At 33.4% G+C, this 144,179-nt stretch overlaps 7 protein-coding genes across 9 annotated transcripts; 4 read left to right on the plus strand and 3 right to left on the minus strand.

The window, feature by feature from the left end:
• Window positions 1–13,981: 13,981 nt before the first annotated feature.
• LOC124543566 (MMS19 nucleotide excision repair protein) lies at window positions 13,982–21,128 on the minus strand. The gene is made up of 7 exons (XM_047121802.1): window positions 20,818–21,128; window positions 20,339–20,722; window positions 18,517–18,866; window positions 16,990–18,444; window positions 16,298–16,561; window positions 15,327–15,494; window positions 13,982–14,852 (listed from the first exon to the last, which is right to left on the minus strand). The coding sequence occupies exons 1-7, from the start codon at window positions 20,903–20,905 to the stop codon at window positions 14,649–14,651; spliced, it is 2,913 nt and encodes a 970-aa protein (XP_046977758.1). The 5' UTR covers window positions 20,906–21,128; the 3' UTR covers window positions 13,982–14,648.
• A 369-nt stretch (window positions 21,129–21,497) lies between these two features.
• On the plus strand, window positions 21,498–22,198 carry LOC124543579 (DNL-type zinc finger protein-like). Its single transcript, XM_047121822.1, has one exon. The coding sequence runs from the start codon at window positions 21,601–21,603 to the stop codon at window positions 22,111–22,113; it is 513 nt and encodes a 170-aa protein (XP_046977778.1). The 5' UTR covers window positions 21,498–21,600; the 3' UTR covers window positions 22,114–22,198.
• Window positions 22,199–22,630: 432 nt separating this feature from the next.
• LOC124543641 (docking protein 3) lies at window positions 22,631–25,670 on the minus strand. 2 transcript variants are annotated; one of them, XM_047121900.1, is made up of 2 exons: window positions 25,420–25,670; window positions 22,631–24,996 (listed from the first exon to the last, which is right to left on the minus strand). In XM_047121900.1, the coding sequence occupies exons 1-2, from the start codon at window positions 25,501–25,503 to the stop codon at window positions 23,470–23,472; spliced, it is 1,611 nt and encodes a 536-aa protein (XP_046977856.1). In that variant the 5' UTR covers window positions 25,504–25,670; the 3' UTR covers window positions 22,631–23,469. The 2 variants fall into 2 exon arrangements, with proteins under 2 accessions (XP_046977856.1, XP_046977857.1); XM_047121901.1 differs by having other exon boundaries at window positions 25,362–25,670.
• A 1,121-nt stretch (window positions 25,671–26,791) lies between these two features.
• Window positions 26,792–27,786, plus strand: LOC124543613 (U6 snRNA-associated Sm-like protein LSm1). The gene is made up of 3 exons (XM_047121861.1): window positions 26,792–26,992; window positions 27,067–27,251; window positions 27,516–27,786. Exons 1-3 carry the CDS (start codon window positions 26,935–26,937, stop codon window positions 27,687–27,689), a joined length of 417 nt encoding a protein of 138 aa, XP_046977817.1. The 5' UTR covers window positions 26,792–26,934; the 3' UTR covers window positions 27,690–27,786.
• A 1,282-nt stretch (window positions 27,787–29,068) lies between these two features.
• LOC124543530 lies at window positions 29,069–37,733 on the plus strand. Its single transcript, XM_047121756.1, has 10 exons — window positions 29,069–29,513; window positions 29,584–29,768; window positions 30,140–30,349; window positions 31,036–31,244; window positions 31,691–31,881; window positions 32,830–33,002; window positions 33,916–34,061; window positions 34,305–34,919; window positions 36,448–36,632; window positions 36,972–37,733. Exons 1-10 carry the CDS (start codon window positions 29,401–29,403, stop codon window positions 37,558–37,560), a joined length of 2,616 nt encoding a protein of 871 aa, XP_046977712.1. The 5' UTR covers window positions 29,069–29,400; the 3' UTR covers window positions 37,561–37,733.
• Window positions 37,734–37,746: 13 nt separating this feature from the next.
• LOC124543529 lies at window positions 37,747–39,870 on the minus strand. Its single transcript, XM_047121755.1, has 3 exons — window positions 39,699–39,870; window positions 38,946–39,434; window positions 37,747–37,902 (listed from the first exon to the last, which is right to left on the minus strand). The coding sequence occupies exons 1-3, from the start codon at window positions 39,791–39,793 to the stop codon at window positions 37,782–37,784; spliced, it is 705 nt and encodes a 234-aa protein (XP_046977711.1). The 5' UTR covers window positions 39,794–39,870; the 3' UTR covers window positions 37,747–37,781.
• Window positions 39,871–41,085: 1,215 nt separating this feature from the next.
• On the plus strand, window positions 41,086–74,771 carry LOC124543528 (delta-1-pyrroline-5-carboxylate synthase). Of its 2 annotated transcripts, none has more exons than XM_047121753.1 (10): window positions 41,086–41,376; window positions 60,236–60,412; window positions 61,653–61,796; window positions 64,609–64,716; window positions 65,432–65,602; window positions 70,053–70,241; window positions 71,024–71,216; window positions 71,555–72,559; window positions 73,724–73,861; window positions 74,521–74,771. In XM_047121753.1, the coding sequence occupies exons 1-10, from the start codon at window positions 41,266–41,268 to the stop codon at window positions 74,640–74,642; spliced, it is 2,358 nt and encodes a 785-aa protein (XP_046977709.1). In that variant the 5' UTR covers window positions 41,086–41,265; the 3' UTR covers window positions 74,643–74,771. The 2 variants fall into 2 exon arrangements, with proteins under 2 accessions (XP_046977709.1, XP_046977710.1); XM_047121754.1 differs by lacking the exon at window positions 41,086–41,376 and adding an exon at window positions 49,718–49,967.
• Window positions 74,772–144,179: the final 69,408 nt, after the last annotated feature.

The following is a 144,179-nucleotide window of genomic DNA, read 5'->3' on the forward strand; positions in this document are numbered from 1 at the left end:
TTTATTTAATTACAAATAAGGTGACTTATATTACAGTTCAATACTACTTCAATTTATTTTGCTGCGTATCTACACACGATTTTACCGCACAGATGTTCTAATATGTTGGTAAATACTTATTTTAACACCTTTTAAAATGTGTTAACCTGTTCTGCATCATAAAATTAAATGATCATTATGCTATGTTTAATTAACAGTAGTGTCATATTTTTTTATTTGTTTTTATGTTGATGGATGAGCATATAGGCCACCTGATGATAAGTGGTCACGATTATCATATCATAGACAATGACGCTATAAGAAATATTAACTATTCCTTAAATCGTCAATGCGTCACCAACCTTGGGAACTCAGATATTATGTCCCTTGTGCCTGAAGTTACACAGGCTCACTCACCCTTTAAACTAACACTAAAAACAAAATTATTGTGTATACCAAACTACTAACTACCATAATACAGACTGAAAAGAACGTTTAAAATAAATATCGACGGACGCTGAGTAATCAAGTTTCACTTGCTTTTACTATGTCTGAAAGGTGACGTCACTTCTTTGACCACGTCACTCAGTTCTACAATAATTCATTATTATTATCACGTTTTAAAAATATACACTATCCCACGGAAAAATATTTTGTATGTCTATATTTAGCTGATGCTAAATGTCATATATTATTAGATTAATAATTATCTCCATTTTGTTACTCTAAAATAATTGTTACAGTTTCTGTATGTTAATTAAAAATGAAACTATAAAAGGAAACAAGTATAACTAAACTTCTCCAAAGCAAAATGTAGTAGGAAATGGGGTATGTTAATTCGCTACGATATAACTTAGGCAGAATTCGTAGCTCTTTGCTACGAAGCTCTACTAACGATAAAGTAATTAAGCCATATATACAACTCATTATACAACTTAATAACATTATAATTCTATTTGAACAATGTTAATTGATAACTAACAGCCCTTATATAACCAATCATTCTTAATCTAGAGTTGTGTGAAATATTATATAACTAAAATAATAATAACTTCGAAAGACAAAAAAGCAGTAGTAGTACCGTCTTTGAAAAAATGAATTACGTGTGTGTGCTTGGTATCTGTATGTGTGCTTAGATCTTTAAAATTACATAACGGATTTTGATGCGGTTTTCTTAGTAGATAGATTGATTCAAAAAATAGTTTATATTCATAATACATGCACAATACAGTTGAGAAACAATGATAATTTTAGGAGTTTTAAAGTAATGTCGTAAATAAATACATTTTTAATATCAGCATAGCATCCGTGCGAATCCAGATCGGGTCGCTATTCTTCAATGTATATCTATTATAATACGAACGTATTATAAGATATGTATGAGTTTCTCCGACATGAGAATGAAACATAATTAAGTGCAATACAGGCAGACTATAATAGGACGAAGCGTCTGATATTTTTATACCTACACCTCGCTGTCTGTTGCGTACATAGTACACCGTTACAAAGTATAGTGTTATTACTGCAATGTCGTGTAAAGATTTTCAATACAGGAGTACTAACACTTTGATACTTAAAGGATTTGTATCTCGAAATTAAAGTAAAAATGTTTTCTTTTTTGAATCCTATCTTTTGACTCTTCGACTCCTATCAATACGTAATGATATTTTCAGACAAAATCCTATCACATAGTGAAGAACAAACTGCTCTATATTCGAAATTTAAGGTTAAGGTTGTCCTTAAGACCAGCCACGCGTAAAATAAAAGAAAAGCATGCTTAGCAGATAATGTATTGTTCTAAGTCAAATCGTATCGTGCCAGTGGTAACAATATCTTTAGATGATTTGATGTTGTGATCATTGTAGATCTATTACAGTTATTAACTACGGGATATTTACCATGTTTTTTATTTTTATACATTGGAGCTCGATATTTCGACATTATCTACAATATCTATATACGAATGTCTTGTTCACGAGACTGAAGTTTGCGGTAGATGTCGATAATGTTAGTGTCCGTATCGGACTACCTCCTTTCTTGTACGTTTGCTGCGTAAAACACGTGTTTTACAAACGAAATCGTTTGTGGGATTAAGTGTGTACGTAAAATAAATACAACGACAATGGTAGGGGTGAAACTGACCGGAGTTGAAACTTCAGTCTCGTGAACAAGACATTCGTAGATAATATCGAAATATCGAGCTCCAACGGATAAAATAAAAAAACATTAACATAATAACTGTAATAATAAAAATAACCATGTTAATTTAAAATCTTATATTGTAGATCTGTCACTCAAGCATAATCATAAAGCGTATATCCAATTTGCTACCAGTGATGTTTTTCCTACTCCTTACTTACTTACTACCTAGCACCAGACTGTACTCAGGTATTATAAGCTTTTTGGCTTTAATAGTATTAAGGAGAGACTTGTATTCAAATCCTAAACATAAAATAAGGCTAAATCTATCATCAATTTATTAGTCATGAATGTGGTAATAATCTGAAATAAAAAAATAGTCATATTCTTCATATACAGTTTTGATAATAAAGTTAGAAAACCTTATTCATAAATATGATATCAAATAAAGAATCTATATATCATAATAAGAACACATAAAAATACCAAGTATTAAAGCAAACTAAATTGACATTTATAATAAATACACGATAAGTAACAATTTTGCGTGCATTGTTATTCTACTTAGAACAATGAGAACCTTTGTACGTGGTCTGCGATAACACGCAGCTGTTATTCAGAACTTATGCACAAACATATCAATCACATTGACAATAGATGTCACCGGAGAACTGGATCTTAGAAGGAACAAAGGCATACTGTAATCTGTATTATTCTATACTAATCTATATTATACTCTACATAATTAAAAAATAAATAAATATTAATATATTAATAACCAGATATTTCGCTTAACTGAAATGTTATCATAGCTTTTTTAACTTAAAAGTCAGTGCAATGACAGCGGTACTTTTGACTGTCTAAAATTTTTTGAGTATATTAAAAATACATTTTTTTAGTTACTAGTTAGTATTAGTAATAAAAAAAACACGTCATAAAAACGTTATCTTTCTTTATTATTTTTTTAAAGCTATCGAATACTTTACCGATAGAAACTTACACTGCAAAAGGTATAAACCTTTACTAATACTTATTATTCTTGCCTCTATAATTAAAAAAATAAAAATAAAAATAAAAATTCTTTATTTTCTTTAACAAGTTTGTACTTAAATATAAAGTTGTTGGAGTCTCCTTTTGCATGTATATAAAATGGCATAACTCTGGCTTAGGAGGATGCGAACAAAGCCGCAGTTAATAAAACTATACCTGACAATGTATGCGACATCAAAACCAGTACGTTCCTTCATATTGTAATAAAACTTACATCGTAACACTTATGACTGTTTTACCGTCAGCTCTTAGTGGTATAATTAAAAATACTTCATCTAAAATCATTAAAGTTACAACTCTAGAGCTCCATAACTTTACTTAATATAACTAATCGAAATAAAAATAATACAACTAATATAGAATATAGAAGATTGTGTTTACTTTAAATAGTAAAATGCATATATATTATACTTATAGCGAACCGCCCCGGCTTTGCACGTGTGCAATACTGATACTACATATATATTGTCCATGTATTACATACAAAAACCTTCGTCTCGAATCACTCTATAAAAAAACCGCATCAAAATCCGTTTCCGACAACCAGCGGTAAGCGACTTTGTTTTGTACAATGTAATAATACCTATAGATTTTTTACCCATTATTTTACCCATAAATTGAAAAATCATAATCTTATATATCCTAAAAATGTATATATCAAAACTCGGTCCCTGCTTTTGCTTTACTCAGAATGTTATTTTAATAAATTAATTATAATTTATTTCACAATGCGTTCCATTTATTCTTCTTTGTATTTTATTTACGTTCGCTTCCCAGTTCGTTATACAAACGTACTTATTAATATTTATATTTGTGTAAAGTGTCCTTCTTTTTACTTGCCAGTATTATGACATGTAATACTACATACAACCTTATTATAAATTTAAAACAGAGATCGTTTAAAAGTATGTGCCTTATATCAATTATTTTATTATATAATCAAATATGTAATCATAAATAACTTTAATTACTGATTTGGTGAATATGATTTTTGTATAAGTGCAACTTTTATCTGTGTAATAGATCTATGCATATCTTGAGTTTTTATGCTATTTAGTAGAAGCGATGTAGCTTATTTAGTCTACGTAGTCAGTACACAAAATATCGCAACGAGCATATTTCCAGCAAACACTACCAAAACTAAAACCGATACATGGAAACTCTGCGTGATCCCTCAAACATGCATATACCTTAGTAGAATATACTTCTATCTATCTTTAGTAAAAAAGATAAAGTAACCATTTTTATATGTGAAAAAAATAGATTATAGAAAGCATATTACTTTTAGCTTTATTAGAAAATAGAATAAAAACCTTTTACAGTAACCGCATCTGTTCCTTAATATATATTAGAAGATATAAAATGATTGTGATTCTAAGAAATGAGAACGAGAAAATAACTAGCTTTGAAATATATGAACAACGTGTATTATATGTGCTACTTATCAGTATAATAAATGCTTAGTAGAACTTTGCCTACCTAATTTTACCTTTCTTTGGCTGAACGAGATGAGATGGCCCAGTGGTTAGAAAGCGTGCATCTTAACCGATGATTGCGGGTTCAAACCCAGACAAGCACCACTATATATATGTGCTTAATTTGTGTTTATAATTCATCTCGTGCTGAGCGGTGAAGGAAAACATCGCGAGGAAACCTGCATGTGTCTAATTTCATCGAAATTCTGCCACATGTGCATTCCATCAACCCGCATTGGAACAGCGTGGTGGAATATGTTCCAAACCCTCTTCTTAAGGGAAGAGGAGGCCTTATCCCAGCAGTGGGAAATTTACAGGCTGATACTTTACTTTACTTTACTTTGGCTGAACGATGTCATCCAACCGGATCCCTCTTTAAGTAATAATTTCGTACATATTTATAATATCTATTGATAGTGTATTCCATTTACTAATCAGAATAACATTGGACTGCGCTAAAAGGCGGCTGGTATTATGTGTACATAGATGGATCCAGACGGTTCCTCAGGCTCGAATACGCGGGATTAGAACAGGGATTACATATCTGGAACGGTTCTGTAACCGGCTGGCATTAGGGTAAGACGATTGCGTAAGGCTTTTGTTTTGAGGTAATCAAAGCGAATGATTTGTTATCTGTTCTGGTAAATAAGTCTCGGATTATAAAACAAAAGACAGTCGATGCGAAACATGATAACGAGTACAACAAAATCAAAGTATTGCAAAACGATGTATTACTTATACGTATTCTTTAATTTATTATTTATTGACATTTTCATGTTATCGTTACTACACATACTACTGGCAACCCGCATCATCTGCCAGTAAGGTATGTTCCCTTTTGTTTTCTAATCTCATACATGAGTATTAAAATTACCAATCAAAATTTATATGTTTAAACCACTTTACGTTTTTGCGGAAATAATTTGGAGATTTATCAAGTTACTCAGATTCTTAGTGGAAACATGCTGATTTCCTCACGATGTTTTTCTTCAGGGCAAAGCACAAGATGAAATACATACATTAATAAGCACATGAAAATTAAATTTTTCTTGTTTCAAAACTGCTATAATTAGTGAAGACCCTTAGAATGAAGTAAAAGTGAAACTGTAAGCTACAATCACTGCAAATCCATAAGTGATACGTCATAAGTATGTATATGTAATAAGTTCATCGCTGTATAATATTATTCAATGAAATCAATAATGCGTCAAACGCATGTTCAAATATCATGGAGCCGCCAAAGTGGACTTAATCAAAACATCATTCAACAATCCAAATAGAAGTATCAAGTTTGACTATAAGTAGCATACCCTACCAAAGTAGTTATTCACGTGTTTTTTATTGAAAATAGATAGACATTCTGAAGGTGGTCACGTAATGGTAGTTCGTAAACCAGCACCGTCTTATTAACACACCCGGGAAGCAGCACCCGGGCGCACGTAATGAACTGGCAATATTCCCACATCCCCAAAACATATATCAATGAGCCAATTCTGATAATCCAAGACTTGATTATCATAATCAAAAGAAGACGGGACGATCTCATGTAAGACACATGTGAATTTCAACGAAATTTTGCCATATATGTGTATGTCCACCAAAACTCCAAACCTTCTCTTCAAAGGAGGAGGACGCCTTAGTACAGCAATGGGAAATTTACAGGCTCTTATTGGGTCTGTAACAACATAGACTAGTCTATACATCGGGAAAAAGCAAATGTACGAAACCGCAGTCTATAAAGCGAACTGTGTGTATTTGTATTCAGCTCGTATAAGTGACCCAGTGACATCAGTAATGAAATACAAGAACGATGTTGTACACAATTGCGATAGTAATGAGAGCAAATTCAATTCCGATATCGCATTAGGTCTCTTGATAGAAAACCTGTTCCAGCTCGTACTATAATTAGATCTGTGTTATATAGACATATTAGTCTACCTAAAAATACTACTCTAGAATTTCTTGGGATTATAATATTTGTACATATGTATTGCCGAATGTATTAAATAAAGTTTTGTTTAAAATCTATGGTATAAAGAATATTTTAAATGTTGTTAAAATGCTTCGTTTAACAAAACGTTTATAGTCCGTTTAAAACAGTGACAAGCGTAGACAATACCCGTGTGAAATTCGAGGTGCATCTGACATTTACCCTCTTTACCTACGATGTATTTTATGCTACAAAACTCTTGCATTTTCATCATATAAATATAACATACTGATGACACTTATAATATTTGAACTGTGAACATTTACGTCGAGCAATACAAATACTATTTTAAGAGATGTTTCATTGGTACCAAAAATCATAATAATATTTTGATGCTAAGCCGTACCTCCTATAAAGATATGAATTAAATACACATAACATTCAACTCAGTAGTGTAGAAAATGTTTTATATATTAGGTATGATATTTTTCGTAACCGAGGTTTGTTTTTTCATAATCTATAAATTTGCACTGTTATATTGGGGTATATTATTTCTTTTAAATATGTAGTTCTATGTACTCACTTATATTTTTGCACCGCGTGAATAACTTTGTATGTATATGTTTTAGTTTGTTGCAGAATAAATTATTATATATTATGCTTATTCCTATAACTTTCTCATGACTTCTAATAAACCTTTACTGTACAAAACATCGGTATAGTGACATCCTTACTAAAGCGCTTACTTCTTATATTTATGTCTTTATAAAATTTATTTAGGGTCAGATACAGCGTATGTACAATTGTACGAGGATTAGGCAGACTTACCAGATTGCCTATTCATCCTTTTTGACCGGGTCACCTGCCTGACGCTAGCTTTCTTCGTCCTCGGTTTCGAAACATGTGTTTCGAAGCCTGAACTCTATTTTAATCTACTTGTAATAACACACTACACTTACGTAGATATGAGGTATAGCAATTATTAGGCAAATATATATTTCAACTTATATAAAAGACAATGCCTATTCTGACGTAATATAATATTTCTAAATGTCTTATTATATAATATATTATATCTATTGTTTTTCATGGGTACACCACTCCGGGGTCCTGGGTTCGATTCCCAGCCGAGTCGATGTAGATAATTCATTAGTTTTCTATGTTGTCTTTTGTTTGGGTATTTGTACCGTTGTTACTTCTGATTTTTCATAACACAAGTGCATTAGCTACTTACATTGGGATCAGAGTAATGTATGTGATGTTGTCCAATATTAATTAATTTGTTTATTATTGTACCTACTAATTAACCGTTTATTAAAATAATTCATGTCACGCTGATAATAAAAAACCGATGATATACGAAATCGAATTTTAAATACAAAATCTCAACATAAAAACACGCGGCGAAATCCATTGGAACGCACACTTAAAGTCTTAATAGCAGAAAAATTATCATATCTTAAAAGGATTTTAAATACAACATATCTCCGACTTAATTAACCAACTGGAACTGCATTGCACAACAAAATGATATTGCCTTCGTACGCCGGTAGACGCATAAAGAATAATGAAAAAGATTTTCTTTATTACGGCCCGGCCATGCTGCAACTTTATCTGGTTACGGAGGGTCTTAATTAGATAACTTGAAGTTAGGTGCCCCCGCTCATACTGTTTGCTATAATATGAGCAACGGGTTTATTAAGGCTACCGCAATTCATACTCAGTTAAATTCTCGTTGTTAAAAGTCTTTTAAGTATTTCATGCATATTTACGTTTTTTTTTTAATGAGTCCTCGTTCCGTGTTGCTTGGAGACAGACAAATGATATCAGTATTTACGATTCGTTTGAGAATTCATGATTTGATTTCAGTTAATGTTATATGTTAATGTATTTCCGGTTCACATGACTAAAATATATACTAATATTTTAACTGTGAAAGTAATTATGTCTGTTTGTCTGTCGATCTTTCACTATAAAACACAATAAACTTGATGAAATTTGTTATAAAGCAAACATGACAACCAAACCCCTCAAAACACGAGCGAAGCCGTGAGCAACAACTAGTGTTTTAATATAAGTGCAACAACAACAACAACAGCCTGTAAATTCCCACTGCTGGACTAAAGGCCTCCTCTCCCTTTGAGGAGAAGGTTTGGAACATATTCCACCACGCTGTTCCAATGCGGGTTGGTGGAATACATATGTGGCAGAATTTCTATGAAATATATCACATGCAGATTTCCTCACAATGTTTTCCTTCAACGCTGAGCACGAGATGAATTATAAAGACAAATTAAGAACATGAATCAACGGTGCTTACCTGGGTTTGAACCCGCAATCATCGGTTAAGATGCACGCGTTCTAACCACTGGGCCATCTCGACACTCAAGTGCAACATTAGATTCAAATTCAAATTACAAACATAATAATAATTGTTGTGCAATAATTTGATACTTGAATTTATTAACAATCTAAATGACTGATAATACATAATCAGTACAAGACCCAGTTCGCGCACCATTGGCTAGGTAGGTTGTAGAACAATGTATGCTATGCACACATTTTTGCTGAGTCACCGGACAAGGGTTTGCTTTGTTACGGGGCTCATTATTCCAAAGAAATGTTATATCAACCATATACTTTTTTTATGGTATAGGTTGGCGGACGAGCATATGGGCCACCTGATAATAAGTAGTCACCATCACCCATGTACAATGACGCTCTAAGAAATATTAACTATTCCTTACATCGTCAATGTGCTACCAACCTTGGGAACTAATAAAAAGGGATGTTTTGTCCCTTGTGCCTGTAGTTACACTGGATCACTCACCCTTTAAATCGGAACACAACAATACTGAGTACTGTTATTTGGCGTTAGAATAACTGATGAGTGGGTGGTACCTAGACGGGCTTGCACAAAGCCCTACCACCAAGCTACTCATTTTAGTACCCACAAGCACAGGTACTGTGACATAATTATTTTAAAATTAATTACTTATCTAATTTATTTAATAGACTTGGTCATCTATGTTATAAAAAATATATATTAATAGTTACGCTGAAAAACAAAAGAAATTTTCTTTTGTTTTTAATTTATCGACATAGCATTACATACTGGACAATAATATTAATTTACGATTGTCAGTAATAATCTACGTTTTGAGCGTTTAAAACCACTATGCTGCTCAATCGTATTTAATAATATTATATAGTAAAACATTCTGAGAAACGCGTTTCATTTGATGGTACCTTTTTATTCATATTGGTTCAGTTGTTTTATCAGTTTAGTTTTTAATTAAACATAAAAAAGTGTATTAGTATTATCCAATACATTGTATCGCTAATATTTCGAAGCTTCTACATTATTTCTAACATTTATAAGAGATAACAATATTTTAATCTATATTAAATTCTATTAATTACCCTGCAGCTATAAAATTAATGAGAAGTTTTCATCTTAAGCACTTGCTTAAGACGAATACTTCTCATTAACACGAACTTTCGTGTTTTATATCGAGGTTAAATAATTAGTCTTCGATTGGATTAAATATGACATTCATAACGAGCAATTCTTATAAAATACTAGACTTTATTTGAATTTCAGAAATTCCCAAGCATAATTAAACAGTCGAATGTTAAAGCGCCACGAAAAAGGTTGAATGTAAATCAAGGCGGCATTTAATATTTTCCGGCGTCATTCATGCAAGTGTGTGACCGATGCACCTTTTCAAAATTTGTCATTAATATTCCAATCACATGCTACCAGAGGTCAAATAATGTGATAAAACCTCTAATCTGCTTCATGAAAACAGTAAATTTCTTCGAAATCCCTTTGTAATTTCATTATACAAAGTTTGTATTCGGGGTTGAACGCACATAAGTCCGACGATGAGTCCCCAGACAACTAATGCGACGGACCTTTCCAGAGATTAAGTGAACAAATCCAGTCCAACGCTTCAATTAAAATTTGCATACTGTCACGCATTACAAGAGAAAATATGCTTATGACCTTAAGGAATGATTACTTAATCAAAACATACTATTAAAATATGTTATTCTTTATATTATTTAGCCTTAATACATTGTTATTTATTAAATGTGAATAGATCAGATGTTATACTAAGTTGCGATACATATAATTAATACATAACGAGTAAATAAACATTTCAAAGTAATAGTAACTGACTTAAAAATATAAATTTATTTGTATCATTGCAAATTACCGACAACATTATTTTAAAGTGTAACAAATAAAAACTTAGTACGTTGATATTCGGTTTAATGGATCAGTGAGCTGTATGTTAAAATTCCTAAGTGATACGAGATATTTGATCAATATATTTACATCGTAGTATATTTGTATATTTTTATACTACACATGGAAAAGGTTGTCAAAATTACAATAAAAAAATTCTGTTAGATAATTAATTATTTATCAGCATTAGTTGGTATTAAAATACTGAAAATACAAGTACATAAGTGCCAGTCACTTATGTATTTCTATTTTAACTAAAATATTAACAAATAATACGAGTACAAAACAAACCTAACCTTTAGAAAAGTAGTTTGAAGCTTTGAAACCGATCGCTCACTGTCGTACCGTACTTTAATCACGTTGTTGTTGTCACGTAACCTTTGTTTATATAAAACCTACCTATTTTTATATTTAAATATGTCAAACTATTATCCCAGTATTATACTTCGTGCAAACCCATCTGGGTATCATCCATTCATAGTATATTCTGTGTTCCGGTTTAAATAGTAAATTAGCCTGAAAATGCAGGCACAAGGGACATAACACATTAGTTCCTAAGGGTGTGGCCGAGTTTACCATGTAAGTACCTAGGAGATGGTTAATGTTACTTAGAACAATAAAGTCGATAGTAACCATCACCACTGTAGTTTAAGATAAATATTAAGTAACTTTAGTGGTGCTATTACTTATCTCAATATTTTTATAAAGACATTATAAATTTTCAGAATCGTGAAACTTATTGTGGGACTAAAAATGTTTTTAAAAAATAACTTTCTTTAATTAAAATATTAATTGTGATGAAAACATTATGATTATTTCATTAACGGGTTTTACAATTTCTATATAATGTTGTGATGTAATTACGAAATATCGTTGTTTTATTTACGGTTGACATATGTTTTTGTAGCGGCGAGTTTCTGTTTTCCGAAATAAAGTGCATCAAAATTTATCTGTTTGTAATTCGGAGAGCGGCATTGAATTAGAAAAAAGTGTAGCATACTACGGATTTATTTATAAGTAGTTTAAAATTAAGATACGTTTGTTAAAAATCTACAAATCATCATTATCATTATATAGTATTTAAACGACGTCGTTTACCACAAACAGTCCCTATGTATGCTTAGATCTGTAAATGATTTATAAAAATGTTTTTTTTTTAATTTTAATTAGCTTGAATGATGCCTATACGGATGCGGATACTATGAACCTCACCTTTTATACATCTAGCATATATTAGTTACAATTCATGAAATTTAACTAAAATTAAGATTGAAATCGGTATATATAAAAAAATTGAGTGTACCTATCTGCATAAGTACGTAAAAATTAAATAAAACTTTTAACAATGATATTTTATCTCATGTAACACATAAATGTAATCGATCCTGTAAAAGCATTCCATGTTCACCGTACTACATACAATTTATACAATACAATCTGTATTATATATTTTATATATATAGCCAACAACATAGGTTATAGATTATAAACCTATAACCTATATTAATCTAAAGTAATAAGTCAAATATTAGGTATATATTCGTAGTATCTTTTAAATTATTCTTTCTTTGATTAAATAGGTACAATAAATTGTACTGCTCAACGAAGTTTTTAAAATGGCTACTCTTTATGAACTGACTTTTTTATGGACAGAATGACAGAACCCTGAATACTAATCTGGGAATTCCTTTAAAAATGACGGAATCCATAAAATCTTCAATTGTATATATAAATATAACACAAGAAAAAAATATTAAAAGTTCTTTGTGGGTTTCATCTAACGTGCATATTATCTTTTAAATTTTTATATACTTATATTTAATCTGTAATCGATTCGCTATATTTACAAAATAAAACAAAGTCGTTTACCGCTGTCTGTCCCTATGTATGCTTAGATCTTTAAAATTACGCAACAGATTTCGATGCGTTTTTTTTTTTAATAAATAGAGTGATTCGAGAGTAAATAATACATGGACAATAATAATGTGATCTGGTAAATAAACAAATTCTGTAATATATTTAGTATCAGTATTGCACCCGTGCGAAGCCGGTTCGGGTGGCTATTTCATAAACTTTGGACACATACGGATTAAATAATACCTACTTATTTATTCTATTTTGGGCGCTTAAACATAACTGAAGTACTATCTTTCATTCGGTCTTCTAAAAACTCCACTTTAGGGTCTTCATTACCATTTAAAGTGCGGCAAACGTTGGAACGCGATAAGAGATTATGCAAATTTAAATCAAATTGTTAGTGGCCAGAGATTTGTCCAACTAAGCCTTAGATGGGCTCTGCATACGTATCTAAGGTTTCTTTTATGTCCCAAGGAACCTTTCCGACTTTATATTTGAATTTGTTAAAAATAAATTTTACTTTTCTTCGACTTAATTACCGTTTGTTACGGATGTAGACAAAGTCACGGCCGTTTTAAATAAAGGATTTGTTCTGTTGCGTTAGCGGAATTAATTTGGCTTATGAAGCTTGTTGTTTTTTCTTTTCCGAAAAACAATTCATGCAAGCACCACTATATATATGTGCTTAATTTGTGTTTATAATTCATCTCGTGCTCAGCGGTGAAGGAAAACATCGTGTCTAATTTCATCGAAATCTGCCACATGTGCATTCCACCAACCCGCATTGGAACAGCGTGGTGGAATATGTTCCAAACCCTTTCCTTAATGGAAGAGGAGGCCTAATCCCAGCAGTGGGAAATTTACAGGCTGTTACTTTACTTTACTTTACGAAAATTAAAGTTTATGAACGGTTGTTTTACAAATAACTGGGTTCTAAAACATAGTATGCGCCAACTGTTTTATAGAAATTTTAGACGGACTATTTCTCAGTCTCTAAACCGGGTTTGGGTTGTATGTACCTATAAAAACTCTTTTAAAATGGCGAATAACACTATTATAAAACGGGTACGAACTCTTCAATTAAAGTTTATTAGAATTACAAATAATAAAAAACCTTTTAATTTGGTCTTTAGACTTTATTTTAAGTCGTAATTAATACCAACTACTTCTTTGAGTCTTTACGCGTGGAATCTGCCTTTCTTATCTACAGTTGCGATCTCTCAAATAAAACCACAGTATAAAAATATCATGGATGATGAAAAAACATATTGTTTTTAAATAAAACCAGTTTATCTGTAATAATAATACGTATATTTTGCTTATGAGATTTCTAATAAAAACAATGAAAGAATAACGTGAACGAATAAACTTGCGTGATTCCTAAGATTTAATCCAACATCTTGTTCTGACATCGTCAAAATTAACATTTGCTAAAAACTAAAAACAATTTGACGTTGAAAATTTCAGTCTCCTAGAGTATGTACTTAGGGAAAAGTTACAAGACGGGAAATATGTGGCTTTCGATGTAAATGGGTTTGAAACATAACATTTGAATTTAGAAATATAAATGTGTAAAATAAATGCAAATAAATATTTATTTTACAAGAATAATGTTATCAATGGATTTTTATAAAAAAAATTCACTCCACTCAATATTGCAGATTATTGTCAAACATTCACCGAATAACACTGTAGGTACTTAGAAACTATACAATGTTGTATATACTATTTTATTTTAAGGCCAATTTGATTTAATTGTTAATGTGAATAATTTTGTGATCATGTGACGTCATTAGCTTGTTTATCTATGACTGAGTGATTGTGAAAAATAAAATAAAATGATATCTATGTGTTAAAATGCACGTAACCGCTAATAGATGGCGCTAGCTGTGAATATGTTGGTAAAATACATAATATAAATCATAAAAATGAATGGTGGTTAATATTTATATATATTTATTGGTTATGTTTCTTTGTTTTCTCCCGGTGCACCGACGAGGAACCATCTTGTTCGCGCTTTCACCGCCATGTTTCTTACTAGCCTCTTTTTGTCATCGAGAGATGGCGCTAAATCTATCAAAATATCCTGTTTGAACGGTAGAAGTAATCTCGTGTCATATGAATTCGCTATATCATATAGACATTGTAAACTCTTTATTCTTACATCCTGAAATAATAATAAATGATCACTTCTAAATATAAAAGATGATGTTTAGAACTTAAGTCAACAAAATTCAAAATTTCAGTTATATGAATCAGTACAATTTGGATTGAACCTTTTAAATTTTTGAATATTACTTTACTTTTTACACTTTATAATGCCATTTTTTAATTTCATTGTTCCAGCTGTTTTAACGAGTTTAAACATTGTTTTAACACCTCATTTTATTTTTTATTTTATATCCTATATACCAAGTTTAACGTCAAATTCAACTACATATAAAATGTATTATGTACTGTTTAGACGCGTCGCTATATTAAAAGACGATGCACCATTCCGACAGTTTTTTCCGTGTGAAAATAATAAATAAGTGTATTCAAAACATTAAGTAAATTTTAAATAAAAAAAAATTAATAATTTACCCAGTTAAACAATCAAGTAATTATAATTATAAACAAATAAAACCCATTCAAAACTTACCATCGACTTAACGTATGTAGTCAAATTTATTATCCTAGGTAATATAGTCTGTAAGCTCTGAGCTAAAGCGACGGTTTTCGCCTGAACGAAATAAATGAGAATATCGATCATAACTAAAAGTAGATCTTTATTGTCGTATTCCAGTGCATCTATAGCCAAGGAAGCAATCTGTAAAAAATATATTTATTCGAATAAAATACACTCAAAAAATCCACAACGTAGTAAAACGTAATAAGATGATTACTTATAAGTTGTAATATTGTTGTTGTTGTTATAAGTTGATTACTTAGATGGTTTTAGTCGGCCCTAAAAATAATAGGGTATTCTACGGTGTTTAAAATAGTACTTCAAAATTATGTGTATCCTCATAAAAACCCACAAAAAATATATTTTGGCAAAATAAACACCTTTTCTTACCCGAAAATGAAATTAAAATTTAAACGCTGTCATTCATTTTGGTAACGTCAAACCTATATAAATAACAGTCCATATTCATAGTCCATTTATTTAGTATAGTGATAATGTTCTTTTCTCAAATTCAGAATTTTAAGTATATTTCTATGTAATCATTAAGTTTTATCAACTTTGATAATTTATTTTTCACCACCGAAAATACCCTATTAAGTCCATTCACGAGTTGAACTCCTAGGGAAAAACAATCGCACCTCATTTGTCGAAACACCCGCCTAGAAATAAACAAGACGAATCCGGCATATCTGACAAAGAGCACACAAAGGCAATTTCTCTGGGCCGTCGTTTTGTATAATGTGTATACAATTTCATTGAAGGCTGAGTGAGCCAGTGTTACTACAAACACAAAATACATAACATTTTAACTCCCAGTTATCAGCCTAGTTGGTAGGCAGTGGTAACCACTGACCCACATATGGCCTATTTAGTAGCCCGCCTGCCACTATTAGAAAGCGAAAAAAAAACACCATATCCATTTAATGTAATTTACAAACACCAACCTTATTCACATCGTTATTAAGTACACTTTTCGGCGTTTTCTCTAAAATATACGCCCAACTTAATATGTAAGCCTCCTTAGTCTCCGGACAAATAGACATATTTTCAGACATTTTTGTAAAAGTCAGGAACATTCTCTGTTTGTATAGTAGACTTGTTCTACAATGGTGACGATAATTGAGACAGTCTGGGAAGTCTGTCATGATTATCCTTATAGCATCTGATCCTTGCTGACTACATTCAGGATTTGATATTGATATCAGAATCTGAAATCACATAATTCATCATATTATGAAATAATCACTCATCTTTTATGTATTTACTTGTATTATAAAACTCATTCCATCTATATAATATAGACGAGGTTATATACTCACAATGTTCATAAAATTCAGACAAAAAAATATTTTTGGAAACAATATTGAACATTTTTTAAATTACAATTTGTGCAGCCATAGTTACAAAAACAATCAAACTGTAGATCTTCAGGAATTAGTATAATTTCTGCAGAATCTTTTCATAAGCATTAAACTGTATTTAATTAATAAGCCCCTAATTCTACTTTATATCGAATGTATACACAAACATTTCCTTATTAATTGTTATTGTTTAAGATTAAATTTTACCAGATGTTTATATTTAAAATAGTTTACCTGTCACAAACTACCCTTAAACTCTTGTAAATATTTCTTACCTTTTTGAGCCAAAATTGAAATAGATCACTGCCTCTCATAACAAGGGCCTTCGTAATCCAACCATATAAAAATATCAATCTCGGACAAATTTTCAAATCATCTCTATTACATGAGGATAAATTGTTCTTTAACCCTTCATACATCAATTCAAACTTTTGCCCATTCTCTGCTTTATTTAAAAAGTGAGCGATTAAATAACATGCTTTTAAACGTACTATGTCTTTATCGTTACTTAAAGTAAGTCTTAATGCTAAAGATAGGATTTCCTCGAAATGTTTATTGTACACATTTGGTCTTATTGATCTATATAAACATTCTAACATCTGGAAGTTAGCCTCATTTATAGAACACTTCTCGATAAGAGCGCTTGTGTGATTTGATAAAATATTCAGCTGTTTATCTGCAGGTAGGCTACAAATTGTATTGGATACTAATGAGTAACCATGTTCCAATGATTCATTAGACGCAGCAATTTCATTACTCAGCCAAGTTAGTACCGAATCTATTAAGCCATGATCACTCTCTATTTGCGCTACTTTATCATACGAATACAAACTTGAATTGGATATCGAGCTGCTTAATGCTTTGATAACCTTAGAAGCTTCTTCGTTACTTGAAGTTATAACTTTAAGCATTTCTCCGATGATTACTTTAGTGAAATCATCTATACTAGCCAGACTTGATAGGAGATTAAGACGTTTCTGTAATGCAGTTTTATCTTGAATCAAATTCTCTAGATCGCATTTTCCTTTAACAACAAAGTCCATTATTAATTCTGGATACTTTCTTGCAATTGCATGTACAGTTTCTACACTAACGCTTAGTATTTCGTCATCTTCTAAGTGTTGAATGTTGTATGTTAAAATCTCCACAAATGGTACAACAAGATCAATTTTGAGAGCATCCTTTGCTCTAATAAGTGTCCTAAATCCTACAACTTGGTATTCTTTCGTTCTTTCACTAGCTGCTGTCAAACATAACTGAGGTATTTCATCAACCTGTTTCTGGATTTGATCCAACACCCCCCAATGTTGGGCCAACTCATACAAATCTCCTAAGAATTCTATACTAGCTATCTGAAGTTTTGGAGATGTTTTGAATTCGTAATAGGCAAGAACTGCAGGGATCATTGCTTTCGTGATTATTTCGCACGACTCTTTCGACGCATTGGCTGCCGTCAGTAATACTTTTGTTGCTTGTACAAATTGTGCTACCGTTGTGGATTCCGCTAGTGCTGTTTGCATGGAAATGAGTATCCCCTTAATAAAATTCTCGAAAGATTGATCCGTATTGGCTATTGTCGACAATTTGGAGACCAGTGCTGATAGAGATTCATGAGCAGCTAGTTTTAGAACATCATCAGTTTTATGTGATATCTCTCGTTGCAGAGATGACCACAATGCTTTTAAAAATGGACCATAGCTTTCTGCTTTAAATGTTTCACAACTTTTGGTCTGAAATAAAAAAGAAAAACATTTAGAGTATATCCATCATACTATCTATGCTTCAGTGAGACTATCACTTACCAATAAAACAAGCGAATCAATTTTAGCTACTCTCAAACTAGAGTCTAACTTTTCTATTAACAACACCAAGCAATGCTCAGCGAATTCAGGAATTGCGCACAAACATGGGCATAGGGCAGCCGCCAAATCATTTCTCGTTACTGGCGCCGGGTCATTCGGAGAAGGGTGAAAATCGATTGGATAATAACAAGAAATAACTTCAAACATTTCTTCAACCAAATGCCCTAAAGGAATTTGTGCTAGAAATTTTGGCAGAAAATTAAAGAGAAACAGCAAATTACGAGGATCACGTTCACCATCCATTGATGATATTACTCCATATATAAAGTCTGGACCAAGTGTTTTCATATCTGAAAAAGAAATCTTGCTCTAAATCTTCCCTTAACAGCTGATAAAAAAGAGTTTAAAACTAAGGAGCTTATGTCTTTGGGGCTTAAGATTGCTCCCTGGCTTAGCCATAAAAGCACAACATGAAGACATGAGTTACTATCACATTTAAAATATTGGAATAGAGATATAATTGTTATAGACAAACAAAAGTTGAGAACTAGCAGAAAGTCATTTTAATAATATCATATGTAATAAACATAAATGGACTTATTTTATCTAAGAATCACATTTTAAAATTTACAAATAATTTTCAGTGAACCCAAAACTACTTTTGAAATCATAGTTTTACATTGAGAACAATAAAGAGATATTTTAAAGCAGATGAATTATAAGATAAATCAGCTCCCTTATTAAGAGAGAGTATATTTTAAACATAACAATTTAAAGTTTTATCATAAAAAGTCTTTTAAAATTATTATACATCTAAGGCCCATATGAAAAATAATGTTTCTGAGAGCATCTGTAAATTTTATGATCATTTGTTAAGTAAAACTCTTTTAGACTTATCCTTTAGTCTAATAGAGCTTAGACTTAAGCTTTTCTGTTTGAGGTTTTCACAGGGTCATATTCAAAATGCCTAGTAATCTGGGCCAAGTAAGTCCATAGTAATCTACTTCTATACAGGCTATACTGTATTCTAAAGTGTTCTGTGACATTCCTGACATGTTCTCCCCAAGCTTTATAGTAGACAGCTAGTGTGATATGTTCTGGGCATATAAATTTTGGTCTACAGCACAGCAGCATGTGTGATATGGCTGATAACCGCATTATTTTAATTCAAAATAATTAATGACTATTGGCCTTACTTCTGGGTATACATTCCGAAAATATTCTTAAAGAGAGAAAAAAAAAAACAATTTTTGATAACAGAATAAAAAATTATCTTGAATCTTGGTATCTGATATTGTGGGATGTCATGATATAAAAAAAATAGACAATCCATGGTAACAACATCTTTTAAAAAGATACAACTTTGTTATACGACCTAGTAGCTAGTCCAACACTAACTGGCCTTCACAGCTTGCCTTTATATACGTTGCCTATTTAAGCTGAGTCTATGAGAACTGTATTTAATATCACAATAGAAATGAACCATGACCTGTCTGTTTAATGAATAAATATTACTAACATGTAGCAGTGATACATTACTTAGCATATTCAATTTAATATAAAAAAACTATCCATCCATTAAACAGACCAGTGCGGTTTGTTTTCCTTTCAGGTACTCTATTAATAAGTAATTTCCATGAATTTTCAGTTTCACTACTAACAAAACACATAAAAATTACAAAATAAAATTAAGATTTAGTAATTTTGACTAATATTTTTAAATACTGTAATGTAATTTCAAATTCTTTTGAATGATAAGAATGTAAGGTACAATAAATTAAGTTATCTTCGAAATCAAATCTAATTGTGGTTCTATACTTACATTGAACATCTTTTTCCATCAACTTAGGTATTGTCAAATAAATATTATATCTATCTTGCCTCACTTGTGATTGACAAGCTACCTCTCTAAACAAAACATTAAAATATTCACCGCTTAACTGTACACTATAGTTTTTCATTTCAATAATATAGAGGTAGCCTTCTAAAACAGCAGGTATTACTTTATGGTTATCTTTTAATCGATCTATATAAAATTTAGATATAAATTTGATTTGCATATCAGTTAAAAAATCTTTAGGAATCTCTTGTAATATTTTTGTAAAAAATCTCATTCCTCTTTCCCTGCTATCAACTTCTTTATTTGTTAATACTCCAGCCATATTTTCGACTAAGTTCGTTATTTGAAGCCGACCTGACATAATATCTGAAAATTAATTAAAATGTATGTTTTAGATTCAAACTATGACTATGTTCGTCAAGTAAAATTTTAGTTAACCCGAAAATTAATCTAAATCTTACCTGTTACTATACTGTGTGTTTGATCAAAAATATCATTATTCTTTATAATTTCGTCAGCCAAATCCGATCTAAACCAAACAGGCTCCATTTTCGTAAATATTGTTTAAAATGGTTTGTATAAAGTAGATTTTTATAAGAATAAACGAATGAAGAAATTTTCTTTACACTATAAATTTATTTCTTTACAATAAAATTTATAATAATTTAGTCACAGATCATTATTTACAATTAGAAATCATTTTGTAAAACTTAAACTATTGAAAATATGGAATTGGTAAATTCTAGGTTATTGTTTCTTGTGTCATTAGTGATTTATTGAATAGGTAGTGAAAGTGACATCACAATTTACAGCATTAAAGGGAGATAATATGTGACACTAAATAAGAATTCATAAATGAGTTTATACTGTGGATACAATTACAGTTCTAATGTAATTATAATTTAAATACATACTACTTTTACTACGTATTAATACCATTATTAAGTAACACTACAAAGTTTTATTAAATCATTCTACAAGTGAGGTGCACATTTTGTCAGTCATACGATAGAAATACAAAAAATAATAATGCTTTCATTGTAGTAAATTACATTTATATGTATCAACTCAATTAGTTATCGTGGAAAATTAAATTACAACCCACTTAAAATTATACTGGCAATGTGAAATCTTTAAAAGTTTTTGACATTGACATAAAAACAACGTGATTTTGATGTTATTAAGGAATAGCAAAAGTGATGCAATATTGTATTTAAAATTTGTTTTTCTAAAACAACAGTACAATGTCTCGAAAATCTTTAATTGACTTTGTAGTGAAATATCACAAGCCACGTCTATTAAATAACGTGGTATGTTTTCCAAGTAATGGCAATTCATTTTTCGGAAGACGATTTTTGATCCCAACTGCTGCATCAACGCCAAAAATCCAGTCGCCAAGAAATTTCAGTACCTCATATTCAAAACTAAATGAAGTGCAGCTTACGAACGAGCCAAAGAAGACTGACGGAAAGTTTCAGTTGATGTTTACTTGTAAAAAATGCAATACTCGTAATTCGAAGTTTATCACAAAACTAGCGTACTACAAAGGTGTTGTAATTGTTATATGTGATGGTTGCGATAATAAACATCTTATTGCCGATAATCTGAACTGGTTCACAGATATGAATGGAAAGAAGAATATTGAAGATATCATGGCTGAAAAGGGGGAGACTGTACAGAAGATTATGTCTAAGGATTTAGAATTTATAGCCAATGAAATTGTTAATAATGTTGAAACGAAAGCGTTAGATGGATAGTTTTTTTTTTTTAATTTAAATAAATTAATGTAAAATGTACAAACTTTAAGTTACAATACAAAAAAGTCAATTTTCGAAACATAAACATGTGGTTTTAATTAAGTGTTGTTCAAGCTTTTTAGTAGGTTCAGCTTCTGACTTATTATATTTTTTACATTTCAGTCTAACACTGAAATAAAGGTTTTACATGAATGTATTGCATAATGCAAATAAAATTTTCATTCTGATAAATTTGTTAACATTTTACATAAATATGTTATTAAAATAATTATAGTTCTTAGTTGTATTATACTGTATATAAATCATAATTATTTCTGTATATGTTTAAAATGAACTGTTACAAGAGAGATATTAACTCTTTAAAAAAAAACATGAACTCACATCATTACAAGACCAAAATAGATATATTTTAATAATTAATTCAAATTTAACTATGTCCCTTCAAGGTCTTTTCAATTAAAAACAAATATTAGTGAATATTTTAGAATAGTTTGAGGTAATTAAAATAAAACATTAATTAAAAGATTACATGACTTATTTTATTTATTATATGGCTGACATAGTAAAAATATAATAGACAAACTTTTGAGTAAGTATCTTAGCAAATGACATATTAAAAATGAATTATGCACTATATAAGATAGCACCATAGTGCTAATAGAAATTATTGTACTTATCTTGGCACCAGATGGTAAACATTAATATTAAATCTAAGTAACATTAGTTTACATGTAAAAAAACGAGAAACATGCAAATAATACAAAATATAATTACTAAATGTGTTATCATAATAACAGGTTAAATAATTAGATTTTTAACTAGCTGTAAAGACCTGCGGTAAATAAATATTCCTATCATCTGTGTTGTTATTACATACTTTTATTTTTTAATTTTACATGTAAACTAACAAAAATAAGGCACATATAAATCACATGGTAATAATCTCTAAATATCTTGTGCATCTAATTAATAAACTATTTAAACATTATCTAGATTATAAAGATTTCTTAGACATATAAAAAATATCAAAATGGGAATGCTACAACAGTCTCAAATTTTAGATAATACTTTTAAAACAATTCAACAAGCTTTATTTTACAAAAAAAATGATGATTCAATTCATGAAATTCAAGTTACTGACAAAAAAACTATTAACACATGCCATTGAACATTTTCTAATAAACATGTGTCATGATTAAAGTAACATTGATAGGTTTATCTTATAGTGGAAAGTATTAGTAGTAAATAACTTGGGAATGCTTAATAATTTCACAGTATATCAATATGACTTATAAAGAATATAAGTTAAACTGTAATTTTCAGTCTTTAGGATCCAATCTCATTGACAATTTTTTATTACACTATTTTTGGACGGCTTATAATTGCATAATCCGTTCCATTCCAATTAGAATGGGTAATATCTTCCAATCCAACTTGATTTTGAAGAATCTGAGCTTGAGCAGCTGTCGGTACTTGGGGTCCAGGAGTGTTGGGTTTTCTTATCATACCATAACCTAAATGAGAATCATCAGCCAACCTCGCTGTTTGCATAACATTTTCCACTTCATCATAATCATTCCATGTGTCTTTACTTTTAGGCTCACTGAGAGCCAAAGTTGTTGGCCTGGCTTCTATCTTCTTGTATCTTGATGACTTGTTTAGTTTACTTGTTGAACCAAAGTATTGTAACCTGTCATAATTCTCATCCTCCGGATCAACAACAGAGCTAGGTAAGAGAATAATCCTTGATGATTCAGGTCCAGATGTGTTTAAATTATCCTGAGATCTGGATATAAGCTTCATGCAATTTGGAGTATCAGCTAAATTTGGAGTAAATTCAGTATGATCTGGGTCATCAATTCCTAAAGTCCTCCAAGCTTCACTTCTCACTTCTACTTTGTCATATGGCACGGATGGGGGACTATGTTCTCGCTTTACTTGATCTATTGGTTCATAGTTGTCTAGCTTTTTATATCGTCCAAAGTCAATACTCTCGTCTGAAGAACTTGGCAGATCTTTACTTATTTTTTGCAGATTTATAATTTTACGAGGAGGCTTTTGAGGTTTCGGTTTGAGTGCAGGTTTAGGCATCAACAGAGGTGCAGTATCTCGGTCAGTGCTGGCAGACTGATGACTTGAAACTGATGCTGTTTTAAAGGAAAGAGAACTTAAGTTCAGATCATCTGGTCTAGTTCCTACAAGAGGACTTTTCGACCCAGGACAACAAAATTCAGGACTGTTAAGGTTATCATTGCCGATCATTTGTTTCATTGTCTTCATTTTAAGAGACAAACATTTAAATATTTCTGATTGATTAGGATGTTCTAGATGAAAAATGCCTTCACCTGTATCACATTTTCTACCAGCTTCAAATGTAAATTTACCCTGTCTATAACCATATCTCCTAATGTATCTATATGGCCAAGTTGCATATAGCTTGTTGTCATTGACATCTCTTAATTCAATAGCAGTTGCAGTTAAGAGAAGAAGGTATCTAATTGGTTCGAATCCACACCTTGTTGAAGCATCGGAAGTACACATTTTCACTGAAAATACTCCTTCGCCTGATGAACAGTACAAGTCATTGTCTTCATCACAACTAATAGGACTGATATCTCTTCCTTTAAAAGCAACAGACTGTAAAGCAGTCACCCATTCTAATGTCTCAGCTTCAGATGGGGCACTGACTTGCTGAGTATGTGACTTAGTCAGTATAGTTATTGTGTTTGGACTAGAATGTGTAATTTTTATGCAATTTTCAAGAGTCAAAACTTTTGGAATTGCACCAGATGTAACATCATCTTTACTATCGTAAATTTCAAGGCGTTCGATACCCTGTATGCTAGCATTAAATAGCATACAGTGTTTTTGTTGCCAATTTTTCTGAAAAAAATAATATAATATGCAGAAGATATTTTTGCTAGTATTATGTTGATAAACACAATAAAAAATACATTTACAAAACATATAATGTAATATCAAATTATTTGAGAGGATTTACTGAGATAAATTATCGAAAGTATAATGAATTATTCAAAATATAAATTAGTATTCAGAATGAGACTTTAATTGTAACAAATAGGAAATGCAAACAAATGAATTTCCGCTTGTTATACGTACAAACTTACAGAATTCGTAATCAGCATGCAGTAATTCTACATGTACACATATTTCGAAGTCCTGACTCATTAGAAAGCATATTGTCATAACTGTAACATGCCTCGGGTTTATTGCTGTTTATTACTTACCTTATTAATTTATAGTATTTTTGTAAATAATTTATAAGCATTAGAACAACTAAGGTACCTTTTTAGGGAATTTACTAAACATGTTTCCTCCCGCTGGTGGAAATAATAAACATCCCGATTTTATTTCATCGTCCGGTTCCATAGTGATATTTAATTTTTTAAACAATATTTATATCGCTCGCTGTTATAATTAACATATCACGTTCAATTTCTTGAAAAAGATGCAGGTACTTTCAAATATTATTAATTTTAAATTTCACACGGAACACAATATTTTTGTGTTATGTACCTACTCTGAAGTGCAATGCAAAATGCAATATTAGATGACAGCTAATATAGATAAATAATATTCGGAAGTTCACAGACTTGACAAGTAAATTTTAGTCCAACACGCGGGAATTTTTAAAGAGAAAAGTATTCATTAAGATATAAGTATTTAATCTCACAAAAAAGTTATTTTCATTATTTAAGAAACCGACAAAACTGGGAAATTAGATTTTTAAACGATGGATTATGATGTAAAAGATAATGTGTATTTAAACCTTAAATTACCTTTCATTCACAAAATTTTAATCCAATATATTATTTTAAATAAATATTAATATACTATTTCACAAACAGGTACCTACATAATTGGAATAAATATTAAGCATTGAAAACTTGTTGTACATTTTATATAGGACGTTTTAAAAGTTTAGATTGTTTTAAGTAAATATGAAGAAGAACATTAATTCTTATCATAATAAAGATACTATACGTTATTTAAGTATTATTTGCAATTTCCTAATAGCACAGCTATATTTTGGACTACTGAGCTACTGATTATTTTATATTTATTTGTAATACAACACTATTTCACTTAACTACTTATATCCACTTTAATTTGTAAAGTTTCGTTGAAATTTTTATTTCAACTAATTTTAAGTAATCCATAGCTAATAATGAATATGTTGATTCTTTAAAGATTATTTAAGCTCTCAATATGTGATATTGAATCAATTCGATGTTAAATGTTGTTTAAATTTGTCTTTTGAAGTCTTCTGGTTGAAATAGCCAATAGAATTTTTCATAATTATAAATCAACTTACCGATTACAGTTCCAGCTTGTAAACATTTTTTTAGGTACCTAAAAATTCTGCAATCCATACAGCGCGTCAAGTGTAAGTTGGCGTGTGACAAAAACATCTTCAATTTTTTTCTGTTCATTTATATCTTATTTGTTTTATTTACCCTTATTAAGAAAACTTACCCAAAATCTATTAAAAATGAGCCGTAGAGAATTTTTTTCTAGGGAGATATTGGTAAAATAAACAAAAAAGTGGCAAGACAAAGGGTGTAGCAGGTGCTGCCACAGGAACGCCAACTTATACTTGACAGTTTGTAGCAACAATAACGATGGCAATCTGTCATTGGGATTGTCAGATGTCAGTAATCAAGCTATTGTCTCCCTCTGTGTCTGTCAGACTGTCAGTTGCCACTTGTCACATAAACCGGGTTGGAAATTAGAATATATTTATGCTAATGTTTCTATAAATTCAATTATATTGCATTTATTAGAAAATAAAGAATCAGGATGTCAAATAATGTTAATCCCCTAGCAGGAACAGCACATTTGTTGGACGAATTAGACAGTAGGTTCATCAGTTAAAATTTTATATTTTACATTTATTTATACCTTCATGATAATAAACCTTATTTCATTAAGAGAAACTCATGGTGTTGCTGCGCGATGGCAGGACATTGATCGGCTATTTACGCTGCGTGGATCAGTTTGCAAATTTAGTTTTACACAAGACAATAGAAAGAATTCACGTCGGCAGGGAATATGGTGATATTCCGAGAGGAATATTTATTGTTAGAGGAGAAAATGTTGTCCTATTAGGTGAAATCGTAAGTACATTGCTTCATACGAACATTTACTTTTCAATGTATTCAAAAAAATAATTAAAAAATACCAGAATATGCCATTAAACAATATTGTTTTTGAATCATTATCAAGATTTATTATTTTGTAATCCTACTTTTTTTTGTGCTAAGATATTTCTTTGTTTACTTATTAATTGTTGTTGAAATAGATATATGTTATAATGGCACAATTTTCTAAGTAGAAAGTAAGTTACAGTATGCATATTCAAGAGTTGTTAATTCTTTCAGGATAAGGATAAAGAAGATAGTCTGCCATTGACAGAAGTATCAGTTGATGATATCCTAGATGCTCAAAGAAGAGAACAAGATGCTAAAATAGAACAACAGAAATTGCTGTCAAAAGCGCTCAAAGAAAGAGGACTTAATTTATTAGCCGACTTGGGTCATGATGACATGTTTTAATATATATAATTACAATAAATCATTACCCATAACCAAAATATCTTACTGTGCTAGAGATTAAGATCTAAAATTTTTAATATAAATTTAATGAATTTGAGTTGCAATGTTTTCTTACTTTGTTTTCCTGTCAATAGTTGTAACTTGAAGAGTATTTGTTTATGAAAATTAAATATATTTTGCCCGTTTCGATATCATGCTTTATAAATTTTTTGGTTTTGCTGTTGTTAATCAGGATACCAGGTAGTTTTACTGATCACTCAAAGTACAAGTACTCAAAGTAAAGATGGCCAGGAAACTAAGAATATAATATTCTATAAGGATGATAATATCATCATAGTAACTTGTAATTGCAAATTTTTAGTTTAACTTGGATAGGAACAAGATTGGATAGTCCATTCCAACCACAGGAGGACAAACACCAAATAAAATTCATGTGAAAGCGAATTCACGCGATATCATTGGTTTACCTCGATTAAGTCTGTTACTAGTCAGTAATCAATACCTTTGGATTTGCGAAAAAATGGCGTTTTAGACATCAACGCAAATATAGATATAAAGAAATATAGAAATAAAGATATATACTAAAAATAAAATTAAAATAAATTTTAATAGTAGTAATAAAACTCTTAGTAATGTACAATATAACTGACCTTTTAGTAAATCGCAAGAAAGACGTAAATCTCACCTTTTTTTATTACTACTTCGATTGAAATATTTATTTAATAATTAACTATCAAATAATTTTTTATATACATCAAATTAAAGCATATTTGCAATGATGTTGTAGTAAACAGATATGTTATTAACGCGCAAAAAGTGAATACCAGAAAACTTCCTAATTGGGACGTTTGCCTTTAATTGTTTTACGTAGTAATATGTTATAATACATCATAATTACGTAGTAATACGTTTTGCGTAATCAAAACATCTAGTTATCCCTTTTACTTATTGTTTTTATCAAGCTATCCTTTTTACTTTTAACGAAATGTAAAAACAAACTAAAATAAACGGTCCCCGGCGCTGCACACTTTTTTTCGTTGTTTAGTATGGATATAGGTAACCTTAGGTAACATATCTGTTTATTAGAATATCATTGCATACTTGTAATTGGTACGCATTAATCGTATGGAGCATTTGTTATAGAGAAAAAAATAAGGTAATTGAGGATACAAAAAGATGAATGGATAAGATATATTTTTTTAAATAAGTTGATTAAGCTAAGGAATGAATAAAGTTATTAAACTTTTAAAGGTTAAGTCGGTATGAAACAAAATAAAAGCACTTGTTTAGAGTTTGATATAATGAATATGCGAAAAACGAAACAGAATACTGATACATAGATAAAATAGTGCACTTCTTAAACGAAAATTATATTAAAATCTAAAAGTAAATTTCACGTACCTATTGCTCTGAATTGACTTTAATATTTTCCCGTTTTTGAACGTATTTCAATTTAACCGTTGTGACTGACAACTGACGTTTCATTTAAAAACAAAAGTACCAATTATTAATACTATACAGAATTCGTTCAAACATTTTTTTCTATATAAATACTTTATTGGGCAAAAGTAAAATAAACATTATTTTAGTGTTTTGTGATGAACGATGAAGAGACATATTTACATTAAGTAATGGAAACTTCCGGTACAAATGCGTTATAATACACATCGCGCATTGTGAATTATTTTCTTGAAAGATTTTATATTTCGAAATGTGTTCCTCTGATACGAAACTAATAGAAAGGCTTAGGCATGAAAATTTGGAGCAATTCTTTACATTAGTGCGCATGCATCTATCTTTTGTTGTAGATATAAACACAGACGAGTAAGTATTACCCGTGAGGTAATTCATGTGTGACTATTGAAAAATGTATAAATTTTATCAATTATTTTAGTGTCGATTGTTCGACGGATAAACCAAAGCAATTCCGATGGAATTTTCACAAAAAAACAAAAAACTCCAATTCAAATTCTAGTCAAAATGTTGTTAACACAAAGAAAAACGAAGAGGCAAATTCGATTACTGAAGATGGGATACTTAGGCTTTATGAGCTAATAGAATTCTTATCTAAACCGGATAGTAAGTTATTTATTTTATGTATACATACATACTAAATTAATTTATGTTTATAATTTATCTCATGCTAGGCGGTGAAGGAAAAAATCGTGAGGACACCTGCATGTGTCTAATTTAATCGAAATTTTGCCACAGGTGCATTCCACCAACCTGCATCAGAACATTGTGGTGGAATATGTTCCAAACACTCTCCTTAATGAGAGAGGAGGCCTTAACCCAGCAGTGGGAAATTTACAGGCTATTACTTTACATTATACATACATCAATCAATATAAAATTGTCTTTATTAATCTGAAAATAAGTTAAATATTTTTCCTGTTAACAAATGATAGTATGAGGTGAAACAAAATTAATTGTTCAAACAAATTTTCCAGATGTAACTCAAGAGGGTATATTTCGCCGTACTGGATCACTAAGTCGACAACAGGAGCTACGTCAGCTACTCTTAACTGGTTCAAGTCTTGGTCTTGATGATGGAAAATTCTCTGTGCATGACTGTGCATCAGTTCTTAAGGGATTTCTGGCTGAGTTGCCTCAACCTTTACTAATGGACCAGTATTATCAAACATACTGTACACTAGCTGGTGAGGAGATTCTAACATCTTAAATCTGGTATAATGCTAATCAAAACTCATTGAATTGGTATATTATAGCAACAATGTGCAAAATTGATTTTTTTAATATGTTTTGTATGTGTATTAGACTTGGTTTCTCATTTTATAATCTTCAATAGTAAATGGGTCTTTACAAATATCTTATAAGGCATATAAATAAATATTATTTAAAAAATATTTTATAATATATACAACATAAGCTCAAAATTTAACTAATATTAATATTAAATGCACCAGATAAATCATAGGAAAATCTATCTTATCTCTATCTTCAATATTTTATTTTTTGTGTGCTTTTAATAATCTAGTTTTTCTAAACTGGTATTTGCAATGATGATTAAAGAGGGTACATTAAAGATGCTAAGATACTAATGTCAGTATGCTGGCATAATTAAAAAGGTACAGTAGTACAGTAGCACAGACTTCTAAATACAACTGCATTGTTAAGCAATTACTTTTGAAAGCTAGATTAATATCAAATAAATATATTTTTACCAATGACATTGATTTAGAGCATTATAGTTATGGTTAGCATTGGTGTGTATAATGGCGACTTTAACTATCTACAGTGTGCAAACATTTTTACATTATGATAATTCAACAATTTTTCGGTAACTCCTACAAAGATTTAATGGCATGTAAATTGTTTTTTCCAGCTCAATATCCTACTCATGTTGACTCATCAGAAACCAAATTGCTGACAGCTCTACAATTACTGCTGTTACTTCTGGCACCTACACACAGGAATTTTCTAGAAAGATTACTCAGTTTGTTGCGCTTAGTAGCCGATAATGAGTCCAGTAATAGAATGTCACCAGACACACTGGCAACTATGTTTACACCACATTTGCTGTGTCCAAGAAAAGTAAGTTAGTTTATGTTTTATTAGCACTGTGTTTGTATGTGTATGTTTCTCGATGTCAACATGTTTTTTTGCATTGTAATGTCTCCTGGCAAATATAAAGCAGTTAGTTGATGCTTGTCTGTTCTGTGAATATGCTGGAGATCTACTTTGCAAAGGGAGAAAAGACCCAAACAATTGACTTCTACATTAATTTGCTGTGTACCATAGCACAACTGTTTTTGAACTGGCATATCTGGCCATGTGTCACTGTGGCTGGACATATAATGTATACTGTATGTATATGAATTGTATGATAATGTTTAAATAGAACTCTTTGGATCACACTAGACATAAAAGTACAAATATGATATAAGAAAAGATTGAATGGATCTATTAGAATAGATAGATCAATGAAATTAATTCACGTGTATGTAAATATAAAAATGCTTAAAATTCGTTTATTCCAGTTATCACCAGAGACCTTCCACGCTGACTCCATAGCTCTCTCTCCTCTTATCAGTTTCATGATACGTCAGTGTCAGCGTCTGTTCGAAGCGCCAAAACGATTAGCTACTGACGCGGCAGCATACTTTACCCTACGCGAAAGGAAGCGTGCAATGTCTCCGGATGTTGATTTAGATGAGAGCATTACAGACAGGTGAGATAAATAAGATTGTATCTTATGTTACATATGTAGATAAAAGTACGAGAAGTTTTACGAGTGTATTTAAGTCATTTTTGTATCATATCATATTATAAATGCGTAATAGTACAGCTTAAAAAAAGTATGTATCTCAAAAATAAATTGTAGTAAAATTTACTTAACCGTAGTATTAGTTATGTTTTTCTTTCGAACATTAATGGATAATAAATTTAAATTTTATACTTTTCTCATCCGTAGAATGTCTTAGAATGTTTCACAGTTTTTCAGCCATTCTATACTACATAGTGCATGTATTACGTAATTTTAAAGATCTAAGCATACATAGGGACAGACACCGGTAAGCGACTTTGTTTTATACTAAATCTTTGTCGCTATTTATACGAGCGTGGACGTTACCGTGGCGTTCCATGAGATCCGTAAGTGCGACAAGGCGCGATATATGCGGCGTCCCGCTCGCGCGCGGTGCGCACACTGACGGGGCGGTGGGAATCCGCAAGTGCGACAAGGCGCCATATATGCGGCGTCCCGCTCACGCGCGGTGCGCACACTGACGGGGCGGTGGGGATCCGCAAGTGCGACAAGGCGCGATATATGCGGCGTCCCGCTCACGCGCGGTGCGCACACTGACGGGGCGGTGGGGATCCGCAAGTGCGACAAGGCGCGATATATGCGGCGTCCCGCTTACGCGCGGTGAGCACACTGACGGGGCGGTGGGGATCCGCAAGTGCGACAAGGCGCGATATATGCGGCGTCCCGCTCACGCGCGGTGAGCACACTGACGGGGCGGTGGGGATCCGCAAGTGCGACAAGGCGCGATATATGCGGCGTCCCGCTCGCGCGCGGTGCGTACGCTGACGGGGCGGTGGGGATCCGCAAGTGCGACAAGGCGCGATATATGCGGCGTCTCGCTCGCACTCACGGGGCGGTGGGCGGAGCTTGCAGGACGGCGGCGAGCACGGTGTTCACGTTCGTGGACCGCGGGCGCACGCGCGCCGAGAACGCCAGCAACCCCACCGACACGGCGCTGGCTCAGCTCTACGCGCACATCCAGGCGCTGCCCGACTCGCAGCACAAGCGACGTCTCGTCAAGCACTTCAACCGCCAGAACGGATACGGTGAGACACGCGAGCGAACACCTCTCTAGTCGACAGTCAGTCAGTTGGACCTGCGTTTGTATACAACAAACAAACAACAACAGCCTGTATAGAATATAGTATTTTAATTTGATCATCATCGCCATAGTCCAATTTTGATCCAATTTTGCTCGGGTAAAATAAATGAAACTAAACAAGTATAAATTTAATAACCAGCCTACAAGAACAACAACAGCCTGTAAATTCCCACTGCTGGGCTAAAGGCCTCCTCTCCCATTGATGAGAAGGTTTGTAACATATTCCACCACGCTGTTCCAATACGGTGGAATACACATGTGGCAGAATTTCTATGAAATTTGTCACATGGTTTCCTCACGATGTTTCCCTTCACCGCTGTGCACGAGATGAATTATAAAGACAAATTAAGCACATGAATCAGCGGTGCTTGCCTGGGTTTGAACCCGCAATCATCGGTTAAGATGCACGCGTTCTAACCACTGGGCCATCTCGATTGTTTGCGTTTGTATGTTACGTCACATTTAATTTCCACCTGCCTGCACTTTGCCAGATAAGGTGCGGTTCAAGTTTCAAGTAACTAATACATACATAAAAATTATGTGGTGTTATTAAATTTTTTTCTATGATATTACTACCGTGTACCTGATAGAATATCCCATCGGTAATATTATTTAGAAACTTCACCTCATATTTTAAATGTTTGGTAACCTGTATTAGCCATACTCTGTAACCATACTAAATAAAAATTTATCTGCAATGAATCAACTATAAGGTTCCATGGAATACTTTATTTTTAGTCGAGAAATGATGTCTCAATGATAATGAAGCCTAGGATTCGCTAGACTAATCTCGAGGTAAAGGCCTGACCCTCAGATAGAAAGCATCAGTTTTATATATCTTCATTTATGCATTGTAGGAACACCAATACAAATACAAAGGACAGGTAAAGTAGCTGGTTCTAGAAGTTTCGGAGATTCGATCAAGAGGCACATTTTCAACAAGGGACTACTGAATAAGACACCAAAGAAAGGTTCCGGCTCCGTTATTCATACAGTGGAGGAGGTGAGATCGATCAAATATATTTATATGTCTTTTGATATGATTTGCAGAATTAAAATGTAATCACTTAGCTAAAATTATGATTTTTTATTTTAATTTTGCAATCATATCGAAATTTCGAAGCATGTCTGTGCAACTAACATGTTTGTAACATTTGTCCTTGTCCCTCATAAGTGTTTATGTCTTCTGTCTCTGTCCGTCTTTAACTTTCGCTAAAACGACGCTAAACGCATGAGTTATTTTCAGAAACACAAAGGAAAACGATACACCGATGATGGTAAAGTTGACGTGTCCCATAAAAATATAATATTAAAGAATTTAGCTAATAAATTAGTTAGTTCGGAATCTCTGGACGATGACGATTATGATTCGGATGCGAGCAACGAGAGTACGTTATCCGAAGGTGCATTAAACAGATCTAAAAAACATAGTCCAAAGTTCGTATCCGAACCCAATTTGAGTAATCTAGATACTAATGAAGAAACTCCGAAAAATACGAAAAAGCGAAGTTCAAGACTATTCCGATCCAAAATAATATCAGGATCTCAAAATTTAAACAAAAAGTATCAAAAACGAAGTACCGTTATTCGCAGTACACCGAAGTCATGCGTGTCTTGCATAGATGATCAAGATTCCGAAAACGATATGTCCTACCCTGAAAAAAGTTTGGAGGATACACCAAAGAAAAATAAACTTTGTACAAACGATATAGAGTTTAAAATGCATTATTTAACAAGTACCCCGGGGATATCGGAAGCGGTCTTCGACGAAGACTGTACGACGCCTTACACAGTTAACTTTAGAAGAGCTTCCATGTCGCCTATAACGAAATCTACACAAAAATTGTCCAAAGCGATGCAGGTTTGTTGCATGTATCAATGTTGCTTAAATCATTGCCGTGTGCTTTTATTTCTAAAGACTCATACAAATCATCATACTACGCTATATGTTAACTAATGAAAGGCGTTTGCGTTTAGCTATACTAATAAATAAATAAATAAATAAATATGAGACAACATCACATACATTACTCTGATCCCAATGTAAGTAGCTAAAGCACTTGTGTTATGGAAAATCAGAAGTAACGAAGGTACCACAAACACCCAGACCCAAGACAACATAGAAAACTAATGACTAATGTTATAAATCCAAAAAAAAAACTGTCTCTCTGGTGATCATTAACGGCAAAACCATTGAAATGAATTTGATGATGATGATCGCTACTTGTTATGGCTAACACCTAATAACCACATCCAAAAATTATAATATTTTTTTTTATAAGATAACCACAACTAAGTTCACTGAATTTTAAAATTTGTTTTTATACATAACACAATATATTCCTCTAAATAAAATTAAATCATTTTCATATCGTTTTGTAGAAACAATCAACTCTAAATTAAAAAAATAATAAATAACGAAGCACGTTATTTATTATTTTTTTAATTTAGTAATATTTGTATTAAGTGACTGTGCCACTCGTGCTTACGAGATGAGTTAGTGTGCGTGAGATGTCTATGAGTACGGATAGCAAAAACTAAACTTTACCGCGGAGAGGGCGCCTTGTGTGAATACATCTTAATAATATTGCCATCTGATTCAGTCATTTAAAATGAATATAAATCACTTAATAAATGAGCATATACATGCTTATTAGCCTGAAAATATTATTTTTGAGAAAATTGTTACAATAATTATGCTTTACAATCGCCTTTCGTTAGTCATCATAATCGTATTTACACATTAAATTTAGCTTTAGTCCTTCGAATGAATTTATTAACAAATAAAATGTCTTAATTAATTAAAAAAGGCTTTGACCGACTCAAATAAACTATAATTAAGGACCACAATATAATTAAATATATCAATTTTAAGTTAATTTCTATACTACCTTATTTAGTTCTTAGCTGGATATAAAAATCGTTCCTTAATCTCAGAAATGATATACGTATAGTATGACACAACTTAGATGTAGCATCGGCAAAATTCGTAAAACCGATCACATCCGAATTGAGTACGTTATCCCAAATTATCAATATTTATTTCTCATGCTAATATGATCTTTGCACAAATGTAATAACTTGTAATATCATTTGACCTAATATATTCGTCAATTTGACACGTCGATTTACATACACTTGCTTTCTCTGACGCGAGAATCATAGCGACGAATAGCGTCGAATGGCGCGATAGGGAGCTATTTGTATTGATTGTGTAAATCGGCAATAATCGGTTTTAGTTTCATTCCATTGCATTTTCCGATGCCACATCTAATTTGTGTCGTACTATACGTCGTACACTTAAAAGTTATTAAAACTTGAATACCACTTTATAGAAACCAGATGAAAATGGACATTACTTGTTATTACTTAAAGTTTGTTTTTTTTAGGAATCTATAATGACACCTCGATCTCGTAAGCCCTTAATCATAACATCAGAACAGCCGGAGAGTTCGGAGCAAAAGGATCTATCGGTTAAATCGGAAATCTACCGATCAATATCTCCAAAGAACGACAGTGATTTTGTATCGTCCGATGACGATATGATGTCGAGATCTTCGTTTTCTTGTGGAAGGCAAGTTTTGATTATGAAAATTAACAACAACAGACTGTAAATTTCCACTGCTGGGCTAAAGGCCTCCTCTCCCTTTGAGGAGAACGTTTGGAACATATTTCACCACGCTTTTCCAATGCGGTTTGGTGGAATACACATGTGGCAGAATTTCTTGTCACATGCATGTTTCCTCACGATGTTTTCCTTCACCGCTGAGCACGAGATGAATAATAAAGACAAATTAAGCACATGAATCAGCGGTGCTTCCCTGGGTTTGAACCCGAAATCATCGGTTAAGATGCATGAAAATTAATTAACATTTTTAAATAAATAATGTTATTAATAAAACAATTTTTACAGGTCAAATATTTCTACAAATGCGTCTCTGCGAATGAAAACGCCATTAGACGCAAGGTCCGATTCGCTATCTGACGTTAGTCTAATACGATCCGGTGCAACGAGATTTGTTATCAGCCACGAAAGAAGAAATTATGTAGACGAGTTAAACACAACTCTATGCGAAGATGTTAATTTACCGAAATTCAAAATAACTCACGAACCGACGAATTTGGGAGCGACGAAATCGCTATCGGAACCGTTCCGAGAATATTTGTTGAGCAGATCCGTGTTAACTGCAACGCCGATCGATCTATCGATTCTTAACAAATCGGACGCAGACGATAAAATCTCGGATTCGCTCATGTATTGTCTGGATGGAAATGTTCCATGCGATTTAACATCATCGATTAGTAATTTAGCAATGGATTTTAATCTATCCGACGGTTTAAGATCGCCGTTGAAAAGTTTAAATAATGTAAATATAGATATAAGTCCGAATAGGAAGCGATGTGCTAGCGCTCCGACTTGTGACACAGATAATAAAAAGATTATGATCGACAAAGAAAATATAAACGAGAACCAATTCGATTTAAGGGAGACTGATCTATAGTTTAATTGTATAAAGATTTATATTATCTGTGTCTTTTGTCGTCAGTGCCTTGAAAAAACTATTTACTGGTAATAGTAACATTATATTAGAACTTTTTGTTTAATTGTATTTTAATAATGAAGGGTGTATTTACCAAGCAGTAAACGCCTCGTAGATTAACCGTATATATTTGAAATTCAATTATAGACTATGGAGAACAAAATATGGTTTTATTTAAAACTTTACACGATAAATATAACAATGAATGTGATTATAACGATGCAAGTGAGATAGCAATAGAGTTGACAACAAAAACGGTAGCAATAATTGACGAATCTGGTTGTTATGGAATCTCTTGGGTTGCTGAAATGAAAAAGGACATTTTACTGTTTAGAACTTTGTCTTTATAACTTAATTGGTTAAATTTTATGTTATGTCATTGATAACAAGGAATATTTTTAATATATTGTATTATTGTTATTCTGTTATTATTATTTTATAGAGTTATTCTAGACACAGACCGTGTCTCATAGCTTGGGATTTCATATATGCCAAATATTTTAATTTTGCTATAAACACAATTTTTCTTTATACAATGTAAGTCGTTCTACTTCTAAGCCTATGTATAATTGAAATGAATTAGTAGTTTGATACTGGTGGTCACATTTCTAAACTCGGTTACATTCAAAATTTTTTGTACTTGTTTCAGATACAAATTTTAGATTTTATTGCAGGATCTCAATATTTACAACCACTAGCCACATCCTGAGTAGGCGCATTCTTAACAAATACACTAAACTACTATTTAGCGAAGTGAGAAATACAATAAGTAAATTCGGCTAGTGGTGTACTACTTTAATAGTAACTCGTTTAGTAACTTGCTATTCCAATCATTTTGAATAGCGATTCTATTATTATACTTTTTCGAGAAAGCGTAAACTGGCTACGTGGCCGGTAAATTACTCACCTCTGGAGTCGTGTATGGTACATTGCACGAGTAAATAAATAAAGGAAGGACTTTTACATTGGATTTAAATTATTTAAAGGGCATTTCACAGAAAATCTTATTTTCATATAAAAACTACACTGAATTTTTTTTTATGTATACGTTATATTTTAATGACAAGACTAAATATTTATTTTAAAATTGAATTACATTTGAAAAATGTGCACTAATTTGGCTAACTACCGATTTGAGGGACAACGTTATTATAACGATTAATTTTGGTAGTAAATTGCAATAAATTTACCAAATTATATGTTGCTAGTGATTGCTACGTTTCATGTTTATTTAATTACATCTGGATTAAAAGATATACTCAGTCTGATAAATTTATGAAAGAAAACGGTGATATTTAAAAGTGAATAAATGTAGGTATTAAGAATACAAAAAAAAAGTAACTTACTGCTGTTTCACGGACGCGTATTTAGAATGCGCACGAGGCTTTACAATCGCAGTTTTATTTTTGATATGCTTAAATTTCTTTTGAGGAGGTGGTGATGAGTGATTCCTTTGTGCTATCGTTTTTTCCCATTTATAACTTTTCAAAGAAGGTGGTTTCGAGTTCGTCGTTTGATGTTTCTTTTCATTCCAATTAATAAAATCGATTAAACGCTCTCTTTCAAATTCCTCTCGTTTCTTCTTCCTTAATAATTCTTTCTCTTTTTCGTGTTCCTTGATCAATTGTTTTAAAGCTTTTCGTCTTCTATACCATCGACAGATTGTAGTTGATTTTGATGGCAGGCAATCAAATTTTTGCCGTTTACGTATTCTCCATCGTGGTTTCTCAAAAAATTGGACAATGGTTGGGGATTGCTTGTATTTTTTATCTGCCTGATACGTACCATTTTCAAGTCGTGGAGGTTGTTTTAACTGCTTGTTGGTTACATGTGGACTGCAAACAAATTAAGGTGAAAGTTTTAAGTGCATGGCGTATTAAGCGTGCACACGATATGGTCAGGTTAGGTTATATTGTCGCACAACCCTGTATGTTACAACTGTTTTATTAAATGTAATTGTTTGGAATTTTCTCCCGTAAAAGGCTAATGGGGTAAGAATAGAATATAATTTATGACTAATTCAAATACTTTTTTATTTTCATTATATCCTATTAAATCTATTTAAAGGAATAAAAAAGATAATTCTTGGGAAAATTTACTGGACACTTTTCTTTGGTGTGCAATTTGAACATATCTTGCCTGATGGACAAGAACATGGTTTTCCTTTTGTCGATTTAAGGATTGAATTAATCATTTGAACATTGTTGATGTTGAATATTTTTTCTTGTCTATTTCAAATAATTTAACATATCTATATAATTTTGGCGTTTGTGTGACGTAAATTGAATTTTGTCAATTGTGGATTTATTCAAAATCACTACGTGCATTTTTTTTCTAGCAATACTTTAATAATGTTTTATATTCTATACAAAAATACTTCCCGTATTTTTTAAATTTTTTTTCAACGTTCGAATCAGTGACGGGAAGATATATTCGACATCAGAAAATCTTATACAAACCTAAACATAAATAAATATAGCTTAATTCATGATTATATTTGTACAATAAGTGGGCTCGTATCTTTAAAGTCTATTACGTTTCTTAAAGTAACGCCAAAATAAAAATAAAAAACGTAAAAAAATTTACATACTCTCTATTTCTAGCATTAGTATAGAAGTCTAGTAATAGATTTGCAAGACTATTATCTATTGATTGGTAAATCGATGTATTTTTAAAATTTCGATCGTCAATAAAAACGCACACATCATCACACATGATTGCATATCGTATAAAAAACTTCTTATTTTATTTGAATTATTATTTATTAATTACAATCACTTATTCAACAACATCAACAATAATAACATCGATTCATTATAAATTTGTTTTAATTTAAATTCCGGTTTCATATCGTTCTATAATTATTATGGTTATTAAATTATTTTGTTATAATGTTTTGCGTATTTAACTAGATACTATTGTTTAACGTAAACAAACTTAACAATGACCTTTATTTTATCGCGAGACCGCGGAAACATGATTTAGTTGAAGTGAAGTAAGTACATAATTATCTGCCCGTTCCTATCATAACGGTACAACCGTATTTTCATATATTAATAAAGTTTGGAAAAAAACAATCATGTCTTTATTATAATTTAGATAGAAAGACTTAAACACACACAAGACACAACCATTATATCTTAAACATGCATTAACAAACTTATCCATTTAATAAAACATATGCCTATATTATGAAGATTTTGTCACAATAATTAAGATTAAGATCAGATCAACTGGTCAATTTCTAATTCTTATTCAATTAAATGTTAATATGCGATACTTAATAAAAAAATCAACTTTTAAAGTTTTAGCCGAAAAACAAATTGAAATTAAAAAAATTAAGATATCATGGCCTCAGTAAATGCTAGAATCTAGATAAGTTTAAAGCTTAAATAGATCTGTAGCACGAGTACTGTTTATATCTTTTAAATGATTACGCATTAGACAATAAATAAACAGTAGGTACACTATGTGATAAAATACGATACATAACACTCGTTTATTATCATACACGTCATTTTATTGAAACAGAGTGGTCGCAATATTAAATATCACAGGATCGATGGAAGACTTTAAACGTTGAATACAGTTTAAAAAAAACTATTTTTTTTATAATAAGCTGAATAATTTAATTCTTTGCATTTTTATTATTCATCTTTATAAGCTATGTGTCATTTATTAAATATCTGTGCGAAAGTGGGTATTAAAAATGTCACGTTACGAAATTCGGCGTTAATTTCCACGGCGCGAAATTTTAGTGTCAAATGTCGACATTATGTAAGTATTTATTTATTATTTTATGAACAAAATTTAATGGTTTATTAATTATAATTCTAATAAGATAATGTGCAATTTAAATATTAAGCTTGTGAATGGACCTATTCCTGTGAATATTGGAAGAAAAATCCTGGTCGGTGGTATAAACTATCATAATTTTGAAGTTGCTTCAAAATCGTCCTAATATATTATCTGTTAGTTTCTATAGTCCAACAGTGTTTGACAAAATTCTTAATAATAAACTCAAAATCCTTTGTTACAAACTTTATTTAATTTAAAAGCATTGCACGTATTTTTTCATTACCAATTTTAAAATAATCCGTTTTCGGAAAATATTGTTGTCTGTGAAGATGTGGCAAAAGTAACTCAGCGGCTTGAGATTTCCAATGACCCCTGTGACACGGAACTACAGCGTTTTTATAGATATGCGAGAAAGAAGTTTTGATAAAATTCCTTGACAACCGTTCACAATCAAACGCGTGGAACATTTTATCTCTGCAGTCTCGACACATAGTAAATAGTAATGTTTGTATAGTTCTTTCATTAAACCTATCTGGAAAATACAAAGGAAAGACTATAATGATTTTAAAAGACATTTTTTTGTCAATGGCAACTTCTAAGTCTACTATCTTGACTGTAACCAATTAACTTGGTGGTAGGGCTTTGTGCAAGCCCGTCTGGGTAGGTACCACCCACTCATCAGTTATTCTACCGCCAAAGAACAGTACTCAGTATTGTTGTGTTACGGTTTGAAGGGCGAGTGAGCCAGTGTAACTACAGGCACAAGGGACGTAACATCTTAGTTCCCAAGGTTGGTGGCACATTGACGATGTAAGGAATAGTTAATATTTCTTACTGTCTATGGGTGATGGTGACCACTTACCATCAGGTGGCCCATTTGCTCGACCGCCAGCCTATAACCATAAAAAAAAATTATCGTTTTTTATCTGCATGTCTCTTATTGCAGAAGACAATTATTATAAAAATGAAACAGAATTTTCTTCAATATAAAATAATAATTTCATTTTTACATACCCACCTCTTTAATTGGATACTATAATGCTTAGTACCTATTGCAGTTCGTGTGCCTAAAGGGGCTACAAGCACAAGGCACAAAATACATATTAGTTCCCAAGGTTAGCATTGTTTAATATTTCTAACAGGGTCAGTATATAAGCGGTGGTGATCACTTACCATCAGATAATACTAAGCATGGATCAAATGTACTTACACATTCAAAATTTATCGCTCGCTAATGTCACAGATATGATGATACAGATTTTAATAGTGAAATAGGATGTGGGGATAGTACCTTCGTCAACGCGAAATGCACACAATGAAACTGGTATTGTTAGGAATGACTATTGCGTTCCAAAGAGTCAATGTATATGTCCAGAGGTAAACTGTTACCATTGGTTACCATTGTTACCAACGTCCGACACATTTGCACTATGTTTTACAAATTACAACCACTTTGTGGAACCAGTTTTCGTCGGCGGTTTTTCCGAACCGATATGACATGGGAACCTTCAAGAAAAGAGCCTACTCCTTTCTTAAAGGCCGGCAACGCCCCTGAAAGCCCCCTGGTGTTGCAGATGTCCATGGGCGGTGGTAGTCATTTTCCATCAGGTGAGCCTCGTGCTCGTTTGCCACCTATTTCATAAAAAAAATAAAAAATAAAATAAAGTATGACAAAACCTTCAATCATTTGTTGAACTACAACGAATTAATGTGCTTAAAAAATTATCACACATTTTTCATGTTTTATATTTACTTACAAACCATGTATCATGAATGAACCTTGATTATTTAAATAATTAAAAATGAATGACTCTTTGTATGTTGGTCTTGTGTAGGTTTCGAAATCGTTCATATGATTGCGATAACACTTTTGTGACTTTTAGGTTACCCTTGGGAAGGTTTCTGGTCCAAAAAATACCGTTATATATTATAACTAAGAGTAATAAAAATCTAACTATACTATACATCACATTGTTACTACTAAAAGTAGTAATAATTTGATGTATCATTATACAAATACTTTTAAGTTTTTATAAGTATACGATTATATTATCAAATATGGAGACTCATAAGTGCTGTTTCTATAATGTCATTAACAAGCTTAAGATAGCGATAATCATTTCTCAAATAATCAAGTACTTCAGATTTTACAATAAAATAACGCTATATTAGATACATGTAATGCAAATCTTTACATTATGGACCCATTTAAATATTAATTAATTAAAAATAACTTAAAAATAAGTTAAACGATTTTATAAATTATGATCTGAGGCAAGCACCGCTGATTCATGTACTTAATTTGTGTTTAAAATTCATCTCGTTCTCAGCGGTGAAGGAAAAAATCGCGAGGAAACCTGCATGTGACAAATTTCATAGAAATTCTGTCACATGTATTTTCCAGCAACCCACATTGGAACAGCGTGGTGCATTATGTTCTAAACCTTCTCTTCAAAGGGAGAGGAGGCCTTTAGCCCAGCTGTGGGAATTTACAGGCTGTTTAAATAAAACTAGTTATAACGGATTTTAATCGCGTATATTAATTATTTTGGACAACCCGACAGCGTTCGTGGTCACGGGTAGACTAAGGTGGCATTTGTCTATTTGAAGAACTTCTAGAAGTTAATTAATATACGCGATTAAAATCCGTTATAACTAGTTTTATTTAAATGTGTAATAATCTCGAAAATTTAATACAACATTACAGGCTGTTGTTGATCAGGTTCAGGGCGATGACAATGTTAGAAGTTAGAAGTGACAAGTTAAAGCAAATAAAGTGGCTATAAGTGGAATTTCAGTAAGTAAAGTCATCCCCCCCACCGTTTCAATTATTATTAAAGTTGGACTGAGATACTGTCATGCGTTTGACACACGTATATCACGTATTTGTGGTGACGACTTAAACACAAATACTTTGCGAACATTGTCATACATCTATTGTTAAGATGACTTGAATAAATTTATCATTAACTAGCGACCCGTCTCGGCTTCGCACGGGTCTAATACTGATACTGAATATACTGCAGAATGTCAATATATACAAAATTCACAGCTTTGTGTCATTAGAAAATACAAACCGCTACAGATACATTACTTTGATATATCTTGTAGAATTAGAAACTTCAAATATTATCGGTATTTCTTTACTGTATTGTCCATGATATAGAAAAACCTTCCTCTCGATTTAATCTATATAATAAATAAAACCGCATCAAAATCTGTAGCGTAATAAAAGATCTACGTATATATAGGGAAAGACAGCGGTAAGCGACTTTGTTTTATACTATGTAGTAATGTAATGAAATAAATAACGTTAAAAATATTCGCTAATTAAATACTTTCAATGGATATTCAGATATCGTTAAGAGCCAATTGAACTCACAATAGACAACAGTGATCGTTGTTTAAGTGTTCACGTGATATAATTAAATTACAAATAATAAATTCCCTCAGCTTTTTTTTCGTTCTTCAAGAAGTTAATTTAAGACGCTCTTCATTTATTCTTTTTGTTAATTCAATGAACGTCTAACCTAAAATCCTGATTAGAACCCAAAAAGAACCGAGTAAAACAGAAATTTTCATAATTAACTCACTTAAATCCCGAGAGTTGTTTCTAATTTGTAAAAAGAACAAATTGTACACTTCCTTTGTTTCTAAACTTAAAAATAATACACATTTTATGACAGAGACTGTAACGGAAAATCCTCAGTTGGAAAGAATTTGCATTTTTAATCGCAATAGTACTTTTCCAAACAACTCGGAAAATAATTCGATTTAAAATGAACATTTTTTAAAAATATTATTATTAAAATGTAATCATATAAATTACTTATCAGCTTATTTTAGACCTGCTGTGCTAAGAATTTTCTTCCCTGTCATAAAGGTTTTGATCATATAAGCCGTATTAGAAAAACATGCATGATCTTGAAATTTATAATTGGCAACATTATATATTTCTGCAGATATAATATCAGATGAAACTCAAAGGCATGGCTTCGATTATTTAATTCGATCGATTATTTAAGATTTGCGTCTTGTGAATGAGTTTTAGTATTTAAAGAAATTACGGAGAGTTGTAAATAAAAAAATGGATATGATATGAATATAACATTTGTATTTTGACACTATGGCTTCGGGAAACTGATCAAACGAAGATCATTACGAGAATAAAGTATCAGAATGTATGATTTTTAATTACGTAATTATGTAAAAATAGTTTATTTGTTAAAAATATAACAAATTAATTTGTTTTAAAAACGGGGCCATCATGATAAAATATTTTCATATTCACTTTTTGTCAAATCGAAGATGATAACCCTCACCCTTCGGATATAAATTGAAGTTATGATAACATTCGAATCGTGGGCTCCAATAACTCGAAGTTTTACGAACCATTTTCACGTTACATAGTAATATGATATGTTTTCGTACATTCTGACTTACAATTTTATGAGGATAATGAGGACGATATCTTAGAATGAAATATCTACGAATTGATTCATGTGATAGATATTGGTATTATGATATTTTGATGAATAAAAGTTATTTTTTTATGATAGTCTTGCTTGTCTGGACAAGTAAATTGACTACGTGATGTTAGTCGTCCACTGATAGTTGTGCTGTAATAAATATTAACCATTCCTTACATCGTCAATGCGCCGCCAACCTTGGGAACTATGTTATGTCTCTTATTTCTGTTACACTTACTTTTCAAACCGAAGCAACATTGCTGAGTACTGCTATCGGCGGTAGAATATCGGATATGTGAGTGGTACCTACACAGACGCACCAAGCGCTACCACTAAGTAAAATACACCGGCCTACATATTAAGGAATTTTATTATTAACAGGCATCTCATTAAATTATATATAAAAATTTATATACGATCTGAATTCACAATTATGGCAGTTTCATAATATGAGAACAATTGTAGAGAAATACAAAGCCATTTCTAGCTGAATGTGTTGAGTGTTTGATAACCGGTAATCCATTACTTATAGCTTTATACGCGTTATTATACAAATAGTTAATATTTACTTACTATTAGAGAACAACAAACAAGTAATTATAATATGTTATCTATTCATAGTATTGCATTAAATTGTTAATAATATTATAGATATTTATCCTTTATTGGTTGACGCGTATAGTATAAGCTACTGCTTGTGAGTCCTTTCGGAATTCCATTATTTACGGCCACCTTTTTTTTTTAAATAATTTTGTGAGCTATATAATAACAAGCATATACACAATTTTACCTTATACATATATCAAAATAATGGAAATCGAAATGTTAGAAATTCTATACAGAGGATAAATTTCGAGAGATGATTATTTAAGAAGAAAAATTTATTTGCGGCTTTACAATTTATAAATATATTTTTTCTCAGAGTTCTTGTTTCGCATTCATCGATTTTGTACAAACAATTTGTAAAGCTTCTTATAAAGCCGTAATTTTTCAAAGAATTTTTAAATAACAAAATTTTCGGTCTACTGGGTGTCAGTATTTATTTATCAATATAAAATCATCCAAGTTATCAAATTAGTACTAGACTATGAAGGTCCGATAGGACGGCACGACCTGAGAGGTCAGGCATAGAATTAACGACGTTTTTGGAGAAGGTACAACAATATTAAATTCTTAACTTTACAAACTAAGACACTAACGAAGTAGTTCGATTACTATGGTATAATTATTATTATTAGAAGGGTAGCTTCGAAAGTTTCTGATTTAATATCCGAACTCATGTTTAACATATAAGGCCCGAAGAACCATAGAGGCTTCATTTAAAAGCGTCCCTAAATAAATGAAAATTAAAACAAAAAGAAAAACTGACTTCAAACAAAACACTATTTTAAACCAAATGAATTTGCACTACAAGTTTATTTTCTAGAGTCCTTCTAAGTAAAATGAAATGAAAAATATTAGACTACTTAAAAGTAGGTTTACTATTATATAACGTAGTTATAGTTATTTCTATAACTACGTTATATAATCGTAAACCACACGGGAAGCACCACCTTTCAAACAAAAAAAAATATCAAAATCGGTCCACCCAGTGGAAAGTTATGAGGTAACAAACATAAAAAAAAATACAGACGAGTTGATAACCACCTCCTTTTTGAAGTCGGTTGAAAAGTTCGTTTGTTTTGAAGTTTCATGTATGTGACGTAAAAACACATAGGAATGGCTCATTATTCGTAAATCGAAATCAATTAATTATCACTCATTAATATTCAATAACAACTCCTTAAATCAACGAACCGAATGGAGTAGTATGGAATTTATAAATTTTGATTAGTTTTAAGATGTACACATAACTAGTCCATATAGTTTGTTTGTGTGTTTTTTTAAAGTTTAAAAAATAGATTATGAAACGCTACAGTCAGAACTATAAGACAACTTTGTGTGTAATATTTGTTTTTGTCTAAATTATCTTCAGAAAAGTCCTCAATGCCAAAAATCTGCTCACATATCTAACTTAGTAATCATTTTTATTTCTGTTTTAATTGGCAAAAATTGCTTTTAGCTTTCGTTACGATGTATTCGCAATTAGCACAGGCAAATTGTTTGTCTATGTTATAAATACATCAAAACACCTAATAATTACAATATATTCACAGGTTGAAATACTTTCTGAGAAAATCTTTTCCGATCGGGAATCTCAAATTCTCAGAGTAAGATAATTATATATGCCAGTTTTATTGACATTTAATATCCTCGATATGGAAATAGAATGATTTCAATAGTTATTTTTAGTATTTGTTAATATACATATCAATTCTTTTAAAATTCCCTTTATACGTAACAGAAATTTACGTACTAATTCTTAAATTCGTAAGGTCATTTTGTTCGTAGATTTATCGACACATTAATGGAACATCTGGTTTAAAATGAAATAAATAAATATATTTGTCTCTCTCTTTATAAACTTAGATTATAGTGACAATAATATTTATCGTAATAATATAGCTAATATAGTAACAGTCTAAGCCCTTGAGAGGTTTATTTAAATATTTATTTATCATGGTAATGTATTCATTGCAGTGGACCTAAGCCAGTTGTGTTAGTGCAAGCGTAACGTATTGTGAATCAATTTGTTGAGATCAAAAGATCAAATGAATCGCTAGACGATTTTTTTCATATCAATGAAGTAATAAATTATCGTTTATTGGTCATAAACGTCTGTCTTGAAAGTTATATTTCGGAATTATTTAATTATATGTAGTTTATTTTTTTATGCATTATATTTCATGTTTAACTGTTTTTAAAAACGATGTAACAGAAACCCTATTTGATTAGCTATAGACCGATCGTTTCGTTGTCAACGCATATAAAATTAAAAGTATACCATAAAAAAAAAAAAAGGCCCCGACGAATTGAGAACCTCCTCCTTTTTTTGAAGTCGGTTAAAAATAAGATAAAATACAAAGATAATATGGCAAAATAAAAAGAAGTTACATATCAAATACATAATTTTACAATTAGTTAATTTGTTGAATTCAATTATAATATAATAATTCTAAAATTATTTAATTATGTCTTGCACTGTTTATATTTCTATCATCAGATTGCACCTGACCTATTATTTAGTTTCGGGCAACTTAGTTTCCGAAGTTGTTTTAGTTTTGATTACCAATGGTATTGACGAATTCGCAATAAATAGTTTTAACGATTCTTACGGCACCCACGCATTGTATTTTGTAGAAGAACTGATTTATATTTCTGAATATAATGATGGGGCATCTCCGTAGTTTACTGTCGTCACCCGGTGGCGTCTTTTTCATTGACCGAGAGGGTAACACTGGTTTATTCCGGCATTTGGTTCTCGGTGAGTCCCACATAATGGGACGCTTGATATGGGAAAACGCATATGCGTAAATTCAGTGAAAAAAAGAGTGACTAAGAGTTCACAGGCTCCAAATCCACTAAATTAATGCTGGTAGAAATTTCCCAAAATAAAAAATAACTAATAAATGTTTAAATAGTTAATTGTTAAAATTAAGTGTGTTATGGCTTTTTAATTACTGTAATTCGTCTATAACACTTGGGTTTTTCTATCCAATTCCATCAAATTATCCGTCTAGTTGCTTTTAGTTGTGAGCCGACGGCAATTTCGACAATAGAACCACTTAACAACATTTCTTTTCTTACGTTCTATAGAAAATCAATTTCAATTTTACTACAAACTGAAACCTTGAAAATCAAGTAAATACTAGAGGTTACTAGTTGAAATCAAACAAACTGATCGTTGCTTTTGTTTGTTAAAATTATTTCGACGTTCAATATTTAGTTAGAGCTACTATCAAACATTGATAAGCGCTCTCATTTGGCTGAACAGATTTATCACAGTCGAGCGTGTTTATATATAAAACAAAAACATAAAAAAAAAAGTTTATTTAGAAGTATGCAGTGATTTGATTTTTTGCAACAATATAAACATTATAGAGAAAAGTGAGAAAAATGTTGCGCAGTAATTTATTATTGAAGAGTATAATAGGAAGGAGGTTTTATACTGTGGCTGGAGGCGACTTCTTACCATCGGGAAAGATTAATTTCGGACAAGACGTGAGCATTTATTTAATTAATTAATTTAAAATAAAACATTGTTTAGCTGTATTTTACCTAAAGCTTTCGAGAAGGCTCTTACAAGTAATTATGAATCGTCATATACGATTAAATTAAATTTAAATTGACCACAGGTTGAGAACGTAAATTCTTATGAAAAGAACCGACATTAATGCAGTAGTTACTTTTTACATCGGTTGAATTAATTCCATATATTAATTAATACTATATACTTATTATATAGAAGCATATTCGTTGAGTAAATTGTCGGTAAATAAGTTGCAATCTTAAAAAGATAATGTATGATAATTTATGTTTAACTTATTTGATAATTTTAAATGTTTTGAATTTGGAATGAATCGTTTCTAAAATATTACATAATGTTCGAATAGGCATAATAACAATAAATCTGCTTGTATTAGTATTATTGTAATATTAAAAAAAACAATGTTGATTAGGCAGAGCCAGACGGTCTTCTATATACAACAGGAAATGAATATTCTATTGTATATTTTACCATACTGAAATACGCCAATAAAAGTACGTCTCTTGCATGGAGTATAATAATTAATTTTTCGTCTAACATTTTCGCTTAATCTGATATTAACGGTTAATTATTGAGGCGTTAGATGCGTCACTATTATAATCTATGTTTATAGTTGATGTCCTCTTTATGTACTTATAAATGATATTTTCATTTTGAGATATAGCTATTTTAATTCACGTACAATATATACAGGTCAAAGTTTTTGTTCATTTATGTGTCAGGAAATTTTATTGGAAAATCGGACTCAAAAAGTAAATTACGAATTATTGCTAATTTTTCTTTCAACATATGTGCATACAAGGTTGGTATATTACAAACAAGTTGTAAATTGTTTGACATAATAATACCTGTTCTTTAATTATGTTGGTATGTTTAGAAATATAAGTGACATTTTATGTTTTAAATCTATAAGTGTCCTAGCTCTCCGTACCAACTGGCTTCGACTTAAATACTCACAAAGAAATAACCGAAATCGGTCCAACAATTTAACAAAAATACTATCACTCACATTGACTGACTTTTTCCAAACTGTATATTATTTATATAAACTTATTACTTTAATATTGCTTGATTACTATATTTTAATGAATTTAAATTATTTACATTTTAACATAAAGAAAGGAGTGCCTCAATTTTTAAATAAAATTGTCTTTAAAAGTACGTCATAATTACTCAAATTTCATTAAGAATTCAAATAATAAATTGAAATAATGTTTGAAGCCGTACTACTACATATACATATATACACCTACGTCTGTTTGCATACATTTGTCTAAAGAGTAGTTGGTATTGTAGTTTTCCTACTTCCTTGTATGCGACGTCGCATTACTATTTACAATTATTGACTATCAATACAATCCGCGCTATTATATGCCCTGGAATTGGACTAAAAATAAGAGAATCGGAGCTTGGGCAATAACACGTCTTGCGGTTTTCTGCTCTGATATTGGTGAGAATTTGTTCTGATGCTTACATTTTCTTACAATTTTTATTTTAACTTATTAATAACAGATAATTTATTCATAAATATCAATATAATATGAAAAACTTAATAAGGTAACTGTACAGCATTGAACTTTTAAAATATCTATCCGTTTAGGTTGATACAATATTGTAACGTTTGGACTATTCAAAATTAATTTGTGCAAATCTTCAATTTAACATGTAATCAAAAAATTTTACCTCTACATATTTAGCTGTATTCTATAAAAATGGAACAATCAAATCAAATTAGTGCATATTTTTTATTTTAATTACGATTGTGTCTGGAATCATGCTCAGTTTTTTCTTATAAAGATCGTGTTATCCTTGCACTAAAATCTCTTAGTGAATTTTGATATCGGCTATAAGTTAGTTGTTTGGTATATTTCGATTTTCAACTCCGACCACAAGTTCATGCTGAACCAGACTTAATGTTCAATTGCAGGCTTCACTTTGTGGCTTATATATGCAAATGGTATTTAACGCTTTGAGCTGAGATGGCCCAGACGTTAGAACGCGAACATCTTAAACAAATATTACAGGTCAAAGCCAGCACCAATTTTAATGTGCTTAATTTGTTTCTAATTCATCTCGTGCTCGGTGGTAAAGGAAAACGTTATGAGGAAATCTATATGTGTCTTATTTTAACAAAATTCCGCCACATGTGAATCCACCAATTGGACAGCGTGGTGGGATGTGCTCCTAACTTTATCTTCAAAGGGAGAGGCCAGCTTTGTAAAATTTAAAGGTTATACATGTATTTGGTTAACTTCCGTATATACAGTAAAAAACTCACCGTTATGAGTTTTTACTAGAATTTTATAGTACCTTTAGATACTATAATAACTAATATTATAAAGAGGTATTTACTTTAACTTTGAAACTAATGACCCAACACTAAAAATGTTTTTCCGGTAGCAAGCTTATTCCTGAGAGCTATAGGGTATCATATCGTTTTCTTAATTAATTACACGCGTTCAAAGCTTGGACGGGTCGCTGGTATTTTATAAATTAAATTTGTTTCGAAATTATTATATTTTATACTTATAATATGTTATATTTTCGTTAAATACAATAACAGCGTTAATATAACAAAAGAAACAATAATTATGAGCGCGGGACAAGTTTAATTTATAGTGTTAGTTTATTTAGGGTTGTATACAGTCTATTGACTAACATAGTCATGTTTGATAAAAACAAAAGCTTGCTGATACCAAATAAATCCATTTACCATAATTAATTGTGAGATTTATGTCTTGTATAAGAATAAGAGAGGAGATATGACAAATAGTATTACCGAGTGTCCAATTCACTTCGTCATAATTCACAGATGATAAATACACTTACTATCTATATATTTATTTTGACAATACAGAGGTTTTTTACTTAAAATTACCAAAGAGTTTTTATTAAATTTTATTTATATAAGGAGCTGACAGCCCTATTTATATATTTGTATAAATGACATGCATAGGAACATCACGGTGCGGTCGGGAGCCAAGGTCCAATCGTATTAATTGCACATGCACGCGCGGTTTGCGTGTTCCGTTTGCAGATATACTAGAATAAAGTACTACTGTCTTGTATTTATATGTTATGATCTTATAACAAAAAAACATCAAAACGTTTTAACTTTACAATAAAACATATGGGTACATAAGGCACACATTCTGTACATGAGTATATAAATAGACAGGGATTTTGTATTCGTCGATTTTAAATAAGGATGATTTCAAATTGTTATTGATAAAACATCTTTGATGAAAAAGAGCAACATTTGAGTTTCGTGGTATAATCAACATTCCGAACCAGTGGGCGCTTTAATAATAATTTTGGGAACTGTAATCGTCAGTTGCAAAATTGCCGATTTAAATTAAGTAAGTTTCGATTTTTATTCATATCACAAGTATGTAACGAATACATACTTTTCAATACTTTTTACATTTATTATTGTCATTGCTGTTGTATACAACGACTACTGAGCGTGTTTGACGTGGAGTCCTTTGACGTCTTATTCGAAAGGTCACGATTTCCTGTTAAGAAATTTCTTCTATTGGAAAACTTTGACTTACACTTTTAACTTCTTTGTATGTTCTTGAACTTTTCTTACGTCTCGTATAACTCGGATTCTAGTTACGCTTTTGACACCTAACTATTTTTGTCATATTTCATAAAAGGATATAAAAATCACATTTTTCACATTAATAGTCTTTTAATTTAATTTATAATGGGTATAACTGCTAAGCATATATATGTGGCTGTTGTGTGTGTGTTTTGTGTTTAGCATTAAAAAAAATAGGCTTTAATTTATTGACATACGTAAAGTAGATGAATATCTAACTTTGTTTTTAACTATGTTTTTTGAACAATAGTTCTGTTGTTTAAGGTAATATATTCTTAAAATGAGGAGTAACTATACAGTATTAGCATTCATCATAAATTTTTCAATTTAACCTAAAAGATAATTTGAATTGAAATAATATATTTTTTAAAATCCTTGATTGAGTTTTAAGAATTAAATTGAATGCGAAATCAAATAAGAAAAATCACTTCAGCTGTTCACTTCCTAATTCTTCAAACTGTTGAAAACATCAAAATTAATTTACAAGGAAGTATTTTTTTAAGAATCTTCTCTCGGCCTTATTACTTTTTCATTCTTCATTGATTTCATTTGCTCGTCGAAGATTACTTCGGGATTATTATTACAATTTCAATATACTGAATCTAAATAAATATATATTTAATCGACTCAAGAGTCTTTTTGTCTTGCGTCGACACTGTATCATCATTACATAAGATAAAACAAAGTCGCTAACCGCTGTCTGTCCCTATGTATGCTTAGATCTTTAAAATTACGCATCAGATTTTGATGCGGTTTCTTTAATAGATAGAGTGATTCCAGAGGAAGGTTTTTGTATGTAATACATGTACAATATAGTAAAGAAACACTGAAAATTTTAGGAGTTTCTAATGTGATGTCGTGAAAAAATTAAGATTTGCTAGTCATAGTGTAAAGAATATGGTGAGCTGTCATTCGCAAGTGACATATCGATTGTAGATAAATAATAATTTTGACGTTTCATATTCGCTAAGCATCCATCTATAGACCATTTTATTATCACGATTGTATCAAAAGCCTGTTCAAACATTGAATGGGAAAAGCCCGGCGAATATCTATTTTGTTTACTTTTATCTATTACATTATACGTGACGACATGTCGATGTCATGTTATTGGTACGACACAAAGAACTTGGCAATCCATCAATCTTCTTATTTTCTACGTGACATTCTCGAAATTATCTGTAATCTGATATGATATCTGATCGTTTACTAGATCAGATATCGGAATTCCCCATTATTTTACGTTACCTCAATAAAAATCCCAATAATGATCCTTAAATGCTGTCAAAAGATTATGTTTACAATAGTAAAGTAAAGTAAGTAAAAGCCTGTAGATTTCCCACTGCTGGGATAAGGCCTCCTCTTACATGAAGGAGAGGGTTTGGAACATATTCCACCACACTGTTCCAATGCGGGTTGGTGGAATACACATGTGGCAGAATTTCGATGAAATTAGACATATGAAGGTTTCCTCACGATATTTTCCTTCACCGCCGAGCACGAGATGAATTATAAACACAAATTAAGAACATATACTCGTATATATCAACCATCGGTTAAGATGCACGCGTTCTAACCACTGGGCTATCTCAGCTCAAGTTTACGATAAAGAAGTATTTATTTTAATGTGTCCAAAGTATTGCCATTGGATCTTTTCTTTAAGAATTAACTCACCCGAATCTCACCGTGGAAAACGATCGTTAAATGTCAAAAAGTGACATTGATAAAAATAACAAAGTTTTCCTCTTCACGAATTGTATAATGGGTTACATAGCCGGCACAACTACAAGCCATTAAATCAAGAATTGAATTGAATTGGGTTACATAGGATAGCTATGCTCGATGTTGATGTTGATATGCGACTTGACTACAATAATTAATAATACTGACATGTTATAAGGGCCTTGAGCTCAGATAGCCCAGTGGTTAGAACGCGAGCATCTTGTAATCATCAACTGATGATTTCGGGTTCAAATCCAGGCATGCACCACTATGTATATGTGCTTAATTTGTGTTTATAATTCATCTCGTGCTCGGCGGTGAAGGAAAATATCCATCGAAATTCTGCCACATGTGTATTCTACCAACCCGCATTGGAACAGCGTGGTGGAATATGTCCCAAATCCTGTCCTTAATGGGACAGGTGGCCTTAGCCCAGCAGTGGGAAATTTACAGGCTGTTACTGTTGCTGTCAGTACCATAACATACGGCAAAATGATTTTTATAGTCTGTTGTTTATGTATCAAATTTGTTTCTTACACAATAATTTCCTACAAATCACAATATAGTGATAGTTTTCTTTATGAAATGTATTGTATCTATGTATAAAGTTTTGCTTAAATTTTAATATTTAATTTCGTAGTTTCTAACCTATTTACATTGAAACACATAATATCTAAAGATACTGCAAATTGGACACGCTTATTATTCAACTTGTATTCATGAATTGTGTCGAAGGAAAAACGTAATTCAGTTTGGCGCTTAAGATAAAGTCTTCTTAAAGGGATTTAGTCTTAAGTATTTTTGTGAAACAATTCATAGCGTTTCGAGGAAATTTCAATTCTATTCGACCCATAATATTTGAAGTAATCATTTTCCATTCCAAGAAGAAATTATGAATAATAAAAACATTATCTCTATGAGAAAAAAAAAATCATTTTCGTATTCTTGTTATTGACACATTAAAATTATTATTTTGACTTTTTTCGCAAAACACTTAGTATAATATTGTGGCGTGTGGTTTTCTCCAAGAATTTATTCTTTCATTTTTGAACTATAAACTTAATATTTGTAACTTATAAGGCCATTATCGCGTTTGGCCTTCCTAACGTCAACTATAATCTTATATCGAAAAAATAAAATGCTGAAAAGAATAATATACAGTGCAGACATACTTATTAAAAAAAATAAGTGAAACAGAGTAAATACTAAAATTTAAATAGAGAACTGTTAAACATTACCTTAGAGCCAACAACAGTATATGTTTGGCAACCTCTGATGAAAACCTATGGCAACAAAGAGGGTGCAGTATAACTAACTACACAATACAATACTTGATGCTTTTAGACTGTCATAATTAAACATTATTTTACACCAAATCGAAGTAAATATAGTGATTATTTTTTATAGTATACTTAATACTGTTATTAAAAATATATATAGGGTAGTTTAATTAATAAAAACGTTTAAATTGTAGATACATTAGACAAAATAAATTAACTCAAAATAAAATACTTAATTTATATTATGCATACTTCTTTGCAACTACAAAAATGAATACATATAATTTACCTAATATCTGAACAAGTAAAGGGTATGTTCTTTTAAAATTGTATTTCAGTAATTTCGTTTTGAAAATACTACATCATTGTACTAATCTTTGGAGAGTTAGCATAAAAGCTAAGTGGATTGGTTTCGCGCTGCGGTCGAGTAGCGTATGCACTCGGTTGATGGATGCGCTTACAAAAAAAATCTTAGTCTCTTAGTAAACTCACGAATTTATATGATAGGTCTATTCTAATCTGCTAGAGCATATACATGTATGTATATCTTGAAAATAAATGTAAAGTAAAATTACTATATGATTATTCTAAAATATAGAAGCTGTAATAGAGAGCTGAGATGGCCCAGTGGTTAGAACGCGTGCATCTTAACCGATGACTTCGGGTTCAAATCCAGGCAAGCACTACTATATATATGTGCTTAATTTGTGTTTATAATTCATCTCGTGCTCGGCGGTGAAGGAAAACATCGTGAGGAAACCTAATTTCATTGAAATTCAGCCACATGTACATTCCATCAACCCGCATTGGAACAGCATGGTAGAATATATTCCAAACCCTCTCCTCAATGGGAGAGGAGGCCTTAACCCAGCAGTGGGAAATTTACAGGCTGTTACTTTGCTTTTCTTTTTTACTTTATTCTAAAATCGATTAAATGTATTTTTATTTAAATTGGTTACGTCGTAGAATCGGTCAAGGGTTTTATTTTTTAATTTATGAATTTTAAATTAACAAATTAATAGGAAAAAAATATATATTAATGTATTAAGGCTAGACATATGTTTCACTTTAGCGTAATACTTTTAAGATAGATGTATTAAAAATATTAATATTTAATTATATAACATTAATATGGCAATATTGTAAGCAATTGCTTATATTATTAATAGAAAAAAAGAGGGTAATGAATTTTTTTGGCAGAAATGTGCATTAAAAAAATTACGAGCACAGGCGTTGCTTTTTTTAAATTTGTTGAAGATTTCTAGAAGATTTTTAAATATCTAGAATTTTTATTTCAATATTAAATATTTTTTATTATCTACCTTTTTGATTGTTAATTTGTTTTCCTAAATATAGCAAGTAGATCAAGAATATTATGCTAAAACATTTGAAACAATAAACCAATATCGTCAAATTTAGATATCGAATTTATTTCTCAGTATAAAACAGAACGCGTCTTTAAAATATACAGTTCCAGCAGTTCTATTTAAATTGATTCGATATTGATAACTATGATGATGGAATTTGAAGATTTCTGGGAAAGTGTACAAGATATTTTTTATATTTTTAAGAAAAATAGGAGTGATATTGTTGAACGAAAATTCTCGAAAGAGACGCCGTACGAGATTGGATTTCGAATAGACAAATGGAGAGTAGGTATCATATATGCTTCTGAGGGTATTTTCTATTGAATATATTTCAAAGTACTAAAATCACCTACGAATGTGAGAAGTTCAATATAAAATACTGCTTTCTGAAGCTTTTGAATAGCCATCTCTCGAGTATTTCTACTTTAAAGTTACAAATCTTAGAGTTCGAATCCAGGATCAGGTTAATAAAAATAATTGGGATTTTTGTTAGAGCACTCGCTAAGGAAGTTGGTAAAGATACTTGGTGGTAGGGCTTTGTGCAAGCCCGTCTCGGTAGGTACCACCCACTCATCAGTTATTCTACCGCCAAACAACAGTACTCAGTATTGTTGTGTTACGGTTTGAAGGGAGAGTGAGCCAGTGTAACTACAGACACACGGGACATAATAATTTAGTTCCCAAGGTTGGTGGCGCATTGACGATTTAAGGAATAGTTAATATTTCTTACAGCGTCATTGTCTATGGGTAATGGTGACCATCAGGTGGCCCATATGCTCGTCCGTCAACCTATATCATAAAAAAAAAATCCTAATTACTCTCTGGTTAGCTGGCTTAATTCTGTCCCAAATGATTATGAGTACAACAGGTATTGAAATTGTGTTTCAGTACTTGGTCTTTTATATTATATATCTATTTTATTATTTTATTGCTGTCCTTCTACAAACACTCGTGATTATTGCTGAAATTGCAAAAAGCGGATCATGATACATTTACATTAGTTAAGTGATATTAAACTTTCCTTAAATGGAACAGTTTCAGTCATTTATAACAGACGAACTAAATCAGAAAAATGTAAATTTTTATTTTGGATCTTTTCATTTAGATGAAGATTTTATTGAAATGTAACAATTTATAATTCAACTCGTTAACAACAAACAACAACAACAGCCTGTAAATTTCCCACTGCTGGGCTAAGGCTTCCTCTCCCTTTGAGGAGAAGGTTCTCATAAAATGATATTGTTATTTACTCTTTAATTTAAAAAATATTGTTTTACTTGAGAAATACATTTAACAATGTAAAACGTCGAAAAGTAAATAGAGAGTAGAGTAAATTACATACTTGGTTTACGATTACACACTTTGGTTTTGTTCGCTCCTAGACTTGTTCCCGATAAAATATTGAGACTTCGATATTTTATAGGGACGTAAAAAAAACATATTCATGTAAATGGTACTCGGTTAAACTTATAAAGGGCAACGAAGCGTCGTATTTGATAACCAAAAGAGTTCTATCCCTAAGTGTGCTGTACTGATATCGACAAAGAATGGAACTTCTTTACCGTATAATATACATATTAGAATTAGTGACTTATTTTTATATATACTTACTATTACTTATAAATATGAAATAATTGAAATATATTTTTTATGACGATATTCAGAATTACTGTTAACGTTAAATTTTATCTTAGAATTGTTGTTTTTACGTATTCATAAAATCGTATTTATTCCCAAAAAATACCCGAATCCCTTTATTTCACGGATTGAAAGTATTCTATTTATTGACTACGCTGAACCATTATTTGAAAGAGCGGACGAAATGTCTGTCGAAAAGTTTACTTGTTTAAGCCCGCATAAAGAACACTACGTCTGTCTTGTTATATATTAGAATTTTTAATTGTTAGTCGCGTACTTTTTGTCATTATTTTGACAAATAAATGTCCCAATCCGTATTAAAACCTTCTTAACAGAAAAAAATAGGAGTGGAATATATGCTTTACCTTTTTTAAGTATACTAGTATCATAAAACTGAATGATCCATTCATGACTACTGCGTGGTAATTAACAGTATGACCTATGTACCAAATGCCCTCCCAATTTTATCTGTTGAAGGAACGTGACTAAAATCTGCACAAATAACATGCGACTTCTTGTTGATATTACGATAATATCTTAAGATATTTGATATCTTATTTTATTTATAATAAAGTTGAAATTTACGTAATCAAGTTTTAATGATATTACAGGGCGTGAACGTAGACAAGCGGACTCTTGTCAGCGCAGAACGAAAAAAGCAGACCTTTTCAGATAGATCACAGTTGAAGTACGCCAGACGACTTGTCGTCAAACTCGGCAGTGCTGTCATTACCAGGGAAGATGGAAATGGACTAGCTTTAGGACGACTGTCTTCTATAATCGAACAGGTAACTGTTATTTTTAAATATGCCCTAGAATACGTACAGTATTAACTATTTCTAACGACTTCAAATTGCACTTATCCAATGTAAATAACACTCGAACACACTCTTTTCTACTCATGACGATTGTGACATATTACTCAAAGTTATTTTATTGACCTGTTTGAAAATGTTATCGGTTTTAGGAATAATATATCAGACCATTATTTATCCAAAAGTACATAAATTAACACTTTAGCTCCAGTACAGTTATTTGGTAAATATATTCGAAACAGCATTACACTATTTTAGAACTATTACATAATATTAAAAATTTAATAAATAAGTAATTAAAACAATATAAAAGATTACAAAACAAAATGTGTACTAATAATGATTTATAGCCATTTTTTTGTAATAAATTCCACATAGTAACTGTTTATTAATCTTTAAGTGTTAACTTCAAGTGTTGATAGAGATAACAGGTTGATAAATTACTCATCTTTCTCTTAATTACATATTTAATGAAATAGTTATTAAAAATGTATAAAATACATATAGTCATATGTTTATACAATATACATGTAGTACAGTGTAGTCTTTGTAGTAGCAAATTATACAACATAAATTCTGCTCAAGTTACTTTTAATCATACAAACAATTACCCACGTAAGATTAAAAACGTTTATTTTATACTAAGTTTTATATTTATTTAAAACAATTTTTTTGACTTATCATAAGATTTCTGAACTTCATGTTTGTAAACATAAGATAAATTATCAAAACCAATTAAAGATATAAAGAGGTTTTGACACTCACCCGACTACTTTTCACGTGTTTTAATCGTTTAAATATTTTAGCCTCATTTAGTTTGACGTGTATTTATTTGTGTATTCATAGGCACAAAAATAAAATACAATCAGAATTTATACTAAAAATTCCGGACTTGATTGCATTCCAAATCTTGTGTGCACGGCATGCTCGCAACAATTATATTAAAACAGTCTGGTGCAAGTAAATACACATAAATCAACTGAAACTATATAGCACGGGTAACCAAATTATTCAAATAACATTAGATGGAATAACCTTAATGGAAGAGGAGGCCTTAGTCCAGCAGTAAGAAATATACGGGCTGTTACTTTACTACTTTTATATTAATGTTTATTAAAATAAGTAATTTAAGTTCAGAAATATCAGTCAATAAGTATTTCCAGGCCACCATTATTAGTACACAATAATATGATTTGTATAATACGTTCTCTAGGTAGCAGAATGCCATCACGAAGGTCGGGAATGCATAATGGTCACAAGTGGCGCTGTCGCGTTCGGGAGACAGAAGCTCACTCAGGAACTGCTCATGTCCCTGTCTATGAGGGAAACATTGTCACCAAGCGACCACACACGAGAGGTATAGTATATCTGTTATACATCACACAATCAGAACCATTCCTTTCTATATATTTTCAACATACATAATCCTCCAGCACTTATCCCAATTTTATTTGGGGTCGGTGCATGTCTTTACCTTCCATACTTCTCTGTCGGGCGTCATCTCACAATTGAATACAAATACTGACTTAGTATCCTAGCTACGTTTTTTTATGTATGTTCTTGCTCATACCCAAAAATGCCACCAATACACAGATAATGTCGAAAGCAAAGTTGATGTAAAATTTATGAATAATTGTTTGAGATAAAGCCAAAAAAAAAAGACCTCAAGAAATTGGTAAAGCTGGATATGGAAGCATGGAATTATAATTGATGTTTAAATTTTAATGTTTAAAGTTTATTTATATGAATACTTGGATGATCCATATGTGCAGATTAAATTTCGAAAACATAAATATTCGCAGATTCAAAGCGCATTTCAAATTACGTCATTCAAAAGTCAGCCGATGTTTCGACTTTGTTTCATGCCAATATTCAAAATATACGTTATAACACAAATAGTATTTCATAAATATGAAATGTAAAGTCTCATTACAAAAATTTGGCCTTTTCTGATCGCTTGAAAAGAAATTTATAATTAAAAAATATATATTTATACTAATATCCATAATATGTAACGAAGTATATGTAGTATACATTGGACTAAGATAGGGAATAAGGACAAGGGAACAAGGATCAATCATGATTTAAAAGTTATAGCAGTCTATAGAAACTTCAAGAAAAGTTCAAGAAAAATTCTTGCAGATGCTGTTTTCATATCATATTTCGTTTTATTCATAACATTCTTACTAGAACGATAAATAATTAAATAGATTGAAACAGATTCAATGTTCTAGGGAATAATCGCATCAACCTCTGCCCTAACATTACACAGTAATAGTAGCTACAGTTGAAAGGCATTCCTTGATCTCGTTCTGAATACCAGCGGTTAAATTGTAAAGCAGGGTGCATGCATTGTCAATGTATTTTGCGAGTAATTATCTAAAGCAACATATGCGTGGAAATCGTTATGATTATCCTTATAATTTCTGTAAGTTAGTTATAATTTATTTTCTTGTATCAGTAACTTTTACAACAATAAATAGTAACAGTATTATAATTTGACTACATTTTGTTATTTGAATCGTTAGAATCTCTGTTGGGCACCTTAAACCGGCCTTAATTATTACTATTAAATTGAAAGATCACCTTTAGATAACTCAGATTGCAACTAATAGCCATAATAACCATACTAAGCCATAATTAATATATACATGTACAGACTTTATATTATTGTGTGCAGTTTTTTTTAATATACATTAGACAGTATCTTAACCCGTCTCGTCTGGTCAGATAGATAGATATCTTGGGAAAGTCACAAGCTATACATAATGCAAGCAATCAAGCCTTATCGCGTACAACAATCTTACAGACAATCTCTTTAATAAAAACCCTATGTAATTCCCACTATCATAAGTGTACTATTAAGAAATCGTTATCACCAGACACATTATCTTACAAGACGCACTCAAATAAAAATGTTGTATCATTTTCTATCAATGTTGATAACAATCTTAGCGCTTGAGATAATTTTTCCCAAAGTTATGAAGTAAATTTAAGCGATGACAATTATTTGGAAACTAGATAACGTTTTTCTTAATGGCTTTTTCATTGATTTTTGATTTGATGTACAATATTTGGTTAATGGCCTTAAATTTAAAATTGTTGGCACATACCTTTTTCTATCAGATATTGTAGGTTCAAACTTAGTCCTTGGGGCACTGATGACTGTATAGTAATGTAGTGTCTTGGGTACGTGCCCAAAACAAGTATTTGGAAAAGAAAATGCCCTTTTCTAGATAATTCGTTGAACTGAGGGTTTTTTTCTATATCTAACAAATGAAGAACCAAAATACAATACAATAAAGCTTCTATATATCATTTATAATTAAGAGATTAATATTTAGTAATATTGCTATCCATTATTTTTGTGCCCCTGACCTTTAATGCCTTTATTCCATTTATATGTTATAAATGGACTGCGAGTCAATGATATATCAGATTCCATTCAACTTTTATGTTACGGAAGCTTCCCTCTAACGCGCTCATTTCTTATGCTATATATTTTTGTCAGCCCACACATCCATTCAGCATTCACTTGCCAATTCACTGTAACATGTTTTATTATATATATTAATATTATAAATGTGAAAGTAGATCTTTCTGTATGTCACTCTTTCACGGCCAAACTGTTGAACCGAATTTGATGAAATTTGGTATGATGCTGATTTGATCTCATGACAAGCAACGCGACTACTAGTTACTTATAAAATCTTAACGTACTCTGCAGAGAGCTGAGATGGACCAGTGGTTAGAACGCGTGCATCTTAACCGATGATTGCGGGTTCAAACCCAGGCAAAGCACCACTATATTTATGTGCTTAATTTGTGTTTTCATCTCGTGCTCGGCGGTGAAGGAAAACATCGTGAGGAAACCTGCATGTGACTAATTTCATTGAAATTCTGCCACATGTGCATTCCACCAAATCGCATTGAACCAGTGTGGTGAAATATGTTCCAAACTCTCTCCTTAATGGAAGAGGAGGCCTTATCTCAGCATTGGGAAATGTACAAGCTGTTACTTTACTTTACTTTTACTTTTACTCTGCAGTTGTCGGTATTCACAAATTTTCAGACTATTTTGTGGAACATTAAACAAAAACTGACTTTCAACGTTAAACACGTAGTTATTATTATTAAATGTTATATTAAATTATGAAATGTTATTGCAGGACGCGGGAAGCATTTTGGACCCGCGGGCGGCGGCGGCTGTCGGCCAGTCCGAGCTAATGTCGATGTACGACGCCATGTTCTCCCAATATAACGTCAAAATTGCGCAGGTATGTTGATATTAAATAATTCTCACATTTCTTGTTATAATATCTGAAAATCTTATATATGAAAATTGATGCTTGTGTATCTGAGTTCAATAAACTTCTGTGATCGATCACCATGATATTTAGTTACGGAGAAGTTTTTGTACTACCCACATTGTTACGTTTGTTTTGTCTTTACCGCTAAATCATTCGATTAAATTGACCACAGCATATACAGCACTATTTGTTTGAAATAAAATTTTAGGAGGCATGCTATGGTTAACAAACGTAATTAAAATATACTAAAGTTTCACATTGCTTTATAGTAAAATCCATAAAATAAAGATTGTCGTAAGGGATAACGGCGTCTTTGCGTGATATATATTTTTTTCTGTATACAACTTCTGGTTGTACAAAAACTTAATTTTTTATATTTTATTTGTGTTGTAAGTTTAATTATCGTTTATTCACATTATTCACATCGGAGTCGAGATGGCCCAGATGGTTAGAACGCGTGCATCTTAACCGATGATTGCGGGTTCGAACCCAGGCAAGCACCGCTGATTCATGTGGTTAATTTGTCTTTATAATTCATCTCGTGCTCAGCGGTGAAGGAAAACATCATGAGGAAACCTGCATGTGACAAATCAGCAGTGGGAATTTACAGGCTATTGTTGTTATTAACATCAGTTATATTTAAATAAAGAATGTTTTCTATTTTGATTGAACATTAAAACAGGTATTAGTGACAAAGCCGGACTTTTACAATGAGGAAACGAGGAAGAATTTATTCTGCACACTCTCCGAACTGATCTCATTGAACATCGTGCCCATCGTGAACACGAACGATGCTGTCAGTCCACCCATGTACATACACGACGATACCGTGGTACCGGGGACCGGAAAGAAGGTAGGGGGAATTATGACCACGTATTTCATAGTACAGAGGCAGATTTTGAGTTATTAAGATATTATAGTATATGAGTCGAGAAGGCCCAGTGGTAAGAACGCGCGCATCTTAGCCGATGATTGCGGGTTCAAACCCAGGCAAGCACCGCTGATTCGTGTGCTTAATTAGTCTTTATTCATCTCGTGCTCAGCAGTGATAGAAAACATCGTGAGGAAATCTGCTTGTGACAAATTTCATAGAAATTCTGCCACATGTGTATTCCACCAATCCGCATTGGAACAGCGTGGTGGAATATGTTCCAAACCTTCTCCTCAAAGGGAGAGGAGGCCTTTAGCCCAGCAGTGGGAATTTACAGGCTGTTGTTGTTGTTTGTTGTTAAGAAGTTATAGTGGATCCAAATGGACGTGCTAACTCCACATTTATTTGCGAAATAATTATAATATGTCATGTTCAGCCTATGTCTGTAATTTCATTGTCTTATAGTCTCTCTCGCTCACTCATATAGGCAATATGAGTGAGCGTTGACATGAGTTGTACAGCCAATGAGGTGCGTTGTATTGTTGCGTTCGTTTATTTCATTTTCAATAAAATGTGTGCTACACACACATACACCCACACACATACACATGTGTGCGTTAATATACGAACTAAAGACTAAGAATTTCTCCTAAAATTATTACATTAGTGTTGGTATGATTTGTTAAGTCCAACTTATCGAGTTCCTCTACTCAAATAGTGTATATGATATTTTTCGAATTGGTATAAAAATGGCGCAAACATATTATAGACGATTATAAATATTAAAATATATGTATATATCTTATATATATCTTAGAGCTGAGATGGCCCAGTGGTTAGAATGCGTGCATCTTAACCGATGATTGCGGGTTCAAACCCAGGCGAGCACCGCTGATTCATGTGCTTAATTTGTCTTTATAATTCATCTCGTGCTCAGCGGTGAAGGAAAACATCGTGAAGAAACCTGCATGTGACAAATTTCATAGAAATTCTGCCACATGTGTATTCCACCAACCCGCATTGGAACAGCGTGGTGGAATATGTTCCAAACCTTCTCCTCAAAGGGAGAGGAGGCCTTTAGCCCAGCAGTGGGAATTTACAGGCTGTTACATTACTTTACTTTATGTATATATCTTATAATTTTTTTTTCTGAAACTTACAAAAAACAGTCTTAGTATTATCAACTATTCCAGAAAAATGATATTTTAATTATTAATTACTATTTATCCAGACAAAACTCAACCTTGTAAAACATTTATTTTTAGCCACAAAGGCCTTTTAATCGCGAGTCATTTACAAAGATTGCCAATCAATATAAATGTAAGGCTTTACAGAAATATTTTCAATATAACGAAATCGCCGACACAACAGTTCATTTAAAATACTAGTGGTATTGCAGTGTTTGCCAGATTTATCTTTACGGTTACAACGGGATGCTTTTGTGGATTATGGCTTTCTGCCATCCCGAAACATATTGAAACAAAATGTATGCCAAAGTGTACTTGCATCTATATGGGCTGTTATTTCTCATGATACGACAATTTCTAGATACTTCTAGTCGTTTATTTTGCTTATACCAAAGTAGGGTTACATTACTATAATTTGTTTAAAATAAACTAAACATAGAATGGGATGATCCCATGTTTGATGGTATCCAATACGATCTAATGAACATGTTCATTTTGCCGTAAATTATGGTGAAATAATATGAAGATTCATGTGTCTAATTTACTTTCCTAATTATTCATCTTATGCTTGGAAATGCAGAAAAACAACTTGAGGATACCTGTGTCGCAGTTACGTCTAATTTTTTTCTATTATTTATTACATTCAGGAATATCATCATCCATCCATGTTCTTGGATGTACAATGATATTCCTTATATCTATTAAATTACATTATGTGTGTGTGTGGACGCACACTTCTAAATGACCGACTTATTTCATCAATATACAGACTGCGTTTTGTAATTTCCGACGAATTCAAAAGCAAGATAATATTCCATATGGAACGTGTGTACAATTATTTCCACGAGACAAAGACATATGACCTAAGAATTGAAGGAAAACCGCTCGGGCGGATACATTTTTGTATCGTTCACGTTTCTGGACGACTTACTTCGGGATAAACAACACTATAGACCTCCTCCGTGGTCGAATGGTGTGTACACCGGTTTTCACGAGTACCCCACTCCGATGTATCGGGTTCGATTACCGGCCGAATCGATGTAGATTGTCATTAGTTTTCTTTGCTGGCTTGGGTCTAGGTGTTTGTGGTACCATCGTTACTTTTGATTTTTCATAACACAAGTGCTTTAGCTTACATTGGGACCAGAGTAATGTATGTGATGTTGTCTCATATATATTTATTTTATTTACTTGATAACTCGATTATCTAACGACACGTTAGTCGATTTCTGAACGCTTTTAAGTCTGCGCGATGTTCCATAATGTGGTCTATTGAAGATCATGCAATTTCCTTTCTATCGCCTCGTACGATCTAGTTGGACTTCATTGAACATCATAAATTGCCCTTGCGTTCTAATAAATGGTGATTTAGGTAAATATTTTAAGTAGTCAGAACTATTTCTACTGTTTATTTTCTATGTTATTTAATCTGAGTGTAATGAAGTTAGAGTATCTAGTGACAATAATGTACTAGCATTATTGATCATATTCGAGGTTTGTATAAATCCTTCTTGGGGCAAGATATCCGTTTCTATAATAAAATTCTGCAGGCATTTTTAACTTTGCTATTTTATAGATGATATTAAAGCGTGGAGTTAATACCTGTTGTCTTCCAAGCAGGATGTATTAATTTAAATAATTGTATTTAAGTAACGTGACTTTGTTTTTTTTTAAATGTTGAAAAAGAGTAACTAAGAGTAAAGTACTGAGTTTCTTGGCGGTTCTTCTCGGTAGAATCTACTTTCCGAACCGGTGGTAGCTTCACTTAATTGTAAAATAACGATTAAAAAGTGCTTGTAAAAGCTTTCTTGAATAACGGTTATTTTGATTTGATTGGATTTGTGATAAAATTAAATTAATAAATATAATGATATCACAAACCGATCTCAATATAAATCCACTAACTTATAGTGAATCTTTGATTGAGTTATCTTCTGTAATAACCGTTGCTAGATATGTAAATATTATATTTAGGATGTCGACTCGAATCTCGAATGATATTTTACTGAGAAACGTACATACGTTCCTGAAAATTTTATCAAAGATTGAGATTTAAAATACAGTAATAAGGAAAGTGGCACTCGTCTTTAAAGAAGAGTTTATCCATATTTAGCTTATGTAATTTTAACTTTCTTTATATCTTTTGAATATAGAAGGGAATAAATAGAAGATTTATTTATAACGCGATCGACCAATGCCAAAATGGGCGCCATTAACCGATATTAGGACACTATTCAGTAGATATTACAGAATATTAGCGTTTGTTCAAATATAGATACCCTCTCAATTCCTTTATTCTTATCGTATTCAAGAATTGCCCAACACAGTTAAAAGCTAAAGATGTTATTTAGGTAAGTACTGGTGAGTCCAATCTATGATTTGAAATCAAAATCTTTTGATATTTATTAAATAGCAAATAATGAGGGAATCAATGTTACAATAAATATTGGACGAGGGCTTCGATTGGAATGTCGATAGTACGGATAGAACAAAACATATTGAGGCATAATAATTATTAATGACAATAAATCTTTAATATAATACATTCCGATCTTTGTAAGGAACAGAACAGTCTAGCACAATTTTTTTTCTGAGAATTCATAGTAATCGTTCCAATTATTTTCTTAATATTCTTTTTCAATGTTAATATATATTAGTTCGTAAAGAAATTCCGAATATAATATGAAACGAAATTTTGTTTTGAAGTTCATCGGTGATCTTTTATTATTAGTAGGACAATTGCTAGGTTTTGCAAGACCGGCAGCGCGTTTTGATTCGATCGTGTCAAATCTAGCATATGGACCACCTGATGGTAAATGGTTACCACCGCCCATAGACAATGACACTTTAAGAAACATTAACCATTCCTTTCATCGCCAATGCGCCACCAACCTTGTTAACTAAGATGTTATGCCCCTTGTGCCTGTAGCTAAACTGGCTCACTCACACTTTAAACTGGAACACAACAATACGAAGTGCTGTTGTTTGGCGGCAGCATATCTGATGAGTGGGTGGTACCTACCCAGAAGGGCTTGCACAAAGCCCTACCACTAAGTATAAACAAAATATATAAGTTAAATAAATATAGGTATTTAAAATAGATGCGAAACTGAGCTAATACGGTTGTATCTGGATTTATTTTGTATACAAAAGGTCGCTAAAATGTTGAAATCTTGACAAAAACAGCACCACTGTATTCTTTGAATTCTCTTGTATTAAAAGTATATGTTTTCCTATTATTATAGGGTATTGGCATAAAAGACAATGACAGTCTCTCAGCATTGCTAGCCGCTGAGATACAATCTGATTTGCTCATCATGATGTCGGATGTCGACGGTATCTATAACAAGCCGCCGTGGGAGGATGGCGCTCGCATGATACACACATACACGTCGAAGGAAAGAGATCAAGTGCAGTTCGGGCAGAAATCTAAAGTAAGACAAGTTTTTTATTACAAACGAGTATAGAGACATTTTAAGAGTCGAGATGGCCCAGTGGTTAGAACGCGTGCTTCTTAACCGATGATTGCGAGTTCAAACCCAGGCAAGCATCGCTGATTCATGTGCTTAATTTGTCTTTATAATTCATCTCGTGCTCAGCGGTGAAAGAAAACATCGTGAGGAAACCTGCGACAAATTTCATAGAAATTCTGCCACATGTGTATTCCACCAACCCGCATTGGAACAGCGTGGTGCAATATGTTCCAAACCTTCTCCTCAAAGGGAGAGGAGGCCTTTAGCCCAGCAGTGGGAATTTACAGGCTGTTGTTGTTGTTTGTTGTTGTTGTTGTATAGAGAAATTTAAATATATGTTAGAAAAAGTACCAGAACAAATTGCCTTCATAAAATCCCTTATTATTCTGATGCGTAAAACTTTTTTGTGAGACTAGGGATGTAAAACATCCATCAATTTTAAGGGACTCCGCCATATGTGTAAAAAAATATCGATGATTTTTCTCAAACAGAATAATAATCCAATTAGGGCTTTTCAATACATCATTTTCTAACCTTTCATGGAAGAGTTTTAAATTAAATTTCAAATTACAGAATATTTTGTTTTTCCCAAGGAAATGATACTGAGAAAACATGCATTTGTCTAATTTCAATGAAATTCTGATACATGTAAAACAACCAACTCGCATTGAAGTTCCTTAGCCCAGCAGTGGGAATTTTTCAGGCTGTTACTATTATTTAAAAAATGTATATATTATTATTAGGTTGGTACAGGAGGTATGGATTCGAAAGTGCAAGCCGCTACATGGGCGATGGCTCGAGGAGTAAGCGTAGTGATATGCAACGGTATGCAAGACAATGCGATCAAAACTATCATCAGCGGACGTAAAGTTGGAACGTTTTTCACCGATTCCGCGACGACTTCATCGACGTCAGTTGATGTCATGGCAGAGAGTGGTAAGTAAGATTATTATATTGATCTAAAATAAGAATATATTTTTAACATAACAATAAATAACATTAAATGCTTAAATATATGTATACAAGTATGAACTAAAATTAGTTACTGTATAAATCTTGACCGCGTGGAATGGTGGCAAGAATGCTAGCAGCATTTACCCGTTGAATCGCAATTCCGATCCTCTTGGCAAAAAACGAACCAGCCCTCCTGTCACCAGTGGAGGCAATGAGGCAATTATGATCTAAAATGGTTCTTTTGATTATTTCTACATTATTATTAATTTACCAGTTGCAAATTTATTTAGATATTTTAAAGATATAATGTGTGCTTACAGCTCGATCTGGTAGTCGAGTTTTACAGAAACTCTCTCCAGCCGAAAGGGCATCAGCCATTCATACCTTGGCAGATCTCTTACTGGAAAAGAAAGAGAAAATTTTAGAAGCAAATGCGAAGGATTTAGAAGAAGCTACAAAGAATGGCCTCGAAAAACCTTTATTAAACAGATTATCGCTGAGCGAAGGAAAGCTTAAAACTTTATCTATAGGCCTAAAGCAAATAGCTGATTCCAGCTATGAGAATGTAGGCAGATTATTGAGGAAGACGAAATTAGCTGAAAATTTAATGCTTCGACAAGTAACAGTACCCATAGGAGTTCTGCTTGTGATATTCGAATCTAGACCAGATTCGTTGCCCCAAGTAGCTGCTTTAGCCATCGCATCAGCAAACGGCTTATTGTTGAAAGGTGGAAAGGAAGCGGCTAATTCCAATAGAGCGCTGATGGATCTTGTCAAAGAATCTTTACAAACAGTTGGAGCACAGGAGGCTATTGAATTAGTATCGACCAGGGAAGAGATAAGCGATCTTTTGTCAATGGAAAAGCACATAGATCTGATAATTCCTCGTGGCTCATCAGATCTCGTAAGAAGTATTCAGAAGCAATCTCAACATATACCAGTCCTGGGTCACGCTGAGGGTATCTGTCACGTATACTTGGACAAAGACGCCGATCCCGCGAAGGCTTTGAAAGTTGTTCGTGACGCAAAATGCGATTACCCGGCAGCCTGTAATGCAATGGAAACTTTATTGCTCCACGAGGATCACATGTCTGGTCCATTGTTTACGGAAATATGCAACATGTTGAAGAATGAAGGCGTGAAGATACATGCTGGACCAAGGCTGGCAAGTCAGCTTACGTTTGGACCACCAGCGGCGAGGACCATGAAACACGAATACGGTTCTTTGGAGTGCTGTATTGAAATAGTTAAGGATATGGATGAAGCAATAGATCATATACACAAATTCGGAAGCTCCCACACAGATGTTATAGTCACAGAGAATGGTAAGCATATTGAGTAGTATTTAATCCAATAACGTTATGAATAATCTACACGTGATTTACCGGACGATTTTCCGTGACGGAAATTTGCAACAGGAAATAGGTGAAAATGCGCCAGTACACTTACTATATTATAAATTAGGTTGAATGGTACACGCGAGTGGCTTTGTTTGGTCATTATCATAATTCAATTTGGCATTTGCTATTTTATAATCTCAAGGCATATTTATCAAAGTAAAATTAAAATTATAGATGTGGTTGATAAGGCCACTATAGAAGTATTTCAAAAAGCCAGTGGGATATATATATCCCATTATTGAGATCATTTATCCGAGAAGGTTTAAATATTTATAAATTTGATGTTTTGGATTGTTGTCGTTCAAATGTAATTATTTTAGCAAATGTAGCTGATGCTGACTCCATTATAAAAATATGCAACAAAATTAGTGTACGTAGGTTTTAAATTTTGTTGTAAAGATTATATAACTCTTATATATATTTCGTTAGATTACTTTAAACTATTATCATATTTAAATGCCAAAAAAAGTGTTGTTTGTCTGTTTGATTCGATATTCAAACAGTTTTTTTTAACAGTGGAAGATGTTGTTGTGTTCTAATGTGTAGGGTGAGTGATTCAGTTAACTATTATGTATTTTCATGTTCTTAATTTGTGTTTGTAATTCATCTCGTCCTCGTTGATGAAGGAAAACGTCGTGACCTGTATATAACTGATTTCAACGAAATCTGCCACAAGTGTATACCATCCCGCATTGGAACTGCTTTGTGGAATATGATCCAAACCTTCTCCACAAAGGGAGAGGAGGCCTTAGCCCAGCAGTGGGCAAATTATAGGCTGTTCATGATGGAGTCGATATGGTCCAGTGGTTAGAACGCGTGCATCTTGACCGATGATTGCGGGTTCAAGCCCAGGCAAGCACCGCTGTTTCATATGCTTAATTTAGCTTTTATAATTCATCTCGTGCTCAGCGGTGAAGGAAAACATCGTGAGGAAAGCTGTATGTGACTAATTTCTATGAAATTCTGCCACATGTATATCTAACAACGCGCATTGGAGCTGCGAGTTGGGATATGTTCCAAACCTTCTCCTCAAAGGGAGAGGAGGCCTTAGCCCAACAGTGGGCAATTTATAGATATATCTTTTAACAGATAATACAGCGAGACAGTTCCTGAGTAGCGTTGACAGCGCGTGTGTGTTCCACAACGTGTCGTCTCGCTTCGCCGACGGCTTCCGATTCGGTCTTGGAGCTGAAGTTGGAATATCAACGGCCAGAATACACGCCCGAGGTTGTACTTGATTATATTATATATTATATACATCATCATTACATATATATAATAGTCAAGTCATTTTTTTAATTTTTTGGCAAACATTTTTGAAGTGATAACTTCTTATGGGTGGGTAAGAGCTTCGTTACGTAACGCGTTACGCCGAAAAATTATTCAATTGTAATACTAAATTAAAATTAAAAATATTGTTTATAGTAACATTATTTGCGTATGTTATTTATTATCAACACACATCGGACACCGGCTCCAAATATAACAATAACTATAACTACGTTATATAATCGTAAATCGACTTTTAAGTAGTCTAATATTTTTCATTTCACTTACCTAGGAGGACTCTCAAAAATATGTTAAATATGCAATTATTTTTATTACTTTTTAGTGCATTTGTATTTGTTTTAAAATAGTGTTTTGTTTGAAGTCGGTTTTTCTTTTTGTTAAAATTTTATTTATATAATTATTAAATGCTTGAATGCATTTTTTGTTATTGATTAATAATTAAATTCATTCAGTAAAATAATTATTTTTAATTCGAATTTGTAAACTTCTTACAGCATCTGTATTAAAAACCATTCGTATTAAGACTTAATAAATCATGACATATGCCGAGATTATAATTAAAAAAAAAATCTAATTGCGCGTTTTGTTCATGACAGGTCCGGTCGGTGTAGAAGGTCTTTTGACCACAAAATGGATCCTCGAAGGAACCGATCACACGGCAGCTGAGTTCAATGAAGGAAAACGTACCTGGTTACATGAAAAGCTACCAATAAATTGACTAAAAACGAATATATATAAAAAGTTCTACAATTATATAGTTAGTAGATTTTTTAGAGAGAAATGTAAAAATATATTATGATTATTGCAATTGTATATAAGTAATAAAATTGTTCAGCCAGAAAGAAGAGAAATGTTGTGTTTATTAAATTTTTTTTTTAAATTAAAATATGTGTTATGCAGGACACAAATAAATCAATATAAAAATTAAAAAAATATAAATTGCTTGTTTTTTATTTTCCCGAAAATCCCGATTCGAATTTAGAATTCTCGATTTGTTTATCGATATTTTGTGATAAATGTAAATGTGCTTCCGTTTAGTTTTATATGTTTACATCGGTCATTGAATTGAGTTTGAAAATTTGTACAGATTTTGTTGGTACCGTTTTGCAGTAATGTATTTTGGCAACAATGTATAATAGCGAGTCATCGAATGTATAAAAAATAGTATAGTGCAGATATGGTCCAAAACAATCATAAAAGCTACAGTTAAAGTTAATAAAAAAAGCATAATATTCGATACAACTTTTTATAGATGATAAAAAAGCGTGGAGTTTATACCTGTTAACTTCTAAGCAGGATGACAACATGACTTTGTATTTCTAAATGTTAAAAAAGAGTAGCTACTGAGTTTCGCCGGTTCTTCTTGGTAGAATCTACTTTCCGAACCGGTGGTAGCTTCACTTAATTGTAAAATGACGATTCAAAAGTGCTTGTAAAAGCCTCTTTGAATAAAGTTTATTTTGATTTGAATCAGAAATGAAATGAAATTTCTAAAAAAAACAATGTTTTGAAATAAAAAAAGACTCATTTTTTAAAAAACAAGATTAAGTAACATCATTGTCACCACATACAACCTTTTTTCGTCCACTGCTGGACATACGCCTCTCTTATTGTCCGCCTCTATGATTGATCGGCTAATCGCATCCAGCTCCTGCCAGACGCCTTGCATAAATTGATAGTAAATTAAGTAATTTACTGCTATTACAATTCTAGTTTTCTTATTTAAATCTTAAAACATTTTATCAGCATTTTTGTGGAATAGACTTCAGAAAAACACGACAGGATAATGGAATTTAGGTAACGCGTGACAAAAACAAAATGTACATATATACATATGTAAACGTTGTAGTCAATGCACGCCAAAAATAATATTTTTCAGAAACTTAATTTGTGTGCTTCCACGAAAAAAGCCCCCATATCCCGATGTCTTTGTGGAAATATTCGTGGATGAGCTGACCTTTCAGTAGCGTTCTGTGAAATGCTGTTCACTTTAATAAGTCCACCATATTGGACACGAAAGTCCAAATGTGATGTGCATAGAAACCATTGCACGCAGTGAAACCGGTGAAATAACTGATACTTACATTAAAAGCGACACTGAATAATTTTTTCTATATTTTCAATGACACAGGAATCATGATTGATTTCCATGTCACTATGATTAAGTCCTAAATTAATTATTAATATTATTAATATTAATCCTAACATAAAGTTTGCAAAACCATTTAGTGTAAACTGGCTATAGTTTTAATTTGAAACTCATTTACAATACAAATCAATAAAATATCACTAAATACAACATAGGTAAAATATAGGTGGTCAAGTTTTATTATGGTGATGTTGCTTACAATATTTTTAAAAAATTGTGTACTTTATATTGCTGAAAATAGTCACGTCACAAAAAATAGATATTTACAAAAAAAGTTTGTCTGAAATACTGGCTATTTAAAAGTTTTCAATTTGATATTGACACACACACAGTAACGATACACTCTGTTGATCAATTTAAAGCTTTCTGATAAACTAATTTTTTTTGTTTTGCTTTGTGGTGACCACGCGACGTATAATTGTCCATGCGCGAAACAGGGAAACTCCAAGTTGATTCCTCAAACTTTCAACGACTGGCCTTGCGATTTATTTATTGTCACCGCAAAGGCCAGGCGTACAGGAAATTAGATTTAATAGAATTAATTATAGATGTTTAAAATCGAATGGTAAATCTGTTGGAATCCTTGGTATACGCGAGATCAAGACATCCTTTCCTTTATATTTACCCTTTATGATTGTTGCCTCAATGACGTTTTTCATTATCTTATTTGAAGTGTCTTTATGTGCCGCCACAATTTTGATGATTTAAGGCATGCGTTTAGTTGATCAGCAACAGTTGATCGGGGAATAACTGGAAGTGTCTGACGAAAATCACCTGACAACAGAATCATGGCCCCACCAAAAATATTTTGGTTGTTACGTAGATCTTTCAACGTACGTTCCAGTTCTTCCACTGATCTTTTAAGGGCCATTGTGCATTCGTCCCAAACAATAAATTTGCATACCTATAGGATCTTGGCCTTTGCGCTATTTTTGGCGATAAATGAATAAAAATAAAATAAATGATAAGAATGATCTGACAGACAGTAAATATCTGAAGTTAAAATTAAGGTTTTTCTTGTACCTCTTTCACTTGGTGGTAGGGCTTTGTGCAAGCCCGTCTGGGTAGGTACCACCCACTCATCAGTTATTCTACCGCCAAACAACAGTACTCAGTATTGTTGTGTTCCGGTCTGAAGGGTGAGTGAGCCAGTGTAACTACAGGCACAAGGGACATAACATCTTAGTTCCCAAGGTTGGTGGCACATTGACGATGTAAGGAATAGTTAATAATTCTTACAGCGTTAATGTCTATGGGCGATGGTGACCACTTACCATCAGGTGGCCCATATGCTCGTAAAAAAAAACCTCCTGTGAATTAATATGTAGTTACAAAGATATAACTATTCTTTCAATTTGATTTCTGAATAACGGGGGCAACATCAAATGTTTGACAAAGTGGGGATTACCCATGTTACAAAAACATGATTATGGCGTTGATAATGACATCAGTACCGAACACTGATACTTGATGTTTATGGAGCTCTAAACATCTATGTTAATTGATAACATCGATGTTTTTTTGCGACTGGAAGAATTTATTAAATTCGAGAAATAGATATAACGAACTAATATGTTCCAAACCTTCTCCTCAAATGGAGAGGAGGCCTTTAGCCCAGCCGTGGGAATTTACAGGCTGTTGTTGTTGTTGTTGTTGTTTGTGTATGTCTTTTTTGCCAATTAATGGAGTACATATGGAATCACCTCTCCAAATATACATAATTTTACAATTAAATCCATAATTACTTTCAATTTTTGCCGAAAAACACGTGCTGCAATGTCCATGAGGATCAATTGTCGACTGTTCTTCAAATAAATTGTTTTTAATATCATCCCACTACGGATTACATGTAAATGTAATGAACAGATCTGGTCGACCATTTTTCGTACATAAGAAATTGCGTCTTGTGCATATTTGTTCATATGCCGTGGGCAACCAAAAAACGAAGATGGCAATATAGTCAGTCGCCCGATGTCATTTACATTAGCATCATTCGCTATCGCATCTTGCAAATGAATATATTCTTCGGATCTTAATTTTGCTTGCTTGAAACGATTAAAATTAAGACGGTCAGTTTCTATTTTGGCATACATGTCAACGATGTACTGATGATATAGTTTACCACATCTCGAGATATAATTTTGTGCTTATGGACGAAAAATTCATGGCACTTACTTTTTTCTGTGTATTTAGATATGAAAATAAATGCAAACATGTACTTTTAAATGTTTTTTTTTTTTTGTAAATAATGAACTGAAATAAGACGTATAACCTATTGAAACTGGGGGATGATTGTACTCATTTTTATTTAATACTTACTTATAATTTGACCGCACAATTCCCCGTCTAAAAAGTCTCCATTAGCAAAATGACCCACCATTTATTGAATTCATTTGTTACAAAAAATGTGATTAATGAAGAACGGCTAGACCGATTTTGGGCAAACTTCACATAAACCATCTACTAAATAGTCCAAACAAACCCTGAAAATTTAGTTTGGATAGGTGAGCCCGTTCTCGAGTTTAAAGTAACATCGAAAAATGCCACTTACTTTTGTAGAAATAGATTCGAAAAATAGACTTAGCGATGTTTTAAATAATGCAGAATCAATTTTAAAACATCAATGTTTTATTGTCTAACATCGATAATCATAGAAAATCAATGGTAATTCTCTTATAAATCTATTTCTAAGGAAAAACAAAGGTTTTTTTTTATTATATTCCTAGCATTTTTATCATACTTTCTCACCTTCTAAACCTTCCCTGGACTTCCACGAATAATTCAAGACCAAAATTAGCCAAATCGCTCCAGCCGTTCTGGAGTTTTAGCGAGACTAACGAACAGCAACTCATTTTTATATATATAGATATATGATTTTACCGTCAAACAGCAGTACCTTATATTGTTGATTTCCAGTGTGATGGTTGAGTGAGCCAGTGTAACTTAGTTCCTAAGGTGCATTGGCAATGGTTAATGTTTCTTACAGAGCCAATGTCTATGGGTGGTGATGACATCTTACCATCAGGTGGTCCATATGCTCGTTCCCCAACCTATAGAATAAAAAAACAACAAATAAATAGACATAGCGTGGACTTGACCTTACACAAATCCTTAAATTTAATTTAGGGTTAGTTAAGTCATCCATAACTCAGGTTCGTAGACCATATAAATTGTAAAATAAGGAATGCCTTTTATCGTTTAAAAACATTATATAATATTAGAAAATATGTTTCACAACCCATTAGGAAAATACTTGTCGAATCCATTGTACTGTCTCAGTTTAACTATTGTGACACAGTATACGGGCCATATTATATATAAAGGCCATACAGAGAGTTCAAAATGCGTGCGTTCGTTTCGGTTACCCTGTCCCAAAGCGAGCTCACATCACGCCGTTTCTTAACGATACAGACACATTAAATATGAAAGCTCGAAGAAAAATACATCTCGCGTGTCTAGTTCATAAAGTTTTTTTTAAGAAAAGGCCGACATACCTGTACGGTAAGCTGGACTGGGTTAGAGACGTGCAGCAGAAATGTACCCGTAGGAGAGAAGCAAATAAATTAGTGGTACCAGCTCACAGATCGGCTCAATATAAGGGAGGGTTTAAATACTCTGCCACCAAGATATGGAACGACTTACCCCCTCCTCTGCGTAATAGTACGTCCCAGGCGACTTGGAAAAAATACTTGACGGTATTATTTTTAAATAAATAAGTCAGAGTAACAAACTCCAAATATAGTGTTAGTCATACTACCTCATAGACTTAGTATTAATCATATTCAATTTTAATGTCTTATATCTAAGTTTGTCTGTCTGTCTGTCTGTCTGTCTGTCTGTCTATCTTATCTCTAAGTTCCTTGTGATGTTTTTCTTTTTGTGTGATATGTTTCTTTTTTTTTAGTATAAGGGCTTTTTAGTTTTTGTTCTTATAATTTCATTTATTTATTTTCGTCTGCGTGCATGTGTTTATGTTTACCCAATAGTCAGGGGCCATCTGAAAATCAGTGCTGTGCATTAGCACAGCTTATACTGAGATGAACCCCTTGCCACCTACTGTGTTCTTTAAATTTAATTTTTTTTCCTGTATAATCTATGTAATGTATGTGTGTAGCAAAATAAATGGTTTAAATGGTAAATTGTTCTAGATTTGAAAAATGATGACTGAAATAAATAAATCATAAAAAAGCGTGGGTGAGGCTTCGATAGCAGATACAATATTAATGGTGAAATTTAAAAATATATTGTAAATACAAATAGTAAAACAAAATTCACAGTACCGCGAGAACAATATAACGGTAACGCTTTCAAATTGTTTTTTGGAATTGAACACGTTTTACCTCGATTGGAGTCTGATTTAAATTAAGAGAAGTAAATCCACCAATTTCAATCCAAGAATCCATCTATTCCAAGGTGAATAATGAAGAGATTTGTCACATGTATCACTGTAACTGTTGTTACTTGGTGATTAGGGTTGATTTCATCATACAGTCTATCGCTAGGTAGCAATACAAGGAAATTTATAATTACGATCTTATTATATTTACAAACTGGAGGGAGGCAGTGTAACTACAGGTACAAGGGTACATTACATCTTAGTTTTTAAAGCCATTGCCGCATTGGTGATGTAAGGATTGGTTAAAATTTTTCGTGGCGCCAATATTGGTGGAAGTTGTGACCACATACCATAATTTGGTCCATTTACCTGTCTGTCTACTAAAGTTAAAAAATTACAAACTTCTCAAAGTAAGCATGGTCGTGATGATTATTGTATGGCCTGTAAATTATCCACTGCTGTTTGGTGGAATACACATGTCGCAGATTTTTTATGAAATGAGATCCATTTCCTCAAAAAGGTTTCCTCACGATGTTTTCCTTCACCACCGAGCACGAGATGAATGAAAAAAACACAATTCGGTGGTGCTTGTCTGAATTTGAACCCGCAATGTTCGGTTAAGATGCAAGCGTTCTAACCACTGGGCCTAGTGTACAAATCATGACCGTATGGAATGGTAGCGTGAATGCTAACAGCAATTCTCCGTTGAAACGCAATTCCGATCCTATGGGCAAAAAATAAACTAGCCCTCGTCACCAGTCGAGGCAATAAAGCGAGGTGTTATACTTTTAATGAAAATGTTGACATAATTGAGAATTAGGGACGAATAAACATAACAAAATATTTCCTTTACCTTTTAATGTAGCAAGCGTTTTGTTTATATTAGAGTCTTTAGATGTTCATAAAACCAGCGTTTCGAATTAGAATATTTGCTATTTTTATCAAAAACAGAAACGCTATATTGAACAACGGTATTGAAAATAAGTACGTAGAATGCAATTAAAAAGACACAAAACAAATGATTTTTCATTGAAATTTAGTGATTTTTGAGGTTATTATTTTTACAACTCATCAGAAAGTCACTTATGATATATATTTGTTTGATTCACAGCAGTTTATGTATAAGTAACAGTCTAAAAAAAAGCGTCATATTTATTTTCAGATATTAAAAGCAAAAACCCTTAACAAATAATAATGAAAGCCGAATAACTCTGTATAAAAACACATTTCATAATATATACGAATGAGCTTACATTGAATGCGTTCACCATAAATATTTATTAAGATTCGCGATTCGCGACTGCCATTGGTCCGTTTAATTTTTATATTAACGGATATAATTTATTATGGAATGAATTCTCGGAGTCATGGTATCCTTTTTTGGGAGGACGGATAACGTTAAATCGGGTCATTAGTCATTACATTTACGATGGACCAAACGGTCCACATGGACCTCGGAATAGGGTGTGAATGCAAATTACGTATTATCTTTCCGGTCCGCTATAAGTTAACAGACACACAGATTTAATTGCTTGGGATCAACTCCATTTACTCGAACCGTGGACCTACGTATTACGATTCAAGGTTATGCTGATTAGGTCGTTAAAGTTATGGCCTTGAATCATATTTTAGATTAAATTCGGCTTTGAAATACAATATTGTCATTAATCGAAATTTCTAAGCAACAAAACGTAATTAAATTTAATTTTAACGTAATATATTAACAATAATTATTTAACTAAATTTTAGATAATCATTGGGCGTCAAAACTGTAATTCAAAATCAAAATTACACTCGAAAACCAGTAGGTTTTTTCAAGCTCTTTTGATTCGCTATTTTATAAACTATATTAAGTAAAGCTACCGCCAGTTCGGAATGTTGATTCTACCGAGAAGAACTGGCAAGAAAATCAGTAGCGTCTTTTTCAAAATTTTAAATACAAAGTTATGTTCCTTCAATACCATTAATATAAATGTATATAATATATTCTATCTACTATTCTGTACGAATAAATTTGAAAAACACCGCAGGTCACAATATTGAAATGAAAAGGTCATTTGCAAAACGTCAAATAAAAAAGATTCCAGCTAGTGCAGCATTGTACACAATGTGGTAGAAGATAAATCTTCACGAAACCGATCTGTTCATCTTATATGTTCCATATACGTTCTATCTGAATATAAGCATCATTTAATTTCGCTATTCAGATTAATGTAATTTCTCATATAAGGGTTGCTGTAATAGCTCTTCAAATTACGTTTGCCGAGTACACAGGTTTGAAATTGATATTACTAGTGAATAATTGAAGTTAGGCATATACATATACTATATCATATATCCATATAGCTTTCATTAGCTATTTATAACAAGTATGTTTTGTTTGACAGCTGAGATGGCTCAGTGGTTAGAACGCATGCATCTTAACCGATGATTTCGAGTTCAAACCCAGACAAACCCCTTTATATGTGCTTAAGTTGTATTTATAATTCATCTCATGCTCGGCGGTGAAAGAAACAATCGTGAGGAAACCTATGTGTCTAATTTCTTCCACCAACCCGCATTGGAACAACGTGGTGGATTATGTTCCAAACCCTCTCCTTAACGGGAGAGGAGGTCTTAGCCCAGCGGTGGGAAATCAATAGGCTGTTACTTTACTTATGTTTTGTTCTCTTACATTTTATATTTTTCATTACACAATTACAAAAGGTAAGTTGTTTTATTTTTCCCTCTACCTTAAGGTTACATGGAAGAGATCACTTTTCAAGCGATAAGACATTTGTGCATATTTTTTGAACGTGAGTAAAGTTTGTTTTTGAACAATGAAGAGATTTTTTTTACTTGATTTTTGACTCGCTTTATACAAAAAGGCACCGTGCGTAGCGATGACTCTGCCATCTCGTGACTCATATTCAAAACTTTTATCCTCAATGTCAGAAATTCTACTGTCAAACCACGAAAAAAAATTCTGAATTTTCGTGTTAATTTTTGTTAATTTGAGCTATCGAAATGTATTGTTGTAGTTCTGGATGCTGTAATACATCCAAAAACAACTTTAAGGGTGTCAAATTTTACTGTTACTCCTTTATCATAACCCAGTAATTGTCGTACGGTTGGCCCCATTCTTGTGCGTTATTAGTTTTCGATTCTGTAACTTCTGCAGAATTCACGTAATAGACTAAGGCACAGACGTGCTCACATTGTCCTGATAGACCTTCTTTGCATTGACAAATTGCAACTTTGATGTTCCTATTGCAATTAAAATGAAAAAAGAGGGATAAAATAAAAAATATAAATAATGGTTTTCTAAAGATATTGTATTAACAATTAATTTTAAAAAGTACTTAGTTATCTTAACATTATATACATTTGAAATTTTTGTCTGCGCAACAATTTTTCCAGTCAATATTGTTTCTTGTTCTTGGCCAACTGTTTCTGTGACATCGAAAACATGTCCTGACTCGAATAGCTTTTGGCTTTTGATACATTTTGACCCTGCTGCCGATCGTTGTTTAATTGGTAAAAAACCATATTTTATAATTTTAATCATTGTAAAATCATATTTACAGACTTGACAGCTACCAGTCTGAATAATGTGCCTGGGAAGTTTCTGTTTTTACTCGCACGGTGTCTCTACTGTTGGGATTATAACGCCCTCTATTGTTTCTGCAAGGTGCCTATAGGTCGTCTATTGCCTCATAAATGTCATACCAATGACTGTAATAATTTTCTGATTTTCAGTGTATCAGAAGCCTGAAAACGTAAGAGTTATCGTTGTATACGTACGTAGTTATATAAGTAGGTGTGTTATATCGTGTGTAGGATATACTGTACATGTACACATGTTCGAAAGCTGGTTTATGAGCGTTCATTTATTTAGTTATAATTCTCGATTGTCGGTAATCGTTTGTATTCAATCAAGTTATTCGTTTATTTCACATAACTACACAATTAAATAATCACCACGTTTACCCACAATAATGAAGTATATTTTTTTTTAATTCGCTGGGTGCGCGATGACAACGCCAACTAGCGGTTGCAATTACGGTGGCCTTCGAAATGTCAAATGCCCGGCTGTCATTACGACGAGTTATTTACAAACGAACAATTTTAATTAAATATTGTAATTTACATTTATTCATTTATATTATAATAAATATTCTAAATCTATATAAGGTAAGTCTTTTTTATTTTTCGTCTAAAATGGCACAATCAATAGGTTTCGCTTAGTACATTACGGATTTTTCATGGCTGTCGTCATGAGAAGTAAGTAAAGAAATAAGCAAATTTCATCGAATAATGCATTTCATGTAAATAGCAGACGATAATTTATTAGTGCTTGTGCTCTCAATAATCCATCCTTTTATGTATTTTCAGTTAAACATGGCCAAATTAATTATAAAAACTGGATTCCGACCAATCTCACACGACATCATTTTAGAATTTTTTATCACTATTTCTGTCATTTTTTTTGCAATTAACTACGCAGCAACCTTCGTGACTCATGTTTATTTACTAAAAACGTAAATCGTGACAGCGTCCGCCACAGAAAGTTAATTTTTTGACCATGACGCGCGCTGCGATCATTTCGTGGTTCCCCCACCTTATACTTCGCACCCAGCGAATATAGTGTTAGTTGTAATTGTGTAGTCTGTAGTGTAGTAAAACAGTAGCCTTGTCTTTTCTTGTCCTTATCCTTGTCCTTTCTTTGAGTTAATGTTCGTATATAAATATCATCAAATTCGATTTAGCGATTAGGTCGTGAAAGAACAACAGACAGACAAAGTTAATTTCCAGTTTATTATATTAATATAGATATGTAGTATATTTTACGTCATTTGGGTTAAGGTGAAGCAATTTCATTTGAATATAAGTACACGTGATATAGCACCAGCACCCTCTACGTTTATTATAAAAATATTTAAATAAATTAACAAAATGAGCTTTAGACATTTTTACAAAAATACAAATTTAAGTGTAACCATGCAAGTGTGTAAAAATTTAGCAAATTTATTGCATTTTAGGTAAAATTGTACGGGTGATCGCATTCCCTTCGAAGCGATGGATCGCTTCAAAGTAAGATATTGAATATACATTTGTTATTAGACGCAGATGTTACAAATATATCCTAGTCTATTTTATATTTAAAGATAAAAGATTTTTAACCGTTTTATTGTTTATCCGAATTATTTTACTGTTATGCATGTGTCTACAATTAATCTTTACCAAAATTAATAGCAACAAATAGTTAAGAAAATTCCTGTTTGTCATAAAAAATTTTCATTGATTTGGGAACGGTTGCACTAAGTGGAGTCAACTTCGAAGTTTTTCCCGAATAAGTATGTAGACTTTATAAGTGTCCTTACACTTTATATAGCTGGGCTGGGCGTATTTGAAAAACTTCGTTAAGTTTTCCCATCACCTGTACCTCAAAGTCTAACGAAGGTTTTTAATCAGACCGTCTGAAATGTCATACGGAATCGAAAAGTGGACATTCACAATGGTGCTCGCCCAACAAAGCGCGTTATGGGGAGAGCTATACCCAAGGTTACTCAAATATTTCATTGCACCCTGAATTTTGCAATGGGTAGGTTACATGTTAATGGAGATTGCATGTTGTCGAACATAGTATAGGGCGTTTTAGAGTGCGATGGGATTTGTAAGGCAGTGGGCAGGGATTGGAGAAGGAAAGCAGAAGAAGAGTGAAGAAGTGTGATCAGTTGTGGACTGACTGATTACATGATATTAATAATTATTTTTGTAGTGTTCGTAAAATAAAATAATAAATAAAGGCCTTCGAATTTCGAATAATAACAGACATCGTTAGATATTTTATTTTTATTTCATGAATATAATTGATTGTTATAATACGTTCACGGAGCCATTCTTTTTCTTATTATTTTTGATTTCCTTCCTCACAGATTAAGGGATGTCTAAACAAAAGTGGTTTTAGCAAAGCACTTAGAGGGACACGTTAAACCGATTTCATGGGTATTAGGGCAGTAGTTTGAATGGAAATGCCGCATTAAGTGAAACTATTCGTCATATCGCCCTATCCTTATCCTCACTAATATTGTAAGCGGAAAAGTGAATTTGCTTGCTTACTGCTTCTTACTACTTTTATATTTCACAGCTCAACTTTTTCTTAATAATTTTATTTTAACAAAACAAACGCCTAAATGTTACCACAATAATCTTTACATAGTATAAAACAAAGTCGTTTACGGCAGTCTGTCCTAGTCTATGTATGCGTATATCTTTTAAATTTCGCAACGTATTTTGATAGTTTTTTTTTAATAGATGAAGTGATTCGGGGTGAAAGTTTTTGTTTATAATACATGGACATATATCAAAGAACCGCTGACAATTTTAGGAGTTTTTAATGTTACGTAAATAAACAAATTCGCGAGTCGCTAGTTAAAAATAATAATAACTTAAACAATGAGTGCAATCCACGTGGATTACGTTGCAAGACCCACCGAAAGAAGTAGTTGTAGAATAAAGTAAGTGTATAAATAAAATTTACCAAAAAGAAAAACCGACTTCAAATAAAACACTATTTTAAAACAAATAAAAATGTACTAAAAAGTAATAAAAATAATTGTATATTTAACATATTTTTTAGAGTCCTAGGTAAAATGAAATGAAAAATATTAGACTACTTAAAAGTCGATTTACGATTATATAACGTAGTTATAGTTATTGTTATATTTGGAGCCGGTGTCAGCCACGGGCACACGCTTCAACAATCAAAGCAAGAAGCGATACGAGCCTCTTGATTGACCAAGTATAATATCGTATAAAAGGTAATTTGTAAGAAACATATTTCTTAAAGTATTCTCGTATTGTTTTTAGATAGATATAATATAGGGTTAGCTGACACCGACTCCAAATATAGCAATAATTATAATTACATTATGTAATCGTAAATCGACTTTTAAGTAGTCTAATATTTTTCATTTCATTTTACCTAGGAGGACTCTAAAAAATATGTTAAATATGCAATTATTTTTATTATGACATATCATATGACATCACATAATATTCACAAAATTTGTTTAAAGACAGTAAGAAATTCTGCCCCAAATCGCACCCTAACTGAAAGCCGTTTAGGAGTTCCGTCAATACATAGAATAAAAAAAAGTCGCTTTCTCTGTCGCTATATCTTTAAAACTACGCAAAGGATTTTGATGCGGTTTTTTTTAATAGATAGTGTAATTCAAGGGTCAGGTTTGTGTATATAATAAATGAACAATATAGTAAAGAAACACTGACAATTTTAGAAGTTCGCATTGTGATGTCGTAAATAAACAAATTTATTAGTATCAGTATTGCACCCGTGAGAAGTCGGGGCGGGTCGCTAGTTGATTATAATATTCGATTATGACAATTACATGAACATAACCACGTTCCGGAAGGTGATTCAAATATCCAAGTAACCCATAAATAAAAGATTCGACCGAGCATTGCTAACGTGCTCCTCAGAATTGTTCCGTTCCCTCCCGTTCCCTTAATTTGTCATTGATCCTATGCTCAGAACCATACCAAACTTTCACCAAACTACCCTTAAAGTATATGCTTTATAATAAAAAAAGAATCATCAAAATGGTGCTAACCAATTTTATGTTATTCACCTATTTATCGTGCACATACATAATGCAAATTTAAGACTTATGTCGTTTTCATACGGATACCATCATCGGAAAAAAATAAAATTAAAATGCCTTAAAAAACCTTTCAAACAAAAAAAAAATATCAAAATCGGTCCACCCAGTAAAAAGTTAAGAGGTAACAAATATAAAAAAATACAGACGAATTGATAACCTCCTCCTTTTTGAAGTCGGTTGAAAATAAAAAGCGTGGAGTCAATACCTGTTCACTTCCAAGCAGGATATATTAATTTAAATAATTGTATTTAACTAACATGACTTTGTATTTTTTAAATGTTAAAAAAAGTAACTACTGACTTTCTTGCCAGTTCTTCTCGGTAGAATCTACTTTCCGAACAGCTGGTAGCTTCACTTAATTGTAAAATGACGATTCAAAAGTGCTTGTAAAAGCCTACTTGAATAAAGTTTATTTTGATTTGATTTGATTTGAAAGTCAGTGATTTTATTTAGTATCTACGGTAGCACATTTTTAAGAAATTTGGTCATAAATTGTTTCCAAATTAGTTACCTACCAAAATTCATAGCGACCGTATGTATATTAGATATATTTATTTGTATTTAACAAACATACCCATTTTTTTCAAGAAATTTTGTAAGAAAATAGTTCGTTTTTTACACAGAATTTTAATATGTGAGTAGTAATCTAGGGTAATCTAGTTTCATAAATATTGATTTAAAAAATAAGGAAATTCCACCATTGCTTTCATCAATAAGATGAAATGAACAGTTCCGTAAATCGTACAACACGTTTCAGTTTTCAATATCAATATATTTCGTACGTTTCTTTGTTGATTTATTCGTGATTGATTTTTGATGTTCAGCTTTGTATACGTAATGCAGACCTAAACGCCTTCATATACAGTCGAGTGCACAAGTTTTTTTGTATAAACAAAAAGTAAATATAACAAATTCAAATAAACATCATTCAAGAGTATTGCAAGGAAATATATATTAAATGCAAACAATAGATTGTGTTTTGTTTTATATATTTCATGCAAGAACTTTGTTTGTAGAAAATATAACTGGTCTGCTATTCTTCTAGAACGTTTTGAATTGATATGTCTAATGGTAGGTTCACACGACACAGACTTCGAACAGATTTCTACTGAATTTTGCCTGTGTAACTTAGCAGCGTAGAGAAAAGTCAGTGTAGGTATTGGAAAAGTCTGTGCTTTGCATGAAAAAGTATAATATTATCTGCTAAGAAATTTGTTTGAAAATTTTTGCATCCTCAAAACTAACAGCAATTAAAAAAAACTGAGCAGACATTTTCTCGATAGACTTTTTTACTCAGGCTTGTTAGTCTAGACAGATGTACTGTACGACGAAAGATCTTAATGTTGTCTAAAATTTTCGCGATGATTACACATTTAAATAAAACTATTTATAACGGATGAATCCTCAATTTTATATATGCCTGAATTTCAATAGCCTCGCGTATCATTCTAGGAATGAATCTGTGTTCTCTAGCGAGGATCTGTGGTTTATCAAATCGGATAAAATGGTTAGGTTTATCCAGAGCATGTTCAACCTTTTTTTTTTTTTTTGTTTTACGAGGAGGAAAGGCATTTACGCCTCCCGCCCGGCCGGGGGACCGGGACGGGTATGTGGGACTCGACCGGGGCCATAAGGGCCCCGTGCCAGGGCAGAAGGCCCTGTCCTACCCACTAAAACCTCCTCGGGTTTCCACCGTACCGCGTGATGGAGGGGCTACGGGAACGCTAGAGCATACTTCCGCGGCCCCCCCGCGGCGACCGCCGTGAGGCGGTCAAATCGTTGAATGCGCGCCCAAGGGCGCGCCTTCCTCCGTTGCCTCCGTCCAGTAAACGTGACGGACTCCCCCGAGTCCGCTCTGGAGGCTGGGCGCCAACAATGCTGACGCCCTGGTGGCGGCGGATAAGATGACAGGCTCCGCCGCCGACCATCGGTGTATCTCCACACCACACGGTGGACCACCACGCATCAGATGGTGGACCACCACTCCTCCTTCGACGCTCATAAAGAGCCCTCCGTTCTATATACATATATATATATTGACATTTACACAACTATTTACAATATTTACATAAATACACATAATACATATTGTACATATAGTACACTCCTCCGCTATGCCAGCGGGGCCGCTCACATAGTCCACTCCGCTGCGCTCGGAGAAGTACTAGGAGCGACCTCGCGGCCTTCCTCCGCGTCAGTCTTAGCCGCGGCCGTCGAGCACACAAGCCGGCCCCGTTGCCCAGGGTGCGCCACGAGGAGGTGACTGACATGCACCCCAGAGCATGTTCAACCTAACCTAACCTTTTTTTTTTTTTTTTTTTTTTTTTTTTTTGTTTCCGATGGGGAATGCATTTACGCATACCCGCGAGTCCGGGGGGACTCCGCGGGTTATGTGGGACTCGGCAAAAGGCCCCTACCCACTAAACCCCACCGGCGCTCCGTCTTCGCTTGACTGACAGGAGGCTGGGAATCCGGTTTGCATCCAGCCCCCCGTCGGCGACCGCCCGCCCTATGGCAGACCCCTCACACCCCCCCGAATGGGGGCGGACACTGTGATGGCCGGAGCGCACGACCATCACCAGTCGTGGCAGGTGTGCGTTGTGACGCGGGCGGCGGCGACCCCGCGCCGCCCGCCCGCCGCACTCCCCCAGGGGCGGGCGAAGGTGGACGCCGTGTGCGCCGCCTTCCGCCCCTTACCCTTCTGCGGAGCTGTGACGCGAGGGGATCGTTCTCGCGCCCACGCTCCGCCGCCTCCTTCTGTGACATTACGTCTTCACAAAAGGAGGCGACGGCAGCCCACGACTCCTCGCTCCCCAACATGGCAACGATCACACCGGGGAGCGAGAGGTCGCTTCCGCTGACAGCCACCAGCTCACGGCGGCGCTCGGCCCACGATGGACACACCTCCAGGGTGTGCTCTGCCGAGTCCACCGCGGCCCCACACTGATGGCACGACGGGGTCTCCTCCCTCCCGATCCGGTGCAGGTACGACCCGAAGCAGCCGTGCCCGGACAGCACCTGGACCAGACGGAAGGAGAGGGAGCCGTGCGAGCGATCGAGCCAATCTCTGAGCACGGGCCCGATCGCGTCCAGGGTCCTTCGGCCGAACGTGGCGGAGGCGAGGTCCGCCTTCCAATGCTGGATGACCGCGACCCTCGCTCCCTGACGAACAGCCTCCCGCTTTGCCCCGTCGGGGCACCGGCCGAGCGCTCGCTGCTCCGCCGTCCACTCGTAGACTCTGGCGAGCACCCACGCCTCGAGCTCCCAAGGAGGAGTGCCCGCCAGAGCGCACGCCGCCGCGAAGCTTACCGTGCGGTATGCTCTCGCCACCCGCTGGGCAATGGCCCTTTGGGCCCTTCGGAGGGCTGCCGCATTCTCCCTCCTATGGAGCGCGTCCGCCCATATCGGGGCTCCGTAAAGGGCCATGCTCTTCAGTATGCCGGCATATAGTCGCCGGCATCGATCCCCGGGTCCCTCGAGGTTTGGGAGGAGCCAGGAGAAGGCTCCCGCGGTCCGCAACAGGCGCGTCGACAGCCCACTGAAGTGAGGACCGAAGCGCCACCTGTTGTCGAGGATCAGGCCCAGATATTTCATGTGGGCCTGCACCACAATGGGGACGCCCGCCACGTGTATGTGGGCGTCCGGCGGCTGGCGTTGCCGAGGTCCGTGAAAGAAGACGGCCTCGGTCTTGGGCAACGCTACCGTCAACCCTAGGCGGGAGATCCTGTCCGCCACCAAGGATCCTCCCGCCGAGGCCAGGCTGGCCGACTCCTCGAAGTTTCTCCCCCGAGCAGTCAGAAGAGTGTCATCTGCATAGCAAATGACCGACGTGCCTCGGGGGAGGCGTCCTCTCAGGAGCCAGTCGAACCCGATGTTCCACAGGAGTGGTCCTAGGACGGAACCCTGTGGCACACCGGACTCGACGCCATACCGCCGTAGGCGGCCCGTCTTGTCGACGACGAGGACCGAACAGTCCTTGAGGTAGTCGGCCACGAGGCCCCGCAAATATGGGGGCACTCCGTGAAAACGGAGGGCCTCCAGGATGGTGGGGTGGGGGACAGAGTTGAAAGCGTTGGCTATGTCAAAAGACACAGCCAAAAGCCCGTCCCCCGCCTCCATCGCCTCTCTCACCTGCCCTCTCAGACGGGACAGGGCGTCGACCGTCGAACGCTCAGCCCGAAAGCCGAACTGAGCGTCCGACAGGTCTGGGCCAATCCCCCGGAGATGCCTCTTGAGGCGGGCGGCGAGTATCCTCTCGAACATCTTACCGACCTCATCAAGCAAGACGATGGGTCGGTATGCCGAGGGGGAGTCCACTGGCCGCCCTTCCTTCCGTAGGAGGCACAATTGGCCCTCCTTCCACGGTTTCGGGAACCTCTCGGACGCCAGACACGCTCCGAAAAGGTCCCGGAACCTGGCTCCCATTTGCGAGGCCGCGATGGCCACCACCTTTGCAGGGACGCCGTCCGGTCCTGGGGCCGTCTTCTTTCTGCGGAGGCAGAGGACCGCTTCCTCCAGCTCTTCCTCCGTAACTGGGGGGACCTCCTCCACCGTCGGAGCCGTATCGCGCGGGGGGCTCATTGCCGGAGGGGTGAAACCGTCCCGGGGGGGGAACAAGGACTGTACCACCCCGTCCAGCAGAGTCGGCTCGAGAGTCTCGGCAACTGGGGGACCATACGGCCGCAGCTTGTTCCGCGCCGCCTTGTACGGCCTCCCGAAAGGATCGTTGTCGAGATCCTCCAACATCTCCGACCTCGCGCGGTCTGGGGCGGCGGCGAGTTTCGCCTTAAAGACGGACTTCGCCTCTACGTATGATGCGTAGAGGCGGTCTTCATTGGCGAGATCGCGAGGGCGCCGCCGCCGGCTCCTGGTGTACTTTCTCCTGGCCGCCACGCAGGCGGCCCGGAGAGTCGCCAACTCCTCGGACCACCAGTACACGGCTCGTCGAGGGGGCGGGCGGTGAGACCGAGGCATGCTGGAATTGCACACCTCGGTCAAGGAGTCCCTCAGCTGTGCCGCCGCGGCATCGACACCACGGATGTCGACAGGTGGCGTGAGCCAATCCTGGACGAAGGCCGCCTCTCCTGCGGCCTCCTGGTCCAAGCGGGTGAGCGCCCATCTCGGGAAAGGTGATTGGCCCCCAGTACGGGCCCCACGGGAGCCCCGGATGGAGACGTCGAACCGCACATATCGGTGGTCCGAGAGAGTCTCCACCAGCTCCACCCGCCAGTCCACAACATGGGTCGCCAGAGAAGGAGTGGCAAAGGCGAGGTCCACGATCGAGCCCCCCTCCCGCCGAACGCAGGTGTGCACTGTCCCTCTATTCAGAAGGGACAGGCCTGACGCCACCGACCACGACTCCACCTCGCGGCCCCTCGCGTCAGTGGATCGGTTACCCCAGACCACTGACTTGGCGTTGAGGTCGCCCACCACCAGGACCCGGCGTTGCTCCGCTCTGCCGGCCACCATAGCGAGGACTCCGAGAAAACTCTCAAAGTCCACCAGGGGACGGTTGGGGGAGAAATACACCCCAATGAGAGCTATGTCCCCCCACGCAGCGGCCACATATCCCGGCCCCTTCTCTATTAGCGAGATGGGAGGGGAGTCTGTGGAAGACCGCGCAACCAACGCCACCGAGCTGTCCTCGTCTCCCAGCCAGTTGCGTGGGACTGAGTAAGGCTCGGCGACAACCGCCACGTCAACCAACCACTCGGCAAAGGTTTGGACCAGCAAGTCCTGGGCCGCTTTGCAGTGGTTGGTATTCGCCTGGAGAATGCGATGGAGCCTGGCCATCATGTGATCATCGCACTCTCTCCCTCGGTAGCCGGCGCTGTAACTGGAGTCGCAGTGACGGCGGCAGCGGCAGGTCGAGTTGGCACCTGCGCTTGTCCCTTCCTTGGGGGAGGATTGCATTGTTTCCCCCCCATTACGTGGCCGGCTGGTCGGCCACTGGCAGTGCACACCGCGCAGCGTGGCGTGGCAGCACTGCACTCTGACGCCTTGTGCCCCGCTTCCCCGCAGCGGCAGCAGAGCTCTGACCTGTCCACTCGGGATGGGCACAGAGCTCTGGTGTGTCCGATTCCGAAGCACCTGAAGCAACGGAAAGGTCGGTCCTCAAGTGCTCGGACCACGGCCACACAAAACCCTACCGGGAGCCGCCTCTTGGCCAGTACGGCCTTTGCTGCGACAATCGGGCATTTCAGCCGAATAGCCCCCAGACCACCGCGGCCAGGCTTGATAGCTCCGCCCTGTATTGTTGCAACGTCGCAGCCACCTGCAAAAGCTACTGCAGCCAGCACTTCCTCTTTTGTGACCGAGTCGTCTAAGTCGGTCAACTCCAGCGTCACAGTTTTTGTTGGCCTGGCAACCTTGACCACGTCCGCTATGACCTCCTGCAATTTGTTAGCGAAGAGGTCGGCATTGGCGCCGCCCTGGGCCCCCGGAAACTCGAAGAGTCGAGCTCCAGTTTGGGTTCGGCGGCACTTTACTAAACCAATGCCCAGTGCGGCCGGGTTAGCATTCGTACGAGCCCGTTTCAGGACAGACTCATACGTTTCGCCCTTCTCCTTAGCGTCCGTAGTGAGCGTCACTACGACGGCTGCAGTTTTGGGAGGAACAAGTTTCCTCCTATTCGGCTTAGGGGCTGTTTTCTCCCCCTTGCTCGTTCCTTTAGACGAGCCGGAAGGAACATTGGCGGAGGCAGCGGGCAGCACTGACTTTTTGGCGCCTCTCTTATTCTTCTTCCTCCTGACCACCTCAGTCCACTCGTTGGACGGAGTGCTAGCGGGAAGGAAAGCATCTTCCGTCTGGGACGAGGGTGCAGCCGCGTCGGTCGTAGCCGGTCGACCCACAGTCTTTTTCCCCTTTCCTTTGCCTTTAGCGGGTTTAGGGGTCGGGGGAGGAGGAGGAGCCATCACGTCCGGGGGAGCGGCGGAGGCTGAAACAGTCCTGTCCGCTGCCAGCGGCGGCCTGACACGTTTTTCAGGCAGGAGCCTGTCCTCAATACCTGCGATGCAGGCCCGCGTGAATGCCCTCTCCTCCATCATAATCCTGCGGATGGTTTCCTCAAGGCTGGAGGAGGAGAGCTCTACCGCCATTGCAGAAGGCGGGGCCTGGACAGGCCGTCCCACAGCTTCAGCGAGTTTCGTGTGGAGATCGCTGACCTCCTTCGTTAGGCAGTCCACCCTCTTTTGGAGCTGCCTTACCTCATCGGTCGTTGTGCGGTGCACCAACTTCCCGATTATGCCACGAAGACTGGCAGCTCGGCATTTCAGGGCCTTTTGGAAAGTCCCCTTTAGATTCGAGGACTTTGAGGCTACCCTGGCAATCTCCTCTTGGTCCTCTTCGGCCATCTTCTCCAGTTCCGCTAAGGAGTGATCCGTGTACGAGACATTTGACGAACCATAGTCCGCCTTGGCTCGGCGCACGCGTGCCTGGGCCTCCTTAGCGGCGACCTCCTCTTCCAACTCCTGTTGGATTCGTGCCCTGTTCGCCCCGTTTAAGTAACTTGGGGCGTCCAGCAGACCCACCTCATGGGTGATGCTAGGGTAGGGCTTTAAAGCCTTGGTCCTCTTTTTCGGGTTACTCTTGGCTGAATCCGAGGAACACGCCGAACTCTGCCTCAAGTAAGCCCGCTTTTTTGCCTGTCGATCAGCCAGCTCCACCGCAAAGGCGTCAGTGTCGGATCCCGACATGTCCGCATCCCTGCTGACCAGGCTCGCCGCAGATGGTGGACGGCTATCCTCCAACGCCAAAGCGTTTTCCGGGGTGGCCCCGAGAAGGGCCGTTTTGGGTTGGCCCTGAGAAGGGCCTTTTGGTTGGCCCTGAGAAGGGCCTTTGGGTTGGCCCTGAGAAGGGCCTTTTGGTTGGCCCTGAGAAGGGCCTTTTGGGAGGAAACGCCCGGAGGCGTCCCGCAGAGGTTTAGACATTGTCAAACAAGACAGACGGGGTGGTGCCCGCTCGACCTCAACCTGGGGTCCAGGGAGAGAGCTGGGCAACCGCAAAGATAGTACTCCGGCAAGTCGTATACTACCAGACAAACAAGATAAACAAGACAGACGGGGTGGTGCCCGCTCGACCTCAACCTGGGGCCCAGGGAGAGAGCTGGGCAACCGCAAAGATAGTACTCCGGCAAGTCGTATACTACCAGACAGCGCACTTTAGCCACCCGTCTCTGCCACTGCGTTACCGTGGACAGAGCGGGGCCCAGGGGACACGACGAGGACGTATGCGCATGGAGGGTCCCCCAACCTAACCTAACCTAACCTAACCATTTTATCCGATTTGATAAACCACAGATCCTCGCTAGAGAACACAGATTCATTCCTAGAATGATACGCGAGGCTATTGAAATTCAAAAACATCCGAACTTCAATAGAGAAGATGGTTGGAGACTTTCTAACACCTGGGATCCACTTATTAAAAATTTAAAATCCCAAATCCAACAGACTGCAAGACCTAAAGATACAGTTAGTGCCTTCTGCGTGCAACCGGAACATTACTCAAGATATCAATTGAGAAATCGTTGGCGGTAGTTGTTAATAATATTTCCTTTGTTCTTCAAATAGACAAATGTCATCTTAGTCTGCCCGTGACCACGAACACTGCAAAGTGCTCGAAACGTCGGGATGTTTAAAAATAGTTAATATACGCGATTCATCCGTTATAAATAGTTTTATTTAAACGAAAGATCTTGCCAAGTCTGTGTCGTTCGGACCTACCATAATTCAATACTTCAATACGGGATCAAAATGGAAATTAGCGGGATTCACTTCGATCGTGCCATTGGGATAATGAGACTACAGATAGTTTGACTATAGATAGACTATAGATTTGGAGATAAATATTCAGTTATGTTAAATTATTATAATCTGATCTATCAAGATCTAAATAAAAATGTCTCACTTGATTTATTCATGGACTCCCAAAAACATTTCACATGTGTATGTATGATTTTTTTACATTGTAAATACACTGAATATTATAAATATATAAAAAAAGAAAAGGCTAGTGCAGTTGAATTTAATAGATTACTTATATTATTTAAATAGTACCTGCATCAATGTATATTTTAATATCTCAGATTATAAAACAAAAGGCGGATGGAGAGAACGTAACATAATATTGAAGCATCAAAAGTGAATTGAAATTCTCGCTAGTGTGTATAGTAATTAAATATTATTTAACACGTTAATAATTAATCATTAAAGTAAAAGCACTTTTGGCGTATTAACAATAACACTTTGTGCACTACGGGGAATTTGCATTCTCTTTTGGTTTTGAATTACATGCTTTTGTTGCTTTTGTTTTAAAATCTGTTTCGTATTTAAAAAAAAAAAAAACATTCTTTTTTTAAACCGGTTAAATTTACGTCAAATTCAATTTCGTCGACGTCCTCCGTGGTCGAGTGGTGTGTAAACCGGTTTTCATGAGTACGCCACTCCGAGGTCCCGGGCTCGATTCCCGGCCTAGTCGATGTAGATTATCATTAGTTTTCTATGTTGTCTTGGGCCTGGGTGTTGGTTGTACCGTCGTTACTTATGATTTTCATAACACAAGTGCTTTACCTATTTACATTGGGATCAGAGTAATGTATGTGATGTTGTCTCATATTTATTATATTATTATTAAATTAACGCCAATATTGCTTCATTATTACATTCATGATGGTTGAATTTGCATTTGTATTCCTAGTTACATCAACTTAATTGGAAATGATGGGAAAACAACGGAAACCAAAACATATACGTAATTACTTAGTTCCACCGAAACCTTGCGAATGAACGATAAGACCCACAGGATAACATTCACTCACAGTACTTCCAACTTTTCGATATTAAATTCACTGAATCCATCAACCATGTCATATTCACGTCTCGGAACTGATATATGCGAGTAATTATGAATGGCATTAGAATTTTGATGAAGTCATTTTTTTTTGCTTTAGGCTTCATTCTTTTTTGAGAAGATTTTGAAATATAATCCACCACGGTGTTTTTGATTCTGATTGAATATTACCGGTATTTAAAGAGTTAATAGCTGAAACGGAGAAACGATCCAAATTTTCTCCAAGTCTTTGTCCATTTGCAGTTGTAGCACGTGTACCTTGGAGTATGAAAACGTTCATTCAAAGTATAAATGTCGCCTTATTGTTTTCACTAGTGATAGGCGAGCTGGTTCAATTTTTTCTCGGAGAATCAGAATCGCGATTCAACGTTGAAATGCTGCTTCTTCATCAGCACTCTCGCCACCAGCGGTCATGATTTGTACGTTAAGCACTAAATGTTAATAACTCTTATTTAGAATTGTAGGTAGAACAATTTTGCAAAATCATGTCATTTTGAAACAAAATGTCCTAAGCAGTTTCCACCAAGAAGACGCTACAATTAGGGCCGGAATTCGTAATGTCTCTAATTCTGTATTCAGTGTCAGTTGTTCTTTACTATCGAAGAGGTTGTGAGAAAAAAAAACCTAGAAAACCCGTTCCATGAGGGACCGGTAGCTTTCATAGATTTCCCTTGCGTCAAAAACAAAAAGATAAAAGAAACGGGTATAGCTATTTCATCGTATTCGATTTTTATGGGGTACCGCTCACGGTTTCGCTTGTGTTTTATGTGTTGGTCGGTAGGCGTTAGGCATAAAAAGTACTGATTTTATGAAGACAACGGTCAGACTGTCAAAGTTGTTTTCTTAATAATAATATTAGTAGTTTTTGCAATTGCTCTTTTTTTAAGTTGGTTAAAAAGTAAGAAAAGACTAAGGGTATTAAACTCACTTAATTGACAATGTTGTCGTATATTTTATGCCTTTGTTATTAATAAAGAGATATATGTATGTCAGTATTTAAAAACGTTTAATAAAAAACGATTAAATATTGCAATATACATATATTGTAATCTTATCTCTAGAACCAAATGCGTTTAAAAAAATGCTTAAAAATATCTACTATTATATATATTATATATGTATATGGAACTGGTTTAAAATTCAGATCGAGATTTGTTTCAGGCATGTCCACGAACAGGGGAAAATACATGGAAGATTGTGGAAAAAAGTCTTCGACCACTCACAATACTAAAGTTAAACGTCTTCAATTCACACTAAACGTTAGCTATAACCTCTCACATCGTTAAATTCTGACTTTACATACTCCAAACTTTATTCGTAACGATCGTGGTAACAGCTCTCTACTTGTGTTTTGCCAACTTCGAAAGGGATTTGAATTTGTGTGCTATTATTTAAATAATATTTTATACTTTGTACTTTAAACGAATTGTTCTGTGCTTGGATCTTCGGTTTTATATATTACACTATTTAATGAAGATTAATGATTTATAAATTAACTATCTTTTGCCTGCGGCTTTGTTCGTGGAAGTTAAGTATGTATACAGATACTTACACATTAGTATTAATTTACTTCTTAGAGGTGGAATATCCAGAAACACTTAAATATGTTTGTACTCATTTTTACTTAGTAACCCAAAAATAAAGATTCATGTTCCTAACTTAAAAATGACGGATTTCCTTCCTACAAAATTTCATCTCTATTTCACCCTCTTAGGGATATAATTTCCAAATTTCCTTCGTTAGTGGTTGTTTTTCATGGCTCCTACTTTAATAGTTTACGCTCAGCGTTGATGAATTAGTCAGTCTGAACTTGTTATTTTATAAGTATAGAAGATTGATGACAAATGTGAATTAATTCAGTGGTTTTATCGTGATGAACAAATACTGTCGGAAGATAAGACACAGACAATCACGTGGTTGGGAGATATTAGTAGATTCTGAATTGCTATTATTTAAAGGTCTTTGTGCATGCTTGTCTGGATTCCACCACCCACTCATCCAGTATTCTACCACCAAACAAAAAATGTACTCACTAGTATTGTGTTCCGTTTTGAAACGCGAGTACCATAATAACTAATTATTCGTGCTTCGTGCCTATAGTTACACTGGCTAGCTGGTAACCTATGTTACCAAAGTGTGCGTTTTAAGGCGCCAATGTATATGGGTGATGGTGGCCACTTACCATTGGGCATATAAATATTGACAAATAGCATAATTTTTTAAATTAAATATAAAGAATAAATACGAACTGAAATGAAAACAAATGTGTGTTATTTTAACTTCACATATTTTTATTTTATTTTTTGCATTTAATTTTTTTGCAAGTCACGAAAAGCAAAGAGTATTCAAGGATTCAGCGATATCTTATATTCCAGTCTGTTCACTCCGCCCCAATAGTTTTGTTCTAAACTGCTTGAACGTTAGCTTCAGATTTTATGGAGCGGGTATCTCGAACTATCTTAAGTTGATTTTACACCAAGTAATGTTCTGTTAACTGCTCTTTTGCAGACGCCATTTTATTTCCACGATTCTAATAAAACGGATTCGATGAAATTTTAATTTTTGTATATTTAATTTTTAAAATTTTAAAAGATATGATTTGAATTAAAATAAAAAGATAATTGATTAATTTACTACACAAAATCGTTTCAAAATTTGAAAATTCTCATATTAATTTGAAAATTCTGCAACATAATTATTTTCTATATTATAAGCCACATTTGCAAAACATAATTAGTTTTTCTGTAGGCCTATTTCAGAGTTTTGTTTAGTATATGCTTCGTTATATCCACTAAAGGAAAACATAAATATAAATAAACATTTACGAAACCTGATACTAATAATAAAAAGAGTGTCGAGGAGTATCCATATTTTTTCCATGACTAAAAATCTTTTCTAAAAAGCGCAGTTCTTTCGTCGTACCTAATAATCATATCAATAAAAATCAAAGGGCAATATCAGGAGCCGTTACGATTGCTACATCACTGAGATTAACACTAGATGCTGGGATAAAAACGTATTTCATAAGCCATACCAGAAGCAATAAAACTTTATGAGGGCCATGATCATTTCGACTTGTCTGCTCTGATTATATTACCAATGCGAAGCACTGCTACTTATTATCGGCACTAGCGGGAATCAGTTACGTTCGTATTTTGTCTCATTATACGCTTTGAAAAATTACAGAAGGGAATATGTCACTTTTTTTTATGTTTCGTTAATATCTTGATTCAATGTTTCCGTAAGAGAAATCGTTAGTTATTAAGTTGGATTTTGGTATCACAAGTCTGCTATCTATCGCTCTCTATATTAGAATATGTTTTATTAGAGAAAAAATGATTTTTAGTTTCGTAAAATGAAATAATTAATAAAATAAATGAGTGGTGGGAGACCCATTTATAACGAAGTTTCTTTCGTTATATGTTATGTATTATATGTTTTTCGAGAATAAGTAGATAGTTAGATAATAACTTTTTTTTTAAATAAATCCGTATAAAAAATTATAGACAGAGAGAAAGAGATGGCGAGAAAAGAAAGAGAGGGCAGGTCGACTACTTACGCATAACTTTTTTTTCCTAACGTGACGATTTCTCTCAGTTCGGTCTATTGTAAGCCGCGTGAAAGATTATCGTTCCAAAAATAGCTTAATGTAAGTAATACAAAGAGGTCAGCGCAAAGGTCTTGTATCTTTCTTAAGTCCCTTCCAGGCGACTTTTGACGAGAGGATTTACGAACAAAAAGAAAAGGGTCATGCGTCATAGTATTACTGTTTCTATAATATATCCATAGTTGTGTTTTTCGGAATTAGTTTCTCAACATTGTATATTATACATACATATATCCAGAAACTCTTAAATACGTATCTACTTATTTTTACTTAGTAGTCAAAAAATTAAGTTTCATTTTCCTAACTTAAAAATGACGGACTTCCATACAAAATTTTATCTCTATTTCACCCTCTTAGGGATAGAATTTCCAAAATTCCTTCACGACCTTCTTCAAAAAATGTTCCTCATTCCTCCGCATAATGTAAATGCCCATATTATGATAGCCGCCTTGTCGGTGACACTTTCAAAGTTCCCTCTATGTGTATATTGTGAATATTTACTTATATATTGATCAGAACTGTTATAGTATAGTCCCAATAAATATATTTTACAATAATTGACGTATATTGTGTCTTGCCCTTCAAATCGGAACAAAGTAATATATGGAATGGTCTAATTAATGACTGATCGGTCTTAGATACCAACAAAAGGGGCTCGCTCAAAACTATTCACGTCTACAGTAGTGTTGGGGTCTTGTATCATAAGTAGTATACTTCAATATGCTTTTGTTCATACACATAACGCAATTACATTGAAATTGAGTTGTGCTTACATGATTTTTATTTAAGATTCTACTTAATATTTTACTCATAGTTCGACCAAAAAGATTCGGAGTGCATTGACCTTGAATAGGAAAATAATTTTAGGAAGTACCCATTTTACAAATTGCTTTACATTAAAGATTACACCAACAGAAATGGAATGTAGTATTATGTAAAATCTCATTAAAATCTCAAGCTCAAAAGTTCGTAGACAAATTACTAGCTAATTATGTGGGTAGCGAAATAAGCGAAATATAGAGTTTTGGTACCTACCCAGCGAACTGATGAATTGCAAGCCACAGAGGAGAGACGGGAGGAATTAAACCGCTGCGGAATAAAAAAAAATATGTCGTGTTTGTATACACTGAAGTGCATTCGTCACTGGCTTGATAATTATTATATTTTATGGCTATAATTTAAAAATAAATAGCCTAAGTAAATTTAAAGTTGTTCTTTTTTTAAATAAAAATAACGCATATTATATAGAGCTTGGTTGTGGTATTCGTTGATTTTTATACAGATACAAAAATATTGTATATGATTATTCATAATTATCATCCTCCTACTCTTCTCCCAATTTAATTGGGGTCGGCGCAGCATGTCTTCTTCCATACTTCCCTATCTGACGACTTTTTTTATGTTATAGGTTGGCGGACGAGCATATGGGCCACCTGATGGTAAGTGGTCACCATTGCCCATAGACAATGAAGCTGTAAGAAATATTATCTATTCCTTACATCGTCAATGGGCCATAAGATGATAAGTGGGTGGTCATAAGATGATAACCTACCCAGACGGGCTTGCCCAAAGCCCTACCACCAAGTGGTGACGTCATTTCAGAACTAACATTATTTCCAGTCATATCATATTTCACATAATCCATCCATCGTGGTCGTTCCTCTCCTCTGTATCCATCCACATTCATGCTCACGACCATCCTCACAAAATGTTCCTCATTCCTCCGCATAATGCAAATACCCATATTATGATAGCCACCTGTCGGTGACACTTTCAAACTTCCCCCTATGTGTTCAATCTTTACTGTATCTATATTTGTATGTAATTATTATGAGATGAATATTGTTATAGATAAAGATAATCTAGTGAATTTATAGGATTTCAAATATTTAGATTCTCAAAATGGGTAGAGGTTATCGCGACTTCACATCGAAATATAATATACTTAAGTAAAGTTGTGCCAAGCGTATGTTAAATTTGATAATTTTAAAATAAATTCCTCTTCACTTTTTTTTTATTTTTTTATTTTATGGAATAGGTTGGCGGACGAGCATATGATCCACCTGATGGTAAGTGGTCATCATCATAGCCATAGACAATGACGCTGTAAGAAATATTAATTTTTCCATACATCGTCAATGCGCCACCAACCTTGGGAACTAAGATGCTATGTCCCTTGTGCCTGTAGTTACACAGTTAGAATGTCTGATGAGTGGGTGGTACCTACCCAGGTGGGCTTGCACATAGCCTTACCACCAAGTAAAATACGTATTTCGTTATAGAATAAAAAAAACATAAAAAAACGTAATGTATTTTTTTATTTTTATATATCTTTACTTCAAAGTTCTGTCAAAGTATATCAAGTAAAAAATATTATTTGATTAAATGCCAAAGGAAAAGCGTAGGAAGCGCGGTAAGCGCCATTAGCGTCGGTAGGCTGGTACTGGCGAAACTACTGTTCTAATTACAAAGTTTAAAAAGCAATTTGTAACGGAAAGTTTTACAGAATCTGTGTTTATTAGAAGTATAGAAGTTTATTTTTATAAGGATTAATGTCGCGATAAAAATAAATCTAATTAAAGATATCTTTCTTTTAATATTCCATGTGATTTTTTTTTATAAGTGCTTCTATTGATTTGGGTTTAAAATTTTGTCTGTCTGTATCCCATACATAATGTTAACTTAATGTTAAGCGATACATTACAGAAATGTTAGATATTTATATTTTATTTTTATTTTTAAATATTTTATTTTAATTTTTAACTATTCTTTTTTCTTTTCTAATTTTTTTTCAACATATGGTCGCATTGGCTTTTTTCTTTACTGATACTTAGTTTTATATATATTGTTGTTATTATTTTTGTTTTTTTTATCTATTCTCAGTCTCTTTAATGTTATATGTGAGAACTGTTTATGGGCCTAATAGTTATTAAGTATTTGTTGTTCTTGTTTTAATTTAAACCTGAGTATTTTTTCCCATCAAGAGAATGAACGGAAAATACAAGTATATAGTTACAAGAACGCCGTCGGTAAAGAAAGAAATAATTGTTATATAAAAACAAACAAATTGCATTTAAAAATTGCATTTTGCTCTCATAGTAATTTCAAACAATACAATTAAATGAACATTCATGCTCTTATAAGAGCTAAATTAATTCTTATTCCATGAAAGAATAAGGTATATAATGCAACAGCACAGAATACACTTCTACGTGGAATTAATCCCACAAAACAAAAATCACTGTAAGAGCGTTAAATAAATTGGCTTTCTTTTTAAAATGGAAGAAATTTTAAAGAGTGCTTTTATTAATTTTTAATTTAGTGACCGTTCCAAATGATTAATATGCTTAAATAAAAGGTTAAGGTCGTATATGATCTATTCCCCCTTTAAAAAGCAAAGAGGTATTATTAAAAAAAAGTATTAAGGTCAACCTCAGGTTAAATTTGATATAAATATTGTTTTAAATTGTGAGGACTTGAGTTTTATTTGAAATTGAGAAGAGAAGGAGAATTATAGACTGTTTTTACAACAGGATCCCAGAAAACGTTCAATTTTTTTTTATTTGAAATTTAATTAAACGTTAAAGTGTTTGTTTGATAAAGGATATTACAACACTAATTCATTCTTAGTTGATTCCTTGGCAGTTTGATCGCCTCCAGGCTGCTTCAAATAACGAAAATATATTTATTGTTATTGTATGATAAATTAATATTGAAATAGGAAAAATTTACACTAACAATTCTAAAATAATTGACGAATAAAAATTAAGAATTAAAATGAATGTATTATTATTAAGGTGTTACATTCACGCTTACTCAAATAATAATAATATTATATTCATAGAATACCATGTACAAATGTATGTAATCTATATAAACGTGAAAAGTCGTACCAACTAAGAAATAAAACAACTAAATTATATAATGTTACAAACTACATACATGAACAAGCATCTCCATACCTAAATGTTATTTACCTCACTTACTATAAATGTTTGCATTTAAAAAAAATCCGGACAGCAAACCGAAAATTTCAACGAAATACAAAAATAAAACGTTTGGTATGTAAACTCGTATGTATGATGTTTATATTTATTTTGTTTTTATCATAATTCGAATTCTGAATGTTGAAGTTGTCTGAATACACGTTTCATGAATTTTTAAGGTCAATCATATAATTGAGCTGAGATGGTTCAGTGGTTAAAACTTGTACATTTTATCGAATGAGTGCAAGTTCAAACCAAGGCAAGCACTAAACTTTCAAGTGCTTAGTTTGGGTTTATAATTCATAAATCTCTACGTGTCTAATTACAGCAACCCGAGGTAGGATTACATCCATGCCTTCCCCAGTAAAGGAGTGCTGAGGAATATTTAAAGGCTGTAACTTTTTATACAATGTATAGGCTATTCGAGAAATTGTAGGAGAAACGTTAATATATGGCCATCAAATCAATATCCTTATGCGTTATGGACCTTAATATTTTTACTTTAATTTCACAAAACAGTTTACTAAAAATTAAATAATAATGAATTCGAATTATACTATAAGCGTATCTTAAACGACAGATACGTTTCCCTTGTGGCTGTACTTACACTGGTTTATTCGACCCTTCAAATCGGAACGCAATAACAGTAACATATAAGATAGGGCGGAAATCCGACACCACAAGAGAGGGATCACGCGCAAAACCAATGGCTGTACTTAGAATCATTTGAAAGAAGAACGTATTAACTTTTATTCGAATGATCCGGGGTGTGGATCTTGATTCCAAACGAGGTAGTATATTGTAACAGACATCGGTGAACAGTTTAGTAGACAACGTTAATTAAAGTTTAAAAATGTGTCGTCAACAAGGAGACGTCGTCGTGAATCTTGATAGCGTAATTAAAGACGATAAAGACTGGCTCCATTTTATGTTCCGTGCAAATTAACTTATAAATTCAAAGGACAATATTAAAATGACTTCAAGAAGAACGTTAAATATCTAAATAGTTTAAATACGATGATGTGACCTCATCGATAAAATGATTCTATCAACGAATTGTATTTATATTTAATTCCATTTTTTGATCTTAACGTTAAGTTAGCCAGCTTTATAAAGTTGTTATGGTTGGTGCAATAAGGTGTAAACATTAAAAAGTATTTGAAAGGTAATTCTCGATCATAATAATTGCCAGATGGACTGCAATTTTTAATATCTATATTAATCATTTCATACACAACACAACAATAACAACAACAGCCTGTTTATCCTCCTCTCCCTTTGAGGGGAAGGTTTGGAACATATTCCATTATTTGGAACATATTTCATAATAGTCGAGATGGCCCAGTGTTTAGAACGCGTGCATCTTAACCGATGATTGCGGGTTCAAACCCAGGCAAGCGCCACTGATTCATTCCATACATTACCATGATATCCCAAAATAAAATTTATCTACACCTATAGGTCGTTAAAATTGTTGATTTTTTTAGTCGATAAGATATCCGCAATATTTGTAAAATCTAGATATTTCCCTATTATTAAACCCATCATGGTTTAACGGATGGTCTTGTTTGGCGTTAAAGGGTGCGTTCAGAAATTGTGGTAAATGTCATGCAAAGGTAAGTTAGTTAGTATATTAATACTTGTTTAGTTTCATTTATTTTACCCGAGCAAAATTGGATCTTCATCAGTTCATCTTTTCATCATTCAGTAAGAGCAGGAAATATTGTACCTACGTAAAGGACTATGGTGACGATGATGAAATGAAAATACTATATTCTATTTGCCATTGTAATCGATAATGTTACCGTTAAGAAAATTATAATTTTATAATTATTGCTCAGAATATATTTCTACTTTTATTTTATGATTTATGTCTCTTGCTTCCGAGCTTGTTCAAGAGTAAGTTCCGATAAGGATATTTTATTAGGGAACCCCTTTTCCAGAACTAACGTTGAGATTAGAAAACCAATTATTTTACTAAACGTAATAGTAATAACTAACGTCTTCTTATTTATGTGTTTGCTAATAATATAAACTATAAAGTATGTTTTAATGATTGGATTTATTTTGTGTATGAATTATTTACACTGTTTTATTAATTACTACACTTTATATATGTAATAAACATGCAAAAATAATTTTAAATGTACATGCCAGTGTAGTTACAGGGTCAAGGGCCATAACATTTTAGTTCTCGATATGTGGACTTGGTGGTTCATTCTTGTACCAATGTATATTGACGGTGGTGTTCACTTACTTGAGTCGAGATGGCCCAGTGGTTAGAACGCGTGCATCTTAACAGATGATTGCGGGTTCAAACCCAGGCAAGCACCGCTGATTTACTTAATTTTTTTCGTTTCAACAAAGCAAAATTAAAGATCCGAAGAATATATTCAATTGCAAGATGCGATAGCGAATGATGCTAATGCAAATGACATCGGGCGATTGACTATATTGCCATCTTCGTTTATTGGTTGCCCACGTCATATGAGCGAATATGCACAAGACGCAATTTCTTATATACGAAAAATAGTTGACCGGATCTCATTCATTACATTTACATGTAATCCGCAGTGGGATGATATTAAAAACAATTTATTTGAAGAACAGTCGACAACTGACCGTCATGACATTACAGCACGTGTTTTTCGGCAAAAATTGAAAGCACTTATAAAAATAAAGTATATTTGGAGAGATGCGTTGCCATATGTATTACATTGAATGTCAAAAAAGGGGATTTCCGCATGCACATGTATTAATTTGGCTGGTACATAAAATTACTCCGGATCAAATCGATAACGTTATATCAGCTGAAATTCCCGATGAAATGATCCTGAGTTATTTCACGTTGTCGTTAAAAATATGATACAAGGTGTATGAACTATGCGGTGAGCTACATATGAATTCGTTACATGTATTTCTCGCTTTAATAATTTCTTCCAGTTGCAAAAAAAATACCGATGTTATCGATTAAGATCGATGTTTAGAGCTCCATAAACATTAAGTATCAATGTTCGGTATTGATGTCATTATCAACGCCATAATCATGCTTTTGTAACATGGGTCATCCATACTTTGTAAGACATTTGATGTTGTCCCCGTTATGCAGAAATGAAATTGAAAGAATAGTTATATCTTTATAAGTAAATGTTTAGGAGGGACAAAAATAACCTTAATTTTAACTAACTTCAATTGTTTACTGTCTATCAGATCAATTTTATGTACATAGATTGTTTGATAAATCTTAAGTTTTGTCACATATTACATTTATGAACGCCAACATAGGAGTTTCCCTGTTTCGCGCATGGATACTTCGCGTGTTCGCGTATTTACGCACCACAAAACAAAACAAAAAATAAAGTTTATCAGTCAGCTTTAAATTGATTAACAGAGTGTATTGTTACTGTGTGTGTGTCAATATCAAATTGAAAACTTTTAAATAGCCAGTATTTTAGACAAACTTTGTTTTGTAAGTATCTAATTGTTGTGATGTGACAATTTTTGAGCAATATAGAGTATTTCGTAAGTATTTCGTAAGTAGAGTCATTCGGGCCCAGTGCACACACTTTACTGTTTTCAGCCTCACTGTGCAGAACTAAAGCAAAATTTGAGCAATAAAATAGTTTCGAAAAGAATACTTATTCGGCTATTCAATTAAAACCCGAATAAGTATTCTTTTTCATAAAACATAAAACATCCCAATCAAAAAAATATCCCGTAACAAAAAAAATAACATTTTGATAATAAATCGGAATGCCGACAGTTGACCCAAATTGTGGGTAAGTGTGCGGACACCAGTTGGGTAAGTAAACGCAATAGGTTAAAAGCGCATTCTATAACTAATCAACTTATAACATAGAAAACTGAAATGAAACAGATTATACAAAAAAAAATATAAAGACATTGTCACAAATATTTAGTTTTAGCTTGCTCTGGAAAAGGCTTGGCGTTTCTCTGAGGGATCGCATCAGAAATGAGGTGTTGGGGAGAACGTGTTCTAGAGTGAAGACCGCGTCTCGGCAAACGTAGTGTAGGACGTCCTCTGGCACGGTGGAGTGACAATATACGAAAGGCGGCAGGCAGGAGCTGAATGTCCAGTAGTGGACAAAAACGGGCTGATGATGATGATGATGATGATGATGTTATAAGTGTACGCATGTACTCACTTACCCGCGCACACTTTACCCAGAAACCTAAATATCAACTAAAATGACGGCCAATTCCCAAACGCTCAACATAATCTCTAATCACACTTTACAATCGAAAGAAGAATGTGTATTTGATAAACGAAAGAGTAATTTATCGTAATTAAAGTTGAACACATAGTGCGGCGCGCAGGCATGTCGCAACTAATTTACCATTTAGGCCCCACTGATTGGTCGAAACAAACCCCTCGCCTCCCGCACCTTATTCTGGAGATACCTACAGGCAGTGCGCTCGCCTACCCACTGCGCTTGGTTACCACCTACGACTATATACACCATAATAAAACTGGACCACCTATATTTTATCTGTGTTATATTTAGTGAAATTATATTGATTGGTATTGTAAATGAGTTTCAAATTAAAACATGGCATAGCCAGTTTACATTAATCATAGCGACATGGCAATTTATCACCCAACCTCATGATTCCTGTGTCATTGAAAATATAGAAAAAAATACTGACAGTGTCGTTTTTAATTTAAGTATTAGTTGTTTATTGTTAGAGTTCAGATCACCAGTTTCGCTGCGTGCAAAGGTTTCAATGCATATCACATTTGACCAATTTAAGCATTTCGATTATGGCAGTACGAAGTTTGCCGGGTCAGCTAGTCTAATAATAATTTTTTTGTTAATATTCGTTAAAAAGGGATCGTTATTGAAATAAATGTTCAATAGATCTGTTTCAAGAGAATTTTTTTTTATGGTATAGGTTGACAGACGAGCATATGGGCCACCTGATGGTAAGTGGTCACAATCACCCATAGACAATGGCGCTGTAAGAAATATCAACTATTCTTTACATCGTCAATGTGCCACCAAATTTGGGAACTAAGATGTTATGTCCCTTGTGCCTGTAGTTACACTGGCTCATTCAACCTTCAAACCAGAACACAACAATACAGTACTATTATTTGGCGGAAGAATAACTGATGAGTGGGTGGTACCTACACAGACGGGCTAGTACAAAGCCCTACCACCTAGTGAATATATTCAAACAAAGTACTATAACACCCTATCATATAATATAATACTGTGCATTTGTAAAAAAGAGGACAATTCTTCCTATTTAGAGGATAAAAAACCCGTAACCCGGAAATTGTTACAGCGATATTCAAATACTTTGTAGATTGCCTTTATCCGCATTTATATCAAGGAAGTAATAACCTTAAATTCTCAGCAAAAGCTCCTTAAAAAATAAAACGGTCTTAATCTCTTGGTTTAAGTTTACAAAGAAACTAATTTGTTTTCGCAATCTAAGCTATATTCTGTATTTTTTGGAGATTTGACATTTATTGAGAATGAAACAACTTAAAAGGTTACTTTTAATTTAATTAAACTCTTGTTTTTAATTGTTTAGTGAAATAATATCGTTGAGACTGAATGATACGTCCCCTTAGCTGAAGCGAAATACTGTAGTGTAATTTCTAGTTACTAATAATTCATAACAGAGTTTGTCATTGTCTAGTAGTGACATTCTTGAACTGTTCCAGGAATCTCTCTGGTTTAATAAAGTGTAAAATTAATTCATTAATTGCGATCATATGGCATATTTTTTTATGTTATATTTTGACGGAAGAGCATATGGGTCACCTGCTGGTAACTGGTCACCGCCCATAGACCACGGATGAAGAAATATTAACTTCCTTCCTTCCTTGCAGTACCACTGCGCCACCAACCTTGGGAACTAAAATGTTATGTCTATAGTTGTATTCGCACTGGCTTACTGAATACTGTTATTTGGCAGTAAAATATCTATTAAGTCGGTGGTACCTTCTCAGAAGGGCATCACAAAGTCCTACCACCAAGCAAGTTTATTACGAATTAAAAATACATCGACGCTAATACTAGTAGATCTAAATTTAATTGCGGATGCCGTTTCAATGAAATTGGTGCGGCGACTCGTCATTTCATTTACATATACAGTCCCGCGTTTTATCGGTCTTAAGGTGAAGTCGATGCCTCTCAACTAATTTTAATACAATTTTCTGAAGCAAATAATTTATAATACTGGCATATAATTCGTGATGACACTTAATGGTATATCTACACTGATATACAAATGCAAAATAACTTGGTCTGTTTTTCATTCCGCTGGTCTTCTGGGAGTCAATTTTTGAACCGAATTTGATGAAGTACATTGGCAATTTTTTGTTTTTGCCCAACTTCTGAAGAGTAGCCCCTAAAACGCCAGTGAAACCGCGGACGACAACTAGTTATAAATAAAAATTTTAACAAAAAGAAAAACCGACTTCAAACAAAACACTATTTTTAAACAAATATGCACTAAAAAGTAATAAAAATAATTGCGTGTTCAACATATTTTTTAAAGTTAATTAGGAAGCTAAGTAAAATGAAATGAAAAATATTAGACTACATAAAAGTCGATTTACGATTATATAACGTAGTTATAGTTATTGTTTTCAAAATTGGTTGGCGCAATTTTGAGTTATTCATCTATTTATCGCGCAGATACATAATGCAAATTTAAGACTTATATCGTTTTCATATGGTTACCATCATCAGAACTGGAGTAAATTAAAATGAGACCACCCGGAAAGCACTAGCTTTCAAACAAAAAATCGGTTATTCACAACATTTAACTTTTATCCATAGCAACATTACAACATTATTTGGTCAAATTCGTTACTTTCTTCGTTGTAGGAATTTCAGTTCTTTATGAAAAAATATATTAGAATTTTAATATTGATATTTTTTTCGTATATGGTATCTTTTTAATAATATTCCCGAATTTGTTTCGGCATTAATTGAAACATTACCATAACTATTGCTGTCTGAATAAACTTTTGTAGTTTGGGAAGGCACGTACGCTTAACCATTTAGGTATTCTATATGTCTAAGCCTTTCCAGGCATTTAGAGCGCCATATCTGCCTTTATTGGTTCGCTTGGTATGAATTTCAGCAGAGCCCTTATGCTAAAATAAAATCCATTTTAACGTAACTTGTTACGAAATGCAAAAACAGCTTTATTACAATATGTTAGTATTTGGATTACATGATTTTTTTTTAATGGAAAATAATTTATATTTTGTATATATTTCTGAAAATTCTGAATTTTTCTGATACTTCGGTGTTATCGTGTGTTTTTTTAATGTAATAATTTTATTTTAAGTTTTCTATTTAAATTATGCAGGCAATCTTATAGCTTGTGTAATAGTCTAACTGGATTGGTCACCAACACCCATTGATTGGTACTATAAGAAATATTAAATACAAAATAAATTTAATTGTTTCTCCAACCTCAATAACTAAGAGGTTATGTCCTTCGAGCAAATCACACTAGAAAACCAAACAATATATTTTTTTATTCCGCTCTAGGTAACCTAGGCAAAACAAATCTACCACGAAGTATAACCTAAACACACGATGACATTAGATTTCTTAAAGGTCGATCAGACTAAGTTGGCTATGTAGAAGCGAAACGACTCCATTAAAATAGCCAATGTCATATTCTCAAAATTTTCGGCCAGTCTCATTTCAAAATTCTGTTTGAAATTCTCGCTGGTTGAAACCCGAATTCGATTTTGCTTAACAGTGCACAGTCAACTATGTAGCGCTTTTATATATGAAAAAAATATAACACAAAAGATTTCCCATTTTTTCTTTTAAAAGTCGCATCTTACGTTTAATGCCATCTCTTAATACATAAATAACGAAATAACATAATAATCAAATAACAAATAACACATGGTAGAATTACTTATAAAATCATTTCAGTAATTTTAAGTGGTTTACATACACACATTAAAAAGACAAATATAGTTTTTATCAATGCTCATAATTGGCGCATATGGTAAACAAAAATTAACATAAAAGTATTATATTATATCGCAGTATTGGCAATAGTAAGGTCGTTTGTGAAAATGATAACTTGAAATTGTTCAAATAGAAATTCAATCGACGAAAAACGAATCAGGTTCTAAAATAAGTGAGCACGACAGCTTTATGTGAAATTAATTTTACCTCTCACGTCATTTTAATGAGCTGCCTACGTAAGCTCGATTTATAATTCTAACGAGGCACCTGTATCGCTTTATGTTACAGATTTTACTTAAAATTACAGAAAAAAAATACAATATTAACGAAAATGTTGAGTCTTTTAACATTTGGGCTCTGACTTCATATTGCTTCGCTTGATATAATTAAAAAAAGAAATGTGTTATATTAAACCTATACACTAGAAAGAGACAAAACGAGGGAGAAAGAGAGGGGAAAGACCGCTAGAGTTGGCAGAACGCTTTTTCCTATGTGGGTAATCAAAAAATAAGTAGGAATATTATAGATTTTTATACGTCAATTGGAGTTTGATTAAAAAAATGCTTTTTCTAAAATCAATCTTTATGTGGCTGTACATAGATCAAACGTAGTGATTTATAAAATATCATAGTATGTCTGTTTGAGGTTAAGATACAGCGATAACGTTTGACAGGTTTAAACTTGATAAATGTGTATTTATCATAAAGATATTTACCACTGTCATTGTAACTCGCAGGGAGTGACTTGATACCTGCTGCTCTAGAGCTACGACAGTTACAATTACAACTTCCCGTTTGTAAATCACGTAATATTGAAGAAAGTGTTTTTGGAATGGGCTTCTTAGTTTTCCATTTTAAACATTGAATTCTTTCAAATATTAAAAAGCCATCGCTCAAGTATGGTACCGCTTAGTTTTAGTAGGCCTAGGCCTCGGTCTAATCGGAATACGACTATAGGAATATTCATCTCTGTTATTCGCCTTTTATACCATTCAGCCAATCGCCATGTCAGTTGGTTTATTTACACAAGAACGACAATGTCTGCTGTTTATTTTACGAATAACATCATAAAACTGCAATAAAAACTTACTCATACGCAACATAGTCACTCTAAACGCTGGCGTGAATTTACAAAGTTGTATGTTATGTATTCTATTTAATTAATTAGCAGAGGTTTGACCTTAATATTCAAGCGTTAGAAATTTATATTCTCGAGTACCCTTAGTGAAGCGTTCGTTTAATTATAGTCGTCCAAGATTCAAAATAAACCAAATAGTATTTATAGCAATAATGTTGGGGGAATTTGGGACTTACATTGTGTTATTAATGCCTTATTTGTTAAGTGTAATTGTTTTTTTTTTTTATTGACATATAAGTGGCGTACTTCAAGGAGATTACGGAATTATTTTAAGCAGTTTCGTTCGAAGGATTACAATGCTTAAAAAAATAAGGATTTTTTATTATGATAACATTAAATATTTATTTATATAATTCTGTTATGTTTTAAATGTAAATTATTACATTAAAATTTAACGTTTCTGTTACTTGTTGATTCATAGCATTAATTGTTATTGACCGTAAATTTGGAAGTACGCCGTAAAAGGTTAATAAAGATCTTAAATACTAATTTAAATATAAAATAACCCTAGGCACCAATAAACTTCGAAAATTTACGGTACAATAAAGTGTAGGGTATTTATTAACTTTAAATTAAAATATAATATTTATTAAGAAGAAAATAATAATAATTTATGATAAAAGTCATTCCACATCTTCCATTATAGATCCTTCCAATAACAACAGCCTGTAAATTTCCTACTGCGGGGTTAAAGCAAATTAGCTCCAAACCTTTTCCCCTTGAGGAGAAGGTTTGGAGCATATTCCACCACACTGCTCAATTGCGGGTTGGTGGATTCACATGTGGCAGAATTACGTTAGACACAAGCAGGTTTCCTTACGATGTTTTCCTATATCGAGAATGAATTATAAGCACCATTCGGTGCCATTTGGGCCATTTCGGCTCAAATATCATATTTGACTATTATTGGTTCAATACCGAGCACAGACTGCAGATGCTCATGTTAAGGAAATCGTGATGAGTAAATATTTATAATTTAGATAGGTCTAGTTTTTATAACAAAACTCTTCCCATACAAAATCAAAGTTCCCATCAAACGCAAATACTAAATCAAAGCGAGTCTGAAGCTAAGGGATTCTGAATAATCTCGGGTGGATTATGATTTGTATAATTGGTTTTCGATTTATGGTATCTGTGAATTAGATTTGATCGACTAAATGTGTCAATTTTAACTAATGGAATCTGTGTTTAATTGGCTACGCATACTACTCAATTTACTAAAAAATATGTTTGTGCAGCTGAAGTACTAACTTTTACTAGCTGAACGTATGTTGCCCTATCGAAATTTTGTTAGTGAGGAATGTGTTTCAAAATTTTTTAACAACTTTTATTTCTAACATGGTAAAAAAATCTTTATCAAGATAGCAAACACGTTACAAGTAGGGTTACTTTTTAATTTATTAAACTCGGACACAATAGTACAGAAAATTAGTACCGATTATTTTTTGTACATATTATATATTTATACCGGTGGATTACTACAGTTTCCCTTTGCTTGAACTTCACTAAATTAATCATTCCATCGACCCTTGTAATGGAAAGGTCAAATGAGGTGACTGAGGAAATTTTCGGTAACCGTATGATGGAAGGAATCAACCCACCGATAAAAGCATTCCCCAGGACGGTTAATGTCGGGTAGCGACCAGCCTAAAGTCTGCATAAGGCGAGCTATTAATTTTCAAAGTTTCCAAAGTACTAAGTAAAGAGTGATATATTTGTTTATTTAGAAGTAATAAAGTTTAAATAAAACTTATTAAAGCAGAACAATGTAAAATATTTGTGATTTAGCAATATTTTAAAATTATAATAACGAACATATTTTCGATCGGTATAGGCAGAAGAAGATTAGAGGAAGTTCAGCAAGCAACAGCCTGGAAATATTCCATATGAAAATTGTATAAATGCAATGCACGTGAAATATTCAAGGGTGTGCCCGGGTTTGAATAAAGAATCATTGGTAAAGATTAACAGTCAACAAGAAGAAGAAGTAGAAGTATTTATTAGTAGACCACCAAAAACTATCGGTAAACGATGCTGTGTCGTGACCAAACGATTATTAATGATAAGACAGGTATTTTTATTTTTATACATTCCGTTGTTTTTTTTTTATGAAAATCGGAAGTTTTAGCCTTCCTTGTCTGATACTTATCATAGGTATAGAAAAAAAACATAAAATAGGTTTAAATATTCTTATCTTATTCTCTTTTTTCTCAAAATGATATGAAAGTTGAAGGTATAAGTTTTTAATATATTTCGTCAATCTGAAACATTGTTACATGTATTTAAACAAATAAAAAGATTTAAAATTAAAAAGATAAGACTGATTAATAATTACGTACCTCCATGTAGTAGCGCCAATGTTTTTGTTGCAATTTTCGTAATAACTATGAATTCCCACGAGAAATTGTCGTAATCGTAGATTTTATTTGAGTTGCTTACAGCAATTCGGAAGTTGTGTATTTTTCCCCAGCCATTCAACTTTGCAGTCTTGCAAAGCTTAAAATCTCGAAACAATTTCTTACTGAATATATTTTCTACATTTTAAAATATTTCTCTTTCCCCTAGGGAATATATCCTTAGCGACAAGTTCAAATAGAATTTTTCGGTTTTAGCAACCAGACATAGGCATCAAACTAGTGAATTGTACAGAACTGTCTGTCAGAACTACAGAACTGTAGTCAATTGAACGGAAAAGTTTGTGTTATATGTATGGTAACAATGGCAACTTGACACAATCGAAAAAAGTTCTGGTAAGAGCACTTCGAGTGCCCTTTCTTCCGGATCGAGAATGTTGTGAGTTCCATCACTGAATCACAATCAGCTCCCTCTCGGAGAAGGAAGGAGGTTCACCGTTTTCATGCTGGTATCATGCAATTGTCCTTATACTCACTGTCGGGAGTCTGTCTCTGCAAGTCTAAGATCCAAAGTTCTCAGATATTATGGTTCTTTACTTAGTGAGAGCTAATGGGACGAAGTCAACGTTTTGGCGCGCCTTCCGCCATTTGACATTTTGGCGATGTAGCTTAGTAGGCCTATCATATATTCATTTAATTACTTTTAAGGCATTTGAATTCAAGTGGATTTCTTGAGATATCTAGGTAAATACTTTGTACAACCTATTGATAATCTTAACTTAATGCAGTTTAAACCGAGACGTAATGTAATTTTCATATGTGTATTTTACAAAACTACCCGAATTAGCTTTAGTATTGGTATAACTATTGACTTTATCAACCGTAAATAATACAAATATGAATATTTAAATCATTTATTTTTTAGGGTCAAATATCCAGTAATATTTTTTACGAATTCATAGTTTCCCAGCAAGTGAGATTGATTGATATACAATTTCTAAGCCTAAGCTAGTATTATAGAAAGTGAGAAAGTCTTGGAAGCAAATGAAATTAAAACCATGAAATTTTAATTCTGAAATAACTTTCATCATAAATTTCATATTAAAAGTTATGACTGATGGATGTTTGAAGTCAAACAACTCTTAGATATATTTTCTTAACTACAGCGGTTGACGTATAAGTAAGACACAATTTAGACGTAGCATCGACAAAATTCGTAAAACCGATCACATCATCAATATTTATATCTTATGTGAATATGATCTTTACACAAACGTAATAACTTATAATATCATATGATCTAATATATTCGTCAATTTTCTTTCTATCATATGAACTAATATATTCGTCACTTGTTTTCTCGGGTTGAACTGACGCTAGGATCTATAGCGACGAATAGCGTCGAATGGAGTGATAGGGAGCTATTTGTATTGGTTGTAAATATCGGCAGTAATTGGTTTTATTGAATTGCCGATGCTATATCTAAGTTGTGTCGTAATGTAACACTATCTCGTTCAGAAATATTGTGTTTCAGAAGTGTTAAATAATTTTCACATATTTTTTAAATTACTGAAAAACGAGGCGCGTCGTTAAAACCATTAAAGTGAATCGAATCGAGACATAAAAAAAAACGTCGATGCTTTACGTACATTTGCTTACGTTGTTTAAATTTCGCTAAAGTCCGATCGCGTTCAATTTCCAACGTATTTTCGTTTGGAGATTAAAAAAAGATTTTCGCTTAGTTTTTGTTAAAGGTTTTTGAATAGATCAATACAAAAGTGTCTATAGATTTAATTTATTATCGCTTAATAAATGTTTACATTTGTTGATTGCAGTGTAAACATTTTGGAATACAAATTGGATTCTTTGTTTTTAAAATTTTATTCGAATAAAGTATTTAAAATTGAATAGAGTGTGATAAAATTATTTTACCATTAAATATATTCATAATATATTTTTTAACAGACTAGTTATCTTTCACAAAATAATAGGTATTAAAATACACACATAGGTACACTTCCGTATTTAGGATTTAATTGATTCTAGTGATAACTATTGGTATAAACATTTGTAGTTCATTTTTTTCTCAAATATATTCAATCATGTTACAAAAAAGTATTGCAATGTTATTATATTGCACTGCAAGAAGTATTCCTAAATCAGTACTTACATCGTTAAAGCATTGCCGACCATCAGATCTAAGATATTCCATATGCATGAAATTACACTGGTTTTACTCTCTCAGTCTCACAGAAGGCTTGTTTTTTGAAAACCTACCTATTAGATTCATGGAACAAGAAACGATTAGCCTAACATTAATTTACAAAATACAATTAAAAACAATTTAATATGTACTCAAATTTGCCGTGGTTCCCGAGTTCTATTCCCGGCCGAGTCGATGTAGCAAAAGTTCATTCGTTTTCTATATTGTTTTGGGTCTGTGTGTTTGTGGTACCTTCGTTACTTCTAATTTTCCATAACACAAGTGCTTCAACAACATACATTGGGGTCAGAGTAATGTGAGGCTGTCTAATCTATAAATAAAAATATAAAACGAACAACATTCATATCGCAAGTGTCACAAAGACAGAAGTAAAAAAATAATTAACAATATTAGTGTAGATATTTGCCATAAAAACTTTTGATGGTTACTACTCACAATACATTTGTTTTATATAACTTCAGGAATACAAAGGTTGAAATATTAATATCTTGGTTTCAACAGATTACTGCCGTAAAACATCGTAACGACTAAACATTAAACTGCAATTACCTAAGGAAAAGCTTCCTGTGATTCAAATGTTTGTACTATTTAATAACAAATGTGTTATTTTATTGTCAGTCATATGAAACATTTTCTTAATGCTGGATTAAATTATAATGAAAGTGATGAGATACTTGATACACTTAAAAAATAAATGAATTTTCTAGATTTATTGAAATCGTAAGCATAATAAATTCGAGTTGATAAAGTTTTTGATTTGTCAGTTAAAAAGTGCTTGTAAAACTGATTCAATCAAATATAATACGACTCAATTTGAATGTATGTTTGATTTTAAATTTACACGAGTGAATCCGGAGCGGATCACTAGTATAACATACTAATGGTTTTAGTTACGTGTCAGCTAAATTATGACCATTAAAAGGATCTGGAATCATCATTGGACATTTCAAAATTTTTAATGGAACCCAAGCAACACATTAGCGAAGTGCGATTTGCATAATTATACATGGTAATACCCTTGGATACATATGTTATTTGTATTATATAACGACGGTTACCATATATATTAAATCATATAGCGAAATACTACAGACTGGCTCATTACGAGATCTCCAAAACTGTGTGTTTTTAAATTTACTATTCTTACTCATTTTGCGACTAACACTCAAAGCTCATTAGAAAAGGATTTTTTGAAATTTGAACTTTAAAAGAACAGGATTAGTAACTCTCTGTGGTTTGTGTGTTTAATGTCTGTGTATGTGGTTTAAACCAAAAAAAGTCGGAACAGCCCAAATATTTATATATACAAGGTTATTGGTAATTCAAGGTACATCCGCTAGGAGGTGATAGGGGTGACTAAACCATTTTTGAGTTATCACGTTTTTTAGCCTGTATATATATATACATAATTTATAGACATATATAATTTTGCCTGTTTTTAAATATTATTATCTATAACTTACCAACTTCTCTGGGTATTCAATAAAGAAGAGAGAAATCAAGTACATTCAAAATAATAATAGCCTATAACCATCGGACGAACGTTTTCACTTCGATTGGTCATAGTCGCTACGTTCATTAATTGTTGACTTTTTCCAAATATAAAGTTAAGGCTAAATTGTTAACGAATAAATCTTTAAGCCTTTAATAAAAATAAAAAATATTGTAGTGATGTAATAATGTACAGCGTTTCAGGCTATCAAATTGTTCCAATTCCAAGAATGACGGAACGTTAAATTTCAGAGAAGGATTAACACTATACATAAAGTGGTTGATTATGTTACGAAGTAAGAGGGATTAGTACTAGCTGAATATATTAAATATAACTCCTCAACTGAATTTTATATCCTTATTGTTTTCATATATGAATATAAAATGTTTGCAAAATATTGTTTACATTTAATTCAATATATACATATAATACATTCATATTTAGCTATTAGCGTTTGTATATGAAAATGTACCGAGAAAGATAGATTTTATTTTTTAGTAATATTTCATTTATAGCTGTTGTATACATTTCACGAAAGTTATACATCTTATATGCAATTAATACATAATGACTTTATGTGTTATGAGAAATGGTTTTAGTGTTAATATCAGTATTTGTCTCTAAGGCATTAAATTCAATAACTTCGAAATATAAATACATACGAAAAAAAATACGAAAATAATAACGCATCTACGTGAAAGTACATAAATTAATAAAACATCCAATCAAATACTGAAACCATAAATACGAGAACATTTCAGGAATTCAATATCTAATCCGCAGTTTTAAAGAAATAAAATAATGCACATTTAAAGATATTTGTAATGTAATCGACCTAAGTGAAGACATTAAATTTAAACTTTCAAATACGGGCAAACAAGTCATACTCACTGTCATCTTTTGTGACATTTCGCTTCTCAGTGTTGCCATCAATAAAATTAAATAAATAGGGTATTATTACAGATAATAAAACTGTGAAAAGTGGAAGTTATTGAAACGTAAAATTTTATCCAATATATAAAAGATAATTACTCGATAATATTAATTTTATATGCGTGAAAATATTCATGATACAAACCACTCATGAAAACGATGAATATGTAATGAAAGCCTCGTAATAAACTAAAATCAACGCGGTCGGCGTCACGAGATAATGTAAGGATAATGCAATAAAGTTAATTTATTAATGATAAATAAATCGATTATAAATAAATAAAGCACTTGAAATGGAAGTTATCTTATTAATCATTTAGTAAAGTTAATATTTAATCACGGGTATCTTTTGTTTATCTAAAGATGATAACTTAATGATGTAAAAGTAAGTAAGGTAAAGTAACAGCCTGTAAATTTTCCACTTCTGGGAAAAGGCCTCCTCTTCCATTAAGGAGAGGGATTGGAACATATTCCACCACGCTGTTCCAATGCGGGTTGGTGGAATGCACATGTGGCAGAATTTCGATGAAATTAGATAAATGCAGGTTTCCTTTCACCGCCGGGCACGAGATGAATTATAACACAAATTAAGCACATATATAAAGTGGTGCTTGCCTGGGTTTGAACCCGCCATCATCGGTTAAGATGCACCCGTTCTAACCACTGGGCCATCTCAGCTCTTAACTTAATGATGAATGATGATGAATAAAACTCGGAAACTTATAATAAATAACTTTATCACTAAAACAGTGTTTTCATACTCTATATTTGAATTTATGTTTAAGTTTCAATATCAAAAAATATATTTTTGTTATAATATAATATGAATTTTATTATTTGTTTTATAAATCAATATAGTTTTACTAATCAAACGATAATGACGCAATTTTTATCCGTTACTTTATACTCAATTTATTAACGAATTAAAGTAAATTAGTATAGTTCATTAGTATAAAATTATTACTATTTAATAATTCTTTTCATTTTTTATTGAATATATTCGTTGTATGTTACTAATGTGATCAATTTATAATAAATTTCTAGTATTTTAATATTATAAAATTATTTTAGTATCGAAATATACTTACTTGTGTATTGTAAAGATTTGCACACTTTATATGAAGTATAAGTATCTTTTTATGTATAATGTGTAAGTGTAGTGACTGCTGATGTTCCTTAATAAATAAATAAATAATATATATATAAGGCGTGTGTAATAGTGCGTGAGCGATGTGGGATCATGTGTAAAGCTGCGACCGTACCTGTGCAATCAACTGAGATGAGTAGCTGAGTACTACAAAGAACCTCTGCAATCTTTATGATATAAACAAAATACAAATATATAACAATTTCATCTTCAGACTTAAATGTTTCTTTGAAAAATATTCAAATTTATACCCACAAGTAATGAACAAAGTTTGAAAAACGTTTCGTCATGAATAAAATACGACTTTATGTTTTGACATTTTTCATTTAATTCAAGGTGACCAAAAAGAACGATTTAAGTCAGTCATCAAGTCAGGAAAGTTTAACTTGATTATCAAAGGATCGGTTGAGGAAAAATTTCAAATTATGAAATGCCTCGTAAACTTGAGCCGCGTAAATTGAAACTGCTTTATTAAACTCTGGAAAATATAAGCGTCAGTGAGAAATAAATAATAAGCTCATTATTCAACGCATTAAGGATTAAGTTATTTTGCTCTAGTAGGTTTGTTTTTGTTTTATAACCTTTTTAATAAAGAGTTACTAATATATTTATCACTACATAGTATAAAACAAAGTAGCTTTCTCTGTCTCTATATCCTTATGTATGCTGAAATCCTTAAAACTACGCAACAGATTTTGATGCGGTTTTTTTTAATAGATGGAGTGTTTCATGATGAAGATCTTTGTAAATAATGCATAGACATTACAGTAAAGAAAAATGATAATTTTAGAAGTTTGTAATGTGTCGTAATTAAACAAATTCTGTACTATATTTAGTATTAGTACTGCACTCGTGCGAAGCCGGGGCAGGCCGCTAGTGTAAAATAAAAGATAATATTATAAATTGAATATTTCACTTGATTCGACTCGTGGCTTCATTCGTGTGACGTGACGAGCAGGGATCAACCTTAATGCAAAATTTCAGGACGAATGGTTTTACTAGTTATGAAGAAAAAGCGTAACAAATAAATACACTCACATTATCTTATAATACATGCAAGTATAATATTTATGAAAATGTTGCTATTAAAATGTTAAAAAAAAAATTAGAGAATAGCCACTGCAAGGTTCAAATTTAATATAATTTTGTTTTTTAACAATTATTACGAATTAAAGTAACGTGAAACGGAACATACTTCAAAAACACTAATTGGCCTTCAGTGACGTCACTCCTGTTATAACTTTGAGGTTATAGTTGTAAAAAACTGAACATTGAAACGAAAAATAATTGCGTTTTTCGAATTAAAAAGGAAGTTAATTTTGTCAAAGCAGACTCCAGATACCCTTTTTCAGCTTGAAACCACTTTTATCTCAGTTTTGTGTCAGAAGGTTCAGTCAAAAACCATTTTTTTGAAAACTTTGTTGAAGTAGATGAACATATTGGCACAAAACATACGTCAGTAAAGCTTTTTTCCGGAGTAGCGATAGTCCGTTTTAAATTTTTCCAAAAAAGTATCTCAAATGTCGAGAAAAAATGCATAACTATAAAAGCTATGAGACCACGTACGATCAATGGGCTAGTGACTGACAGAAGTGACGTCATACGAAATATAGATCCTTTTTCGCGCGAAAATTTAAATTGATATTTTGAAACCGCATTATTTGCCGCAAAGTACTATATTTTAGATTTTTAATATTCTTGTCTATCCTATATGGAGTTCTTTAAAATAAACACAAAAATAAAAATATTGCAACTTCCCTATTAATTATCTTGTTGTAAAATAACATTTTATTTTAAATTTTATATATTTCTTGTATATTTCCTCAATGTAGAAAAATATTATATTCATAGAAGTTCCAATTAAATGTCTAGGAATAATATCAAATACATATATGTATTCACTGCGCTCGTTGTTTACTTTGATTAGAAGCAAAGCGTTGTTCCGCAAAGAAAGTTTTTTCTTAAACATTAAACATCCTTAAAATATGCCAGCACCACAAGCATGTTTAAATAGTTCCATCTGGTAGGTTTAAATGTTTTTTTTTTTTTATTTGCAATATTTCACATACGCATAATAACAGCCAAAACACGTGAATCCATACAAGCTCTAGTGAATTTTCATTTGCATAAAGATACCACAATTTCGCGAAACAGATTTTATCGAGGCGAACCGACAAGGAACTTAGTTTATTCTTTTCAGCATATACGTAGACGGATGACCAAATATACCTCCTGATGGTCAATGCCACCCAAAGACAATGGTACTGCTACCAACAGTGGGAACTAAGATGTCACATCTGTGCCTGTAGTTACACTGGTTCACTCACCCTAAAAATTACTACACCAATACTAGGTATTGTTGTTTGGCGGTAGACCAACAACAATTAAATTTTTTTTTCTTAAATGAAAAATATAATCAAATACATAAATACAATTAAATGTATATGCTGTATGAAAGTCAACGAATAAGGGTCGTACGAGATAAGATTTTGATTTCATCTTTTGTCCATGATTGTTATATAACCATCCATTATCTCAGATTCATTCGTATTTCGTAGCGATATTAGCCTTTAAGCGAGAAATAATGAAAAACCTTTGATTCGCAGTTGATTGGATTAATCATGATGTATAAGAGATGAGCATTTGGATCTTATGTTTAATATGTATTCCAGTAGTAGTAGTAGAAAAAAAATTAATGACAGAAAGAATTACATGAATTTTTGTATTTCAAATTTTTTTACGTCTATTATGTAGCTTTGCGTAGGACCCTTACAACCTTAAAAACGTGTCGCAAGTTCACTCTTCGAATTTTTCATCTCTACTATGTTAGGTAAGGCACGATTAATCGTTCAATTTCGTCGTTTAATATTTTATATTGTTTAACACAAGATTCATTTGTTTGTTGGTAAAATATCTGGTGGCTGATATTTGTACAAAAAACAAGCAAAAAATCTTATATCCCTTGGTTTATAGCCCTCGCTTGGTTGGGCTCACTATGGGCAGTTTCCATCTACATCAAAGTTAGTTAAACAGCCACTTGGTAAATATATTTTTATTTTTTTTATTACATAAGTTTTCTTTGGTAAGTATAATAAATTTTGATATAAATGATTAGTTTATGTTAAAGATAATAGTATAATTTGTTAATAGAATTAATAAACTTAGTCACTAAATGAAAAGGTACGATTACCGTACATGCCGCAAAGCATTTGGAACTTTATTCAATGTAGATTTCGCTGTTTTGGACTAGAGCCAAGGATTATTTAACAACTATTCTGCAATCTAGTCTGAAACTATTCGCAATAATGTAAACCGTTAAGTCTTATATAGATCTTTAATGATATTATGTTGGGTATGTTTATTTTTCGTCGAAAGAAGATAATAATTAAAAGGGTAAAGGGGTTTCCTTGGTTGAAGTGTACTATTTGAATGATATAGTAGTTGATTTATGTGAATAAATTGAATGTTTTAAAAAAATATTGCTATATTTATATATGTATATCAATATTCTGTATTTATGTATGTAACTAAACTGCGAAACGGTTAGTCCGATTAAATTTATTTTTACTTTTTAAAAACGAAGGCCGCGTTCTTTAGCTGTTGCATTTCAGACTTCGCTTTTTAGGAACATTGCTATATTTTAAATGTTATATATTTTGGTGTCTTATTAAAAAATTACTTTATATTTAGTTAAGTTACACAAAATTATATAAAATCATATTATCGAAACGTTTTTATTCAAACGATATTTTATTTCGAATTATTTCAAAGACGTAGACAAATATCGATTAGGTAACTTTGTATAACAAATATTCCTATGAGAATACCTGGTTGTACAACAGCGTTCGTCTCAATTTTCAAATTGATTTTAATTATAAAATATCAACATTATAAAATAATTAATTATTAAAGACTTAAAATATATTGCTTAAATAAGCTTCAAGCCATCTCAAAAACGAAGAGAAGGTTTTAACCCACCATTGGGACAACTGTACTTTACTTAAATTATTTCCGTAACAAAAACATTACTGATCTCACATTTTAATTTCTTCAAGAAATGGATAGTTCCCATAGACATACTATTGATTACAATACAATTTACCTTAATCTAATTGAATTTACTTTCGAAAACGAACAAAAGCCTGTATAAGGGGTTTGAGTCAATTTTGTAATTCATCGACTTACCCACGCATTGCGAAGTTCGAAGCCATCGAAATCAATTTGGAACGTTCTCTATACCTGTGTAATTAAATCTTAATGAGTCTAGGAAGCTTACACGTCAAATCAATAAAGTGACGCCGATCTAAACGAAATTGTATGTTACAAGCAATACGAATCGCTGGTATTAGTTTGTTGAACTTGAATATTGTTCATTAATGTCATGTGATTGTAATCATTAGTGACGTTAATAGATTATGTATATATTGTCTACTAGCTCTGCTCGCAATCTCATGCTCGGTTGAAGTTAACAAAAAAAAGAGTGCTGGCATTCGCGAGGTCTGTGCGCGGTACAGGACTGAATTTAGACGTTGCAGTGTGCCTTTTTAATTTTTTCATATATGAATATAAAGTAGCTTAAGGTTTTTCTTACATTGCCAGTGAAAATCCCGTCAAAATCGGTCCAGCAGTTCCAGAGATTAACCCACAAAAAATTGTAAAAAAAAATATTTTGGTATATATACCGTGTATACATATATACTCATTAATTAAAAAGCGGCAATTTTAATATTACAAACAGATACTCCAATTTTATTACCCGTGTGTGATAAAAACAGTTATTCAGTGGCAAGTATTCATCACCGACAACATCGCTAATACCCCACGAACCTTGGGAGCTAAGATGTGAAGTCCTTTGTGCTTATTTCACTGTTTCAATAACCCTTCAAATAGCATTCAACAATTCTAACTATTGCTTGGCGGTATAAGTGATTGGTGATATCTGTCTAGACGACCTCATACAAAGACGTCCCACCAAGTTGGCGTACTCTGTTCTACGTTAACGAATTTCCTTTGAATCGTTATTTACAAAGCTCATTTACGAAATGTAAAGATATTTACATATTATATTTTATTCTAGAATATATTTTAATAGTGTATAAAGGATTTTTTAAAAAAAAAACTGGAGTCTAAACTTATATAAACGTACTTTATCTATAAAAGTTTATTAACATAAGAATTAACAACATTAAATGCTTAAATATATATATACAAATATGAACTAAAACTAGTTATTGTATAAATCTTGACCGCGTGGAATTGTGGCAAGAATGCTAGCAGCATTTCCCCGTTGAATCGCAATTCCGATCCTCTGGGCAAAAAACGAACCAGCCCTCCTGTCACCAGTGGAGGCAGTGAGGCGAGATGTTATACTTTTGATGAAGCTTTTTGCACCACTACTCCAATGGCCAAGCGTTTCGACAGCAAATGGAACAAAAAAGTAATTACATATAATACAAGAATATTTAGTTATTTTTTTGGCTTCAGCTTTTTCCGCAGCGGCACCGGCTCTTAACATTGTTTCTCGGATATGAGATGGGGCCAACGTGTCAACACATGTAGCGTCCCACACAAGGGCCCGACCTCGTTCCCAGGGAACCAATGTTAATCCATCAGGTCTCTTACCATCATCACGACTAATTCCACGAGGCTCAGTAAGAGCAGGAACGTCGATGGTGGCAAGAGCCCTTTTTATTATGTCATTAAGAGAACCGTGGCGGAAAAGCCTACCTGAACTCCTTGGGCAAAAGAGACCATGTAAACCGAAAGAGTCTACCTCCTTTCCACACGGGCATCTGTGTTCAGAACACAGAGGTGTTCCCAGTCGGAGACCAATCGATATGCGAAAACATTCATTATCTAAAAGTGTCCTAAGATTTTTAGAGGGTAATGAATTTAACCAGTGACTAAACTCTTTAGATGATAACGCTAGAAGCCTGGCACGGTCTTGAGCACTTGTTAAATTTTGTGTCAAACTGTGTAGTGTAGCGTGAACCAATGAAGAATCCCAAAGTTTTTGTTTTGTAACTTCCTTAGGGATATCATCATTAGGGCACTTTACCTTCCAGGTCTCTATCGCCTCAGTAACATTCATGATTTTAACAGATTTTGATTTTAAAATTTCTGAACAAAGGTCTGAAACGCTATGTACAGAAGAGAGAAAGGCCGGGAGGGCAACACTTGATATTTTTCTCATGCCGGTGACATTAAAAGGAATGGGAAGTTTAGCTTGAGTCCAAGACAAGAGATAAATTTAGAATTTTTTCTAAAGCTTTTTTAAGGGTGGCATCGATTTGATTGGTAAGACTAGGATATTTCCAGATTGGGCTCGCACGTAGAATGTACATTAATTTTGGAACAAAAAGGCAATGTTTTAAGATTGTATAAGCTATATGAGAATTTAAAATGCCCAGTCTGTCAGAATTATCCGAAAATATTTTAATTTTTTCGTTAAGAATAGGCTCTATGCCCTCATCAAATAGTGGTGCACCAAGGAGGCAAAGTGTATCTTTATGAAGAATTTTTATGTTAGGTGCAATTTTATTAAATTTATCTATTGCCAAACTAATATTTTTGTGAGTTAAATTGTCCGTAAAAAAAATTTCACATTTTGAAAAATTCAATTTAAGACCAATTTTATCAAATTGTTCTTTAATTTTAATTAAATCTTCAATAACGTCATCTACTTTACCTCCTATAGTTCCATCATCTAGATACCAAACGTTTAATTTAGATTTTAAATTCGAAATGCAGCTATGAATACCTAAGCTAAAAAGAGCAGGACCCAATTGATCTCCTTGCTGAACGCCTACATTAGAATGAATTGTATCTTCACCAAAAAATAATTTGGATGGTGAACTATAACATTGCCAAACGTATGGGTAAATTTCAGATAGATTAGAGAAGACTTCGTTAAGCAAGGTTCCTCTATCTAAGGAGTTAAAAGCATTCTTTACATCAACTTTCAGAAGTACCTCGGCCTCGTTTCCTTTTAGAAAGGTACGAGTAGAGTGTACTGCTGCTTCACAACCACCTCTGCTTCCAAAATCGAGTTGAATTGGTTGAAATTTGGTTTTTAGGGTGGAGACTATGTGCCTACATGCATATAATTTAGATGCCAAACGGCGAAAAGTGGTGCTTCCGTCTTTTTTATTAAAGGCACAAAGTCTTGCACCATAAAGATGTGGTAAAAAGGATGAAATCACCTTACCAGATATACCAGCATAAAATTGCAAAGATTAGTTATGTCACTTAATAGAGCCCTGCCAGCGTCACCGGCCGAGGCACTCACAAGATCTTTAAGATGTTGTGGAGTGATACCATCAATGCCACTAGCAGACCCGCTAGAAAATGACATAACGGCGGCATAGGTATCTTCATCCTTAACCTGTAAAAAATTGTTCTGCGTAGGCGGAGCCGGAAGCACAGTTGTTGGGTATGGCAAAGGATGCGTTTCTTGCAAGGATTCTAACGTTTTATCATTAAAAGGTGCGATGGTATCGCTAGAAAAAGAATGCGAGTTGCATTCTTAAAATCTCCATCCATTGCTTTATTCTCAACATTTTTCATTAAATGAAATTTTTGAGGTCGTGATAAGTATTTTGGAATTGAAATTTGGTTATCTAATAAACTATTTTGTTTTAATTTGGTCGATAAGGAACCATTTTTGGTTTTATCGACATGAAAAAATTTAAAAGAAAACGTAAAAAGATTTTGCCATGCCGAATTACTATTAGAAAGACATTTTGAAGTACAATGGATAAAGATCTTTATCTTTATCTTAAAAAATATGCAGGGTTTAAAGAATTTAAATTATTAAATTTTCTAATAAAGTGCCATTATCAATTAGCAAATATCTTGAATGAAAGAAATAATAAAAATGAAAAAGTTATGCCTCTTAAATAATTAACATCAATCTTAGTTAATAAATTATACATTGTACGAGGATTAATTTATAATAAAATATAATACTTAATTATCCAAAGTGTTGAGGATAAGCTGAGTACACTTAGCTCAACGGAGTAGAACCAAAACCGCATCTTTTTAAGATTTATTCAATGACTTGCGACCTGCCCTGACTTCGCACGGGTGCTGATACTACATAGACTACAGATTTGTTCTTGTTTATTTACTAGATTTTCTATATATTATATACAAAAACCTTCCTCTTGAATCACTCTATCTAACAAAAAAAAATCGCATCAAAATCCGTTGCCGAATTTGAAAGATCTTTGTGTACATAGAGACAGACAACGGTAAGTGACTTTAATGTTGTCTTAAATTTTCGCGATTATTACACATTTAAATAAAACTAGTTATAACGGATTTTAATCGCGTATATTAATTATTTTGGACATCCCGACGTTTCGAGCACATTACAGCGTTCGTGGTCACGGGGTAGACTAAGGTGGCATTTGTCTATTTGAAGAACAAAGGAAATATTATTTGCAACTACCGCCAACGATTTCTCAATTGGTATCTTGAGTAACGCTCCGGTTGCACGCAGAAGGCACTGACTGTATCTTTAGGTCTTGCAGTCTGTTGGATTTGGGATTTTAAATTTTTAAAAAGTGGATCCCAGGTGTTATAAAGTCTCCAACCATCTTCTCTATTGAAGTTCAGATGTTTTTGAATTTCAATAGCCTCGCGTATCATTCTAGGAATGAATCTGGGTTCTTTAGCGAGGATCTGTGGTTTATCAAATCGGATAAAATGGGTTAGGTGCATCCAGAGCATGTTCACAGACTGCAGACGTATGGCGTTTATAGCATCCGGAAAGTTATAGAATAAGACTTCGGTTTGCAATTTGGTCTTATCTGACTTTGAATGTCTAATCAGAGAACTTTGGTTCAGGAAATGTTCGGTCGACTGGAGCACTTTTGCATTAAACACTCCAGTAGCATTTGAATCTGACAGATTGATTCCAGCACAGTGATTTCTAAATTGAGAATGTGGTATGATTCTCTGAGTGAGATGACTATTACAAGTTTAGTTTTCAAAAAATATCTCAAATTTACGAGTAAAATATACTGGAATTTTGTTCCAGTATATTTTACTTATACTTATTATTTATACTTTATGAATTTATTTTTGAAAAACTCGGGAAACACCGGTATTGGCTAATAACATAAGCTCATTTTAAATTTCTGTTACATTTTATTTAAATGCATTTTTTTATCAATAAATATTAGAACTCTTTATAATAATGGTACTATACGTAATCAGTGAATACTCAGAAGGCTCGTTTTCCCGTCCATCTCCTTAAATGATCGTGGTCGGCATGAGTCATGGCCGAGTCGATGTAAAAAAAGTTCATTAGTTTTCTATGTCGTCTTAGTTCTGGGTGTTTGTGGTACCTACGCTACTTCTGATTTTCCACAACACAAGTGCTTTAGCTACTTACATTGTGATCAGAGTTATGTATGTGATGTAGTTCAATATTTATATTTATTTATAAATATTAGCAAATAAAAATCGACTGGGTGTGTTGATGATATACAGAATATGATAATTTTAAAGCTCGTATTGAAACTTGGATGTTTAACAATATCGTTTTATATTACCGCAGTTTGTCACATCGTCAACATAAATTGATGAATTCAATATCATACATCGAGTAAAAAGCAATAAAAAAGGATATATTGCACCATACTATAATTTGATTTGTGGACATTGTTACAAATTTTGCGTGTTTTACAATTTTGGAACATTTTTTTAATTTCAAATATGACCAACGATCACTTCTGTAGAACCACTCACAGACATAAGAATTGTAAAAAATGTTAATATCTTATAACTTCAATAAGCCTATATAACCTTGGTAAATAAGATGTAATCTTGTGGGTAGTGGTACACTAAATCACGCACACTTCTATTGGAAGCACAACAATGCTATGTAAATGTGTATGTTCAGCAATAAAATATATGTAGGTGACATAACCTTACCGTTGTTAGTTTGTTCTTTTGTTATGTTACTTTCAGTGGTCTTAATGTCACGGTTTATTTTTAGGGTTCTGTCCCTTTAAGAAAAAAGAAACCCTTCTAAAATCTCTTCATTGTCCGTCTGTGCATCTGTATGTCCGATGTCCAGACCCCTTTTCTCAGTATCGCTTTGAATAAAAAAAGTTGTAATTAATACTAAATAGTAGGTTTGATTCTGAGGATCTGTAAAAAAAAGTTTAAACTTCTAAGTCAACCCAATTAAACGGTACGGCCAGTTTTGCGGTATTTCAAATACATACGCAAAAGATAATCGAAACCCAGATTCTGGTCAAACGGATACTAAAAGTATAGGAAATATCCGAAAATAATAAATTATTTTTTATACCATTGTCTATATTTTTATCTGTCAGGTGAAACGGAACTCTCAGTGTGCGATTCCGGATCGCACTTGTTCAGTTTTCAGTCGTGAAAAGCCTTTTGATCCCTAATGAAAACAGTTGAAACTTAATGTTGCAATTCAACGCACTGCTGAAATACGACGGTTTGAGTTGTCTTACCCGTGTTTGACAGTGAAACTTCTTTCACTTCTCATTACATTTTGAATTTCAAGAAGATGAAGTCTGCTGATAAATCTTTGTTTTTACATTTCATTTAATAAACAAATATGATTTAATTATAATGTTATTAATTATGTATATGTTATAAATATTATATAGAACAAGATCTCATAATCAATGAGCATATAACCAATTTTATTGCAATTGCAAAAAATATAGTATTTGTAAAAAATACAAAATAAAATAAATGTTTGTATAATTTTAGATAAAGAGCAAATATTATAGTAACATTTTATAAACTGCATTTTGTGTTATATTGTGAGTACACAATGTGAACATACCGTTGGCTTTCTAATAAAATAAATAAAGATAAACTTGTTTTCATAGTAGCTTGAACAAATACCACGAAATCTCTGCTAAAATCTCCGTAGTTTATTTTATCTATTATGTATGCGGTGGAGCCCCAAAAGAGTGCTTACTTCCCATTTTTCCAAAATACACCGATATTGCTTCCGTGTAAAGATAATAGAATCAGGGTACGACGTTTTCGCAAAACAATCTTTGCGTGTTAGCCACACGCGTGTCAGATTTTTTTTTAAGATAAGCAAAGATTAAAAATAATTTTATCAATTGAGGAATAAAAAATAGTCGGTAAGTACAACAACAACAACAACAACAGCCTGTAAATTCCCACTGCTGGGCTAAAGGCCTCCTCTCCCTTTGAGGAGAAGGTTTGCAACATATTCCACCACGCTGTTCCAATGCGGGTTGGTGGAATACACATGTGGCAGAATTATGACATTTGTCACATGCAGGTTTCCTCACGATTTTTTCCTTCACCGCTGAGCATGAGATGAATTATAGAGACAAATTAAGCACATGAATCAGCGGGGCTTGCCTGGGTTTCAACCGGCAATCATCGGTTAAGATGCACGCGTTCTAACCACTGGGCCATCTCAGCTGTCGAAAAAAACAAAAAATAATTGTTATTACCAAATTTTCGAGTGGGATGGCGGCATAATTTCAGTAATTGCTTATTTAGGAATTTAAAAAAAATCATTTATAATTTGAGAAAAGTCTAACTTCAACTGTATATCACACTCAACACTGATAGACATGAAGTGAGGCGATTCCGTCAACTTGATGAAAAATAATTTTAAATTATTTGTCTCGGGTTAAAACTCTCATAAAACTTTAATCAGTGTCAAAAAGTCTTCGCTAAAATACTGTCTCATGTCCAGCTATTTGGATGTAAACGATATTAAGTCATCTTCAAAAATACAGCTTAGTGATCAAAGCGAACATAACTTTTACGACCTTACGTTATACAGTTAGTAATTTCTTTGTTTTTTCATCAACATCAAAGAATGAAGTGTTTTGTCTTTAGCTATTCATCTTTATAATACACAAGATACCAATTCGTATATTCAGGATTTAAATATGTGGATGCCCTGGGGCTACAAAAGCCCCTAAATATTATCTTACAAATCTAAAAAATATTTGAATATTTTCAGTCAGATTTGTCAAAAATGTGTATATTTATTGTATCTTTTACTGCAACTTTTTTACCAGTAATTAGTAACATTTTATTAATTTGTCGCATTAAATTACAATTGTTAAATCGTTAGAATCTTTATGGTGAGGTTTCGTCACTTGTGGAGGCTCCAGGGCAGATGCTCCGGTTGCCCTCACCTGCCCTATATATATTCCAATAGAATACAATTTTATCTTATGTGACACTAACGCATTTCCACTTTATCCATTTGATATAAATAAAATTAATGAACTAAATATACTTTAACCTGTACAGGATCAAGTGTATATATAGTAATTACTTATTTTAAAAATATATGCTAATGTAAAACAATTATTTAAAAACATTTAATTACTTTAAACATTTAAATATGACATGATCAGGTCGTAATTATAAGAAAATAATTAATTCGTGCGTCTAAACTTTTACTTTTAATATTTATTACATTTAAAATGACATAAATAATTATTTTAAATTTTGGAAATGGAATGTTTTTTAATGAAAATGAACATGAACACATACATATGTACAGATATGTGTGTGTGTAGAAAAATATTTCAATAACGTCGGGTTGCCATTATCTGTGCATACTAATTTCCGCAGAGTTGCGATCGCATTTTAAGACAACGTCGTTTACATACTCAACTTCGATTTAAAAACGCAGCATTTGCTTGAAATCATCTATACTCCTGAGACAGCCAAGAAAATGTAGAATAGCAGGAGATTAAAAATTAAAGAGCTAGTAAGGTTGTTCTACATTTGCGCGTTTCAGAATAATCGGGATTAGTTTTAAAATAAACGCGATGACCAACATTGAATAAGGTCATTTAAATGTATCAAAATTGCGGTTCTCTGCAGTAGATTTAGGTATCTGATTTCCGATTCTGAAAGTTACTTTAGACACTAGATTTCCCTGAAGACTTAAACTCGAACTTTGGAACTTAGAATCAAGTTAACACAAAGGAAGTTAAAACGAAAAAAGCAAAGAAAAGTTAAACTGGTAAGTCTAAGACAAAGATTTGTTAAATTCTAAATAAGGTTTTGAGATTATATTTACTCAATGTAATGTTGATTTCATTTAATTATGTTTAAAGGGGATGTAGTATATTTGACTTCGTTTCAATTATAAAGAACTATATTCCACATTTATAAGTAAAATCTTCTATCTTGTATTTCCATTAGTAAGTAAACTTTGTTCGTTTTATTATTATTATTTTTTGTAGAAATTAGAAAGATCTCGATTAATGATGCAACTACTTAACTAATATCAATTATGTTATGCTTAAGCGACTTCCATATATGATTTATTTTTTTCTAAAAGAAAATATTTGGAATGTTAATATTGCCATTATTAGAAAAATCAATCAATGCAGTTTATTTGGACTTAGCCAAAAAATAGTTATAATAACACAATCAAATCAATGAAATAATTGCTCTTAAAGATATAATCTGTATAACCTTCATGTTTTAAAGTAAGGATAACTACATTTTTTTCCATCATAAAATTATTGTTAATTTATATAAACTTTAATTAATGTACAAATCGTATCACTATAACATCTATATATATCACTACAAAAGAGAAGGAAGTTTGACGTTTTGCTCAACTAAGCGCGGTACCATCTTGATGCCTAACAGAAACTTTGTCAGTTTCTATTTGACTAATTCACAAGGGAATTGAGGTTATGATAACTTACCTGTGTTGAAATGATAAATCTCTTTGATTTACAGTGGTATTACGAATATGGATTAACTTTTCCAAACATGTAGAATCCCTTTTTTTAAAAAATAAGGTTATCAAAATCGGAGGCGGATTTACCAATATGCTAAGTAGGCTAGAGCTTAGGGCGGCAGATTTAGAGGGGCGGCAAATTTAGCCCAATTTTTTTTATCTTACAGAAATAATTATAATTATATGTAAAACACATTACGTAAGTAATCCGTACACTCGTCTCTACAAAGCGGGTTGCAAAAATTATCTAGTAACGGGAAAAAGCCAATGCAATGAGGACGATAGATTATAAAGTTGCAATTTTAGAATAAATGTAATTAATATGATTGGGAACTTAACTAACGTATTGAATTTGAAAAAATCAGTAGAGGCGGCAAAAATTGAATAGCCTCCTAGCGGCAAATTTATAAATCCGCCACTGATCAAAATATAAGACATTTTTATGTTGTTAAGCGATCTTTGTAATGTTTCTACAGGCAATAAAATCGCACGATGTATCATATTTTAGTGTAGGCAAGATATCTCTTAACATATATTTAAAATGAAATTTATAAAGGGGTCATAGGCGTTTAATTACGAGTCTTATAATAATTATTTGACGTAACCACATATCTGTATATCATATGAACTACAGATTTAAATAATAACTTCTCAGTTTCCGAAATTGGCTGTGTGTGTCGATGAATGATGAATATTTCTTACAGTGTCGATGTCTAAGGGCTTCGGTGACTATTTACAAATTAGTAGTCTTGCTGCTAACGAACTTAATTGAAAAAAATATATATCACGTTAAACATTTCTTAACAAAACCTTCAATAAATCTAAAAAAAAATAACATTATTATAAAAAAGAGGTTTTGTAGTAGTTGGTACGTAGTTAATAAATAAAAAAAAAATATTATTAAAATAACATTATAATGTCAAAAGTATAACACCTCGCCTCATGGAGGCACCATTGGTGACAGGAGGGCTGGTTCGTTTTTTGCCCAGAGGATCGGAATTGCGATTCAACGGGGAAATGCTGCTAGCATTCTTGCTGCAGCAAAGTTCATTTATACTGTAACTAGTTTTAGTTCATATTTGTATATATTTAAGCATTTAATGTTATTAATTCTTATGTTAATAAAGTATATTTTATTTATTTTCTATAATAAAAAAAAATTAAAATAACTTTCAATAATATTATGTAACATCGTCACTTATAGAAAGAGATCTAGAGAAACAAAAAGATGGAAGGGACAAACCGTTTGAATAAAACCATTATTATATAAAAGGAAAAAAAGACAGGAAAAGAGAGGGAAAAGTCTTCTGCAGCATAAAGCTTTTTCCTATGTTAACGTGACAATTTCTGCCAGTTGATTCTACTGTGAGCCGCGTAAAAGAAACTATTTCCAATAAAACCTTTTTTTTAACGAATCTATTTTAAGAATGAATTTTCAAAATAAATTCCTACTAAAAATTTGAAATACATATCGCTATCGGGAGTAATTTCAAATCCTTTGTAGCATTACGCTATGGTTTTTAGATTGCACAACAAATTGGCTTCCTACTCGTGATTCTCAATATCTCCTATATTGGAAAAGCTTTTGTGATTCCGTATTTGGATGAAATGATTCGGAAAATATATGAAAAATGAAATTGTATAAACACAGCTGATATTGTTAGCAGCTATGGTCATGGGAGGACAAGAAACATCTACTGGGTTAATAGTATGGGGGTTTTACTAGTTTATCTTATATCTACATAAAGTATTAGTGGTATTTGACACTGTGTTACTATGAAAGTTGTAACATATGTGTGTAATATATATGTGTTTTAATTTTGACTCGCACAATGTGACGTGATACATCGATATACCGCAAATTGAAGCTGTAAATATTGATAGTAAAATATCACCGAGAAAACTTTATGTAACACGGCTTGATAAAAGCAAAATAAAAAAAATCAACAAACAAATATTATTCTTTTGTCTGTACTTTGGAACATTAGGTTAAAGGCAATGTTACTTAGACTGATTTCTCACATAAGGTCAAATTTCAAACAGCTATTCTATTGTTTTTATATTTTCCGAAACTAATGAAGTAGTTGGTAAAAACTAGGTTTACAGGAATTTTATTGAAACACGATACACCAATTTGGGATATGTATGGGATGTACGAAATAGCCTCAGTTTGTTTAAATACAATATATGTTTTTGATCCTTGACCTTTTTAACCTTTATTATATTTCTTGTTTTTTGATAATAATCTCCGGACATCGCTCAGCAATAGCTCCGTCGTATTACATAAATTGTATTGGTTATTAATATCTTCCTTTAGCAATATTTCACCATACAGAAGACTTAACAGAAGCACTTATTGAGCAAAAAAAATCAATACCTAAATAAATGTATACTCGGGTTAATACGCTTTTGTAAATGTTTATGAATCGTCACGTAACAGTATTTAATAAAACGTAATGCCACCAGTTTATAACGAATACTGTAAGAACCGGAAAAGAACAACAGTTACTTTCCCCCAATTAAATGAATATTTATCCTGACTTAGCAACCTGCTCGGCTTCGCACGGTTGCAACAATGACACTAAATATACTACAGAATTTGTTCATTTACGACAACATATTAGAAACTTCTAAAATTATCAGTGTTTATTATTCTATTATCCATGTATCATATACAGTAACTTTCTTTTCGAATTACTGTATCTATTAAAAAAAGAACAACACAAAATCCGTTATGTTATTTTTAAGATCTAAGCGTACATAGGGCAAACAACGGTAAGCGATTTTGTTTCATACTATGTAATGATTAAAATTGTCAAATCTCTATGTCTGATTTAAAAATTATTTTTTATTTTTTACTATTTTGTATATACAAAATTTCCTGAACTTGCCCAAACCATTTACAACAACCATACATATTGTTATTTGCGGTTGTTGTGAATCATTTTCCAGGAAAGACGTATTTAATCAATTTGCTCATAGTGATATTAAATTACAAATTTGTTTCCAATTTCATCATACCACATGTCAGTTTGCTTTGAGTTACCAGATATGCAAAATTATGTTATATAGAACAAAGAACAATGTCCTTGGTTGCATATTTGGTTACCAATTTAGTTAATTAATTATGAGATAATTATTAAGAGTCATTACGTATTTTGTTATTGATATTGCAGAATCTTACAAGATCGTCAAGACAATGGTCCAAACCTATAGCTTCTTTTTTGTTTTAAAGGAGGAGGAAATGCCTTTACGCATCCCGCCCGGTTGCCGCTGGCCGCTGGGCGCCAAGGGCTGACGCCCTGCGTCGGATATGATGACTGACTCCGCCGCAGACCACCGGTGTACCACCACACCCACAACGCTCATAATGAGACTCCCGCTTTTTGCCAACGAGGCTGCTCACACAGTCCACTACGCTGGTCGGAGAAGTACCAGGAGCGATCCCACGGTATTCCTTCCCATCAGTCTTAGCCGTGGCCTAGCAAGTTCAAGCCGGCCCCGTTGCCCAGGGTGTGTCACGAGGAGGCGACTGACATGCACCCCAAATCCAGACCTATAGCTGGTTGAACGCTGCTCATAACCGTTTTATGATATGTATGTAGGTTACGTAATTATATCAAAAATATCTATATTAATATTCTCAATGTGAAAGTCTGTTTCTCTGTCGGTCTTTCACGACCAGACCAATGAAGCGAATTTGACAAGATTTAGTGTGAAGCAAACTTAAAATAAAACGCGATTGAAACCGTGGGTGAGAGCTAGTAATCAATAAATATAAACTATTGCAAAAAACAACGTTTCATTTATTCGTATTGATTAAATTTGGTGTTAAATAGAGGAAAAAGTCAAATTAGGTACATTATAAATTCTTTAACACAAAATTGTTAATTAGTAAAGATGATTTTCTAGTTTATTTGGCTCGGAGTGTTCAGGCATACACTTTGTAGCAGACCGCTCTTTGACCGGTACGTGATGTCATCAAGTGCTTGCCTTAGCTTAGGTAATTACGTTTTTAGTCGGCTACGGTGCAGTCGAGTGTAACGCGTTTAACTTGACTCTATGCTATTCCCCGTATTCATATTAATTTGTTTTGAGCAATACAATTTAAAGCGTTGCATAATAACTTGTTTTTGAACTGGCACCACGGGAATAATCTCATTTCTACTTTGCTTACTGATATTTTCTAAAGTCTTTACTTGATTTATTACAGTTATCAAATACGGGATATTTCTTTGGAATGTCTTGACAAGACAAGAGTCTTGTCTCGTGAATAAAACATTCGTAGATAATGCCGAAATATCGAGCTCAACCAAATAAAAATAAAGTAAAACAATGGTAAATATCCCGTATTTAATAACTGTAATAACAAAAATAACCACGTTAATTTAAAATCTTAAAAAGTCTTTACTGTAGTTAGATATTAATTTGTCTCTTTCTGACACCATTGATTTGACATTCGGAAGAAGACACATCATTGTTAAAAAAAGCACTAAAAGGTGAAGCCTTAAATCTATGTACGAATAAAAATAAATTTGACCGCCATTTTCGGAGCCTGTCAGTACAAAGACTATCTTACGAAAAAACCGCGTTGGAGACATTCTGCGGTGTGTCTTAATTATATTGGTATCATGTAGTGGCGTATTCCATGTGATAAGTTTAAACACAACTCTTAAATGGAAGCTTCGGAACATTATCTACGAATGTCTTGTACACGAGACATGTCGAAATATCGAGCTCCACCGAACAAAAATAAAAAACATGGTAAATATCCCGAAATCAATAACTTTAATAATAAAAATAACCATGTTAATTTAATATCTTATACAGTGGTGGGATGTTTGTACGACGGTTATGGTTCGGTTCTGGTTGTCGATTTAAAGATTTGAATAAACAGTTGAAGATAGCTGGATTTACATATTTGTGGAACGGGACAGAATGTGAATAATATGTATTTCGAAAATTTACCGCAATTACTCCATCCAACTAGACGATTCAGAGCGATTAAGCAGAAAATCACTTTATTTACATTTATCAAAAAATGTGAATTAATTTTAAAAAACAAAATAGTGTTGTCAAAGGACTTTTTATGAAAAAAAAAATTGAAAATTGAAAATTAGAACTCAGTCCGTATTTCCATTATGGTACATAATTATGCGTAAAAAATTCATTGGGAGCCTTTTGAAAGCCAGCGGACTGTAAAAATTTCAGGCACTCTGATGTTTGAACTTTTTTTAATACCAGCTTGTTGTGGCTTTTTAATTTTATTCGTTTTTCCAACACGATAATATCATACGTTATTAACAATATTACAAAGGAATTTCTAATGACCGTATATGAGACCTTTAGTAGGTTGGTTCAGACATGTTATATTACTAGAAGCCACCCGCGGCTTCGCTCGCGATTTTGGTTGTTGGTTGTCATAGACCGGGAGATGACACAAAATGTCGAACGATTTGTTCCACAAAAATGTTTGTATTTTCAGATAGTCGAAAAAATCGTTCGACACTCCTTATTTTTCCCACGCGTTTGATTAACGCCCACGCGATTGGGCCCCCGGTGCGAGCGCTACGACCATCATTTCCATTTTTGCCTTTACGTAATTAGAACCCTGAAGAACCGCCACATTGGTACAAATTACCAAATATTTCATCATTATCATCTCCCGGTCTATCATGTGTCAGGTAAAAAAGTAGCTATGTCCTTTCTTGGAGTTCAAGTTTTCTTCATACCAAATTTCATCAACTTTCGGTTCGGCGGTTTGGTCGTGAAAGAGCGACAGAAAGACAGACAGACAGAGTTACTTTCACATATAAACATAACTTCTGTAATGTTATAAACATTAAAAAATATACCTATACTTTTTACTTTTAATAAATACCGAAAACGACATATAATTGTCGATTTACTTACTGAGTTCTTCACACTTATTTGCTTTCTATAATTTTCGTTTTGCATTCTCTTATAATTTAAATCATAATATTAATTATAAAGTTTCAGTAAAATGATCGTCGGAATTATATCGCCAGAATACAATTATTAAGGGGTATTGAAGTATGATGAACTTTTTACAACATTTTCCTAACAACCTTTAAGAAATTCTAAGTTATTGATTCTTGTTTATGATAGAGGCATTCAATTCCGAAACTCGTAGCCGTATGTTTATTCTGTGTTTACAGTAATTCTGTCACATTGGAAAGATGTCTAAGTCGTCGTTTATTGTAAGCAGAGCTTTAAGGGGACTACAGGAGCTAATTGCCCTTGAGAATCACGCGCACACACTTACACTAACGACAAAAACGGCATGTCCCCGCGCGCACTACGCTTAGCGAGGCGGCGAGGTTACGCCTGAATATTCCAATAGATGGCGCCGAACCGCCGCGCGCCGCGCCGAGCGAAAGCGAAGCGATGTCAATTCTATCAATTCTATCAATCATAGATTTCATAAAAATAGACAGGACAACAGAATTATTTTAATTTCTTTGTGTCATTTAAAACATTATGATAAAATTAAACTGAATTAATTAAACTTAAATTATTATTATTTTATGTACAAAAAATAATTAATTTAAACATTTTTTTCTTTAATTTTTACTGTATCAATTCAATTAGATGTAATACTAAATATTAAATCGTACCTATTTTTAAATTTTGTAAGTTTGTTAAGCGATTTATTAAATAAAATTGGAACTGTTCGTCATTTGTACACTGACAAAAAGCGTAGAGTTTGTTCGTTTTACTAATATCGGTACACAAAGAAAAAAAATTAAGTTAAAAAAGTCAGCATCAAAAAGTTACTATAAAAATAATATCGTCAAGTCGGTTTAGTAGAATTATTGGTTAACTCGGTCAATCACAGTGGGTTTAGTCATAAATCTCATAAAAATAGTTTGGATATTAGAATTTTTGTATTGTTTTTGACTGATATTTGAAATAAAACTGATTCAATTAAATTCAAATATTTTTATTTATTTTTGGTTTAACAAAAAAACAAATAAATTTCGTTTCAATTTTTTTATTAAAATATTTTTTTTAATTATTCGTTCGTCGTCGTTCGTTATTAAAATATCTTGGATACTTGCAATCAATATTTCACCCACTTTCACTGAAGCTACGAGCTAAAATTTTTCAATTGATACTATTTCCAATCTTTAAAAAATATTGAATTACGTATATGACACTTCTAAATATTTTAGTTCTTTGGTTCACAACAATTACATATTTCAAGATGGCCCAGTGGGTAGAACGCGCGCATCTTATTGCTGGTTCAAACCCAGGCAAGCACCACTAAATATTCATGTGATGTGCTAATTTGTATTTATTTATTTTTTTTATTATTAAATTTCATCCATACATAACTATATTTCCTATTATAAACAAAATTGATAAAATTAAACTCTAACGTAATAGAAATAGCTTCCGTGTTATTTTTTTTCGATTTGCTTAATTCTGAAAAAAAAATGCGTAGTTGTTAGGAATTAAATTTTAATAATTATAAAATATATATATATTTTTAAATATAGTCCTTTAAAAATAATAAAATTTTAGTTCAGTGTGCGGGGATCGAACCCGCACATTCTTCTTGGACTTGCTTGCATTGACCAAATACTCCATGGTGACTGTAAGAAATCTGCCGAAA

Source organism: Vanessa cardui, chromosome 3 (genome assembly GCF_905220365.1).
Source record: "Vanessa cardui chromosome 3, ilVanCard2.1, whole genome shotgun sequence".
Lineage (NCBI taxonomy): Eukaryota > Metazoa > Arthropoda > Insecta > Lepidoptera > Nymphalidae > Vanessa > Vanessa cardui.

What these genes read in the sequence shown, in the direction of transcription:
- LOC124543566 (XM_047121802.1), bottom strand. Translation starts at nt 20,905, where the DNA reads ATGGAGCCTGTTTGGTTTAGATCGGATTTGGCTGACGAAATTATAAAG. An exon ending in GATGGAAAAAGATGTTCAAT is followed by an intron (nt 18,867 to 20,338) that starts GTAAGTATAGAA and finishes TTTCTTTTTCAG; the next exon opens with ATATGAAAACACTTGGTCCA. An exon ending in TTCAATTTTGGCTCAAAAAG is followed by an intron (nt 16,562 to 16,989) that starts GTAAGAAATATT and finishes ATGTGATTTCAG; the next exon opens with ATTCTGATATCAATATCAAA.
- LOC124543579 (XM_047121822.1), top strand. Translation starts at nt 21,601, where the DNA reads ATGTCTCGAAAATCTTTAATTGACTTTGTAGTGAAATATCACAAGCCA.
- LOC124543641 (XM_047121900.1), bottom strand. Translation starts at nt 25,503, where the DNA reads ATGGAACCGGACGATGAAATAAAATCGGGATGTTTATTATTTCCACCA. An exon ending in TTAGTAAATTCCCTAAAAAG is followed by an intron (nt 24,997 to 25,419) that starts GTACCTTAGTTG and finishes TATTTTTTTCAG; the next exon opens with AAAAATTGGCAACAAAAACA.
- LOC124543613 (XM_047121861.1), top strand. Translation starts at nt 26,935, where the DNA reads ATGTCAAATAATGTTAATCCCCTAGCAGGAACAGCACATTTGTTGGAC. An exon ending in TTTGTTGGACGAATTAGACA is followed by an intron (nt 26,993 to 27,066) that starts GTAGGTTCATCA and finishes TATTTCATTAAG; the next exon opens with AGAAACTCATGGTGTTGCTG. An exon ending in TTGTCCTATTAGGTGAAATC is followed by an intron (nt 27,252 to 27,515) that starts GTAAGTACATTG and finishes TAATTCTTTCAG; the next exon opens with GATAAGGATAAAGAAGATAG.
- LOC124543530 (XM_047121756.1), top strand. Translation starts at nt 29,401, where the DNA reads ATGTGTTCCTCTGATACGAAACTAATAGAAAGGCTTAGGCATGAAAAT. An exon ending in GTAGATATAAACACAGACGA is followed by an intron (nt 29,514 to 29,583) that starts GTAAGTATTACC and finishes CAATTATTTTAG; the next exon opens with TGTCGATTGTTCGACGGATA. An exon ending in CAACCGCCAGAACGGATACG is followed by an intron (nt 33,003 to 33,915) that starts GTGAGACACGCG and finishes TATGCATTGTAG; the next exon opens with GAACACCAATACAAATACAA.
- LOC124543529 (XM_047121755.1), bottom strand. Translation starts at nt 39,793, where the DNA reads ATGATTAATTCAATCCTTAAATCGACAAAAGGAAAACCATGTTCTTGT. An exon ending in ACACCAAAGAAAAGTGTCCA is followed by an intron (nt 39,435 to 39,698) that starts GTAAATTTTCCC and finishes ATTTGTTTGCAG; the next exon opens with TCCACATGTAACCAACAAGC. An exon ending in TACGCGTCCGTGAAACAGCA is followed by an intron (nt 37,903 to 38,945) that starts GTAAGTTACTTT and finishes TTTTCATTTCAG; the next exon opens with CAACCCAAGAGATTCCATAA.
- LOC124543528 (XM_047121753.1), top strand. Translation starts at nt 41,266, where the DNA reads ATGTGTCATTTATTAAATATCTGTGCGAAAGTGGGTATTAAAAATGTC. An exon ending in GTGTCAAATGTCGACATTAT is followed by an intron (nt 41,377 to 60,235) that starts GTAAGTATTTAT and finishes ATGATATTACAG; the next exon opens with GGCGTGAACGTAGACAAGCG. An exon ending in ATAACGTCAAAATTGCGCAG is followed by an intron (nt 64,717 to 65,431) that starts GTATGTTGATAT and finishes ACATTAAAACAG; the next exon opens with GTATTAGTGACAAAGCCGGA.